Below are 144,179 nucleotides of genomic sequence, written 5' to 3' on the forward strand. Positions count from 1 at the left end.
GCTAATATTCCTGTGGGTCAGGGCAGCGCACAAACCAATCAGCACCAAACCTCCCACCATAAAAGCAAATACGAATGAATCCTCGACATCTTCCACAGAGAGTGGAGCCACATGTCACACTCCATTCTCTCAGGCGTCGAGAGCAAAGCCCGCTAGGTGGTTCCATCAGGGCACGCAGGGTCCCCCAACCCTGATCTCCTTGACAAAAACAAATGGTGTCAGTGGTGTTGAGAGACCAGCTGATCAATTCCATAGTTAATCCAAATCATAATTTGAAGAATTCACAGTCTGGTGAAGCTGGGACTTTGAAGGTCGGAGCAGAGATAGAGAGCAGAAAGGAGGGGAGGAATGCGACCGTCCTTGCCAGGGTCCCAAGATGAAAAGTCTCAATGAAGGACTTATTTCCAGAAGGGCCCACGTGGCACATGTCTCTCACTCCTCCCCAGCACTATAGTGCCAGTCAGGAGCGTGACTGCGATTGAGAAGCAAACCTGAGTCGTTAGTGTCCCGGTCCAACTTGAAAGCTGTTACGCCACCACCTCCCTGATTAACCACTGGACCATCACCTCCCCAATATGATCAATCAGTGTTGTTTAGTTTGCTCACTTTATCTCTTCTGCTGCATTTTTTGTTCTGATTGCTCTTCGTCTATCTGAAAACTGAGTGTCAATAAAAGATCAGATGAACATCAGAAGCAATTTCTCCTCACTGAGCTTTATGTATAAATAAATGCCAAATGCCAGTTCCCAGCATGCATGGCAATTACTGTTGGCTTGTGTTGGTGCACAACACTTTCAAAATCTGCAACAGTCTTTGCTGGTGTAAGTTTGGTGGATGGCTGCAGGCGCGCTCAGTGCAAACTGAAAACACCAGCTGCAGGAAAGATGAGTGAAAACCTGCAGCACTGTTTAGACACGCACACTTCTTCAATGTTGCAAGCAAATAGCGGCATGATGGGAGAATGTATGTGACCTTTTGACACCAAATCAGCATTCCATACACAAACAGTTTTTGTTACTGAATAGTAATAATCCCATGTTTGCACTCGGGGTCGCCACAGCAAATCCAAGGTTGATCTGCATGTTGAATTGGCACAGGTTTTAGACCGGATGCCCTTTCTGATGCAACTCCACATTACATGGAGAAATATGGCAGGGGTGGGATTTGAACCTTCTGCACTGAAACCAAGCGCATTAACCACTTGGCCACCTGGTTTTTCAGTTCTTTTATTTGCTCCGAGTCATGTTGTCTAGTCACTTTTATTTCTTTACATTCATTCATTGGTTCATAATTATTTTTTTATTTTCACAATTTACTTGCTTAACTAGTCAATATTTTTTATTTTCTCGGTTCATTTAGTTACCTCGTAGTGTACTTGTCACATGCTTGTGTTATCTTTGTGAATTTTACTAAATAAAATCAGTCAATCAATCAACTTTATTGAGCTTGAGGCCTCCACAGAGGTTTCGATCAGCAGCTTTCAGGTATAAATAACGATTCGGCGTAACAGACGTTTTATAGTTTTTGTCGGTGCAAAGTTCAACCTCAGATCGCCAGTTTTTCTTCATCCGGTAACGTGCTGACGTAGACTTTTTTTTCTTTTTTTTTTTTACTGTTTCCGGCGTCGGCGGTGGCTATAAAAGGTCCGGCCACAAGGGGGATGCTCTCTTTTTGCTAACCGGTCGTGGAGTAGTAGCTGCTTTGGCTCTCGTCGCCCGTTAACACCGGTAAGCGCCGCTTCTTCCTGCCTGTTACACTTTCGTGAGTTTGTTTTTTTTTAGTTTGTTTTCCCCGGGATGCTGTGTACATTTGTAGTGTTTAATGAACGTGAGCTTGTGTTTCAGTGACTTAAGGGGGGCTGATGTGAAGGAACAAAGCGGGGCGGGAGAGGTGGAGGACTGACCGGCACCGGTCGATGCTCGTCGGGAATTCCCGTTTCCGTCCTGAAATTAATACATACGTTTTACCTACACAGCTAGATAACTTTAAAAGGGGGTTGGCTGGCAGTATTTTTGTAAGTTTTTTTTTTTTAATGATGTGTCTGGTAGTAACACGTGTCCGGCCCGGAGCCTAGATGAGGCCTAGTGTTCACCGCCGCCCGCATCTGCCTCAATCCGCTGCTGTTAAAGACAATAACTCACAATGCGGCCAACACACTGCTTCAAACACTCTATAACGAGCTTTATATGGATTAACGAACGGCAGTGTGAAATATTAAGCTGGTGGCGTGTTCAGGGCCCAAGAATTCCACCACAGTGAACGAACAGGCGGCGCTCACGGCCAGAGGCTTTACGGTGTACCTTCTTCTTTTCAGAAACTAAAACAATGGGAAAGGAGAAGATCCACATCAACATCGTGGTCATCGGCCATGTGGACTCCGGTAAATCTACCTCCACCGGGCACCTGATCTACAAGTGCGGAGGAATCGACAAGCGAACCATCGAGAAGTTCGAGAAAGAAGCTGCTGAGGTGAGCCGCTGAGCTTCTTTCCTCCCTCTGAACCGGTTACCGTTATTCCAAGATGGCGGTTCATCAGCCGACCGACATGAGGGTGGAGTTATCTTGTGTATGCACGCGGGGCGGGGTTTTAATGACGCAGCAGTGATGACGCAGCACGCTGTTCCTCAGGAAGATGGTGTGAAGACGTAACACGCTGCCATGTCATCTTTTTAGCCATTTTTATGGCAGCATCTATTTAAAAAAAAAACTTAAGTTCTTTATTGTATTTTACATTGCTTTTTTATTATAGTTTTGATCTGTTATTTGAAGTGACTTTGGCTCAGTATAATTGAAACTGATTTTTAAACAGCAGTTCAAGTAACTCCTCTAAAATAAAGTTGTCACAATTTCAACTTTATCAATTTGTATAGGAGACAGAAATAACTTCTATATAGAATCTGTTGGCTGTTATTGGAATATTTTAATTGGTGGGTGTAGTAGTTGAGATAAATATATTTAGAATCCAACCTGAGTCTCTATTTCATGACTTCAGCTCTGTATTGAGTTTTCCAAGCTGGAAAATTGTCCTGAAGCTGTTGCCATTTTAATAGTATGGGATAAAACAAGAGCAGCTAATGCTACAATTTTTCTTTGGCAATCCTCAGTTTGAGCGTAATCTGTTAGCAGTGTAACTTAATCTTGATCTGTACAGATGGGCAAGGGTTCCTTCAAGTACGCCTGGGTGCTGGACAAACTGAAGGCTGAGCGTGAACGTGGTATCACAATCGACATTGCTCTGTGGAAGTTTGAGACCAGCAAGTACTATGTGACAATCATTGATGCTCCTGGACACAGGGACTTCATCAAGAATATGATCACTGGTACCTCTCAGGTAAACTTGGCCACTGTAGCAGATGTTTTTTTTTTTTTTTTTTTCCTTCAATCTAGATTCTCTAGCTTTAAAGTAGCCTTCACTTACATGAAGGTGGGAATTACCTAATGTAATTAGCTAATATCTAATGTTGCCATTTTTAGGCTGACTGTGCTGTGCTGATTGTGGCTGCTGGTGTTGGTGAGTTTGAGGCTGGTATATCCAAGAATGGACAAACTCGTGAGCACGCCCTGCTGGCTTTCACACTGGGTGTGAAGCAGCTCATCGTCGGTGTCAATAAGATGGACTCGACTGAGCCACCATACAGCCAGGCCCGTTTCGAGGAGATCACCAAGGAAGTGAGCAGCTACATCAAGAAGATTGGCTACAATCCAGCTTCTGTTGCCTTTGTGCCCATCTCTGGTTGGCATGGTGACAACATGCTGGAGTCAAGTACCAATGTGAGTATTTTTAGTGTTTGGTTTGTAACTTTAACGATTTGTGAACAAGAACTAATTACTCTAGCACTTCCTTTAGATGACCTGGTTCAAGGGATGGAAGGTTGAACGTAAAGAAGGCAATGCCTCTGGAACCACGCTGCTTGAGGCCTTGGATTCCATTTTGCCGCCCGCCCGCCCAACTGACAAGCCCCTCCGTCTACCCCTCCAGGATGTTTACAAAATTGGAGGTACCTATTAACTCAGTCTTCACTTGTTCAAATGAGTCTCATTCAGATGTTTGAAACTGGTATCGCTCTTTCAGGTATTGGAACTGTACCAGTGGGTCGTGTTGAGACTGGTGTCCTGAAGCCAGGTATGGTTGTCACGTTCGCACCCCCTAACTTGACCACAGAGGTGAAATCTGTGGAGATGCACCATGAGAGCTTGAGCGAGGCATGTCCTGGTGACAATGTCGGCTTCAATGTCAAGAACGTGTCTGTCAAGGAAATCCGTCGTGGTTATGTTGCTGGTGACAGTAAGAATGATCCACCAAAGGCAGCAGAAAGTTTCAATGCCCAGGTTGGTCATGTGCACACAATTGTCTACTTGTGAAGACACTCTTGGGGCTTTCTTGGTCAGTTAATAAAAATGCTGTGCACAGGTCATCATCCTGAATCACCCTGGCCAGATCAACGCAGGTTATGCCCCCGTACTGGACTGCCACACTGCCCACATCGCCTGCAAGTTCAGCGAGTTGAAAGAGAAAATTGACCGTCGTTCTGGCAAGAAGCTTGAGGACAACCCCAAGTCTGTTAAGAGTGGAGATGCTGCCATTGTCAAACTGATTCCACAGAAGCCTATGGTGGTCGAGCCCTTCTCAAGCTACCCTCCCCTCGGTAAGTTGTGTTCACTTCCTCACTGTCTGACCCTAGCATGGTATTAATGACTACTGTCTTCAGGTCGTTTTGCTGTCCGTGACATGAGGCAGACTGTGGCTGTTGGTGTCATCAAGGCTGTTGAGACGAAAGAAGTGGCTGGAAAGACTACAAAGGCTGGGGAGAAAGCCCAGAAGAAGAAATGAATTATGGTGCAGGACATCCAGGCGGGTGTATGCCAGCAGCAGTGGGACATGCCACTTCCCCGTCCCGGTTCATCTTCAAGGCAGAGTTCACTACTAAAGGACTGGCTTATGCTGATTAAAACCCATCGCAAAAGTTTCCGCAGGAAAAAGAACTATGGCGCTTTTCAGTTGAGTTTGTTAAATGGTTTAGAATCAAATCTTCACTGTTTAGCCAGATTTTGGAATTGAAGGTAAATAAATGTCTTGAAAAATGCCTGTATGGTTCTTATTCTCAGCAGTCTGCCTCTGAGGGAGTCTTTCCTGTACTGCCAGTTATTTCTATTTTTTTTAAGGTGTTTTGACCAATCAGATCTTAGATTATTAGTAGAAGCAACCAGGGAATGCCAAGCTCCGCCCTCAGTATTTCAGTATAAAAGCAGAGTGAAACTAACACTCTGTCCTTTTTTCATCCGGTTTGGACGGAGGTCATCTCTGCTGTGACGTTAGGTTGGTCAACTTCTCATTTTACTTTAGTTTTTGATGTGAACTAGGACGTGTTGGGATTGGAAATTACAATTTGTTGGAGTTACAAAGATGGGTAAAGTCTTGCTTATGAAGTAACAAACGTTTCAGAGTTACAATTTGACGCAGTTTTTTGTGCGCGCGCGGGCCTTGCCAAACAACGCGCCGACAGCAGCGGCCAACATGGCGGCTGCGCTCGCGCTGCGACATGGAGGCCTGTGTGGAGCACGAGGCGCGTGACTCATCGCGGCGGAAGCTTTTATTTTAATGTAAAACTCGGGTGTGTCCGCGGTGAGTGGCCTTTTAGAAGGTGGCCCAACTTTAAAATGAAAAGATATATCAAAGGCGTATTAAAGAGAAGCAAAATAACGTAGTTTGAATAATTCAGTCACTAGATGTTTCGAAGCTTGTAAAGTGCAGCTATAATAAAATTAAAGAATGCGGTACATTTTGGTGAAATTTAAACAGCCTGAAGCTGGTCAGCTCAAAGGTTATATATAACTACTTTGGTTCACCTTCAGTGAGACACCTGCTGGTGAACCGGTCGTACTACAGCTTGCGTTTCATGGATGTAAAACTTGGTCCCAAAAAAAAGCTTCGACTTACTGAAACGGGCACAAATATGAAAGGGAAGGATTTTAAACATTTAAAATCCGGGTGGGACAATCTGCTCTGTAAATACTTTGTGGTACTTCCAACACGTGGGATTGTGCAAAATGGCTGTAAATCAAAAATACAGCCATCGAAATGGCTGTATTTTTGTTAGTATTAAAGGCCATTGACACTTTGAGCAGCTCTAGTTTTACTTCGACACTGCACAGTGTAATTACAGACGTCATTATCGAGCTCGCTGACTTCGATTAAAGTTAAATTTTCTACACTTTTACACGCAGTGTGTTAACTTGTATAAAAGCAGTTGAAGGGTTGACGTTCACCTTGTGGGACTTGTTTTTAAATTCAATCTTAAGATCAAAGAAGGCATATTTCATCCAATAGCATTTTATGGCTTGTTATTTTATTCATTCAGTCTGAAGTCAGTTTTCCCATTTATTTAAGATCAGCTGTGTGAAGTGATTATAGGCAATGCTGTAAATTTGAAACTACACTAAATGACCGGTGCAGGTTTCTGAGTTAATAAATTGACGCCTGATCTGAAATGTTCAATAAACAGCTAAATGTTGACCTTTTTTGTTCATGTTCTTATTAAAATTCCTCCACTGGACCTTTAACTTTGGACTGTCAAAAATAGTAATTGTAATAATACGAATCCAGAGATATCAAAGATGATTGATCTCATCTCCAAACAGTAAATCAAAATGGGAAAAGAGAAGATTCACATCAACATTGTGGTCATCGGCCATGTGGACTCCGGCAAATCCACCACCACCGGACACCTGATCTACAAGTGTGGAGGAATCGACAAGCGAACCATCGAGAAGTTTGAGAAAGAAGCTGCTGAGGTTGGTTTGGGATACAAACAAATGATTAAAAATCAGGCAAAGGTCACCACTGTCACCTATTGGTCAAAGATGGATACTGTACCTCAGTGCTGGGCGGTTCTGGCTGGAGCACTTGTTCCCAATCTGGGGTCCAGGGCCACCCTTGGGGAGCATCAGAAATCACAGGTTTTTCCTGAGTTTTTGTTTGCTCTGGAGTTCAGTCAATCAAATATACTTTGTCAGACAGAATTTGTGCCAACACACATGCATACAAAAAAAGGTAAAAGCACAGATTAATTAAAACATACAAAAACCTTAAAATAGCTAAAAGATTTTTAAATCTATTAAAAAAAATCATAATGTTAATGCCCTTGACATTCAAAGACCCTATAAAAATTGACATTTAAAAAAAATACAAACGTGCACATTAAAGTCATAGTACCTCAATAACTTTGAAGAATAAAAGAGAAAAAGGAAGAAAAATAATTTTGCACTATTTTGATTGTGTATGTTCATGCACATTGGGGTGGGGGGACTACTGCCATAGGCAGTTTTACACATGCTGGAGCCTGGCAGTGAGGTGACTCAACCCCTATGCAAATATGAGAAAAAACAGGAAAAAGTGAACTTGTGGCGGTTGTCACTAGATGGCACAAAGACTCTTAAGATTTTCTTGTCCATAAGTACCCACAAATGCACCTTGGACATTGCCTTTTTGAGCGGGCGGGGTGTCCAGTTAGGTTTTCGGTGGGCAGCCAGGTAGGGCTCATTAGAGGAATTGCACAGGGGTCAGGATCTGGAAATGGTCCAATCATATTGAGGGGTATTCCATATTGTTTGTCTGATCATAGGGATTTCGGGGGGGTGTAGTTTGGACTATCTATGGTTGAGTTCTGTGGAGTTGTGGGGTAAAAAAAAAAATGCGGGGATGGTGAGCTAGGTTGGTTTCGGTTTGTGCAGGAGTCTGAAGTTGAAGTTGCTTTAATTTTAGTAAAGAGTGGTGCAGATTCTTGGTTGAGCTAATAGGATTAATAAATGGAATAGTTTTGATGGTGTTGAGTGCTTGGTCTGCAAAGTAACAGTTAAACAATGTCGACGTCTATTGGATCCTATGACGTGACATATGTGATCCAGTAACGTGATAACTAAGCATGACACATGATCCAAACTATTCCTTTTAAAAACTCTATTGACTCAACCAAAACTTTACATTGTTTTCCAAAATTGGAACAGTTTTGTCTTTTGACAACTGTGTGGGCTGAGGTTGACCTTTGTCACCATTTTTGCTGTCTTTGCCCCATGGCTCCATGGCATTCAGTTGTGGATGGTCCAAGCTGTGCCTTTTTGGAATGTCTGTGATCAGACAAATAGTGTAGTGTGGTTTTTGGTATAGTTGGAGCATTTCTTGGTTTTGGTTGGCCCCCGTCTGGCTGCCTATTGGAGATTCGGGTGGACACCCTGCCTTTTCCGGGGGTGGTGTCTGGGGTGTATTTGTGGCAGATTTGGTGCTTGCATCACCATTTGATAGATTTTGTTTCAGTTATCTGATGTACTAATGTGGGGAGGTGATGGTCTAGTGGTTAAGCATTGGGCTTCAGACCAGAGGACCCTCGGTTAAAACCCCAGCCTGACCGGAAAATCACTAAAGGCCCTTAATCCCCAAGTTGCTCCCGGTGTGTAGTAGGCACCCTGACATTGGTGTGTTTGTGTTAATGGGTGAATGTGAGGCATTCTTGCAAAGTGCTTTGAGCATCTGATGCAGATGGAAAAGTGCTGTATAACTGCAGTCCATTTAGTTTTACTCGTGAATATCTTTTTTGTATTTTAAAGGATGTTAAACCTTAAAAACACCTGCTAATGTGACCACCTGTGATAATGTTTAATGCCCTGCACAGATGCATGTCTATACCATAGACAAACGTTTGTTTGTTTATTTATTTCACACATAGTTTCTAAATAATTATCTTTTAGGAACAAGATGGATATTTTGTTATTTATATTACTTATTGGTCAGAGCTCAAATTGTTAAGTATTCATCAGCAAGACAATAGTCGATTCTATTTGTTTGTATAGTGCCAAATCACAACGTAGGTCATCTCAAGGCACCTCACAAGAGCGGTCCAAAAAGAGTGGACCCAATTCAATTAGGTGACATCCATTCTGGCAACCACAATAATATAAAACATAAACAGAAAGCAACACAAAATACAAAACATTTGCTACAACTAACAGCAATGAAAGTCAAATTTATGACATGAACAATACAATTCAATAAAATAAAGTCCCAAAGTTAAAACAAGGAGTTAAAGTGCAACTCAACAAAGACATTGTCAGTTATAAGAAACAGAAAACAGATGAGTCTTCAATTTAGATTAAGTCCACAGAATCAGATTCACATATTAAATTATAATATTAACAAGATCAGCCAAGGAATAAATGCAAATTTCTATGCACTTTCAGAAATGACTCAAGGCAGAAACATACACATTCTTAGCTGATAAAGGTTTTGTTAGTGTCTATTTATTCTTTCATTCATTCATTTAAAAGAAAAAAACAGAAAAGCAGAAATAAAACATTACAAACCACTGAATGAAAAGGAGCAGATTGGAAGAACAAGTCTTATATTTTCTGCCCCTTTTTTACAATACAATATTGCAATATCAAGCATCATTAACATTAACAATTACATCATATTATCTAAGATGAAAGTTTTATCTTTTGGAATGTCGGGAGCTTTCCCAGGGCATTCCCGGGCCTGGTGGGATTACTAACCACTCCAGCATATTCTGGTTCTCATCCTTTCAGTTAGACTTACCTTTAACAACAGGATCTGCAGAACAAACTGGATTCAAGCAGAACCCTGAAAAGTCGTGTGTCATTAATAGTTTTCCAGGACTAACAGCAGTTTTTCAACAAGGCAATAGCCACTGTGACACACCTATACCACATTATGTGTTATTCATTTGTCACATATTGAATTATTCTCACTTTTGGTTGGTCTTATAATTCTATTTTTCCTTTTATTTTTATATTTTTAAAACCATTTCATAATCCACCCACTATTACTGTAGTTTACATTTTTGTGGAATTGTAACATTAGTCTTACATTCCATTGTATTTGTCAGTACCTTGAGAACGTCATGGCCTAATGGTTAAGCAGTAATGGACTGCATTTATATAACGCTTTTCCATTTGCATCAGATGCTAAAAAGGCTTTACAGTTATGCCTCACATTCACCCATTCACACAAACACACTCACACACTGATGTGAGGGTGCTGCTATGCAAGGTGTTCACTACACACCGGGAGCAACTTGAGGTTTAAGAACTTTGCCCAAGGGCCCTTAGTGATTTTCCGGTCAGGCTGGGGTTTGAAGTGAGGATCCTCTGGTCTGAAGCCCAACGCTTAATCACTGGACCATCACCTCCCCACACAGTTGGCTTGAGACCAGAGGATCCTCGCTTCAAACCCTCCTTCTAGCCGGAAAATTACTTAGGGCCCTTGGGCAAGCCCCCTAATCCCCAAGTTGCTCCCGGTGTGCATCCTGACATCGGGGTGTGAGTGGGTGAATGTGAGGCATTACTGTAAAGCACGTGAGCTTCTGATATAGATGGAAAAGTGCGATATAAATGCAGTCCATTTACCTTTGAAATGGCGTCATTATTTTTTTATTTTTAGAACTCCCATCAGTTTTGGTTAAATGTTGATTGCTGATTTTTTGTGCTTTATAATTATGTCCTGTCTTGGATTATAGATGGGCAAAGGTTCCTTCAAGTACGCCTGGGTGCTGGACAAACTAAAGGCTGAGCGTGAGCGTGGAATCACCATTGACATCGCTCTGTGGAAGTTTGAGTCCAGCAAGTACTATATAACCATCATTGATGCTCCGGGACACAGAGACTTCATCAAAAACATGATTACTGGCACCTCCCAGGTAATGAGAGACCTTTAGAATGTAGTCTGCTCCCTCATTCCTGTCATTGTACTTTAGAATGGGAGTGTTAGTGTGTAACTCCCCATATATGTCATTTTATCATGAGTATGTCCTGTCTCACTGTATCCTGTATGCATGCATCATTTGTGTTCTTTGGGGACACTTAAGCATCCAAATAGGAACATATTGCTATCTAGACCTTTAACTTGTGAATATTATTTAAATTGTGACCAATCAGAATCAGAATAGCCTTTACTTGCCAAGTATCTACAAGAATACAAGGACTTTGACTCTGGTGTGAACTGCACTCTCTCTGTACAAGCATGTATAAATATACACTAAATAATTCACAATAAAAAAAATGTGCAATAAAAATGTGTAAAAAAGAAACAGCCAAACAAGGTTGAAGTGTGTACATGAGGCATATGAGTTAGTGAGTTTTTGGCAGGTTAAGTTGTTCATCAGTGTAATGGTCTGTGGAAAGAAACTGTTCCTGGTTCTGGTTGTTTTGACGTACAGAGCTCTGTAACGTGGACCAGAGGGGAGGAGTTTAAACAGTGTGTGTCCAGGGTATGAGGGGTCTGCAGAGATGTTACCAGTTCGCTTCCTGATCCTGGACCAGTATAAGTCCTGGATGGAGGGCAGGCTGGCTCCAATGATTTTTTTCTGCAAACCTGACCAAATGTTTTCACTGATCATAATAATAACAACAAGAGCAATCAGAGATTTCTAACATCCGCCAATCTGGATCTAGATCACCTCCAGAGTCTTTTATGTCCTAATATCTATCTGTGGTGCAAATTCGGTGAGAATCCCTGAAGTAGTTTTGAAGCAATCCTTCAAAGCCTATATAAAGAGAAATCTTTATCCGGATCCGGATTCAGATCAACAGCCAAACAAAAGGTCAGATGCAAAGCTACAGACTTTCTCAGGTCACCTGAATATCATTTTGTGTCCTTTCCAGCCTTGGAGGACTCATGTAAGCAAGATCTTTACCCCCCACCCCCAAATAAAATCAAAATCAAATTTCAATGTCCCAAATCAAGGTGAGATCTAAAACAGAGCTTTTGTCTGTATCTGTAGCCATTTGGGAGGAGTCTTGTTCATAAGATTATGTGATGGAATGACAGACAGATGAAACTTAACCCTGTAGCTCCTCAATGTGATGGGAGCTAACACACAATGACATCAAGTATTACACATCCACTGGAGTTCATTTAGATGAGTTATTTAAAAAAAAATGAAACCTGGACAGGGATGATAAATCTTCCCACAGTGCATGCTGTTGGCAGTGATGGTTTATGAAGAAGACAAGTGAGGGAAGACACCAAGACCACAATGACTGAAGCTTCTAGCTTAACTTATCATGTCAGTTTTGCTTCTGACATGCTTCAGTAAATGTTCATGTTTTCATCCCCTTACTTGTCTTAAGAGACATGGCTGTAAAAATGCGGACTTAATTCTTTGATTTAGAATAAATTGCCCCATCCCAACTCTTTCTGAGATGTGTAGCAGGCCTTGAACACAGGAATGGATGTACTGTATATTAGCAAATTAAATGAATGATACAAAACATGGAATAATTTCTCTTCCTGTTGTCTGCAATGAAATACAATTCAAAGTAAATGTAACAATCCTAAATTTTGTTTTCATTTGCATGTTCCATATATCCCAACTTTCTCTGATTTGGATTGTATAATAATGACTTCACCACTTTTGATCTTAACCTCTGTGGCCTTGGCTTTGACCTATGACCTTTATATGCAAAGTGGTGCAACATCTTATTCCAAGGTATATGCTTAAAAAGTTTGGTGTTGAAAAATTCAATCCCCCTCTCTCTCTCTCTCTCACACACACACACACACACACACACACACACACACACACACACACACACATATCCGGGTCTGACCTTGTTACCAGCTGTTCTTTATGACTGATAACAAATACTGGTATTGTTTTTAGGCTGACTGTGCTGTGCTGATTGTGGCTGCTGGTGTTGGTGAGTTTGAGGCTGGTATCTCCAAGAATGGACAGACTCGTGAGCACGCCCTGCTGGCTTTCACACTGGGTGTGAAGCAGCTCATCATCGGTGTCAATAAGATGGACTCGACTGAGCCACCATACAGCAAGGACCGTTTTGAAGAGATCATTAAGGAAGTGAGCAGCTATATCAAGAAGATTGGCTACAATCCAAATGCTGTTGCCTTTGTGCCCATCTCTGGTTGGCATGGTGACAACATGCTGGAGCCAAGTACCAATGTGAGTATTTTGAGTGTTAGATTTGTCACTTTAATGGTTTGTGAACAAGAACTAATTACTGTGGCGCTTCCTTTAGATGGCCTGGTTCAAGGGATGGAAGGTTGAACGTAAAGAAGGCAGTGCCTCTGGAACCACGCTGCTTGAGGCCTTGGATTCCATTTTGCCACCCACCCGCCCCACTGACAAGCCCCTCCGTCTACCCCTCCAGGATGTTTACAAAATTGGCGGTAAAGATTAACTCAGTCTTCACCTGTTCAAGTGAGTCTCATTCAGATGTTTGAAACTGGTATCGCTCTTTCAGGTATTGGAACTGTACCAGTGGGCCGTGTTGAGACTGGTGTCCTGAAGCCAGGTATGGTTGTCACGTTCGCACCCCCTAACTTGACCACAGAGGTGAAATCTGTGGAGATGCACCACGAGAGCTTGAGTGAGGCTTGTCCTGGTGACAATGTCGGCTTCAATATTAAGAACGTGTCTGTCAAGGAAATCCGTCGTGGTAATGTTGCTGGTGACAGTAAGAATGATCCACCAAAGGCAGCAGCAAGTTTCAACGCCCAGGTTGGTCATGTGCACACAATTGTCTACTTGGGAAGACACTCTTGGGGGTTTCTTGGTCAGTTAATAAAAATTCTGTGCACAGGTCATCATCCTGAATCACCCTGGCCAGATCGCTGCAGGTTACGCCCCCGTGCTGGACTGCCACACTGCCCACATCGCCTGCAAGTTCAGCGAGTTGAAAGAGAAAATTGACCGTCGTTCTGGCAAGAAACTTGAGGACAACCCCAAGTTTGTGAAGAGTGGAGATGCTGCCATTATCCTACTGATTCCGCATAAGCCTATGTGTGTCGAGGCCTTCTCAGAATATCCTCCTCTCGGTAGGTCACGCGCTCTTCCCTCCACACACCGACTGCCTGAGTCCGTATGTCTTGAGCTTATGTCTTTTGGCAGTGACTTTGGAAGGGATTCAAGATTGCCAGTGTCAGTGCAGTGCTGCATTCAGGGTACTATACAAATTGGACAAATGAGTTCCCACACTTAGCTGCATCGTAGTTATGGGCTGCTAGTAATGATTACTAAGTCCCTTCGGCTGCTGCCTTGTTTTGCACTCAGGGTCGCCACAACAAATCCAAGGTGGATCTGCATGTTGGATTCACACAGGTTTTACGCCGGATGCCCTTCCTGACGCCACTCCACATTACATGGAGAAATGTGGCAGGGGTGGGATTTGAACCCAGAGCCTTCTGAACTGAAACCAAGCGCATTAACCACTTGGCCACCAACAATTAATCCGTCAATCATTTTCTCAATCAATTAGTAATTTGGTCCAGAAAACAGAGGAAAATGCAGATCAGTGTTTTCCAAAGCCCAAGATGATGTCATTGAGCTATGTTTTCAGCATCAAATCAGTGAATACTCAAATACATATCCCATTACGCTACACCAGTGGTTCCCCAAGTGTGGGCTACAGCCCCATAGTAGGTCGTGGAGGCACTGCAGGTGTGCTGTGAGAAGTCATGAAAAATAAAAAAAACATGGTTTTCAATTTTGAAATGAAGTTTAAAATTGCTCAAATATGTGTGTGTGTGTGTGTGTGTGTATATATATATATATATATATATATATATATATATATATATGTATATATATATATATAAAATCCGGCGTAAAACTTGTGCCAAATCAACATGGTGATCCACCTTGTTGTGGCGACCCCAAGTGAAAACAAGGGAGCAGCCGAACAGACTTACTACATATTGTTTTTATTATAAAAATGTAAACAAAACTAGTAAAACAAAGTAAATTCTACAGTTGTATGCAAAGGTTTGGACACCCTGATGATTTCCATGATTTTCCTTTGTAAATCATTGGTTGTTTGGATCAGCAATTTCAGTTAAATATATCATATAGCAGACAAACACAGTGATATTTGAGAAGTGAAATGAAGTTTATAGGATTTACAGTAAGTGTGCAATAATTCTTGAAACAAATTTAGGCAGGTGCATAAATTTGGGCACCCCAACAGAAAAAATACCGTATTTTCTGGACTATAAGCCGCTACTTTTTTCCCACACTTTGAAACATGCGGCTTATATTGAGGTGCGGCTTTTCTGTGTTATTTTTTCTTCACCCGCCAGGGGGCGCTTTAGCAGAAAGTAAAAAAAAAAAACGAGAGGTGGGAAGTCAAAGTTGGAAATCAAAGAAGAAAGCGCTAATTTTCATTTAGCACATGCAAGCAGCAGGCACGACGAAGATTTTTTTTTTTTAAACCCACACTCCTGTTGTGAAAGTGTAGGAACACGGACCCACAACAGGGGGCGTAAAAGAACGGGCAATGGATAAGCCAAACAGTAACAATTTAATGTTGTAAATTGTGCACAACGGAATACAGACAACAATCAGTTTGGGACTACAGTCAATTACACCGCCAACGGAAGAACACCGGAGCCGCCAAGTCCTGGGTCCCCAGGTGGTCACCGTCTTCAGCTGTCAGACCTGGTACTGCTGGCAGAGAATAGAAACAGCACAGGTGAGTGTGAGTACGCACACTCAGTAATCCCACAGTCTGTGTTCAGTAAGGAGGGAGCACCTCCACCTCCAATCACACACTCGTGCAGCTCCTGTCTAACCACTTATCTGGTTGGGGTGTGAAGCGAAGCAGTCGCTGATCACACCAAACGCCAATCCCACAGATAAGGCAATCCCACAGGAAAACGGCTGCAAAGAAGTTCAGACTATTAGTCAGCGTTAAATACAGCAGAGAATATTACCTCCAAGGTAGCTGATTTCTCGGCGGGGAGGTGGAGTTGCAGTCCGGCCTTTATGGTGATGGTGTTGAGTAGTGGATGAGTGACAGCTGGTACGGATGATGAGTGACAGCTGTCACTCCCGGTCGCTCCGACGCCCTCTCGTGCTTGAAGCCCGCACTTCAGGCAGGGCGCCATCTTGTGGTGGTGGGCCAGCAGTACCTCCTCTTCAGCGGCCCACACAACAGGACCCCCCCCCTCAACCAGGCTTATCCGGGTGACAGGTGTAGAAGTCGGCCAGGAGGGCCGGGTCCAGGATGAAGCTCCTCTTCACCCAGGAGCGCTCTTCGGGTCCATAACCCTCCCAGTCCACCAAATACTGGAACCCCCGGCCCTTTCGACGGACGTCCAGGAGCCGGCGTACTGTCCATGCGGGCTCCCCGTCGATGATCCGGGCAGGAGGCGGCGCCAGTCCAGGGGCACACAGTGGTGAGGTATGGCAGGGCTTGAGTCTTGACACATGAAAAACGGGGTGTATCCGCAGTGAAGCTGGCAGCTTCAGCTTCACTGCGCCCGGACTGAGGACTTTGAGTATGGAAAAGGGTCCTATGTACCTGTCCTTCAGCTTCTGGGATTCCACCTGCAGGGGGATGTCCTTTGTGGATAGCCAAACCTCCTGCCCGGGCTGGTATGCAGGGGCCGGGGAACGCCGGCGGTCTGCATGGGCCTTAGCCCTCGTCCGGGCTCTGAGCAGGGCAGAGCGGGCGGTACGCCACACCCGACGGCACTTCCTCAGATGGGCCTGGACCGAGGGCACCCCGACCTCTCCCTCCACTAGCGGAAACAATGGGGGCTGGTACCCCAAACACACCTCAAACGGGGAGAGGCCGGTGGCAGATGAAACTTGGCTACTCGATCCAGGCCAGATGGTAAATCCAGGCCGTCGGGTGCGCAGAAGTCACGCAGCGGAGGGCCTGCTCCAACTCCTGGTTCGTCCGCTCTGCCTGCCCGTTCGTCTGGGGGTGGTACCCAGACGAGAGACTGACGGTGGCCCCCAGTTCCCTGCAGAAACTCCTCCAGACCTGGGAGGAGAACTGAGGACCACGATCCGAGACAATGTCCGATGGAATCCCATGCAGACGCACGACATGGTGGACCAGGAGGTCTGCAGTCTCCTGGGCCGTCGGGAGCTTCGGGAGGGCCACAAAGTGGGCCGTCTTGGAGAACCGGTCCACTATCGTGAGGATGGTAGTCATGCCCTGGGATGGCGGGAGGCCCGTGACAAAGTCCAGGCCGATGTGAGACCAGGGGCGATGAGGCACGGCAGGGGCTGGAGCAGGCCTTGGGCCTTGTGGTGGTCGGCTTTGCCCCTGGCACAGGTGGTGCAGGCCTGGACATACTCCCGGACGTCGGCTTCCATAGACGCCCACCAGAAGCGCTGCCGGACAACTGCCACGGTCCTTCGCACCCCTGGATGACAGGAGAGCTTGGAACCGTGACAGAAGTCTAAGACCGCAGCCCTGGCCTCTGGTGGGACGTACAATTTGTCCTTCGGACCTGTCCCTGGGTCCGGGCTCCATGTCAGGGCCTCCCGGACGGTCTTCTCCACGTTCCAGGTGAGGGTGGCCATGACAGTGGACTCGGGGATGATGGTTTCTGTCGGGTCTGACAGCTCGGTCTTGACTTCCTCTTCATGCACCCGGGACAGGGCGTCAGATCGTTGGTTTTTCGTCCCGAGGCGGTAGGTGATCCGAAAGTCAAAACGCCCGAAGAACAGCGACCAGCGGGCTTGCCTGGGGTTCAGACGCCTGGCGGTCCAAATGTACTCCAGGTTCCGATGGTCCATGAAAACCGTAAATGGTACAGATGCTCCCTCCAACAGGTGTCTCCACTCCTCAAGAGCCTCCTTCACTGCAAGAAGTTCCCTATTGCCGACGTCATAGTTCCTTTCAGCCGGGGTCAACCTGCGGGAAAAGTAGGCACATGGATGGAGAACCTTGTCGGACTCCGCGCTCTGGGATAGCACGGCTCCTATCCCGGAGTCAGAGGCGTCCACTTCAACTACAAACTGGCGATTGGGATCGGGCTGCACCAGAACCGGTGCAGTCGAGAACCGGCATTTCAACTCCCTAAACGCGGCTTCGCACTTCTCGCCCTTCACAAACAGCCGGTTCTCCAACAACCGCTGTAGGACCTGACGTACATGCTTGACATGGGTCTCAGGATCCGGAGAAAAGATGAGTATATCGTCTAGATATACGAAGACAAACCGATGCAGGAAGTCCCGCAAGACGTCATTAACCAACGCTTGGAACGTCGCGGGCGCATTGGTGAGGCCGAACGGCATGACCAGGTACTCAAAGTGACCTAACGGGGTGTTAAATGCCGTCTTCCACTCGTCTCCCTCCCGGATCCGAACCAGGTGATAAGCATTCCTAAGATCCAATTTTGTGAAAATTTGGGCTCCATGCAAGGGCGTGAACACTGAATCCAACAGAGGTAACGGGTATCGGTTGCGAACCGTGATCTCGTTCAGCCCTCTGTAATCAATGCATGGACGGAGTCCGCCTTCCTTCTTGCCCACAAAAAAAGAAACCGGCACCCATCGGGGAGGTGGAGTTCCGGATCAACCCGGCAGCTAACGAGTCCCGGATGTAGGTCTCCATTGATTCGCGTTCCGGATGTGAGAGGTTGTACAGCCTGCTGGACGGGTACTCAGCGCCCGGTATCAAATCAATGGCACAATCGTACGGACGGTGTGGGGGCAGCGTGAGTGCCAGATCCTTGCTGAAGACGTCAGCAAGGTCATGGTACTCAGCTGGCACCGCCGCCAGATTGGGGGGGGACTAAAACCTCCTCCTTAGCTGTCACACCGGGTGGAACCGAGGATCCTAAACACTCCCGGTGGCAGGTTTCGCTCCACTGAACCACAACCCCAGACGGCCAATCAATCCGGGGATTGTGTTTTAACACCCATGGAAAACCCAAAATCACTCGGGAGGTAGAAGGTGTTACATAAAACACAATCTCCTCCCTGTGATTCCCAGATACAACCAAAGTCACGGGCTGTGTCTGGTGTGTGATTAGTGGAAGAAGGGTGCCATCTAGTGCCCGCACCGACAATGGTGACGGTAAGGCCACTAGAGGGAGCCCAACCTCCTTTGCCCATCTGCTATCCAGCAGATTCCCCTCCGACCCCGTGTCCACCAGTGCTGGGGCGTGAAGGGTTAGATCCCCACTCAGGATCGTGACTGGGATACGTGCAGATTTTCAGGGTCTCCCCGCGTGGGTATTGTGACCCACCCTTAGCCCAGTCTCTAAGGACGAGTACTGCTGTTTTGACCGTTTGGAGCATTCTCTCTGTGTGTGCTCGATTGAGCTGCAGAGAAAACACTCTCCACGGTTCAGCCTCCTTTGTCTCTGATCTGATCGCTTTTTGGCCCTGCTCGTTTCCATAGCAACGTCAGCGGGGGGAGCTGTCGTCACGTGGAGAGCCCTGGCTGTGGAGCGTGGGGAAGTCGGCTCCCTTTCGGACCTGGGAGGAAGAGGGACGGCTTGTGCCTGACCACGCCCTTCGTCTCACTCCCGTCTGTGTTCTGTTAATCGGTTGTCTAACCGTATAACCAAGTCTAAATCCCGCGGCTCGTCCTTCGCCACCAGGTGCTCCTTAAGGACCAGAGACAGTCCGTTTACAAAGGCGGCGCGGAGCGCAACAGCATTCCAGCCGGCTCGCGCTGCCGCGATGCGGAAGTCGACTGCATACTTCGCCGCGCTCCGACATCCCTGTCTTATCGACAGCAGCACGCTTGAAGCGGTCTCGCCTCTATGAGGGTGGTCGAACACCTGTCGGAACTCCCTCACAAACTCAGTGTAAACCGTTAGGAGCCGTGAATTCTGCTCCCAGAGTGCCGTAGCCCAGGCGCGTGCCTCTCCTCGAAGCAAATTTATAACGTAAGCCACCCGGCTAGCGTCTGATGCGTACATGACGGGACGCTGTGAAAAGATGAGCGAGCACTGCATCAAGAAGTCCGCGCACGTCTCCACACAGCCTCCGTACGGCTCCGGAGGGCTTATGTATGCTTCAGGGGAAGGTGGGGGGGTTCGTTGAACGACCAGTGGAATGTCTGTCTCTGGCATTCGGTCAGCAGGAGGAGGTGCTGCAGCAGCGCCCTGAGCGTGCGCTTCCACCTGGGCGGTGAGAGCCTCCATCCTTTGATTGAGAACAATGCTCTGCTCGGTAACTAAGTCCAACTGAGCAGTAAAAGCGGTTAAAATGTGCTGCAGCTCACCTAACACGCCTCCTGCTGGCACCTGTGCACCTCGCTCTTCCATTGGCTGTTCAAGCGATGGTTGACGCCCCTCAGGATCCATGACGCTGGCCGAGAAATCCTGTTGTGAAAGTGTAGGAACACGGACCCACAACAGGGGGCGTAAAAGAACGGGCAATGGATAAGCCAAACAGTAACAATTTAATGTTGTAAATTGTGCACAATGGAATACAGACAACAATCAGTTTGGGACTACAGTGGGTACGTTGGGTGACGTGTGGGCAGGCTTGAGGATAGGAGATAGGAGGATAGGAGCACTTTTATGCTTCTTCCACATACACAATATCACCATTTCCCTCAAATATTGTTCACAAACCAGTCTAAATCTGTGATAGTGAGCACTTCTCCTTTGCTGAGATAATCCATCCCACCTCACAGGTGTGCCATATCAAGATACTGATTAGACACCATGATTAGTGCACAGGTGTGCCTTAGACTGCCCACAATAAAAGGCCACTCTGAAAGGTGCAGTTTTATCGCACAGCACAATGCCACAGATGTCGCAAGATTAGAGGGAGCGTGCAATTGGCATGCTGACAGCAGGAATGTCAACCAGAGCTGTTGCTCGTGTATTGAATGTTCATTTCTCTACCATAAGCCGTCTCCAAAGGCGTTTCAGAGAATTTGGCAGTACATCCAACCAGCCTCACAACAGCAGACCACGTGTAACCACACCAGCCCAGGACCTCCACATCCAGCATGTTCACCTCCAAGATCGTCTGAGACCAGCCACTCGGACTGCTGCTGAAACAATCGGTTTGCATAACCAAAGAATTTCTGCACAAACTGTCAGAAACCGTCCTCATCGGGGTCTCGACCTGACTCCAGTTCGTCATCGTAACCGACTTGAGTGGGAAAATGCTCACATTCGCTGGCGTTCTCTTCACGGATGAATCCCGGTTCACACTGTTCAGGGCAGATGGCAGAAAGCGTGTGTGGCGTCGTGTGGGTGAGTGGTTTTCTGATGTCAATGTTGTGGATCGAGTGGCCCATGGTGGCGGTGGGGTTATGGTATGGGCAGGCGTCTGTTATGGACGAAGAACACAGGTGCATTTTATTGATGGAATTTTGAATGCACAGAGATATCGTGACGAGATCCTGAGGCCCATTGTTGTGCCATACATCCAAGAACATCACCTCATGTTGCAGCAGGATAATGCACGGCCCCATGTTGCAAGGATCTGTACACAATTCTTGGAAGCTGAAAATGTCCCAGTTCTTGCATGGCCGACATACTCACCGAACATGTCACCCATTGAGCATGTTTGGGATGCTCTGGACCGGCGTATACGACAGCGTGTACCAGTTCCTGCCAATATCCAGCAACTTCGCACAGCCATTGAAGAGGAGTGGACCAGCATTCCACAGGCCACAATTGACAACCTGATCAACTCTATGTGAAGGAGATGTGTTGCACTGCATGAGGCAAATGGTGGTCACACCAGATACTGACTGGTATCCCCCCCAATAAAACAAAACTGCACCTTTCAGAGTGGCCTTTTATTGTGGGCAGTCTAAGGCACACCTGTGCACTAATCATGGTGTCTAATCAGCATCTTGATATGGCACACCTGTGAGGTGGGATGGATTATCTCAGCAAAGGAGAAGTGCTCACTATCACAGATTTAGACTGGTTTGTGAACAATATTTGAGGGAAATGGTGATATTGTGTATGTGGAAGAAGCATAAAAGGAAATAATGTGGAAAAAGTTTTAGATCTTTGAGTTCATCTCATACAAAATGGGAGCAAAACCAAAAGTGTTGCGTTTATATTTTTGTTGAGTGTATGTACATTTCCTTTTTTTTTTTTTAAACTTTAACAAGATTCCCAGTACCTGCACTAGCCACACAGCGTGATGGAACCACCTCCAAATTTTACTGTAGACAGCAAGTGTTTTCTTGGAATGCTGTGTTCTTTTTCAGCCATGCATACTGCCCCTTATGTCCAAATAACTCAATTTTAGTTTCATCAGTCCACAGCACCTTATTCCAAAATGAAGCTGGCTCGTCCAAATGTGCTTTAGCATATCTCAAGCGACTGTGTTTGTGCCATATATGCAGAAAAGTTTCCTCTACATTACAGCATCTCCTTGTGCAAAGTGCGCAGTATAGTTGAACGATGCACAGAGACACTATCTGCAGCAAGATCATGTTGTAGGTCTTTGGAGCAAGTCTGTGGGTTGACTATGACTGTTCTCACCATCCTTCACTTCAGCTTATCTGAGATTTTTCTTGGCCTGCCACTTTTGGTCTTAACTAGTACTGTGCCTGCGGTCTTCCATTTCCTCACTGTGTTCCTCACAGTGGAAACTGACAGCTGAAATCTCTGACATAGCTTTTTGTATCCTTCCCCTAAACCATGATGTTGAACAATCTTTGTTTTCAGGTCATTTGAGAGTTGTTTAGAGGCTCCTATGTTGCCACTCATTAGAAGAGATGCACAGAGGAGAAACATTTGCAAATGGCCACCTTAAGTACCCTTTCTCATGATTGGATTCACCTGTGTAAGGAGGTCAAGGGTCAGTGAGCTTACCAAACTAATTTTCTGTTCCAATAATTAGTGCTAAATGTATTCAAATCAATAAAATAACAAGGGTGCCCAAATTTATGCACCTGGCTAATTTTGTTTAAATAATTATTGCACACTTTCTGTAAATACTAGAAACTTCATTTGACTTCTCAAATATCACTGTGTTTGTCTGCTATATGATATATTTAACTGCAATTACTGATCCAGACAACCAAAGATTTATAAAGGAAAATCATGGAAATCATCAGGGGTGCCCAAACTTTTGAACACAACTGTATGTTGTTCTTCCTTTTGTGTGACAGATATTAGCCATCTGCTAATACCTCCTTTATGCTTTTCCTTCCCTCCTGCCTTATAAAGGTCGTTTTGCTGTGCGTGACATGAAGCAGACTGTCGCTGTGGGCGTCATCAAGAGCGTCGAGAAGAAAGAAGTTGCTGGAAAGGTCACAAAGGCAGCAACCAAGGCGCAGAAGAAGTAATATATGCTCATGCAGGATGTCTTGGCTAAAAACAGGCTTCAGTCGCAGTTGGTCACTCGATGTCCTCTTTGTCCCTGCCATCTCCCGCTGCCTTCTCTGAGGCAGGTCTCTTTGCTCAAAGACTGGCTTATTTTGATTAAAACCCATCCCAAAAGTTTCCGTAGGAAAGTGTATCCTATACTTTGGAGGGAAATATATACATTAACAAACTTGGAATCAAAATAATAAATTTTTTTCCAAATGTTTGAGTTTTGTGTGTCATTATGGTTCTGTCACTTAAGTTTAATTTGAATGTGGCCGCTGTGAGATTGGGTTTAGACTGCGTCACTGTGGCTTGATGGAGGTATTACATTCACCAGGTTATCAGAGATATATTTTGCTTTGTGAAGAATGTAATTACGCAACCTTATACACTTGAGTACCGCTTGAATAACTTTGTTCCAAACACATGGTGGCGTAGTACTTAAAGTAGAAGTGGGAGTAAGTCACCATCAAGTCATTCTCAAGTCATGAATCAGCAAGTCTCAATTCATAATGACCACCAAGTGTTTGACAGCTGACTTGAGACTTGACTTGGGACTTGGAGATTGATGACTTGACAATGACTTACTCCCATCTCTGAACTGTGAAAGAACTTCATCTATGACTGTGGCCAGGTGGCGCATTTCTCTGGACATGTTCTAGTAAGTAGGTCCCTCAGCACTGGAGACCCCAACAACTGGAAAAGGCCAATGGGATATACATGTCTCACCTCCTGGCATCAGATCTGGTCCGTTTCCATGGCCACCTCGACGCCACTCTACTCGTCGTCTTTTACTTAATGCCTGGTAGTATTTTTGGTATTTTGATGGGAAACCTCTTTGCGGCTGTGTGTTTCTCCAGGTAAAACTGGAGTTATGTCAGGAAGGGCATCTGGCGTAAAACTTGTGCCAAAAAGCTATGCGGATCTGACTATCCGCTGTGGCAATAGCAAACAATAACAGGAGGAGCTGAACTGACAACGATGTTTAAGTTGACAAAACATACAACTAAACATCAGAATTATTTCTCAGCACTGTACAAAAACAATTAGAAAAACAAAAACAATGCAATACAAAACCTCCCTCCCCAGACATAGCACTACACATTTGTTTTAAACAAACTGCAAATTCTCAATTTCACCATATGCAGAGAGAAAAAAAAGGTTTACAGATCATTTTATAATTCTTCATTAATAATTGCCAAGTTCACATTTTTCACAAAGTCTCTAAATTGGTACCCATACGTGTATCTCTTCAAACATTGCCAGCTTCCCTTTCCTAATACACATGCAGTCTTTGCAATCTTTCAAAACTATGAACATTGTTTCACCTAGTGTACCAAATTAGGCCTGTTTGTCATTTTCCAAAATATAGCATTTGATATTTTAGCTTGCAGGAGACATAAATTGATAATTATTTGTTCAATCTTGGTGAAGTTATGTAGGATAAATTCCACAGAGTGCATTTTTGTCAGAGAACTGTCACTTTTGCTCCAATATCATGCCAGAAGGAAAACTGTTCAGGTGGATGAGAGTCAACTTCCCAAGCAGATCCTCTACGCTCAGCTGAGTGAAGGCAGAAGAGGATGGCAGAAGAAACACTCCAAGAACCTGAAACACAACCCCGGGAACTGCTACATTGATTAGAAAACCTGAGAAGAACACACGAGGGAACAAGCCAGCTGGTGAGCAATGATCTGCACTGGAGTGGAAGTCTTTGAAAAAATATTTAGAGGAGAAAGAGGAAGGAGGGAAAGATCCTGAGCGGCAGAAGCTTCCCGCAGCAACTACGTGCAGCATCTACAACAAACAATATGTGTCAAGACTGAGCCTGTTCAGTCATCTCCACATCCACCATCCTGTCTGGGAATCGATCTTCCTTTCCATCAAGGGATAACCATGATGAATACATGATTTTCAGGGACTTCTTTGTAGACCTTGTTGTACATAGCTACATCTAGCAATGTCCTGACTTTATTTGAACGCATCATGGTTTTACAGGTTAGGATCAGTAAAGTGACATACTGTATAATAGGCTACGCTGCAATTACCTTTAGCATTGTTATGTTGGGTTTGTTGTTGCTCACGCTGTTCCATCTTGCATGATGATAGTGTGTGAGTGATGATTCTGACCAATCAGTCATCTGCAGTCACATAATCTTTTTGTCACCTCAGCTTGCTTTAAACTTGAATGGAGATGATATCAAAAACTGTTCCAGGACCAAGTTTGTCCAATGGAAAAAAAAAAGAAAAAAAGTTGAGTTGATTTTGTCAAACAAACTGTTACTTTGGAGAAGAGGTGGGCGATACTGGGAATTTTGGTATTGATCCGATACCAAGTAAATACAGGCCCAGTATTACCGATATCAATACTTTTTCATATTTAAGCTTCATAGATCCAAAGGATCCAAAAGACCTAGGATAGAATTTCACCAAACATTGTACGTGACAACAAAATACTTTATCACAATCAACATTTTTGTTTTAAAAAAAAAAAATCACTCAACACAACTTAAAATCACCTGAGCTGGAGGACTGACAAACCACAATACAAGGGTGTGCTGCTCTGTGTTGTGTGACACAGCGCAGTGCTGGTCTTACAGACAGAGAGTAGACTTTGATGAATCTGCTTGCGCAGCAGTCAGTGCGTGCAGGAGAGAAAAAAAGCTTGAGTATCGATCTTTTTACACAAGGATTGTTCAATATCAACACCTGCGTTGGTATCGATATTATCGATATTAGGATCGATCCGCCCACCTCTACTTTGGAGTATTCCAGTGGCTAAAGAGGGCCAAGAGGATGGATGTTTCACTTGGACAGCAGATAGCTACTTTCAAGAAATGGGATGGATCAGCTCTCTGCCAACGATGGTTCACTCGTGGTCAATGTGACTTGAAATTTGCAAACACAAATTTGCAGAACAGAAGAAAAGCAGGTATCATCCTCAGACATACATTTCTTTAGTAGTTTTCCTTTCCAATTCTGGTTTATATTTTGTCTTGTGCTGGTCCATGTACTGAGTATTAGGTTTCTGTCCACCACGGTTGCTAGTTTAATGTATCCGCTGACGTAAAGGCAGGTGCTGCAGGTGGAGTACGCCAATGACCATCTGACATGTCCATGCCCAGTGTTCAGCAGGTGGCAGACAAACTACATATAAATTCAGCTACACTTATTTTTGTAATTTATTTTCTATAATGTAGCCAGTATCCTCCAGCAGGTGGCAGACATGTCCGTATTACAGGTATCACAAAAGCTAATCTACCTTACTTTTTTGATTGATCATCAAAGCTAACCACCATTTAAACCACTTCATCCTATCTGTGTGCTATTTTAACTCAGGGAGTTACAAAATGATAGTGTCAATTATTTTTGAGTTATTGCTTACACACACTGACTGTGACAAACCCACTCACTCAGCGGTGCATTTTTTTAACCAACAGAACAAGCAGGACACTTTGAGAGTGCTATTCTCTAAGAAACAAGTCACAAACTGGCCTTATCGTGGAAAATAAAATACACGAAATTAATCGAAATAAATTAGGAACGCTCGCGTTACTTTATGGCGTTTCCTCCGAGCCAGTTTCCAGCGAACACAGGCGTATAAATACATCTTACCGGAAGCGCCTCGTCCTCTTCCAGTCATCAAAGATGGCGGTGAGTCGTGTTTGACAGAATGTCGTTATGAAGCCACCTCTGGAATCCGCCGTCATCGGAGCTGTGGTGTTACTGTGGCTGCTGTTTGGGCTACAGGGATTTGCATTTATTCTCGTTCTGTTTAACTAGAGTTGTAATTTTTCCAGTAAATGCGACAGGAAAATAATAATCGGAACCCGAGCTGTGCTAATAAACTAGCTAGCTAAAAACACCGCACCGGTAACAGTTACCGATTCTGTTTTAGAACAGGTGACAGAGACGTGTTGCGTGTGACAATACACACTTCATAAAGACAGCATGTCTGTCTGCATTGACTGTGCCACTTTTGCTGTTATAAGTTTGTAATCCACCGGGTCCGCTCGGTGATTTTTGTCATAAAGGTAGCGGCTGAAGCAGGGCGGTATGTCCGGACATGTCCCGGCACAAGGTCTCATGAAGTTTTACCACAACTGCATTTCAAACTCGTTTCAACAGACAGTCTTTTCACTGTGTTTTGGTGAAATGGTCATGCATTTTTAAACTGGTGTTAATAGCAGACAATTCAGTGAGTTTGTTCCGTTTGCATGTTTACTGGTGCAAAGTTAGGGGCTAACAGGCTTTTATTAGACAACACACACCAGCCAGAATTCTGTAGTCCTTCCACTTTCTGTGGCGTTGTATTTCGTGATTTGTTGACTAAATGGCTAATGGTTGGGTTCCAGGCATGAGAATTTTCAGGACGAGCTGGACGAGGTATTGCTAACCCCCACCCCACCCAGGGTCTATTTGGTTGCCACAATAAGGCATAACATGGGTCTAATTTTGCTTAAAACCCAGAAGCTCCTACAGCGGACTCCGGACCCCTGGCTGACTTCCAGGATTTTTCAGGGTGTCTCATTCTCATGCCTGGGGTTATGGTGAGGGATTTATGTCATATTCATTTGGACGTGGCATGTATGATGATTTGAAGCTATATAACCCATTGCCAAGTTTGAGACACCCTTGTCTATGTAATAGGGCATCAGACTTCTTAGCCAAAGGCCCCGGGTTTGAATCCCAGTCATGTTAAGCATCTTCTTTTTTTTCTATTTGGTCTGAAATGCATATATGTGTGCTGCAGTTGAAAAAATGTCTGTGACCACTTTGTACAGCCCATGTAGTTTTTGTTTGTGGATTGTGTAAATGCTTTTACGCTGCCGTTCAAAGTGGTGTCCGTGCATCACTGACCACCTCCAGGGTGTTTTTTCCAAACATATTGCAGTCTGCTTTCTGTGCATTTTGGGTGGTTTTACACCTGAATGTTTACATGTTAGCTGATCATCAAAACACTTTTAAATGGGTTATTATTGACATTTTAACAGTGGTTACCAGTCCTGGCCCTGAGGACCCAAGGTACTGCACATTTTTCATTTGTCTCTGAACGAATCAGAACTGATCAGCTCATTCTGACACGTTCAGCTCATCAGCACCTGACTGAGCTGATCTGATTCGTTTGGGGACAAATGGAAAATGTGCTGTGGTACTGCACATTTTTGCTTTTGCCCCTGAAGATGGTCATTCTTGCTAAGAGAGAGGATATTCCTGGAGTCTGGAACACTGCACAAGCTGCAGAACTAGGACTTGTGCAAAATGATCAAAAATGATCTTGGCAGCTTATTGGCATGTGTTCACTCTAGTTTCAAATGCTGTCATGTCACAGCTGTTTTTTATGTTTAAAATGACTAACTGTGACTTTGTGGCTTTCAGGACCAGGGTGAGAAGAAAGAGAATCCCATGAGAGAGCTCCGGATCCGTAAACTCTGCCTGAATATTTGTGTTGGGGAAAGTGGAGACAGACTGACACGGGCCGCTAAGGTGCTGGAGCAGCTCACAGGGCAGACACCGGTGTTCTCAAAGGGTGGGTTTTTGTAGCTAACCCAGCTTTCACATTGGTCAACACATACCTGAAAAAGGTGGCTACAAATGTTATGCAGCAGGCTGGGATTGTTCAAATAGGGTTTAAAGTCATTGTTCCAACACCAGAAAAAATGTATAAAATCAATTTATACACACGTACAACTCACAATCCTCAACATGACAGTCTTACTACAAATGAGGGGAGTGAAGAAAATGTGGCCTAAAGGGATGAGTACCTTCATGGCTCTTACTGTCTCAGGAGAGTCAGCACCATTCTAAAGGACTCATCTCATCCAGGCCACTCTCTCTTTGAGCTTCTGCCATCAGGCAGATGGTACAGGGCCATTAAAGCAAGTACAAATAGATTAAAAACAAGTTTTATCCAACTGTTGTTAGACCTTTGAATGCCACTGGAACCAAATAGCCAGGTCACGTGCCACACTTGAATGAGTGCAGTATTTGTTAATGTTCAGTATTCACTGCCACTGAATTAGCCACAGTTATGTACAAACGTTTATCTTTTTTTATATACAGCCTCTTTTGTTACTACATACCGTATTTTCCGGACTATAAGTCGCACTTTTTTACATGTTTTGGCCTGGGGTGCGACCTATACTCCGGTGCGACTTATAAATGAAAAATATACCGGTAGGATCTCAGTTAATTTACTGTAACAAAACAATTTTACGTGACAGAGTCGATCTATGTTTTAAAATGGCCACCAGAAAAGGAAATGCAATGCATCATGGACACTGTAGTATGGCGGCCGTCCTATAAGTCACGCTGGTCACGATAACCAATCAGAGAACAGAACGTTGGACGCGTATTCCTCACCTCACCCACGGCGTGTGAAGCTGACGAATACGGTGCTTGCTGTTATTCCGGCATGGCGAACAAAACAGCTTCAACCCTTGGATATCAGTGTGAACAGAGTGTTTAAGTTGACGCTGAGAGCTGCGTGGGAGCACCGGGTGAGCGACGGTGGAGGATTAGTGTGTGCACTTGGAAGGAGCTGGCGTCGAAGATTGTGAATAGCGTTTGAAGCAGACGAACATGGTGTTTATTCCGGGACAGCTAACAAAATAGCTTCAACCCTTGGATATCAGTGTGAGCAGAGTTGACGCTGAGAGCTGCATGGGAGCACTGAGCGACGGCGGAGGATTAGCGTCTGCACTTGGAAGGAGCTGGATCGACAACGCTGGGTGGTCATGAGCTGCGCAGGTAGGTGCTGCATGGTTCGGCTCGCAATGTGGTCCGCAAAATACAAACATATCCGTAGGTAAAATGCAGCTCACGAGAGGGCACTCGAGGCTTGTGTGACTGTTCCTGCGACTTCTGACTACCATAGAAAAACAAAATTTCAACGTTACTGATAACTTAACAAGACAACGGAGAAGGCCCGAAAAAATGCCACCAAAAAGAAAATCATACTCTGCAGATTGTAAGTTACGACTGGTGAAATATGCATCTGAAAACGGTAGCCGTCACAGTATTATCATCTGAACTTTTCATGTTAAGTTAACATACCTGTATGTCCATGGGACTTATAGTCCAGTGCAACTTATTTATGGTTTATTTTTCTTTATAATGATAAAGTGGCTGGTGCGACTTATACTCCGGTGCGACTTATTTATGGTTTATTTTTCTTTATAATGGATAAAGTGGCTGGTGCGACTTATACTCCGGTGCGACTTATAGTCCGGAAAATACGTTTTTTTTTTCTTTATTTTATTTCCACTTTGAACACCCCTTTTTCATTTTGTTAAATTTTATGTTTCTTTTCTTCCCCAAATGTTTTAAGTCTGCGTGTGGTTTACTCAGGTTTATATTTGCACTGAAAGGCTGCACCGTTCCCTTCGCTGTACTTGTTACAGTGACAATGAAGAATCTGAATCCTGTCATTTGGACTGTTTATCTTACTGCATTATGAGCCACCATGATGAGATCTTATTATTAGACTGTGTATACAGTCTGTTGTTTTTACATCAAGGCTTTCTCCCTTACACCTACAGCCCGCTACACTGTGCGATCCTTCGGTATCCGCAGAAATGAAAAGATCGCTGTCCACTGCACAGTCCGTGGTGCCAAAGCAGAGGAGATCCTGGAGAAGGGACTAAAGGTCAGAAAGTTTACATCAGTGTATGTGTTATCCTACTTAGGGTGAAGTTTTGAGTGGTCATGCTTTTAAAGAGAAACGGCAAAAAAAAAGACAACTTCATAAAGTTTAGTTTTGAAATTGGTATTAAATTGTAGTGCTGGGTTGAAAAGATTGGTTCGCCGATTTTAAATAGATTCTTATTTTATTTCCTACAGATCGATTCATACATCCAAAGATTGATTGATTGAGAGAGATATATATATATACATATATACACACACACATACTTCTTGCCAGCGTTGGGCCTTTAAGTTGTTTCTGAGGGTGTGAAAATGATCATTTCTCTACATTGATTGTGGACCAGCTGGTTCTGATTTGGAAGCAGGTCCACAATTTATTCATCAACCTCTGTCAAAGCCATTTATATATGTCAATCATGACGACTGGGACTCTTTTCTGTTGCGGGCAAGAAAAGAATCAGCCGCCGTTTAATTCAGTTTTTCTCTTTCGTTCCTTAAAATGTGCCTTTTCGGTGGGAAAGTGCACGAAGGTTAACTGGTGTTGACTGACATTTTAGTCAGTCTTTTCGCACAGCGCTCACTATGCGGCTGTGGGAGAAGTTCTCTTTGAGTATTTGTAGGGGAGACTGGGACCATTTGCCCTCTGGAAAATTTTTTAATTTATAACTCTGAAACACTGTTGCCTGCATTTTGAGGGCCAAGTTTTGTGAAGTAAAGCCATTGTTTTATTTTGTTTTTTAGTCTTTGTTACAGTCTTACTTGTTTTTTTTATTTTTTTTTTATCTTTGTTACAGCCTTATGGGCCTTTCACACTGAATCCGTCAGATGCGCCAAAAATCGGTCTAAAAAGCATTATTTTCAATGAGACGTGTTGCGTTTTAGATGCGTCAGATGCGTCGCGTCAAAAGCCGAGCTAAACCGATGCATCTGACGGGAGCGCGCATTGCCGCTTGTCAGCAGGCTGACGGAGTCAAAGTTCAATCCAATCCAACTTCCGACTTGCTGAGCTGTGACGTAACTTTGCGTTGTCCAATAGGAACGACGCGTCGGGCCAAAACACGGAAGACGGGTGGCAGAAACCACTGATCTCTACAAAATGGATGGTGCAGAAACCACTGATCTGTGCAAAACATACGTGTCACAGGACTCCTCATTTATGGAGCAGTTTTCTGAAGAAAAATCCTTCGAAATGTTTTTTGCTGTTGTTACCTCATTATTTCTGATTACTGTTAAAAAAAGTTTCTAACACTTGTAATTAAAATAGCTAAATAAATCAATAAATGGTTCTTTAGAAACCTTTCATCTGTAAATTAAAACCACCTGTTATTTCAGATTATTTAATTTCTTGTTTAACATAAGGAACCTCGGACATTTATTTTTAGACAAAATAACATGGAAATTTGTACATTTTTTTTTAAGTCTGGTAGATTGTCATTTTAACCAGAAAAACAGACACTGTAAATAAATACTAATGTTTATTATAAATGCAACAGGAAATAATTTAACAATGACTGCAGTGTGATTGTAAAGTAGGATTTCTGTGACATAAACCTCATGATTTTATTTATGGTCATTTCAACTTGTAATTTCGCCAAAATATGTAATTGCCTTTAATGTTGCTATCAGGACAGTCATTTCTAAAATATGAATTTGAGCACAATAAGTGGAGAGCTTCTACCTGTGCAAATGTCTTTTGACTTTGATTTCGTGGACATTTGTAATGATCTGTTCATTTATTGTTAAAATATAAAATGAAACAGCTTTTTAAAAAATAATAAAATAGTTGCTGTTCGAAGAGCCTTTTATTTAGAAGCAGGTGATGTTCTGCTGGAATCTCGGGACCAGATGGTCGTCTCTTCTGTAGCTTTGAACTCTGGTGGTGTTGCTGAAAAGCAGAGATGTTTTCTTTCGACTGGACTTCGTGGTGTTCAGCTCATCATTGGAAGTTTGGTTGTCTGCACAGCAAATGTTCCTGATTGGGACAAATAAAAATATTTATTTAAATATAAAGAAACACTAAACAGTTTATATATTAAAAAAAAAGGGGGGGAAAAAAACAATGGAAAAAAATGCCTGAAAAAATTTAGAAATTAAAGTGTTCACTCAGATCAACTGTGCTAAAAGGCTACGCTAACGTTAGCCGATCATTAAACCTTCAAAGCAGTTCAGTAAACGTCACGTTTTATTTTTACATTATTCTCACCTCGATAAAGCTGCAGAACTAAACTCTGTTGGACAAACTGGGACTTCGCATATATCCAAAAAGTGGGAGATTTCGGACTGAGTGGGTTTGCTCCATCACCCCGGCTGCCTGCCTCGGTCTGCCCAGTGATGATGCCTGAAGGCCGGCTTCTCCGTGCGGGTCGGCCCGCTGTCGCGGTTCGATCGATATCCCACCAAGTCGTCGGTCCTCCCTCGGTCGGCGGTCACTTCGAGGGAGTGAAAAAAAAAAAAGCTTCTCCCAGCAGGGTGATGGGAGAATCGTTCTACTACTGTTTTTTAAAGGTTTTTTTTTGTGGTTTAGGCGACGCAAATTCAAGCTGGCGTGTGTGGCGAGTGTGACGTGGCAATCTCCGCCCCCCACCTCTTTTTAAATTTATTTATTTTTTTGCTGCTTCCAAAGCGACACATCTGACGTCATGCGTCGGATGCGTTTTCCGACGGACCCGATGGATTCCCATGCGTTGACGGATTGGCCCATTACTTGAAAGCCAAAAGAAACAAGGCATCAGGCCAAACCATGCACGAGTGTCGAAATGTACCTGTGTCAGGGGCAATGAACTAGGTACCTCTGGTGCCCTCTTTTGGCTGCCCTGGATCTGTTCAGTAATTTTGCCCTTCAGCGTGTTTCTAAAATAAAAATACTCTTATCGTTCTGGGAGGGGGGTTGGTCCATGCCATCAGTCTTATAGCCATCATTATTAACTACCAGTACTTCATTAATTTGCTGTCAAATGGCAATATAATACTAGTATTAATATGTTGCATAACTGGACAATCGGGTAACGGTTCAAAAACTGTTTTAGAAACACTAGCCCAAATCAATATCGGATCGAATTTAATTTAATCGATTCTGAATCTTAAGAATCATAATCAAATTGATTGTTGAAATTTGAATCGATACCCAGTTCTGTTAAATTGCAGCATGTCTTCATGTACTGAATAAAAGTGATTTTCTGTGCTGTTGACTTGTTTGGAGAGATGAGCAGCAATGAATAGTCAGCTGTGGAAAAATTTTCTTGCAATGTTTTTTTTGTTGATTTCCTGTGTTTTAACATCACATGATTATTTGCTTGCTGTAAAACTGCCCACTTTGCTGCTGCTTGCAGGTGCGAGAGTATGAGTTGCGGAAAAACAACTTCTCTGATACCGGTAACTTTGGCTTTGGCATCCAGGAACACATTGATCTGGGCATCAAGTACGACCCTAGCATCGGCATTTACGGACTGGACTTCTATGTGGTTAGTGTTCATAATTACACTAAAAATTGAATATTGACGTTACCGTGAGAAATAGTGAGTTGATCCGTGGAGGCTAGCTACTGATGTCATTTTGTAGCTCACCTGATTACTCGTAACTTGAGTACTTAAACTCAATATCTGCCTTAAATCTTTTAAAGTGTAATCCACAATACACTGAAATTTCCACACACTGGACTGTTGTCACTGAAGCAGTCACATTTGTAAAAGTTACTGTATAATTCCTTGGTCTGTCATCTACCTGCAGGGTTTTTATAGTTTTGTTCCCTCCCAAAATGCTTCAAAGGATAAGAAAACCCACTGATAATTTATGATTGGGTTGGTATATTATGATATTGAGAGCCCATATGAAAAGTTGTAGGCATGCGTGATCACTTATGTTAAAGTTAAGTGTTTTTGTATGGCTGGTCTTAATAGTTTTTCAACAGAGGACCAGCTGCTAAGTCCGTTTCTAGCTCTTTTGGAGGTCAGTTACAGCAAAAAATGAAATAATAATAAAATGAAAACACTGGTCTAAACCCAAACATACAACGTTGCATTTTCCTAATTTTCTGAGCAGTTGTTTCCCTTAAAACTGCGGCATTACTTTTATGTTTTAAATTGATAAAACAACAACAACAAAAACTGCCAAGTGAGATCTGTCCTCAATGAACAGAAGTGAATCAAGAAGGCATCTTACCTTCACAATTCACATACTGTACCTGAGTTTTGGAAGAAAAAAAAAAGTACATATGATGCAAATACTAATTTTAAAAATACAACGGCCATATCAGTCTACTTTCTCACTCTTCAGCACACTTGAATATTTGTCTCTAGGGCTGAAACGATTAGTCGAGTAACTCGAGTAATTCCATCCATCCATCCATTTTCTTTCACTTTATCCGGAGTCGGGTCGCGGGGGCAGCAGCTCAAGCAAAGGTGCCCAGACCTCCCGATCCACACATACCTCCCCCAGCTCCTCCGGGGGAACCCCAAGGCGTTCCCAAGCCAGCCGAGAGATGTAGTCCCTCCAGCGTGTCCTGGGTCTTCCCCGGGGCCTCCTCCCAATGGGACTTGCCCGGAACACCTCTCCAGCAAGGCGTCCAGGGGGCATCCTGAAAAGATGCCCGAGCCACCTCAACTGACTCCTTTTGATGTGGAGGAGCAGCGGCTCGACTCCGAGCTCCTCTCGAGTGACCGAGCTCCTCACCCTATCTCTAAGGGAGCGCCCAGCCACCCTGCAGAGGAAACTCATCTCGGCCGCTGTAACTGCTGTATTGTAATCGAATAATTCGATTACAAAAAATGTTCAAGGCAAATTCTGCGCCTTGAAGCTTCGTTTAATGTTGTAGTACATATGCCAAGCCTGTGTGTGGTGCTGCAACGTCCGCAGAAAAAAAACAAACAGAAGAAGACTGGAGCATAACAGCTAATAAAATTAGCAATGATAGCTACCACTTTCCAACGTGACACATTGAGTAAAATAAAGGCTTTTAAGAGAAAGAGTCCACGCTGATCATCTGAAATAGACTTACTGTGCATTTAAAGCGAAGGAGTGTGTTTGTCTATTTTTAAGAAACACGGTCTACTCTACGTGGGGAGGGACTATTGACCCGGTGGCCGGCTGCTGTCTCTCTCTGCCCGGTGTGAGGGGCTGTCAGACCAGGCGAGTCACAGCTCTGCATTGACAAACAGCAGAAGTCCACTCTTTCTTCTGTGTTTCCCTCAGACTCACACTGTTTGACTTTTTAATTTTTGCTTTTTTGGGCAACGCACAACACTTCACAAACACAATAACTTAAATAAAATAATAATAATAAAAAAAACCTAACTGCGAGTCTTGCATGTTCAACCTCCAGCTGAAATGCATCTGCTGAATTACAGAGAAAGAGGGATAAAAAAAAATCACGCATGGACCCAGTCCATCAGCTTTTATAAAAAAAAAAAAAAAAAAAAAAAAACCTTAAAAATGGTTAAATTTTACAAGCTGAAGAAAACAAAACAGAAAGCCACATCCCATCGCCATTTCAGCAAAATGCCAACACTTTGGCGCAGTGACATTGTGCCATTGCTTAGGGAGAGCCCTGGACTATTGATGTTGTTTAAAAATGCAAAAGTACTTTTTATCCGAATACTCTATTAATTACCAGAATAATCGATAGAATACTGAATTACTAAAATAATCAATAGCTGCAGCCCTATTTGTCTCTTTGCAAGAATACACTGCCTAGAAACTGATTAGGACTACTAACTCAGCATCATCACATTCAACTAACATCTAACACGTTCTTACCTTAAATGTTGCTATGTAGGGAAAAAGTGCATCTACATTTTCTGGATTGAAGGTGGCACGTCTCTCCTTACATTTAGCAAGCAGCATACAGTGTGTTAACACTGTCACACTCGACTCTCCTGAAGTTCAGTAATATTTGCGACTTCCTGCCAATTCTGTGAGCAGGGGTGAAAAATCTGTGCTTTGGCAGATTTCCGCTTTTTTGCCAGTTGCCTGGGTCATTTTTTGAGATCAGTGATCAGGAGCGTTCATCCCTGAACTTAGTGTTTTTTACATCAGGCAGCTTGGGCAGTTATTTCTGTAAGGGGTCCTCAGAGTTTTTGAGCCACGAGTGCGCTCATGATTGTCATTTTTTCCATGCTAAACCTTGAATGAATGAATGAATGAATGGATTTATTCAGCGCACACACACACAAATCCGAAAAAACAGAAACATACAAATAACATGAATGTTATATAAACAAAGCCTGTGAGTCCGAAAGGGTGTGAGCAGAAGCAAAGCTTATCAACGCCCACCCCTGCTAGTACAAGTCCAACAATTATAACAGTCATAATAACATAAACACAAATTCACAACACACTACATATCAACACACAGACATACACTTCAGTATTCAATTACACTTCAATTCATGTATAAGTATATTATGTATATATATATAAAGTGCCAAATCACAACAAACCTTAAAGAGTATGTGAGTAAGGCTTACCTTTTTATGTTAAACTGACCTGTTATGGGCTTCTGAAACAGTTGATAGATGTATTTTATAGCTTTAAAATAGGAGCAATGCTAGCGCGTTAGCATGTCTATGACGTTTTCAATGTTAAAGGTAGCATTAAAGTCAAATGCATTACAAATTGTAATATTCATTTATTTCTATTTATGCATCGTAATCATAACGATAAAGTAAAACAGACAATATAAAGTTCATTCAAAAGGAGTGGGAAGAAGTCTAAACTTAATATTTCAATATTTCAATTTTTTTTCTTAACTATTATTTTAACTTGGATGTGTGTTTTATGTAGTAATGGTGCAATTCGTATTACGGTTTTAATTATAATGGATTTTAAGGTTGGTGTGTGCTTTTATGTACTCTTTATACAATTTTTTTTTTTTTTTTTATCACAGTAAATGTTATGTTATGAATACCACCCCTTTCCTGCTTCCTAAAAAGTACTACTGTTAACAATCATGATAATAATAGCAGCAACAGCACTAATATAATATAATACAATTTTAGAAAAAGACAAAGATAAATATAGAAATAAATAACAGTTTCTTGTGAACACCTAGTGACTCTCACAGCCCACTTCATCCCTGTATCCTGTGACAGCACATTCTTTATATTTTGTTTTAAACAGTTGAATGTTTGGACGTTGCTTTATCTTCTCACCCACACTGTTTCATAGTCTCACCCCCCCAAAATGAAATGCAGAATCTTTTCTTGTTTGTATGGATTTTATTAATTTTAAAGTTCTTCTTCCCTCTTAATTGATATCCCTCCTTTTGATCTCTGAACAGTTCCTGTATGTTTTTTTGGTAAAAGGGTATTTTTTGCTTTGTACATCATCTGTGCTGTTTGGAATTTTACTATGTCTGTTAATTTTAATATTTTTGACTTTAAGAAGAGTGAGTGAATCTGGTCTTGAGCGACATTATGAAGGACACGTAATGCCCTTTTTTGAAGAATAGTTAGTGATTTTATTAAACTCATGTAGTTATTGCCACAGATATCTACACGGTAATTGAAATCCAGTAAGACAGTGGAACAGTGTAGGATGTGGAGTGATTCCCACACACACACATTTTATTGGTTTTTCGATTGTATATAAATAGAACAGAACACGAACACAGTGGGGTTTAGTACAAATCAGACAAAGTCAGGCCTAATTACTATTACAAAGGATAACCATTTTTTCCAGAATTCTTCAAAAACGTCCGTCTGGAGTTTCACCTTAAATGTCAGAAGTTCTATAGTGAAAATCTGATGTATAATGTTAATCCACTCATTAATAGTTGGTATTTCTTACGGAAGCCAGTGCCTGGTTATGCATTTTTTTTCCCTGCTACCAATAACACTTTCATCAAATAGACTTCTGCTTTCGTAAGTTTTAATTCTAACAAATCTCCAAAATATAGTATTTCAAATTTTCTGTGAATTTTCTTTTTAAAAACTGTTTCCAAAATAATATGCATTTCATCCCAGAATGGAGTAACAGAAGAACAATTCCAGAATATATGAAAATGGTCTGCTAACGATTGACCACATTGCCTCCAGCAGTCGATCTGGTCTGAATATTTCAACTGTTGGGCTGGTGTACGGAAATAACGAATTGCATTTTTCCAAGAAAATTCTCTCCATGAAGGGGCACTGGTGACGGACCATTGTTGCTGACATATTCTGTCCCAACTGTCCAACGTTAAAGAAAGATTGCCCTCTTTTTCCCCACCTATCTTTTAAATGTGTGGAGTCATGGGAGTCAAGGGAGCAGCCGAAGGGACTTACTTACTTTTAAATGTGTGGAGTCATTACCTTCTAAGTTTTGAATCACCATATATAATTTGGAGATAATTTTTTGGATTGGGGCATGGTTATATGCACTCGACAGGATATCAAAAATGTTCCCTTTCTCAAAAATTGGTTTATGAATACATTTTTTTATTAATAAAGTCCCTAATTTGTAAATACCTGAAGTGGTCCTGATTTATTAGTCCGAACGTTTCTTTTAGATCCTGGAAGCTCATTATCACACCTTTCTTGAACAAAGTATAATATGTAGTAAGGCCCTTACTGCACCAGGTTTTAATTCCTGAATCTACTTTCCCTGGTATGAAATCTGAATCATAAGCAAACCATTTAAAAAATTCAGATTTCTCATAAATGTCGTATTTTTTGATAATGTCCCTCCATACTTTCAGTGAACTGTTAAAGATTGGGTTATTTATATCTAATACTACAGGATGTGGAGTGATTTGTGATCCAGAACGTGTTGGGAACACTGAAATGTTTCTTGATAATTTGGTTTGTATATATTTCTTGTGTGGTTTCTAGTCTAGTCTTTGTAGTATTTTCTAGTGCTAGTAAGGGCAAAATACTACTGGAGGAATGATTTTGAATAAGGCAAGTTGTTTTTTTTTTTGTTTTTTTTTCCCCTCTCACCAAAATGGGTGCTTCACTTATTGCAGGTTTATTATCTTGAATAGCCCCAGATTTTATTTCAGAGCTTCTAGAATTCAGAATTTTGGGTTTCAGTTTTTTTTTTGTTTTGTTTTTCACCACTTTCATCCCTGTGTGAGCATAATAGATAAGTCATTATTTCTGACTTTGCATTGTTTGCTCCATCCATTGCTCTTTGAATTCCGGTGAAAAGCAGCGGCCAGAAACACTGTTGGTTTCTGGGCCATGTAGTTCTTTTGTCTTGCATTGTAGGCTTACTGAAAGAAAACTACAGAATGGCGGCACCTGTCCTTTTCTTTACTTTTTTTCTTCTTCTTTTCTTTTGTCCTATTAGTTGGTTCCTGCTCCCATTTACTATTTATCACATGATTGGGATGGTACAGGATAAAAAGTTGACTCCCTCCCCGTGGGAGTTCCACAGGAATCCCATGACCTGTAGGATTCCAGAAAAAAATGTCAGCCTCTGTTTCACACATAAGTGAACTCCCTCTGGGTTGTATTACAGCCTTTGGATTGGAAAAAATGTGCTATTATATAATTTCAGGATTTTTTTTTTCAGGAATTGAAGTTTGTTGTCTGTATTACAGTGTTTGGAAAAGTGTCTTTTGATTTAAAACAGTGGTTTGCTTTGAAGTTATTGATTCTGGGACTGTGATTCAAGTCAACTTCTGGTCCCTCTGGTGGTAATTCTGCCAGATCCTCCAGTGAGTGACAGCTCTGATGGACAAGACAAAGGGAAACAAGGGAAAATGAGGCCAGCCCCTTCCCCATCAAATCAAACACTTCAAGTGGTTTAAAGGCTCAGATAAATGAAAAACTGGAACCCGTGAATAGATATTGAATATGATGTCAGAGTGAACTGAAGTTAGATAATCTTATAAATTTCATGTAGTATCCATTTAGCTAATTTATTTTTTATTTAAATTCACAAAGAAACAGAATCATCTGCAGTAATGCAAACTGAAGTTGGTAACTATTTAATCAGAGAAAGTATGCATCACTGGCAGAAAAGGGAGAATAGGTTCAAATCATAGTTAACTTTTATTTGATCTCATATTTCGATGTATAGAATGAGCACTGATCGAAAGCTTTTATTGTTGCATATACAATTATTTAACCTGATTTAATTTGGATGTCTTATAGTATATTGTGTTATGGTGGTACCATAAAAAATTGGTAAGTATCAGTGTATACAACTTTTCTTGCAGTCAAAAATGCACTTTTTAATAAAAAACAAAAAAAAAAAATCACTTTCTAAAGTAGGAATTGTGTGTCAAGAATGCACCTAAATGCACAATTCAATGTGTCAGACAAAAACTCATCACCCGAAGTTGTAACAGACAGTTTTTCTTTGAAAACCATATTTCAAGGTTTTGCCTTTCCATTTTCTGTTCCATTGGTTTGGCAGCTCTAGACTGGTTTTATTTCCACGTTGTTGCATGTCGGTGTTGTCCGGTGTTCGGAGACTTTTGGATAGCTGTTCACCTTTAAGTCCCAGCTACACAGCCAGTGCTGGACTTTGATTGTGATACTTCTTGAATTAAGAGTTTCTGATTCAGTGCCTTGTTTTTTACTTAATTAGGTCTTAGGCAGACCAGGTTTCAGCATCGCTGACAAAAAGCGAAAAAGAGGCCGCATCGGTTTCAAGCACCGCATTCGTAAAGAGGAGGCCATGCGTTGGTTCCAGCAGAAGGCAAGTATGACTACACGGGATTTACACAAATCATGAGCCCTGGGCATCATGTACAAAGCGTGCGTATGCATAAAAGCGGGGTGTACGTCCATCTCCACACCAACATTCAGATGTATCAAAAGTGAAATGACCGTGGAAGTGTGCAGTGTCACGCAAAATCCTGGCCGGCGTACGCACATTTCCACAGCTATTATTCCTCTGCTCACATGTAAAGGTGATGCTCCGAGTCATTAATAGTGTGAAAAGAAGTCACCATTGATGTACACATCAGAGACACACAGATGAGCAATTAACACACGTGTTTGCAGTTAAATGGGTGGATATAAAAGTACGCACAAAGCAATATGTAAAATAGCATTAACAGTGGCTGCGTTAACACTGTTAGATCACTCTGCAAATGGTGCAATCCAAGGTGAGCGTGTATTCAGTGAACGCAAGGATTTACTTGCAAATGATAATTGACTCATAGGCCGTTTTTGATTACCAAGGCCGCTGTTACTGGAGTTGCACGCAGAACTGCAGCATGCCCAGAGCGCAATACAGCGAGGAGCCAGGGGAAACATGAAGCCTTTCAACTGTAAGTGTATCATCAGCGATGCACATGCGCAGGATTTTAAGACTTTTGATTTTGAGACTTTTTTTTCCCCTTTTAGCGGACAGAATCTCTGTTCGGCTCTTCCTCGGCTGTGTGCTGAGCTGGCTTTTCATAGCGTGTTACAGCCTCGGGACAGTGAAGCGGCTCACTTTTTAGAACACATTTTCAGCAACAATTCAGTTAATTTTTCTGGAAAATCCATACTTGAAGAACAGACAATTTGAACACGAGAGCTGGGCAGAAATTTTCCACTAACCGCAGCTAGAACACTGCAGAAGAGAACTCTCTCAAACAGCTCGGCTTCAGAAGACCTCCCGCTCCGCAGCAAACAGCAGGGAGAAACAGCAGTTGAGAGGATTCACAGTGGCTCTCCTCCGGTATCGGAAAATGTCACGGGTTGGATTGGTATTTTCCGATACGTGAATTACGTTAGTATTGGAACCCGATACCAATCCGGGATCGGATTAGTCCCATCCCTATATGTAAATGCACAAACGCGCATCAGACTAGAGGCTGGCTGCTTGCTGTGTAAATAGTTTATTCATGTAATTGATCCGAACATAAACCAGTGCAGCCACATTTGGGCATGTGCACATTCAAATATGTTTTTTATTATTATCTTTTTTATTTTTTCTTAATGGTGAGAGCTTCTTAACAGGCCCCTGGTTGGCTTCCTGTGTTCGATATTTGTCAGTAAACACCTGTGTAATGTGAATGTCACACTGTCAGGAGTGTTTTTGACTTCATTGTGTGCATGCTGTTCTGAGCTCAGTGTGTCGGCCTCACACACAGACTGTCGCTCCCACAAGCATTTTTCCAGTTTTATAATTAATCCATTTAACAGCGTACCATATTTAAATAGGGCGTGGCCGGGGAGGAGTTTGGTGCACATGCACTCAATTCCACATTCAGTGGGATGTACAAATGGAACGTGCGTGGATCCATGCATTTGCACACTTTAATATATCCGAATAACGTTGTGCCTACGCCAGTTTCTAGGTTTTGATGTACGCCACGTTTTAGTAGGAAATCCACGCAAGTCTTTGTATATAAGGCCCCAGGTGATAAACACTCTTTGAGAAAAAAGGAAAGATAAGTACCAGATCTCTGATGTGACAAACTGACAGCTTACCTGCAGGTTTTTGTGTCTGCACTGGTCTCATGTTTCTATTGTGTGATTGGAATTTATTTGCTCATTAATGTTGCTGCTGTTTGGCCCCTGCTGTAGTTGAAATGCCATCAAATACAACATAGACGTCAAACTGATTCCAGAAAGGGCCAAGAGGGTGCAGGTTTTCTTTGTAACCACCAACTCCACCACGTGATTTCACTTTGAGCAGATAGGATGAGTTCATTGATGAAATCAAAACCTGCCCTTTCTGGAATCAGTTTAACACCTATGAAATACAACATTAATATTCATCCCTTTGTGTTTTTCAGTATGATGGCATCATCCTCCCCAGCAAGTAAAGGACCTACTTTTGACATAATTTGTAACAAACCAATAAATTGTAAAATACAATTTTGCTGTACTGTTTTTACTACAGTCTTTATTAATAATGTATAAATGCCAAGCTCTGTATTATTGCACATTTTCCAAATGACACATTGGATCTCCCACGAGGGAAAGACCATAGAGATGAAAGAGTAGAGGACTAGAGTGGACATCATTGGCCGAAACGGTGAGTCGGGAGCAGCTCAGGCTGTCATCTTGTTGAAGGTATTTAATGACTTTAAGCAAACTCTGTACACCACAGAGGTTTGAGGAGGGGGGATTGCTGGGTATTCAGTCTACAAACTGAAGACTCAGTGCTTCAGAATAATAATTCCAAGTGGTGATGGGACAGAGTGGTGGACACTTGATACCAGACCAGTTCAAGACCACCCATGCCCACTCTCCATGTAATATGTAGTTGCATCTGGTGTAAACCCTGTACCATGTGAACATAAAGATTCATATCTGATGTGCTGTAGTGACCCTGAGTGAAAAAAGAAGCCAAAAGGGCACAGTTGCATTGTCTCTGTGATAACAGGCAACTGAAGGTCTGAAGCATTAGCAGAGAGAAATATTTTCACCCAAAAACACCAAAGCAATTTCTTAGCCAAGATGGCTGATGACAATATTGCAAACTGGCTGGTCCCTGCCTCTTCTGAGCATCTAAAGGCCCAGTCACACGGCACTTAACAAAGGGTGACAAAGCCCTGATGAAACAAGAAACTTGGACTTTTGTCGGCATCGTTTAACCTTCGTGCAGCTTCGTTCCTGCAGCTGGAACTTCGTCAGGATTTATAAATTTGAAAAATTTGGACGAAGGGCACCGAAAACTTCAATTCGTGTGTTTAGTTTTGCTGTCCTTGACGTTTTTTAATTGTTTGTGTATCTATTTAAAAATCATAATGCTAACGCTCGACATTCAAAGGCCCTATAAAAATTGACATTTAAAAAAATTACAAACTTGCACGTTAAAGTCATAGTACCTCAATAACTTGACAGTCAATAAAAATGTTACTTAAAGAATAAAAGAAAAAGGAAGAAAAATATTTTTGCACTATTTTGATTGTGCACATTGGTGGGGTGGGGGGGGCTATTGCCATAGGCAGTTTTACATATGCTGGAACCTGCGGTGAGGTGACTCAACCCCTATGCAAATATGAGGAAACAGGAAAAAGTGAACTTGTGGCAGTTGTTACTAGATGGCACAAAGTCTCTTAAGATTTTACTAATTTCTTGTCCATAAGTACCCACAAATGCATGTAGTTTGGACTATACGGTTGAGTTCTGTTGGGTAAAAAAAAAATGCGAGGATGGTGAGTTAGTAGTGTTCAGAATAATAGTGCTATGTGACTAAAAAGATTAATCCAGGTTTTGAGTATATTTCTTAATGTTACATGGGGAACAAGGTACCAGTAGATTCTCACAAATCCAACAAGACCAAGCATTCATGATATGTAGGCTATGAAATTGGGCTATTAGTAAAAAAAAAAAGTAGAAAAGGGGGTGTTCACAATAATAGTAGCATCTGCTGTTGACGCTACAAACTCAAAACTATTATGTTCAAACTGCTTTTTTAGCAATCCTGTGAATCACTAAACTCATATTTAGTTGTATAACCACAGTTTTTCATGGTTTCTTCACATCTGCGAGGCATTAATTTTGTTGGTTTGGAACCAAGATTTTGCTGGTTTACTAGTGTGCTTGGGGTCATTGTCTTGTTGAAACACCCATTTCAAGGGCATGTCCTCTTCAGCATAAGGCAGCATGACCACTTCAAGTATTCTGACATATCCATACTGATCCATGATACCTGGTATGCGATATATACCAGGCCCAACACCATAGTAGGAGAAACATGCCCATATCATGATGCTTGCACCACCATGCTTCACTGTCTTCACTGTGAACTGTGGCTTGAATTCAGAGTTTGGGGGTCATCTCACAAACTGTCTGCGGCCCTTGGACCCAAAAAGAACAATTTTACTCATCAGTCCACAAAATATTCCTCCATTTCAATTTAGGCCAGTTGATGTGTTCTTTGACAAATTGTAACCTTTTCTGCGCGTCTTTTATTTAACAGAGGGACTTTGTGGGGAATTCTTGCAAATAAATTAGCTTCACACAGACGTCTTCTAACTGTCACAGCACTTACAGGTAACTCCAGACTGTCTTTGATCATCCTGGAGCTCATCAATGGGTGAGCCTTTGCCATTCTGGTTATTCTTCTATCCATTTTGATGGTTGTTTTCTATTTTCTTCCACAAGTCTCTAAAGCATTGGAGAGCAGCCTATAATTTTTTGCACCTGCGTATAATGTTTTCCCCTCTCCAATCAACTTTTTAATCAAACTACGTCTGAACAACATGTCAAATTTCGTCTGAACAACGTCTTGAACGTCCCATTTTCCTCAGGCTTTCAAAGAGAAAAGCATGTTCAACAGGTGCTGGCTTCATCCTTAAATAGGGGACACCTGATTCACACCTGTTTGTTCCACAAATTTGACAAACTCACTGACTGAATGCCACACTGCTATTATTGTGAACACCCCCTTTTCTACTTTTTTTTTTTTTTTTTTTTTACTAATAGCCCAATTTCATAGCCTTAAGAGTGTGCATATCATGAATGCTTGGTCTTGTTGGATTTGTGAGAATCTTCTGAATCTACTGGTACCTTGTTTCCCATGTAACAATAAGAAATATACTCAAAACCTGGATTAATCTTTTTAGTCACATAGCACTATTATTCTGAACACTACTGTATGTCACATGTCAAAGAATCCAATGGACGTCAACATTGAGCTTTACTGTGGAGACCAAGCATTCAACACAATCAAAACTATTCCATTTAATAATCCTATTAGCTCAACCAATAATTTGCACCACTTTTTTACCAGAACTGGGGTAACTTTAACTTTTGACCCCTGCACAAACTGAAACTGACCTTTGTCACCATTCTTGCTGTTTTTACCTCATAACACCAGAACATTCATTCGTAGATAGCCCAAACTATACCTTTTTGGAATCGTTATGATCAGACAAATAATGTGGTATAGGTTTCAATATGAAAGCATTTTCAATTTTTGACCTCAGTGTAAATCCTCAATTGATCCCTACCTGGCTGCCTTTTGAAAATTCAAGTGGCAAGTGGGTTTTTTCAAAAGACTAATGTTTAAGGAGTATTTGTGCCGAATGTGGTGCTTGTTTTACCATTTGAACGATTCCATTGTAAATATTCTGTTATCTGCTGCACTAACTAGGTTATGGTGAATTATGTCAAAACGTGATGAATGAGCACTACAAAGCAAAGATGATGAAAACATATCAGCAGGTTCTCAGATCAACTTTATTTGAACCTCCAAAGTTCACCCAGTGGAACAAGAGAAACTACCTTTAGTCAGTCGTAAAACACATTAGGCTAATGACCATATATATATATATATATATATATATATATAAGGGAAGGCACATGCTTGAACAAATGAATGAGATGTGTGTGTGCGTGCAGTGCCATGATCCTGGTCATTTAAATCGTCCGTTTTCTTTCATAGTAAAATCTTATTTTGAGTAAGTTGATCGTTTCTTGCCTCACGCGTGTGCGCGTCATCCAGCCTGCACACAGTTTCGCACTTGGCCAGCAAACTCTCGGCCATCTTGGCAGTTGTTCCATCACTCCTGTTTTCCTCCATTGTCCTACCACTTCCATCTTCACCCTTTCATTTCTTCTTCGCAGATTTTCATCTTAAGGCCATCTGGACCATCAGTGTTCTCTTTCTCCTCCAAAGCTTGATGACAATTGTACCAGACTGGCTTAAATTTTTAAATTGAATTGCTAATAAATTTCTTTACTAATAAATTGCAAAGTAACAATTATTAAAACCATCATCAGGAGATGACATATTCCCCCTCGGTCCCCACAAATCAGTAATACAAAGTGTAGTACAAAGGGATCACCCAAGTTCACCATTGTGAATGAAATTGGTTAACTGATTCTTGAGATACTGCGCTAACCAGCGAAAATGTACAGACGGACATGCTGATCACTATATCCCCCTGTATTTCATACCAGAAAGGAGGTGGGAGATAAAAAAATTAACATCCCATCTCAAATATTCAACTCTTTACATCTGTAGCTGACTTCTTTGCACATTTGATTATTTGGTTGACTTCATTTTAGTAATTTTCTTGCAGCATAGTAATGTTCTGCAAATAATTTTTCTAGACATTATCAAATACCTGCAGGAAAAAAAGGTCAGACATGGTCCAGATGTGTTCCAGAGGCTACCGCCCCCTGCACTTAGTCTCGCCCTTGTTGCATTGGGGCTCTATGCCGTGATGGCCTGTGATGTTGTGCTCCTCTCTCTGCTCCTGTTCTTACCAGCCTGGTGCATGTCTTCGTGGGTCGGCGTGTTGCGGTGCTGCTGCCTGCGTGGTGCATGGCGCGGTGGCAGGGTCAGCGTGCAACAGGACACTCCCACTGTGGGCTCAGGAAGCTCTTCAGCCATGCACCAGCTGTCTGTGGCCGGGTCGTACTTCTGGACCGCTGCCTTGTAGCGCTTCTCCGCCTCGTTCCAGCCCCCCAGTAGGTACAACTTATCAGCTAGCGGCGACAGCCCCGCAGTGCTCACCCCGAGAGGGAGTGGCGCGGCCCGCCTCCAGGACCCACTCTCTGGTGAGAAAACCTCCATGAAGAGGACATCCACTCGCTCGCTGCTGGGCCCCAGCTGGCTGCCTCCAACCACGTACACCTTCCCTCCAAGTGTGGCAGAGCAGTGCCAACCGCGGGCTGTCTCCAAAGAGGCCTTCTCCATCCAGGAATCTGTCTCCACGTTGTAGCATGCCACTGAACGTGAGTAGGCACAGTTGATATATCCACCAGTCACCAGGATGTCTCCTGATGGGAGGGTTGCACTGGAATGGCAACAGCGCGGTACTTCCATAGGTGCACGCATCTGCCAGGTGTTTGAGGAAGGCAGATAGCTTTCAGTTGTGGCCAACAGACCCTCCACATTCCGCCCACCGATGGCAAAGAGGCGACCGCCGCTGGCTGCCAGAGAGAAATGGGTGCGGCGTTGACGCATGCTGGCCAGGTGCAGCCAGGTGTTGAAGCGAGGATCATATCTGATGGAACAAGCACACAGACCCTTTAGTATACATCTACAGGTATATTCACAGTACTGCAACTGTTACTTCACATAAGAGTCAGCATTTTGTGGCACAATCAGCAACATGTAAGTGGATGCCTACAGGTTAAAGGTGACTTGAGCCTGATCACACACAGCGGTGGGCACAGCTAACCGATAACTGCTAATCCACTAACTGAGAAGTTAACTTTTATAACTCTAAACCAGTGGTCTCCAAACTATTTCAGAAAGGGCCAAGAGGGTGCAGGTTTTCTTTGCAGCCACTGACTCCAGCAGGTGATTTCACTGATTAACATCCCTTGGAGCAGTTGGGATGAGTTCATCAAAGAAAACCTGCACCCTCTTGGCCCTTTCTGAAATAGTTTGGAGACCACTGCTCTAAACCAATAAACTACTAAAAGAAAATTAGCAGAAGTTACAGCTAACTGCTAACTCAGTAAACTGTTGACTACCAATAAGCCAGTTTTGAGTTTTGAGCACGGCAGAGGCTTCTGAATAAATTCAAAGGCATCACAAACCCAAAACAAACAAGCCAGCACTTTTGTCTTTCTGCCAGCTGCTGCAAGTGTCGTTTACTTTTCACACACAAAAACACAGACGGTGGCAGAAGACATCAAACCCAAGGTGCTTTTCACTCATGGTCACAACAAAACTCTTCACCAAACTACACTACTTGAACTACAAAAACACAACAAATCTATAACACTATCAACACTGCTAAACCAACATGTACTACAATAACAATAATAAAAAACCCAAACTCCCATAATGCATTGCAGCAGCAATTGACAGTGTGTCTGCTTTAAAGACAGCATGTACATGCAAATCTTTACTTTTTTTTTTTTTTTTTTTTAAGTGAAAAGACACTTGAAAAAACACTTTTAAAAATTTATTGTTCTGTTCTGGAAACATGCACATTAATTGTTTGGCCACACTGCTCAAGACACCAAAGTTATTTTATTGGCTCCAATTTGAAATTTTTCTTACAAATAATTGGAAATGGCCATTTTGACCTTTGACCCCACATAACCTGCTGATGCTAAAAGGATGATTTTTGTGCTATAATTAGTCACTCTGGTTTATTTGATCCAACTTGTGCTGAAAATGAACAGAAATATGCATTTTGACCTTTGATCTCAACAAAATATCTCCCGTCTCAACTTCAGTCAGAAGGTATCACAACTGTTTGCTTTAAAATGGACAAACTTCAGGTGTGAAATCTTTATCCGCTGATGTTTTTCTACATTTATCTGTGTTTATTAATCTTTCTGATCATCAAAAAGTGATGCGATGACATGAGACAACATGCACAATGCAGATGGTTTTTAATGTTGATGTCGGAGTCTCACAGAGGGATATTAGAGGCGGTGAACACTTGTGGATCTGCTACCTGCTGAGGGTGCCAACAGCATGTTTGGCCTGGTTCCGGGCATCGTTCTGGTCCTCTCCACCGGCTACGTACAGGAAGCCGTCCATCACAGCCACACACTGGTTGAAGCTCTTTGCAGGGAGCTGGCTGAGGTGGCGCCAGTTTGCACCGCCTTCTCGAGGGTCCCTCCACAGCACCTGTGCACCAGGGTCAAAGGTCAGTAAGGTACTGTCTATTTTCACCTGGGCTAGTGAAGCAGATGCCATGACTACATGAAGCGGAAAACCACCTCGCGGCTGAGGGCTCGCTCAGTGAGGGATGGTCGGCCACCAATAGTGAGCAGGGTCTGCTGACCCCCGCGGATGTGTGTACGGCGGGACTGCAGGGTGTTCTGCTGGTATGGCAGCAGGTGGTAATTCATGGCTTCCACCAGCAGGCGGTGACACTGAGGGTCCAGCATCATGCGTGGTACAGGCTGGATTTGGCTGACGAGCTCACTGGCCGGTATGGTTTCAAAGCGGACGTGGGAGAGCAGCTCTGCGGCGTGAACCTGGCGAGAGGCTTCGAAATCCAGCCACTGCATGGCCAGCTGGAAGAGTGTCAGAGGGAAGCACGTTAAAGCAGTATCACCTTCTCCAGTGAGACCCAACCTGAAGATAAGGACCTCCAGGGGGTCATCAGATTTACGTGTCAGAAAATGATGGCTGGAGGAAATGAGAGAAGTGAAAGTCTGCAACATTTAAGTTGAAGAAAGTCAAAAATAGAGGTGAAGATTCATCACATTTTTGCGGAGTTCATCAAAACTCATCATGAAACCTAATGCAGTAAACCTTTAAATGCTGGCATCACTTGAAATTCTGGTCTGGATTCCAGATTTACATTCATCTATATATTGAATTAAACTGCAAAATCCTACTTTTCGGATTCACTGCATCCGGAAAGTATTCACAGCAATCCACTTTTTCCACATTTTATGTTAAAGCCTTATTCCAAAATGGAGTAAATTCATTTTTTTTACCTCAAAATTCTACTCACACCACCTCATAATGACAATATGAATTTTTTTTTTTTTTTTTCGGGGGGTGCAAATTTATTAAAAATAAAAAACCAAGAAATCACATGTACTTAAGTATTCACATGCTCAGTGGTGTCTAAAGTATTCCAGAAAGGGCCAAGCAGATGCGCGTTTTCTTTGACTCCAGCAAGTGATTTCACTGATTAACATCACTTTGAGTAGATGGGATGAGTTCATCAGTGAATCACCTGCTGAAGTCAGTGTCTGTAAAGAAAACCTGCACCCTCTTGGCCCTTTCTGGAATACTTTGGACACCACTGGCTCAATACTTTGTTGATGCAATTTTGGCAGCAATTACAGTCTCAAGTCTTCTTGAATTTGATGCCACAAGCTTGGTGCACCTTTCTTTGGGCAGTTTTGTCCATTCCTCTTTGCAGCACCTCTCAAGCTCCATCAGGTTGGATGGGGAGCGTCAGTAAACAGTCATTTTCAGTTCTCTCCAGAGATGTTCAATCAGATTCAGGTGTGGGCTCTGGCTGGACCACTCAAGGACATTCATAGAGTTGTCCTGAAGCCACTCCTTTGATATATTGGCTGTGGGTTTAGGGGTCATTGTCCTGCTGAAAGATGAACCGTCACCCCAGTCTGAGGTCAAGAGTGCTCTGGAGCAGGTTTTCATCCAGGATGTCTCTGTACATTGCTGCATTCATACTTTTTGTGGAGGGTCTTGTGCTAATATTACTTGAATTATTGAATTGGACTCTTAAATACACTAAAATACATCCATCATGGAGAGAAGCAGTGATATTAGTGACACCAAAAGAAGGCAAAGACAAAGAGTTCAAAGACTTCAATTTTTGTCTCATCAGACCAAAGAATTTTGTTTCTCATAGTCTAAGAGTCCTTCAGGTGCTTTTTGGCAAACACCTGGGCCCATATCCACGAAGCAGCCTAAGGCTAAAAATAGCTCCTAATGATTATTGTAAGAAAAATCTTAGAATTCCTAGAATTCTTAGACATTCTTACAATGTTCCCTTGGTAAGATGAGCATTGTCCGCAAAGCACCGTAGGCTTAAGAGAGCTACTTAAGGTGCCAAACTGGCAAGAGTAGGGAGGAGGACTTTTAAGAAGCCTAAGAGTGTCTTAAGCAGAGAAGATGGCAGAAAAGACAGAGAGAAAGCAGAGATATTCTCCGTATGTAAGATAACAGTGAGTCAGGAACACACTACCGGCTTGATCTACATAATTATTTTATGTTAATTTAGTGTCTTAATGTATTTATAAATTGTTTAGGTTCTTGTTATCATAGGCACACTGTTAATATGATCATTGTTTTTATTATTATTATTATTATCTGTATTATTAATGTTATTTTCTTTTATTATTACATCTATTTTGTCATTTGATTTTAAATGGACCACAATGGAAATAACTTTTTTCACTTTCTTGTGTCATGCATGTATTTTTTATGTATTTACAATTATATTATGTACTCACAATATAAATAAACGCACACACGCTTTTAATATTCAGCATGTGAATGAGGTGGGTTCCAACATTTTCAAGCTGTGTAACAAGTCATTTAATTTTGCTGGGTTTCATCATTATAACAAAGTTATCCTCATGATTACACGTCCTAATGCAATTCAGGTTATATGATCAGTTGATTTCACTGTCCATTCATAACTAGGAGGGCGAAGTGCATTTGTTTTTTATTTCTCCTCCCCTTTCGGTGACAACCAATCACAGTTCTAAGAGGACTGCGTCATACCTAGCAATAGGGTCAACCCCGCCTCCTCACAAAGATACTTGCTCTCAGACACCTGCTGGATCACTCTTAGGCTAAGATTCCATGCCAGGAAATTTTAGGCTAAGTTAGGAGCTCTTTGAGAGGGCTTTGAGTTGCTTCACAGATACGGGGCCTGCTGGGCTACCATGTGCCTTTTACTAAGGAGTGGCTTCTGTCTGGCTACTCTACCATACAGGCCTAATTGGTGGATTGCTGCAGCTTCATGGCAAAGGCTGTGAATACTTATGTACATGTGATTTGTTAGTTTGTTTTTCATCTTTAATAAATTTGCAAAAATCTCAAAAATACTTTTTTCACATTGTCATTATGGGGTATTGTGTGCAGGGAAAAAAGTAATTTTCATCCATTTTGGAATAAGACTAACATAAAAAGTGGAAAAAGAGAACCGCTCTGAATACTTTCTGAATGCACTGTACGCGTGTGTTTATATCCTGTTTGTGGATTCATGTTGTGGGCTCTTAGTTCTACAAAGCTTTTCTTATTTGGACAATCTGCTCACAGAGGTTCTATATGTTCCTCTGCATGGATTTAACTTCCAGCTCTTTCATTGTTTGGTCAATGATCTTTAATTGTGAAAAAAAACTTGGCAGAGGAGTATTGTACAAGTTTTTTCTTTTGCAGCCTTTAGCCAGATTACCATAAAAATCACAAATATTTTGCTGATCAGTATGAACTTGAGTTTGTCTCGCTGGCCCTACTGGTTGTGGAGCTGTACCATAGTGGAAAATATGTTTTTCAAATCATGTTTTTGTCACCAGAAGACTTATTTTTGTGGCAGGGACGGCGGTGGGATTCGAACACCGGATTGCTCGCACTCGAGACAAAGACTCTACCAGCTCAGCCAAAGGGGAATTCCCCACTAGCCAAGCTTTTCAATCCAGACTTCACCTTGCTACATTTATGTTGACTTTGATTTTGACCTCTGTCTGATCATCTCCAAAAGTCTATTGTCTCAAAATATCCACCCGCGTACGAGACATAGCACTGCCACCAAATCTGATAAAACTGTGTAGAGCAGATTTTTTTTTTAAATCTTGTTCACACACGAACACACACAAGAGAAGAATTATTACAATACCCTCCTTCACTGGCACACAAGGTAAATATGTACGTATTATATCTAGCCACCATACAACCCTAATTCCAATGAAGTTGGGACATTGTGTAAAATGTAAATAAAAACAGAATGCAATGATTTGCAAATCCTCTTCAACCTATATTCAACTGACTACACCACAAAGACAAGATATTTAATGTTTGAACTTATAAACTTGATTGTTTTTGTGCAAACATTTGCTCATTTTGAAATGTACGCCTGCAACACGTTTCAAAAAAGCTGGGACACTCAAGTGTTTGGCAACTGAGGACACTAATTGTTGAAGATTTGTAGGTGGAATTCTTTCCCATTCTTGTTTGATGTACGACTTCAGTTGTTCAACAGTCCAGGGTCTCCATTGTCGTATTTTGTGCTGCATAATGCGCCACACATTTTCAATGGGTGACAGGTCTGGACTGCAGGCAGGTCAGTCTAGTACCTGCACTGTTTTACTATGAAGCCACACTGTTGTAACACCTGCAGAATGTGGCTTGGCATTGTCTTGACGAAATAAGCAGGGACGTCCCTGAAAAAAACGTTCCTTGGATGGCAGCATGTGTTGCTCTAAAACCTGGATGTACCTTTCAGAATTGATGGTGCCATCACAGATGCTGGCTTTTGAACTTTGCGCTGGTAACAATCTGGATGGTCTTTTTCCTCTTTTGTCCGGAGGACACGGCGTCCATGATTTCCAAAAACAATTTGAAATGTGGACTCATCAGACCACAGCACACTTTTCCACTTTGCGTCTGTTGGGCCCAGAGAAGGCGGCGGCATTTCTGGATGTTGTTGATGTATGGCTTTCACTTTGCATGGTAGAGTTTTAAGTTGCACTTGTAGATGTAGTGACGAACTGTGTTAAGTGACAATGGTTTTCTGAAGGGTTCCTGAGCCCACGCGGTAAGATCCTTTACACAATGATGTTGGTTTTTAATGCAGTGTCACCTGAGGGATCAAAGGTCACTGGCATTCGATGTTGGTTTTTGGCCATGACGCTTACGTGTGGAATGTTCTCCAGATTCTCTGAATCTTCTGATTATATTATGGACTGTAGACGATGGAATCCCTAAATTCCTTGCAATTGAACGTTGAGAAACATTGTTCATAAACTGTTGGACTATTTTTTTCATGCAGTTGTTCACAAAGTGGTGATCCTCACCACATCTTTGCTTGTGAATGGCTGAACCTTTTGGGGATGCTCCTTTTATACCCAATCATGACACTCACAATTAGTGTCCTCTTTTCCCAAACGCTTATTGAGTGTTGTCAGAAGGAAAGGTGATGTAACACAGTGGTAAACATACCGCTGTCCCAGCATTTTTGAAATGTGTTGCAGGCATCCATTTCAAAATGAGCAAATATTTGCACAAAAACAATCAAGCTTATAAGTTCAAACATTAAATATCTTGTCTTTGTGGTGTATTCAATTGAATATAGGTTGAAGAGGATTTGCAAATCATTGTATTCTGTTTTTATTTACATTTTACACAATGTCCCATCTTCATTGGAATTGAGGTTGTAATGACAGTGGACAGTTGGTTGCAATTAGCATCCTCACTGCTAGATTTCACTAAATCCTACACAATGCTGTACACTGTAGCTTTAATAAAACAGAAACGTTTTGTAGTAACATGAACATTTTTGAATATGAGACAGCAGATGAGAGTTGGAGAGTCGGCACTCAGACGCATGCAGACTGACGCGCCGTTTCGAGGAGCAGCTCAGCTGTCTGGCTATTTGAGTCAGAAATGCGCCAGTTTATTAATAAAGAAGGCCGTTTGCATATAGTCCAAGTTATAGTTGGAAATGTGTGTTCAGTGGAAATGTAAAGGCCTTGATTTGGATTCACAGGTCCAACAGCTGGTCTAGTGTCTGTTTTTAGGTCTGGTTGAAAATAGCAGCTCATACTGAATTCTCACTGGTTCTGGATCTTCATGTGTCATTCCACAGTGTGCAGCTGTGGACAAACAAAAGTGTCCATGTTCCTTTTAACCTAATGTGCAGTTACGCTTTGAAACCTTTCAATTTATAGATGACCTCTGACCTTAAAGGCAGTGACTTCAGAGGGCAAGACCAGCAAGTCGTCTTGCAGGAAGGCACAGATCTGCTCCAGGGTCAGCTGGGTGAATAGTGGCGTCTCTGCAAACTGCACAAAGTTCTCCAGCACAAAGCGCCGCGCGGACTCGCAGACGGGGCCCAGGCCGTAGGCGGCGGCGATGTTCCAGACGTAGACGCATGTCTGGACGTTAAGCTCGGCCAGCAGGAAGTCCATGCACATCTTGAGCAGCTGGGGGATTTGGAGGGTGGCTGCAGCTGAGACTGTGCAGCCGATGGTGTAGAGGGACATGTGGACACGACCCAGATAAGCAAAGGTGATGACGTTGGCAAGCCCTAAAGACAGCGATGAGAAAAAGCCACTTTTTAAATTTGCTACCGACCCTTCAACATCAAATGACGCATTTATTAGAAAAACAAAAAGCCCACCGTTACCAGGTGACACGAATTTACTGAAAGATACTTTCACCTAAAACAGGTTTCAAGCTAGAAAATGTTTTTAATCCATAAAATGTTCTCAGAGTTTCATGAATGCATCACAGTCTCAAATGCATACATTTCATGCACAGGCTTTAGACGAGTCTGTGCACATACCCTATGAAACAGTTAGTGAATGGATAAATGAATGAATCCATCACCTCCATTCTGTTCACACAGTCACAATAAATGCTGTCATCCTGTGACTCACCAAAATAAAACCCTTTTACATCTGGTGAGGTTTGATGCACTCGATCAATCAAAATAAATACAAACTCAACCGTTTACTTCAATTAAGAGTCACAAGGGGGCTGGAGCCTCTCCCAGCAGTAATAGGGCGTGAGGTGAGGTACACCCAGGACAGGACACCAGTATGTTGCAGGGTCATGTATCAACACACAAACATATTCACACACAATTTAAAGCTTCCGGTTCATCTAACCTGCATGTCTTTGGATGTGGGAGGAAGCCGAAGCACCGGGAGGAAACCCACACAAACTCCTGACCTTCTTGCTGTGAGGCAACAGTGTTAACCACTAAGCCACTAAATAAAAGCTTTACTTGGTTAATGCAATATCCCACAGAATTTTCTGCCACCGAATGAACGTTACAACCTGCTGCTGAGAAATGTTGTTGCCCATCCACTTATTTTGACATTCTAAATCCTCTTAAAAAAAAAAAAATACTGGTTTAATATTTAGGGATGTGTTGGCACTTTACCCAGGGGGGAGAGGGAGGGGAGCTCCAGACGCTTCATGTCAGGATCCTTGGCCAGGATCTCTCTGAAGTACTGGCTGACGGACGAGATGACCAGCTTGTGGACATCAAAGGCTTTGGTCTTACAGGCCAGCTCCAGGTCGGTCAGAAACCTGAGGAGGACATCAGCTGCAACCAGAACCACAGACCACAAACACCTCTGACAGAACGCTGTGTGAATCAACATCATGTACCTACTTCTCCTGCCGCATCTTGCTGAGCTCCTCCAGCAGGGAGTTGCCGTGCAGGGGTCGGGTCAGCTCGCTGCCGAGGCCCAGGCCACGCTCTCCGGGCTTGATGACGGGTGGCGGCAGCGGCAGGTTGAGGCTGTTCAGCTGAGCAATGTCCAAAGCCGCCATCTGCTCAATCTTCTTCACCCCGCTCTCCACAACCACGACACCATCACCACGACTCTCCACCGTCAGCGGGACAGGGGTGGTCTCCATGACGACCTCAGAGATGGCATCCACAGCAGCTTTCTTTTGGCGGGAGGCCTTCTTCTTGGGGGGCATAGTTTGAGTGACAGGTTTTTGTTTTTGGTGAACTTTGGTCTCCTGCTGTTTGCGATGCGAGGTTCTTGAACGTTGCAGTAGTCTGTCACTGTGAGCGTCTCAGACCGACACGCTGATGTTCTTTTTGACTTCACAAAGATCAGTCAGTTGCAGCTGCCACAGCGACGGTGGGTTTAGTCGAACACAGCACACAGCACCTGGAAACAAAGACAGAAACACCTTTGATTATTTTCTTTGTTCATGAAGAATGTGAAGACAGAAGCTGATCTATTTCTGATTTATATTTGATTTAAAACTCAAACATCAAAGGCCCAGTTTGGAAACATCATGATTCCATTACTGAGAATAATATGACATAAGAACAAATTTAGGGTGGCACGGTGGATTAGTGGTTAGCAGTGTTTCCTCACAGCAAGAAGGTTGTGGGTTGGTTCCCACCTGGGGTCTTTCTGTGTCAAGTTGCATGTTCTTCCTGTGTTTGCGTGGGTTCCCTCTGGGTGCTCCGGCTTCCTCCCACATCAAAAACACGCAGGTTAGGTGGATTGGAAACTTTAAATCGTCTGTAGGTGTGAATGTGTTGTTCATATATGTAGCCCTGCGACAGGCTGGCTTCCTGTCCTGGGTGAACCCTGGCTCACACCCTATGACGCTGGGTAGGCTCCAGCCCCCCCCACCCGACTCTTAATTGGAGTAAACAGTTGAAAGTGAGTGAGAACATTTTTATTAATGATCACAATATGACTTATGACATTTTGGCCATGTGGCATGTTTCTCTGTGCATGATCCAGTACACAGGTGCCTAAGTGTCGACGACCAAGTACACGCCCACATTTCACCTGAATGTGGCAGATAGATGGTTAGTTTAGAGATGTGGGAAAGGACCGGTTGTCTGCCTGGGTGGTTGCTATCCAGGACCTATGGTGTTGTTGATGCGGCAAAGCGCAGCACCAGTGCATGCTCTCAGACTTACAACCCTGATAGAGATGAAACATATTTGATTATTGATTTGGCAATTTGAAATTCCAGGTGGTGAGGAGATGTGATTGATTCCAGCTGTTGAAAAAGACGTGATTGATTCAAGCTGGTTGAGAAGGAGATGTGACTGATTCCAACTGGTGAAGAGGAGATGTGATTGATTCCAGCTGGTGAAGACGAGATGTGATTGATTCCAGCTTGTGGGGAGGATATGTTATTGATTCCAGCTGATGGGGGGAGATGTGATTGATTCCAGCTGGTGGGGAGTTGTGATTGATTCCAGCTGTTGGGGAGGAGATGTTATTGATTCCAGCTGTTGGGAGGAGATGTTATGATTCCAGCTGATGGGGAGTTGTGATGATTACAGTGGTGAGGAGGAGATGTGATTGATTACAGCTGGTGAAGAGGAGATGTGATTGATTACAGCTGGTGAAGAGGAGATGTGATTGATTCAAGCTGGTGAGGAGGTATGTTTTTGATTACAGGAGCGCGAGCTGTTGGCTTTGCATTAATAGCCTTTGAAGTCGTATTTGGGTGATTCTTTAACTACGGGCACTATTGGCCTTGTAAATGTAATTTCCACCACACCACTGCCTTACAATATAAAGCGCCTTGGGGCAACTGTTTGTTGTGATTTGGCGCTATATACATGTGCTCTGATGCCACTGTTTATCTCCATAGAAACTACCCAAACAATCTTTCATACAACCTTGTTTAGGGACATTACAGTGTTGTGGTGAAATTACGGCACTAGTGTGGGACAACTACATTTTGTTTAAAAAATCACAACAGTTGTATGACATTGAATACCCCAATATGTTTTGATTATTTTACTGATATTTATTCAGAGCTATTTTAAAACATTAGAAAAACGTTTCTTTACCATTCATTTTTATTCATTGAAGATCAAAGTCTGGGTGTGGGACAAGCACAAAATGGCAATATTTGCATATAATGATGCTGAAAAGGTGAAAAAGTCATCATAGACTACTAGAACAAATTTCTTAACACACTTTCATTGTAAGTAACTATAAAAGTGTGAATTTCCCCTTTTTTCTGTTTTTCATACAATATGATCACAAGGACATAATAAGTGCCCATAGTCTAAGAATCACCCATTTGTTCCATGCTCCAACCTTAATTCAAACCAAGGTTGTCTAACTTTAAGATATTTTCTAATATTAATATTTCAACTTTAATTTCAGAATATTTCTCCAAATTTCAATGCAGAAATGTAATTTTTCAGTATTTTCTGATGTGTATTCAGAGACTTTGTGTACCCTATGTCACACGTCTTTCCTCAGATGATTGACAGTGGCGCTGTGGTATTCGTCGGTAGCGGTGTTGGTGGAGTGGTGGGGGGTCATGCTTCCCGGGATAGCTGATGACAGAACAGCTGTACCTCACACTCACCTCGCGCCCAGATATTTCTAACAGCTGATCCAAGCAAAGTCCGGATTATTTTTATACTGCAGTTTAACTGATGTGGGTTTTTTTTTTTTTTTTGCCATATTGTTAACGCTTCTCGTCTGAGAGCGTCACGTGCTTGTGCACGACAGAGAATTCTGCAGAGATGCAGAGTAGCATCTTTTCTGGTCCAGGAGGTATTGCTGCAGGTTAATATAAGTCCTACGTCAGTCTTTGTGGTAGCTTTGGTGTCTGGAGCTTCATTTGCTTTTCAGTTATGGACCATATTAACCCATCTTGACCTTTTGACCTTTGGAAACCAAACAAACTGTGGACTCTGGATGTTTTCGAACTTTTTGTTTGTGTGTGTGTGTGTGTCCTCAACTGTTTGGATTGTCCTACTGAGGATACACATGGATGCTATAAAACACCCTCTGTGAGCCCCAACAGTCCTTCCGGTCCAAACGTGGGACAGTAGATTTGCTCTGTGATATGACACAGACCTCTGGATATGACACCACCCACATCATACGTCCTGCATCCTGTAACCTTTGGCTGCAACAGACTGGCATCCTGCCTAAGGTGAAACCCCCACCTCCTCCCCATGACCCTTGATTGGAGTGAGCGGGTATAGAAAATGAAAGAATGAATGTGACCTTTGCCCTGTATCCTATGTCTTGCGACCCGGGTCCTGTATCCTATGTCCTGTGTTTTGTGTCTTATGCTATGTCCCTCATCACCTGTGTCCTGTTTTCTCTGTCCTGTATCCTATTTTCTCTGTCTTTTGTCCTGTCTCAGTGACATGTTTCCTGTATGTATTGTCACATGTCTTATATGTCTCCTGTGACCTGTCGTTTTGTTCTATATACTTTAAGTCTATATCCTATGTCCAGTGCCTTGTGTAATGTGCATCGTACGGGGTTAGGGTGTGGCCTGTGTCCTGTACTCTCTGCCCTATGTCCTGTGACCTATGACCTGCATACTGTGCATCAAGAAAGTATTCACAATGCTTCACTTTTTCCACATTTTGTTATATTACAGCCTTCATCCAAAATGAACACAGTTTTTTCTCAACATTTTACACAAAATACCCGTAATTACAATGGGGGAAAAGGTTTTTTTTTTGGTGTGTATGGGTTTATTTATTTATTTTTAGATTTTTGCAAATTTATTAAAAACAAGAGCAATGACAGATTTCTGATGTGTGCTACCCTGGTGTCACAGACCAAACCAGATCACCTCCAAAATTCAGTGGAAACTTCCATGCCCTAATTTATATCTGTGGCGCAAATTTGGTGAGAATCCATGAAGTAGTTTTGATATAATCCTTCAAAGCCTATATAAAGTGAAATCTTGATCCAGAATCTACATCTGGATCACCTCCAAAATTTAATGGCATCTTCCTTGGCCTAATGCCTTCTTGCTCTCGGTCGAGACGGTCGCATTTTTCTTCCCTCCTCCTCCTTATCTTTCCTGCTTCTGTAGCGTGTTGTCTGTGAGGCTGCCAGCTCTGCTCTTCTGGAAAACGGCAAAAATGGATCTGATCAAGTGGTCCCTGAGTGCAATTGACGCTATTTTTTTCTATAAGACACTCGGAGCGGAGGACCTGACCTGTCCTGCCGGGACACATGTGCTGGGGTACGTGATGGATAGTTGGAAGAGGCAAGTCATGTGCCTGTACACGTTGTCTGTGGAGGACGTTGAAGATGTCTATTTATTTGGAGCTCTGGTGACCGGGTTTCTGCTGTGTGGAGCGGCCATAGCACTGGTTTACCGGAAAATTAAGAAGGTGGATGTGGCATTAATCGGCCCATCCAGGCTGCCCCACATGATTGATTCGATTGGAAGGGCAGTGTCAGATCAGTCGGCGGGTGTTAACCGCACGTTGGAATCCATCTCGGGGAGATTGGCTGCACTGGAAAACCACTTTGATCGTCAGTAATGACCACATCTCCTCTTCTCTATTCAGATGTATTGGAAGCCACTCTGTTTCAGACTGTGGAATCTTTCAGGTGTCTGCTAATCTGGATATTTATTTGGTTCCCAAACACCAGCTGCTCTTCAAGGCCGCTGGGATAAAATCCTCCTCCGAAGAACACTTCTGTTGCCTCACTTCCCTGTCTTCCCTGCCTCTCAGTCTCCTCCCAGTCCTGAGATGGTGACTGTGTAGACTGATTCAGGACTGGGACACCCCCTTCCCCCCCAGGATGGACAGATAAGGCTGTTGATGGCGCCAAGGGCGGCCTTCCAGGCTGTCTGTCTGAACACTGGACACATTCAGGTCTTGGCTGTCGTCTGTTTTTGTGTGATTGTCACTGTTTATCTGTGCGATGGGTTTTTTTTTTTCTTCAGGACTGCTGCGTGGTCCAACGCAGCAGCACTGGAGGGTTTTCTTCCCAGTTTTTACCTTGTGTGTGCTTTTATGTGTTCATGTACTGGGCCGGCTTATGTGTTGTGTGTGTTATGTGTGTGTTGTCTGTTTGTCATGAGGCCGGTCAAGGTTTGCTCAGGCCTGCTCATGACCTAAGGCAGGGATGTACATCTGGAGCTGGTCCCCGGGCGCCATAAAGGGGACCTCTGCTCCTAACTGGCAGTTAGGATGGGTAAATGCAGTAAACACATTTCATTTTGCAGGGAACATGTTCCTATGTGCATAAGACAATAAAATTATTTTGAATCCTTGAATCCTAATAGCTACCTGTGGTGAAAATTTTGTCAAAATCCATACAGTAGTTATGAAGTAATCTTGCTAACAGATAAATAAATAAACACTGATCATTTTATTATGTCCATGGCGGACGTAATTAAAAATAACTATCACATGTACATACTGTAAGTATTCACAGCCTTTTCCATGAAGCTCAAAATTGAGCTCAGGGGCATCCTGTTTCTACTGATCATCTTTGAGATGTTCCTACAGCTTAACTGGAGTCCACCTGAAGCAAATTCAGTTGATTGGACATGATTTCGAAAGACACACACCTGTTTACGTATAAGGTCAGAACACAAACCAAGCATGAAGTCAAAGGAATTGTCTGTCGAACTCTGAGACAGGATTGTCTCGAGGCACAAATCTGGGGAAGGGTACAGAAACATTTCTGTTGCTTTGAAGGTCCCAGTGAGCGCAGTGGCCTCCATCATCTTTAAATGGAAGAGGTTTGGATCTACCAGGACTCTTCCGAGAGCTGGCCGTCTAAACTGAGTAATCGGGGAGAAGGGCCTTAGTCAGGGATGTGACAAAGAACCTAATGGTCACTTTGCCAGAGCTCCAGCATTCCTCTGTGAGAGAGAGGAGAACCTTCCAGAAGGATACCAATCAGGCCTGTATGGTAGAGTGGCGAACTGGCCAGAGAAGCCACTCCTTAAGAAAAGGCAGATGGTAGCCCACCTGGACTTTGCCAAAAGGCACTTGAAGGACTCTCAAACCATGAGAAACAACAATCTGTGGTCTGATGAGACAAAGATTGAACCCTTTGATGTGAATGCCAGATGGAAGAAGGAAACCGGGCACCATCCCTACAGTGAAGCATGGTGGTGGCAACATCATGCTGTGGGGATGTTGTTCAGCGGCAGAAACTGGGAGACTAGTCAGGATTGAGGGAAAGATGAATGCCGCAATGTACAGAGACATCCTGGATGAAAACCTGCTCCAGAGCGCTCTTAACCTCAGACTGGGATGACGGCTCATCTTTCATCAGACTATGACCCTAAACACACAGCCAAGATATGAAAATGGCTTTAGAACAACTGTGAATGTCTTTGATTGGCCCAGCCAGAGCCCAGACCTGAAGCTGATTGAACATCTCTGGAGAGATCTGAAAGTGGCTGTGCACCGACGCTCCCCATCCAAACTGATGGCGCTTGAGAGGTGCTGCAAAGAGGAATGGACAAAACTGACCAAAGATACATCCACCAAGCTTGTGGCGTCATATTTAAGAAGACTTCAGGCTGTAATTGCTGCCAAAGGTGCATCAACAAAGTATTGAGCAAAGGGTGTGAATACTTACGTACATGTGATTTATTAGTTTTTTTTAAACATATATATAATACATACATATATTTTCAACTACTTCACCGGGATTGGGTCGCAGGGCAACAGCTCCAGCAGGGGACCCCAAACTTCCCTTTCCTGGGCCACATTGACCACCTCTGATGGATACTGAGGTGTTCCCAGGCCAGTGTGGAGATATAATCTCTCCACCTAGCCCTGGGTCTTCCTCTGGGTTTCCTCCCAGCTGGAAGTGCCTGGAACACCTCTCTATGGAGGCGCCCAGGGGGCATCCTTACCAGATGCCCGAACCACCTCAACTGGCTCCTTTCAACATGAAGGAGCAGCGGCTCTACTCCAAGCTCCTCACGGATGACCGAACTTCTCACCTTATCTCTAAAGGAGACACCCAGCTGGAGGAAACCCATTTCAGTTGCTTGTACCTGGAGTAAGCAATCTCTGTTTCCGGCTGAGAACCATGGGCTCAGATTGGGAGCTGCTGATTCTCATCATTAGTTTTTTTTTTTTTTTTTTTTTTTTTTGCAAATGTATTAAAACTTTTTTCATATGGGGTGTTGCGAGTAGAACTTTGAGAAAATAAAAAGAATTTCATCCATTTTGGAATAAGGCTGTAACATAAAATGTTGAAAACACTTCTGAATACTTTCTGGATGCACTGTATAAATAATCAGCAAATAGGTTAATAATGTCTTATTTTTGTTAGAATAATTATTTAATTCAAAGTCGTATGGAATTTGGTTCAATAGTTTACAGATTCATCATAACAAAAGCACTTGTTGCTTTCAGCTGTTGTCTGTCAGAATGATGTTTGTTGGTTTGTTTGTTTTTTATGAATTCTTTGATATTTTCTGATTTCCGACTCCAAACAATAAAAATAATTTCTATCAAAACTGTTAAATGGCATTAAAAGTTATTAGAGCGCATTCTTCCACACAAAGCACCCAAGTGTGAGCAAAAACACCCAAAGTAGAAGAGCACTCATCATCAGAGTGCACTCCTCCGCCAAGGTCCAACACGCCTGATCTCAGTATTAACCATATTTATTCACCCCAGACTGTAATGCTTTTTAATCACACCGTGTCCAAGGGGTTGGTGGAAAAGCAGTTTAGTGTGCTTGTTTAAGTGTAGACGTTTCCGGGCTCAAAACTAATCTCTGCCCATACAATATGTAGTTGTGTCAGGAAGAACATCTGGTGCCAAATCAATCTGCAGAGCCAGCTTGGATCTGCAGTGGTGACACCCCCAAAAACCATGGAGCAGCTGAAGGAACCAAAGCTTTCTACTCCCAGATGTCTGTCAGGTTCACTGAAGACAAGAACCTCTGAACATTCTGATGAGCAGAGTAGGGCTGCAACAAACGATTATTTGGATCATCGATGAATCTGATGGGGTTTCGACACGATTAATCGATTAATCGGATTAGCGGGGAATTTTTTTAAAATTTGCCAGGTAAACAATTTTTCTCTCCTTCCATCACTTTATTTAACAACAGAACAATATTTGAAAACTTAAAATACTTGAAAATCAACAAATTGTCAAATGTCCCTTGGCTGTTGAAATATAAAATAATAAAGAATAAAACAGTTTACAAAATTAATTATTGCAAATGGCATTGCTTTATCAAAGTGCTGAGTTGCCATAAAACAACAATGAAACATATAAATGTTATAAAATATATGGTGAAAAAAAGAGGTATTTTTGTTGCTGCAAATGAGCAATTAGCATAACCAGTTAACCATAAAACCTAAATCAAAAACTGTAGCCTGACTCATTATATGTGCAACATTCTTTGTATAACTTGTAAACTATGTGGTCATTTCACAATGATACATGTGACTCATGACTCTTTCTCTAAAATTGTATTGTAGCATTATTAGTTATTATTACTATTATTATTGTTGCTATTATTATTAATATATAAATAAAATAAATTAAAAAATATTATAATTTGTAAAACATTTGACTCTTTTACGACAACAAACACTGAGCCATTAATTATTATACAGAAAACAAATGCACAAACGTGCTGAAATGGCAGCAGCTTAATGCTAACTTTAACACTGAAAATGCCATAGACATGCTAATGTGTTAGCATCGGCGTTAGAATAAAATACATCAACTGTTTCAGAAGACCATAACAGGTCAGTTTAACATAAAAAAGGTAAATATTCCTCACAGACATATGCTCTTTAGGCTTTTAGTGGGGAAAAATTAAGATAATGCAAAATAAAACAAATAAAACCAACAAAGCAGCAGCTCGAAGCACTTCATTGGTTCAAGATTCAAAGCAAAGCTCGGTTGATTATATGGAAGAAATGAAACATTTGCAGTAAAACAAAGTTATTTAGCAACTAATCGACGACTAAATTAGTTGACAACTATTTTAATAATCGATTTTAATCGATTAACTTGATTAGTTGTTTCAGCTCTAGAGCAGAGTAACCACGGATCTTTCTGTCTTTTTAAGCCCCAGTCACACTAATGACTGACAGAGCAAAAGGATGTTACATATTTAAATAGTTTGTCTGTTGGCAAATTCGTCGGTCTCCTGTGGAGTTGAGGTGCTAATGGGCAGATAACGCTGCATTTCCATGGAGTTCTGCACTGAGCAAAAAGATCTTCCCGGTTTACAGACAAATACGCTGCATTTGAGCAGAGTTTGGCGCGCTGACAGGATGACGTCAATGTTTCCTCACTTGAACAGATCCGCTGCTTCACCTCACTGTGACAGAGAGAAAGAGAGCGCTCTGTCTATTTCTTCCAGACATATGGAGCTGCACTGACTGTGTCAGTTGTTTCTCCACCTGCTGGACTTTTGACCAATCAGAACACTAGAATGAGCAGTTGAACAACAGCAGGAAAAATAAAAGACATGCAGAGGACAAAACAGCAAAAAAGCAGCGGCAAAGTTCTCCGTCTGATATCAGGTTAAAGTTTTGAACACACCAAAACTGTCAGATGGACTTGTATGATATCATCTGACAAGCAGCACATTTTGTGGACAGGAAAATTACTTTTGTCAGACAAAACCGAACACGAACGCGTATAATCCGTTCCTCATACGTTTCCTTCACGTGACTGGAGCTTGAAGCGGATTTTGTGATTTTTGTTTGTTTTTACGTTGTTTGAACCTATGTTCTTCTGCGGCCGTCACACGATTCTTCATGCTGGCTCAAAGTGTATTTTTAGGTTCTGAACCACACAGTCTGTATGTTTACAACTCAGACAGGAACAAGACAGAGCGACGCCCCCTGCAGGCAGATTCCAATCACAGCAGCTGTACCATTCATTTCCGTTCCCCTTTAAAACAGCTTCAACAAGAAAAGCTTCTTTATATGACGATGTTACTGAAACATGTAACAAATAAGTTCAACAAAAATTCTTTAAGCAACTATACTGGGACTTCCAGAGTGTGTTCCTTCGCCAGATCCTACTCAATACACACACACACACACACACACACACACACACACACACACACACACACACACACACACACACACACACACACACACACACACACACACACACCCATCATTCCACCAGTTGTCATGGAGATTGGTTGAAAACTTTTAACTAGTCCTGCTAACATATAAACTGTGCTAAAAACTGAAATCAGGTCATATGTGAGGTAAAAAAAAATGCAGCATACATAAAATATTAATAATAACATAATCACAATGCACACTCCATATTGCACAAATTATGCTGATTTAAATTGATTGTAATTGATATCAAAACATTTTTTTATTTTTTTCCACATCAATATAGTTCCCAGTATGGGAATTTTAAAAATCTACTAGAAAAACAGCTTTTAAAAAGATATCTTTGACGAAAGTAACAAGAATAAAATGTCAGCAATTTTTCATATCAGTAAAAATAAGCTGGTTATCGTTGTTTTGATATAAAAAATAACTAATATAAATTACAATAATTAAAGTACTTGTGTTTCAAAGGGGATCCAGCATAAAACTTGTGCCAAATACTAATACGGATCTGGCTGTACCGCTGTGGCGACCCCGCACAAAAAAACGGGAGCAGCCGAATGAACAACAACAACAAAGTATTTGCATTTCACAGGAACAGCTCAGATAAATAGAACAGAATAGAATAGATGTTTATTGTCATTTCATTTCTGCAATAAAATTCTGATAAATCAGATTAAACAAACAATTCAAATACATTTAAGTGGAAACACAAGTAGATGTCCAGAACTTTCAGCTTTACCTCTCTGCTCTTTGTTACGTTTCCTTTTCTTTCTCAGCTTCTTTCTTAGTTTCTTTCTTTGTGTTGTTGTTGTCAGGGGTCACTTTCCATTCCTCCGAGCGTTGTCCCTCTGTCACTCACTGTGCTGTGTGTGTGTGTGTGTGTGTGGGGTGAGATCGGAGAATCCAGGGGTCCGAGCCGAGGCCACAGCACTTGGTTCAACCCCAAACTGCCAACCTCCACCTCTGATTCCAAATACAGGCAGGCAGCCCTCTGTGGCCTGCTCTCCAAAAATATCCCATAAGGAGGTGCTGCCTCACCCCTCCTCACCCCCCACAGGGCCTCTCACTCACTTTGGGGGGGCGGGGGGTGGGTGAGATTTGATTCCACTCCTGCATTCCTGCAGATCGGGTTTCTGTGTTTTAATGTTTGTCTTACTCGTCCACCTGCAGCTTGAAGCACAGGTGGGATTAAAAGATGTCAAAGGTCAATACATGTCACTAAACAACAGGTATCATCCACTTTACTACAAGCCCAAATCAGAAACTGTCAGGATGCTATAGGAAAAATGACAAACAAAATAAATAAATAAATAAAAACCGTGATTCTTACTTCTTTTTTTTTTTACTTTCTTTACAGACAGCATGAACCTGAGATATTTCTTTTTTTCTGGTCAAACTCATTTAATTTGTTAATGTTCATGCATTCCAGGACTGTAACACATTACAAAAAAAAAAAAAAACAACAAAAAACAAAACAAGAAAAAAACCAAAATGTAATTTTATTATTCCTTCTCACAACACATTTTGGTTTTGAAGACACCAAGCAATGACTTCTGGCTTCTGCAGCCATGCCTTAATGTGTGCAGAATGTGGTTTTGCATTGTCTTGTTGAAAAATGCATGGACATCCTGGAATATCATCTTGAAGGCGGCATATATTTCTCTAAAATTTCATCACAGAGTTACCTTTGACAAGGGCACTGACACAACCCCATACCAACAGACTCTGGCTTTTGGACTTGTTGCTGTAATAGTCTGGATGCTCCTTTTTGTCTTGATCCAAGCACAAGGTGCCCATTTCTTCTAAAAATGATCTGAAATACTTGGTCTGACCAAAACAATGTTTCCACGATGTGATGGTCCAAACCAGACCGCCTCAGAGCCCTGAGACTTTGATACTGCTTCAGTACAAGACTGACATGAGGCTTCTGTTTTAGCACAGTAAAGTGACTCGCGCCTGACAAGGTTTCCCAGAGTGCCACGTCGTTATAGCAGCTGCTGTAGCAGCCGCCGTATCAGCAGGTGGCAGTAATGTGTCATTATGTTTTTTTGTACGCCACAAATGTACACGAAGCGGAAGGAGAAGCTTCATCGAAGTACTCGCCTGTACTCGACACATTGATTCGATACATGTGTCGCGCGATTCGAGGCACTGAAATCATACGTGACGTCACTGAGTGCAGTAAACATGGCGGAGGAGCTTCTGGAGGCAGTGGACAGACTTCAGGCCCGGCTCCTGGAAAATCCGGAGCCCCGGAAGGTAACGATCCAGCAGATACACGTGGACAGATTAAGTGCTAAGGAACCAAGCCTTTCGCTGAATACGACGTTTTGTGTTTGGATCTTGAAAAGCGGACGTTTGAAACTGCAGTTCCGTGAAAGTCGCGATGGGTTTTTAAATGCGACGTTCACGTACTGCGAGTGGGCTCCGTATTCAGACACTCGGACATGAAGGAGCTGCATTTTAGTCCATGATTAAAAAGAAGAATTTTATATGACGAATCTTACTTATTTTATTATTATTTCTTTTATTCTGCTAATTATTTTCACTCGTTAAACTGTTAATGATTTAGTTTTAAAAGTATATAAACGTATAAAAACCCCTGCCCCTGTTTTCCAGTGTCCAAGCTGTTAAATGCAAAATCCAAAGTGACTTCATTTGCTTTGCTTTGGATTTACTGGGTAAAAATTCAGACATCTAATATACAGATATAAGTAATTACTGAGGATAACATAAAACACACAGACCACTTCCAATGTGGTCTTCATAAAGATTCAAATATCAGTCAGCAGTAATTAAAATAAATAACTCATGTATTAAATATATTGCTTTTCTGTTACACTGTCATAGCTTTACTCAGATATATGTACCACACATTTTCTGGAATCTTAACTATTCCTGGGCCATATTGTAATTGTGCTCCTGCACAGACGACTGAAAGTGCACCAAACTGTGGTCAGGAAGTTGAAGTATTGTTCAAATGTCCAAATGTTTTATGCATTTAAAAAAAAAAAACAATCCCAGGACCTTATTCTAATCATAACCCCAAACCATTTAAAATGAAATAATTTGCAAGGCTGCGAAGCAGCTGATATGTGTGTAAATATGAGAATACTGTACCTTGTAAATTAATTTTAAAATAAAGCTGCATTGCTTGTTAGTCCTTCAGTGGATCATCAGAAAATGGAAACCCTGCTAATCCAACTATATATATATATATATATATATATATATATATATATATATGATGGATTTAAACACACTAATCTATTACCTAGTTAGAAACTTCATTTAAAAAATGCATTTATTTGTCAGAGTGCTGCTCAGTAATGAACATATGGACAGTTGCCGAATGTTTTTGTCAAACAAAAACCTCATTAAATGAAACCAATTTTCTTAGAATTTGCAGGAGATACATGGTCTTATCACCTAAAGGAAATCTATATATTAAAAGAGAAGTGGCCTTTGTGTATGTGTGCGCGCACATGCACATGCCTGTGTGTGTGTATATATCTTCAATCATGGAGAACCCGGGGAGACCTGACATTTGCCATTTGGTATGCTTATGTATTTTGGGTCAAGGATGAACATCATGAAAACGGAAAGTTGACAGGACAAATATTTTTGAAGACATTTTTAAAAAGAGTGAACAATGGATCTTCATATCACCATTAATCAGTCCTTGGTAACCAGACAAGCTCTGAACAAATGACATATGTCAACATTGCCAGGTGGAAAACACATCATCATCAAATTGTGCCAAATAATAAATACAATTATTCACAAAATTTTCTCATTCAAACTTCCTGCACTTTCAGTTAAAATCATGATAGAAACTTTGCATAATTTTTTTTACCACCTTTGAAAAATGTCAGCTTCTTATTTTATAAACACTACCCAGTCTAGAGCCCATGGATCCCCACAGAAAACACGCTAGTATATTTTAAAGCTGCACATTTGCCATATTTATATTTTGTAGTAAGTCCCTTCAGCTGCTCCCTTGTTTTGCACTCGGGGTTGCCACAGCAAATCCGAGGTGGGTCTGCATGTTGATTTGGCACAAGTTTTACACCGGATGCGCTTCCTGAAGCAATTCCACATTGCATGGAGAAATGTGGCAGGGGTGGGGTTCGAGCTGGGAACACTGAAACCAACTGCACTAACCACTTGGCCGCCACCCCTGACCTCATGTGTTCATTTATATTTCCTAATGTTAGATATTTAACAGTTTTGTTTGTTGCAGTAATGTATATACAGTTTGATTGATTGAATTTATGTAGTAAAATAATGTACAGAATACAAAAATATACAGTGCACATTAAAATACTTGGATAACAAAAGTTTAAATGCTTATTTCCACCGTGGGTCATAAAATCATATAAGGGTAAACAATCTGGAAATAAAATGCTTTAAAAAGATGAAAAATGATTAGAACAAACTAATAGTAGCAATTAGAATGTGGTGTTAATAAATGTAGATAGGTGTAAATTACATACATATATAGTTATAAAAGACAGAAAATTAAAAAATGTGTAAATCACAGTGTGTGAGCTCTAAATTTGCACATTTCCGACAGTCATTGAAAGCAGCATGTCGAACGTCGCGAAGGCTTCGGAGTTTTAACTTGTTTCTCGCCTTTTTTCAGCTGTTTTTCTCAAGTAATACAAATATTTGTCGGTGTGCTTTAATGTCACCACACAGACGGTCTGTTGATAATTGAAAAGACAGAAACACATCTGCCTTTATTCTCGTACGGGCCACAAACAACCGTTAGCTTCCAGCTAACATAACGTTACAATGCTGACATTAAGCGCTTTGCAGTTTAAAACCTGATTAAAAGGTCATCGTATGAGATTCAGTCTTTAAAATCAAAATGACTCATGACGTGCGAACTGGCCTTTGTGCGATTTTTGCGTCCTGATGGATCTTTGTTGTGCTGATACAAAGCTTGTGTAAATAATCGTCATTCTTTTTTTCTAAAATGAAAAATAATCACTCCGAAGGAGTGAAAATAAGGGGTGAGTGTCTTTTTGGTAACTTTAATCCACGACGTCAGGTCTCAGGATGTATGGCCAGTCAGTGAAGTGATCTCACGCACGCACGCACGCACGCACACACACACACACACACACATATATATATATATATATATATATATATATATATGTGTGTGTGATCACTTCAATTTCTCATCATTAGTCAGGATGATGTTTCAAAAGCTGACAGTGGCTATGTTTACATGCCGTTAATATTCGGGGTAAGGTCAATATTCCGGTTTCTGAGTCATTAGGAATAACCTGTTTACATGCTTAAGCAGACAGGGTTACTCCTGTATACATGGTCATTGGTATCATTTGGAATATCCCCATCTAAACAGTGATGCACGTCTTCCACCGGTGCTTGATTTGGTCTGGCTTTCGTGCTAATCCTGCTTCGCGTAACATTTCGGCTACCTTCTTGTAAATGTCACTATCTTGGTACTTTCTACCGTCATTAAAAGACATTATATTCATGTCTCTCACGATACTAATGAAGTACTCGGTTTCCTCCTCGCTCCAAAAGTGTGGTGCTGTGCTGCCGCGTCTGGATTTCCCCATGCTTGTTTACCTCTGCTTCTGTGGTGTCCAGTGGGTTGCGATGCCGCATACAAGTAGTTTCCATATTCAAAAGACCAAGATTCCTTGCAGATAGGACATGCGCAGAACACAAAATAATGTTCCTTTCTATGGGGATATTCCAATGCGCGTTTATATGACCTGATATTCGGGTTAGAAAAGGAGAAACCCAGGGGTCATATTTGGGTTTTTAAAAACCGGAATATGAGCATATTCGGGTTTTGCGGGTGTTTACATGGTCGTGCGCAACCGGGTTATTGCTAATATTTCGGTTATGAAAGGGTTATTGGCTGCATGGAAACGTAGTCATTGTCTCACAAGTACGAGAAATAAATCATAGTCAAGGGAGGGTTCGACAATTTACCCAAACTGACTCCAACGACGGACCCAAACTACCCAGACTGACCCAAACTGACTCCAACGACGGACTCAAACTGACCCAAACTGACCCAAATATGACTAAATGAAGTACTTTTATTTATTTTCGGAAATGCGCCCCGTTCGCAAAACAGTACATTAAAAGCAAACGGCACTCGCCTTTGCAGACGTACAGCGGGACGCACTGCTGCCAGGGCTCGTAACATCAGAGATCAAAGTCCGTTCAGAGTCCGTTGTATGTCCCCCCCCACCCAAAAAAATTGCCAGTACTCACAAACGCACTTTAACATCCTTTGTTTATTGTTTCTGCATTCTGAAGAGGCAGCGAGACAGAGGGAGGGAGAGAGAGCACTGTCTGTTAATGTACCGTTTTGAGAACGGAGCGCGTTTCCAAAAATAAATAAAAGTACTTCATTTAGTCAGATTTGGGTCAGTTTGGGTCCGTAGTTGGAATCAGTTTGGGTAAATTGTCGCACCCGGCAGGGAGGAGACTAAAAACCTGATGGTCACTCTGTCAGAGCTCCAGCATTTTTGTAGCAACTATAGATGAGTGTAGCAGCAGTTACACCATTGCCTGTTTGTTTGTTGGTTTGTTTAACCATGCACATGAAAGTCAGTGTTTCAACAAAAGTTTATGGTGAGCTTGTGCTTGAGTCATGGCAGAGTTGTTTCATATTTAAGGTAACACCCCTGTCACACCTTGACAATTTAGCCAGAGTATGCCGACCGTATTAAAAACTCTGGTATACGTCTAATAAGTTATGGGTAAGGTTTGTGTAAGTTAAGAGCACGTTGAAGCACACTGATATAGGTCATAATACAGTGAGTATGTCAAAAAATTTTGGGCATGCACAATATTTTTGATGCATGCCAGCTTATAGCTGATAGGTCCCGCATACACGAGCCATAAGTTATAGGTAAATTATGCAATTGTTGACACTTTTCTTGTAATTTACTTGTAAGTCAAAATGCATCCGTTAAAGCTGTCCATTGATTGGCTCAACAACTGAGCTACAGTCCTCATCTGAATATTTCAGACTGTTACAAATATTAAAAAACCATTCACACACAGAGTAAATATAGTCTTAAGCTTACCTGTTTGTTTCAGTCGGATCCATCATCACAGCCTGACAAAAATGTATCCACATAAAGCGTCTTGATTTTGAAAAACATCTGAAAATATTTCCCTGTCATTGCAGAAGAAAAGACGTCCCTTTGTGTTTTCAGCCTAAACCAGATAACACCGGCGTTTTGTTCCACAGCAAGAAAATTAACTTAAGTTGAAAGAGTCACAGGTCCTCATTCATTCATGTCAGTATTTATCACAGGCATCAGTCGATTCTTCCTGCGATGAAAATAAATCCTATGATCCACCAAGACAAAAATAATAATAATAAAAAAAAAAGTTAAATTACTCTGTTTGGCATTCGTGTGGATGGGCTGAGGTTGTGCAACAGTGTACGTGTACTCAGTGAGGTGCTTGTCAATATTTACATGCACCACCTGCCAAACAAAAGGGTTCTGCTGGCAGTGGAAACTCAAACTGAGCCAGACTTAACTGTTCTGCCGTGCAGTACCAACCCGGACTGCTCTTTGGAAACCGGGATGTCAGCATACGTTAGCTAAATCGTCAAGGTATGACAAGGCCCCAGCTCTGGATGTGATTCGAAATCTCTTCCAGTTTGTAAAGAAACACACAAAGATTGAGACACGTCCCTTCAAATGACATCGGTTGCAGACATATACTTTCTAATTCTGAGTTAGTAATTCACAGGTATGAGGTACTATGTCACGAAAACCTTTTGTGTTCATTTCAAAACACTGAGTCAAAACTGAGACATACTGTCATCATTACATATTATATAATTAATTCACATCAATGTATAATATTACATCAAATCACAACAGAAGTAATCTGAAAGCACTGAACACACTTTTGAGATAATGTCATAATTTTGAGATTCTTACTGATACATATAAGATGCCATCTTATTATCATGAGATGCAGTGCTTCATTTTTTCCACATTTTGTTATGTTACAGCCTTATTCCAAAATGGATTAATTTAATTTTTTACCTCAGACATCTGCACACAGTATCCCATAATGACAATGTGAAAAGCTTTTTTGAGATTTTTGCACATTTATTAAAAAAATAAAAATTAAGAAATCACATGCACGTAAGTATTCACAAGCTTTGCCATGAAGCTCATAATTGAGCTCAAGTGCATCATTTCCACTGATCATCCTTGATTCATCCATAAATTCTGTTGATTGGACATGATTTGGAAAGACACACATCTGACTACATGTAAGGTCCCACTGTTGACATACATGTCAGAGCACAAACCAAGCATGAAGTCAAAGGAATTGTCTGTAGACCTCTGAGACAGGGTTGTCTCGAGGGACAAATCTGGGGAAGGGTACAGAAACATTTCTGCTCCTTTGAAGGTCCCAATGAGCACAGCGGCCTCCATCATCCATAAATGGAAGAAGTTATAATCCACCAGGACTCTTCTAAGAGCTGGCCGCACGTCTAAACTGAGTGATTGGGGGAGAAGGGCCATAGTCAGGGAGATGACAAAGAACCCGGTGTTCACTCTGTCAGAGTTCCAGTATTCCTCTGTGGAAAGAGGAGAACCTTCCAGAAGGTTCAGGACAACTCTATGAATGTCCTTGAGTGGCCCATCCAGAGCCCAGACCTGAATCTGATTGAACATCTCTGGAGAGATCTGAAAGTGGCTGTGCACCAATGCTCCCCATCCAACCTGATGGAGCTTGAGAGGTGCTGCAAAGAGGAATGGACAAAACTGCCCAAAGAGAGATGCACCAGGCTCGTGGCATCATATTCAAGAAGGCGCAAGGCTGCAATTATTGCCAAAGGAGCATGAAGAAAGTATTGAGCAAACGTATGTACATGTGATTTCTTAGGGTTTTTTTAAAAATAAATTTGCAAAAAAAAAAAAAAAAAAAATCATGTTGTCATTATGGGGTTCTCTGAGTAGAATTTTGAGGGGGAAAATGAATTTACTCAATTTTGGAATAAGACTGTAAAATAACAAAATGTGGAAAAAGTGAATACTTTCTGGATGCACTGTAAGTCATTGTTAGGAGACGTGAAAATAAAGCTGAACTATTAAGTCATATGAGAAACTAAGTTATAATTACTGTACAAGAAACTTTGAAGCCAAAATGTATCAACCGAGCAGGTTTCATTTACTGTGATGTTTGCAAATTTTATTGTAAACTCTGAGGTCACAATGTAACCATTTCTGCAACTATGGATTATTTTCAGAATAAACAAATATTGTTTTGATTAACTGATTAGTTATTTGGTCCACAATGTCAGAAAATGATGAAAAATGTCAGTGTCTCCTGAAAGCCAGGAAGAGATCCTTAAATGTCTTTTGTCCATAACCCAAAGACAACCGGAGTATTGTCTGAGAGGAGTAAAGAAATTATTTATGAAACTGGAAAATATTCACATTTAAGAAGCTGAAGTCAGAGAATTTGGATTTAAAAGAATTATTCAAAATAATTAATCCATTATGAAAAACTTGATGGTTAATTTAATAGACAAGTAATCATTGATTAATTGGATATTTGTTATAGCTCTAAGTCAGAATAGGGAGCAGGTTGGGACAAGCCTGGAGAGGTGGAGGTATGCTCTGGAGAGAAGGTGAATGAAGTAGGAGGAAAACTGTGTAGTCTCAAAATATCGGTATCACCAATTGAAAAACCTATATTGATTGATCACTAGTGTCTTGTCCAAGGACGCAGACAGGTAGCCTGAAGCACACATCTGGAATTGAACCAGAGCCATTTGGTTTGTAACCTGTTTCCTGTGGTGCCAGGACCACCTGCTCCACAGATCTACCCAGAGGTAGAAGCCAACATACATGTCTTAGTCATAGCAGATAAAAGGCAACATTTCTGCTGCCATTGAGGTAGAGACCTGTGGCGGCCATGTAGTTAGTGCGCTTGTTTCCAATGTGGAAGGTTTCTGGTTCGAGACCATCACTGCTGTTCTCCATGTTCTAATGTAGAGTTGCCTCAGGAAGGGCATCTGGTGTAAAACTTGTGCTCGTTCATCACTTGTCCTGAAACACAAGGAACTGCTGGCGAATCATACTTTTTCAAACTTTTATACGTACTTTGTGTATTTTACTACTATTATCATTTACTGCTAAAATGGGAATTTACCACAGCTGCTAACATGGGATTTTTTTTCTCTTAATTGTCAAGTCGTTGTTGAGATTTAAAAAAAAAAAATTCTTGTTAAACTTCTGATTGATGATAAAAACTTGTATTTCTGTTTTGTTTTGGGTTTTTTACATCCCCCAAGTGCGTAATAAAATCATCTGCATTTATTTATTTGTCTGTCTGTTTGACTTTTAGCAGGATTATGTCAAAACTACTGCACAGAGTTTGATGAAAGTTTCATTACAGATGCATATTTGGCCATGGAAGACTCCATTAAATTTTGTAGGTGATCCAGATCTGGATTCTGGATCAAGTTTCACTTTATATAGGCTTTGAAGGATTACTTCAAAACTACTTCATGGATTCTCACCAAATTTTCACCATGGATACATATTAGGCCATGGAAGACTCCATGAATTTTTGGAAGTGATCTGGATCCGAATCTGGATTCTGGAGGATTATGTCAAAACTACTTCACTGATTCTCGCTAAATTTCCACCACACATAGATATCAGGGCCTGGAAGACTCCACTGAATTTTGACGGTGATCTGGATCCGGATTGGCATATGTCAGAAATCTTTGCTCTTGCTTGTTTGTTTTAATCTTTTGTATGCTTTGTTGTCTTCAGTTGCATCTGGTTTATTAAAGCAGATTGTGTGATAAGTGCATGATTTGATAAATGCCACTTTTTTGCACTCACAGTCTAAATTTTGTTCATACAAATACATTTAGAAGCTTTATCAGGTGAAGATGGTAAACAATGTCCAGGGTTATTAGCTTTTCAGTAATACTGGTAGTTAACAAAAGTAAAGCTAAAAACATCAGCATAGAGAAAAAAGTTAATAACCGAAATTAATAATTATTAAAAACCAAACTAATCAGATGATGTGATGGACCGAATCGATGCAGGAATTTTATGAAGGTTTCGTTGTTCATCAAAACTTTTTTTTTTTTTTTTTGCTTGTTTCAGTTGCTGAAGGCTCTCAGAAGACTCGGAGAGCTTCCGATGACCGTGGACATCCTGGTGGTAAAGATTTACCGACGCATCATTCACATGTTCTACATGGTGTTCCAAACGAGCAGAGTCACTCCTGAGATATGACTTTTGACCACCTGCTGTAACATGTTCTTGAACAAGGCACCATTACTGTACAGAGGAGCTACTGTGGCGTCAGATCGGTGCCATAACCACTCTTGTGTAAAAAATGCATATGGGTGTATTATATTATTTCACACGCATAGATATTAACTGCGCACGCGTAAATTATTTCTGCGTGTGCACTCAGAGGAAACTGCTCCTCGAGGGAGGAAAAGGTGCTGCGAGTGAAAACCAGCATGACCCCGCCCTCTTGAAGTTGATTTCTGCTCATGCTGCAGTGGATTTCTGTTGTCTCACTGCAAACGTGGGGGAAGGAACAAGGTACTAGCTCTGCTGTGATTGGTCGTTTCTGTAGAGCGAGGCTTGAATGACAGCCCTCTGACATGGAAGTCAGTTTGCTAAAACGAAGAAGACAGCAGCGTTGGCCGATTATCGCCTCATTTCCATTTAAAACTGCACTCCAGTCGAAAAGAAGTTCCACTGCTAGACAGACATACATTTGTTGTGCTAAACACTGCATTTGTGACATGTGCCCGCCTTATTCTAAAATTTTGGAAAGACTCTCGTAGCCCAACGCTTACAATGTGGAAAGAAAAAATGGTTGAAAATGTTGCCTGTGAAAAGATGTTGGGAAGATTGGCTAAATGTAAAAATGAAGCCAGACTGGAACAATGGGATAATTTTTGCACCTACATATCCACAACTTAAATTGTACCGCTTTGTTAAATGCAAATATCTGCACGAAACCTCACTTTTTACTTTATTTATTTTTACTATTTTATTTTGTTTTTTATTTTTTTTGTGTGTGTGTGTGTGTGTGTGTGTGTGGTTTGTCTGTTCATTGTTTCATTAAAGTTGTTATAAGTTGTTATAAAATGTAAAACTTCAATAAATATTTGAATTACAAAAAAAAAAACTGTACTCCAGTCATCATCTGTCTCCACGACAGATCTCTGAAGCTTCTGTACAACAATCATTTCCATATAAGTTCAGCATTATTTAATAATAAATTACAGAAAGTCCTAAAAAAAAATCTCCTGAGATTAATGAAACCATGTCAGACCATGTCAAGTGTCAGACCCAATGAATGCTGCGTTTTGCACTGTGGTGGAGTCTTGTAGTTGTTGTTCATGGTTTAAGGCGATCATCTGCATTTCTGTCCAGTTGGTTTACGTCTGAAGTTGAAGGTTACATAAAAATCAACAGTAGCGTTGAGACCGTGCATCACCCAGAAGCAACAAAATCACAAATTAAATGCAGTTTTTTGTGTTTCTGCTGCTGATGTAATCTTCAGCACCTTAAACTTTACTCATGTTAGTGAAGACTTGGTTCACAAATCTCAAGATATACAGGTTAGGAGTAGATTTTTAACAAGTATTGGATTGAGACTTGATATCGGTCAGTATGCGGGTTCAAGTTTCAGGAGTAAAAAATTCAGTTTGGTGCATTCTGAATACCTGACGTGTTAAAATCACACAGGATTTCTTGTGCTGGTGAAGTCTGTGTATTCATTTCATTTTCTTGTCGTGCAGGAAACTGGAGTCGGGAAGACTGTGAACTCTTTTAGGAAACATGAAGTTGCCGGAGAGGTGGCAAAAAGCCTTGTAGCCAAGTGGAAGAAACTGGTTCCTCAGTCTGTGGACAGGTACGTTCAGACACGCCAAATAGTACCGAAGAACCGTGCAGTCTGTGCGGGTTCACTGTCAGAAATGTAAACATCACACACGGCAGCAACATTTCACTTCAGGAATATAACGTGCTTAAATGGGCAGATGAAACTCATCAATTGTGCTTCAGATTAATCAATTAGACAAACAACACAATTATTTAGTAGCCGTAAACCATTAACCAGTGAACTCATCTGACCACATGACCTTCTCCCATGCCTCCTCTGGATCATCCAGATGGTCACTGGTGAACATCAAACGGGCCTGGACATGTGCTGGCTTGAGCAGGGGGACCTTGCTGCCCTGCAGGATTTTAAACCATGACAGCATCATGTGTTACTAATGTAATCTTTGTGACTGTGGTCCCAGCTCTCTTTAGGTCATTGACCAGGTCCTCCTGTGTAGCTCTGAGCTTTCTCAGAATCATCCTTACCCCACAAAGTGAGATCTTGCATGGAATCCCAGACCGAAGGAGATTGACAGTCATCTTGTGTTTCTTCCACTTTCTAATAAATAATCATAACAGTTGTTGTCTTCTACCAAGCTGCTTGCCTGTTGTCCTGTAGTCCATCTCAGCCTTGTGCAGGTCTACAGTTTTGTCCCTGGTGTCCTTAGACAGCTCTTTGGTCTTGGTTATGGTGGACAGGTTGGAGTGTGATTGATTGAGTATGTGAACAGGTGTCTTTTATACAGGTAACAAGTTCAAACAGGTGCAGTTAATACAGGTAAAGAGTGCAGAATAAGAGGGCTTCTTAAAGAAAAATTAACAGGTCTGTGTGAGCCAGAATTCTTGCTGGTTGGTAGGTGTTCAAATACTTATTTGCAGCAGTAACATACAAATAAATTATTTAAAAAAAAAAATCATACGTTGTGATTTCCAGATTTTTTTTTTTTTTTTTTTTGATTATGTCTCTCACAGTGGACATGCACCTAAGATGAAAATTTCAGACCCCTCCATGATTTCTAAGTGGGAGAACTTGCAAAATCGCAGGGTGTTCAAATACTTATTTTCCTCATTGTAAAGCAACACCTTACCAGCAAAGAACGTCAAACGATACGTTTGGGAAGGTTTTGTTCCTTCATTCAGTATCACCTGAGTATTCAACAGAGAGTGTCATGGTTTATCTTTCATCGCTCCTACAGAAGTACCATGGAGGTTACGTTGTCATCCAATTGGCTCTTGCAGGCCACAAACAAGCTAACTGGCCCTTTTATCATATTGTGACAGCATACAACAAAAGGGTAAGAGAAGGAAAATATTTAGAACTGGGTACCTTTGACCCACTCCCTAACATCTACAACAACAAACTTGTCAGCTTCAACTACGACCGAATCAAATACTGGATTGGCAGCGGTGAGCACCCCACTAAGCCAGTGGCCAAACTTCTAGGATTTGTTGTGTGGGCCGCCAGAAGAGGAGGTACTGCTGGCCCACCACCAGAGGGCGCCCTGCCTGAAGTGTGGGCTTCAGGCACGAGAGGGCGCTGCCGCCTACAGGAACAGCCGAGGTGACAGCTGTCACTCATCAACTATGACAGCTGTCACCGATCATCTGCATCTCACCCGGGATAAAAGCAGGATGACACCTCCACCACATCGCCGAGATATCGACTTCTGTGAGAGGTAACTTTCTCTGCCAGCATTCAGTGATTTCAAGAGCTATTGTGTTGCAGCTGTCAACCAGAGGACCGGCGTGGGTCGCGACTGTTTCGTCCTTCGTCTCGTCAGATAAGTGGTTAAACAGACGCTGCACGAGTGTGTGTTAAAGGTGGAGGTGGAATTCCCACCATTATTGTTACGGGGTGTACAGACACCCACACTTGACTGTCTTTGTTCTCCTCCAGCAGTACCGGATCCGACACGCTGAGACGGTGGCCACCTGGGGACTTCGGGACTTGGCGGCTCCAGTATCCTTCGGGTTCGGTGGCAGTGGAAATCGTGTGGTTCCGGTTCATCTCCAGACGGGCGTCTCCTATCGTCGAGCCTGCCCACACGACACCTTCATTCATTGACTTGTATTTATTCTGTAATCTGCTGTGTGTGGTTGTGACATTCACAACAGTAAAGTGTTCTAATTTAACTCCCTCTATTGTCCGTTCATTTACGCCCCCTGTTGTGGGTCCGTGTCACTACACTTTCCCAACAGGATTGGCAGGATTCTTCCCTTTGCACCCCATGACAATAATAAATGCAGAGCGACGTAGAGCCACCGCAGTGCAGGAGGAAACTGTAAAAACAGTGGGAGAGACACACGACCAGCCTGAAGTCTGAGCTGTGGACTTTGCTGTGGACTGTCAACAACACAAAAGGAAGTCAGACTTGCTTACAAAGATCACAAATTATTTTCCTTCTGTTTTTTTTTTTTTTGTTTTTTTTTAACTTTTTTTTTCCTGGAGGACTGCTTATGACAATTTCACATGTTCCATACCACACTTCTGGTTACTTCAGTTGTGTTTTAGCAAGAAAAACTGAAGTAGCTCAAATGTTAGATGACCACAGACGACTGAAGCAAGTTTAACATGTGAGCATTGCAAGTTCAGGCTACCAGCGCCAGTCATTTTCAGACACACCCAAAACTCAGTCAGTTTCCTTATTTGTCATTTTCATGTTTCCTTCTTCACCTCCCCTCAAGGAGGGGATGCCCGCTCTCACTCAAGTCCAACTCTGATGACGTAAGTGCATCGACTGACAAACTAAGAGACCATAAGTATAATAAAGGAGAAAACACAGTCCATAGTCCACAGTCTGTCCATAAGAAATAAAGCATGACTAGCGTGTTGTCTGTGGGGAACCATGGGTTCTACAAGTAGATTGGGTAGTGTTTATAAAATAGATAGCTGAAAGGGCAAATAAGTCAGGAGCCTTTTGTTCACCTGGGTTCTGGTGGAATGACTTTGTGTCACACATGCGGTTACTTAGTGAGACTCAGATGAGGAGGATCACTGACACTGTGAGGGAACATCAGCTATCACATTTTGTCCATGTACTGTGTTTCTCTGGACCAAGCTACCACACTCAAGGATGTATTTTGACCCCAACACAGAAATGTAATTCCTTGACTGGCCTCTTGAGGCTGGGTCCAAAACGGAGTACATTCCCATTGATATCCATGTTAAAATGTCCAGCTGTAGAACAGAAATAACTATGTTTACAGCCTGGTTCAGAAATCAGTTTTGGTCTCTATAGATAGTTTTCTCCTCAATGACGACTGTATGAGGGGTTAATTTTTTTCTTAGTTTAAGACATTTAATCCAATCCAACCCATGAGTTTTATTTATAGAGGATCACATAATTTTCCGACTTTACTTGAAAGCAGCAGGGATGGCGGTAGCGCGAGAGCCCGCTCGGCTTCCTGCACTGTGTGCTTGCCAGTAGGGGCGTGTGTACATTTTATTTTGGAGCAGTCTGGGGGATAATAATGTCATTGCGCACAAATAAAACTCGTAATATCTCAGAAACCACAGCAGCACAAATGAAAAGTTTAACGCCACAAACAAAGCACTAAAAAAAACAGACCAGTCTGGTTGATTTTTGGCGCAAGCTGGGGGGATGATGACCTCCGAATGATCTAAAAAATAATCTTTAATATCTCAGAAACTATAGCAGCACAAATTAAAATTTTAACGGCACGAATCAGCACAAACGAAGCACGATCCACTCAGCCTGTTAGCTTGGATTTTTTTTTATGTGGGTGGGGGGTTAGGCTTCACTGAGATGATGTCCAGACGTTCCACTCCAGAGTTATATCCTGCAGGTCCTGTTTAGGGATCTCAAGTTGTTTTGGTGCCTTATGAGATGAAGGTCTTCTCTTCCTTGAGTGTGCCTAGAAACCCTCCAAAGGGACTGTCACTCTGTGTCCTTAGAAGCACAAGATGTCTTAACGAACTCATTTTCACTCCAAAGCAGCAGTTGTTCACTGAAGCAGCAAATCACTCTCCGCACAGAGGGACCGCTCCATATTTTGCACAGCTTGTGGCTTCAGGTTCACAAGGGTTGACTCTGATCTCAGCTGCATCACGTTTGGCAGCAAATCTTACCAATGTGCACTGGAGATGACATTCTAAAGAAGTCCTGCTTTCCTGCACATATTGCTCGCTCACGGCGGTATAGGGGTGTGGTGCATGTTCCTGTGAGGCACAGCTGGTGATCTTACTGGTGACCTCAGCACTACACATGAAGCTGTGCCTCTCCCGGCCTGAAACCTGCCAGAATGGTCCAATACAATACCAACTGAGCAGAACGTCGGTGTCACAGACCGAACGGTCCCCCTAAAAATCGGTCCGCTATACCTCCACTGCGCATGCGTCATTAGCCGCGGTTCTTTATCATGTCCTTTCTGCTTCAAACTGCACTCCAGGCATCATCTATCTCTGTGACAGGTATCTGAAGCTTTTGTACAACAATCATTTCCACATAAATTCAGCATTATTTCATCATAAAAGACGGAGGAAGTGATCAGAACACAGCGGCTACATGAGCTGCTAGCTGTTGCGTTCACTGCGTGTCGGTCATTTCAAACCGTCACAGAGTATCGCCTCGTTTCTTTAAGAGGTTTTACCTTTATCATCTGATGGTTAATAATCCCATTAATCCATTTGATCGCTTTGGGTGAAGAGACTGGGCAGAGCTCCAAGATGACGCATACGCAGTGGAGGCAGGGCGGATCGATTTTTACCGTTTGGTCTGCTACACTGGGTCACAGGTTCCAGCATCTTTGGTCCTGGCTGTGCAACAACCTTAAGGGTACCATTGAGGGTATAAAGTCACAGCTGTTGCAAAAACATGTCAGTGCGTGACGTTTGTGCAGAAACCTGCAGCAAACATTCTTATACTCGCATTTGAAACAGTTGTGTTTACCGCTGTAGGTTTTACTCACCACTGTCTCTCTTCTTGACTCAGACCCAGCAACAGCAATGTCAAGGAGGTGCCGCAGTCACACGCCCACTCTCGCATTTCTAAGGAACATGTGGGAAGGGGGCAAAAACACCTCCGGGAGCCCTCCCCTGAGGACGAAACCCCCTACATGAAGGAAGATGAGGAGCAGGAGGAGGAAGAGAGTCACTACCACACCAACTACTTGCCCTCACCCCCACAGCACGAGGACTACAGCCTGCCGCAGCAAGGGGGCTACGAGTCAGAAGGGTACGAGAGCCCTGCACCTGAGATCACCCCCCCTCCTCCTCCTCGCAAAGTGACCCCCCACACCAAACCGGACAGACAGCCTGATAGAAACCGCCATCACGGCTCCTCCCACAGCAGCCGGAACAGAGACAGAGAATGTCATGCACAGACAGGCGGTCATCGAGGAGGAGGTGAAGGAAAGAAGCCCGACAGGGAGAGAGAAGCACGGCAGAGTCCAGCATGCAAACCTGCAAAGCACATCCGGAAATCCACCGCGCACGAGCGCAAGGAGGAGGAGAAGAAGAGAGGAGGAGACGACAGTGAGTGTTTTCCTGTGTGCAGTTAGCTGTGTGTCAGGGATACACACACTTTTAAAAAAAAAACCGAAAAGAAAAAGACAATAATTCAACCACAATCTGCAGCCAAATGCGACTGAATAATCATCAGTGAAATAAATTTAACTGACTCTTAAAGACACCAAATCCTGATGATTCACGTAGATTAATGATCATTACACTCATGTCCTCATGCAGAAACATACTAAACATTTATTCCTGTTTCAGGTGTAGTTCACTTCTACTTTTCACAGAATTAGCCAAATTTAATTAGTGTTGAAATCTACTGGGACAGCACGGTGGCTCAGTGGTTAGCACTGTTGCTTCATAGCAAGAAGGTCATTGGATCAATTCCCATCTATGGCCTTTCTGTGTGGAGTTTGTATGTTCTCCCCGTGTCTGTGTGGGTTCCCGCCGGGTGCTCCGGCTTCCTCCCACATCCAAAGACACACAGGTTAGATGGATTGGAAACTTTAACTTGTCCGTAGGTGTGTTTGCGGGTGTGAATGTCTTTGTGTATATGTGGCCCTGCGACAGACTGGCGTCCTGTCCAGGGTGTCACGCAGTCATACGCCCTATGACTGCTGGGATAGGCTCCATGACCGCTTAATTGGAGTAAGCGGTTGAAGATGACGAGTGAGTGAAATCTACTTATTTTAAAGTATCTTTATTTCTGTAGTATATCACAAAATTACAGGTTATATTATTGCTGATGAAGTATTTAATTTGGGGCGTTTGCATGGCAAATATAGTGTGTTCTTGCAGAACATAGAGGAGGTTAAAAGTTTTTGACTGTGTTTAAAACTTTCAAGTATAGGGCCACACAAATTTCACTAAACTGGCAAAAATTTAGTTTCTACTGAAATCCAAGTGTTATGATGCCGGTTTATTTTAGAAATGTTTTGTAAAATTACACCTTATTTTAAAGAAGAGATCGTATTTATGGGGGGAGTTCCATAACAAATATCTTCTTTTCATTTTAATGCCGTCTGCAGGAGGGCGTGCGTGTGCGCATGCATGAGCTTTTGAAAAGACTGGAAATTACAGTTTGACCGCGGGTGATGGGCGCGCACGTAGCATGCATGCTGATGTCCATGAGATGCCTTGTAAATTACTTCAAAGGTGTTACCTGGTTACAAAAACAGGGTTTTTAGTATTAGAAGTGTTTATTTCTCGCTAGCTTGTACATTATGTCTGAGAAACATCTCTGTCTCATCGACTGTATTGGTCTCAACCGTTGCTGCTGTAAGTACTTCAACTCCCTCTTTTCTTTTGAAAATTTACTTTGAGGGGACCTTTTTATAAAAAAAATTCTAGACAACGCAAATTTTGATTGTATTGGTAATGTCATATTATGAATCCTCTATTTAAGGGCTAATTAATAAAATTCTAGTTGCTCCAAAGAAAAGTCTTTATATGCCTTAAATCTTAAAAAGCTTAGTGGCCCCAGACCTTTAAGTGTATCCACTGACTCATTTTGACAAAACTGATAAATCAGATTATAAAATTTTTATATAAACAACTGACACAGTAGACCCATCTGAGGGGTTTCTGACCCGTCTGAGCTGTGGGAGGTGCGTCTGACCTGTCCAGCAGATACCTAGCAAAATGTTCCTGTGAAATATGTCCAGATTCTTAGGTTCTCCTGAACTAGTGGGGCTGTTAAGCTCTGATTATCATAAGAATTGTGCACAAAATGAAAGAAGCATGAACCTTTCAGGGTTTGCTCTTGATGACATAAGCTTTGATTTAAGATGTGGAAGCATTTGCAGTTTGACCCCTGGGGTCAGCTAGAGGTCATTGACCTGTAGGATATGAAATTTCTATGTATTAAATTAGACATTGATGTGTCTTAGGATCTAAATGTGATTGAAATGTAAACTAAATGTATATTTCCATGTTTCTGAGCATGAAAAACTAATTTTTAATATGTCCAATACCCCCAGAGGTCAATAACAGTCACTCTCTGGGGTCAAAGGTCAAGGTTTCTTGAAAAGACCCCACATTTTGGTCAACCTAAATATAAAATGTACAGCTTCTTTGTGTTTTAACAAACAATTACATGTAAATATGAACCAGGCAAAAGAACAGACCTATGAACATGGATACAACAAAAATGTACAAAGATATAGGCCTAACCTCAACACGTCAGAAACAACAGACTTGAACTCATAAGAAGGGTTTACGACTTGGTGTGTCCACAACATGTCATCATGAATGTTGTTTTCTAAACATAGTTCAGGAGGAGCCCGTAGGATGATTGACAGCCATCAACTCACCCGTCTCCCATCATCCAGGAGATATAAACCCGCCAGCTCATCCTCACATCATGTGCCCTGGCGCCGCAAATGATCCTTCCCCCTCCTCCTCCATTTCACTTGTGGTTCTACTCTTATATCCATAGGTGGTGGAAGTGGACACCGTTCTCTATGATCTCTGCTTCAGTCATTCCAGGACCAAGGCCAGCTACCAAGTCAAACGCGTGCGCTTACATCACATCAAACAGTCATAAGGGTGAACTAGTAGAACTAGTGAACAATGTTTTAGTCACTGCAGTCACCAGAACATGTGCACAGCGCTGTGCATTTTAATGCTGCCTTTTTACATTTACAGTGCCCAACACAGCCCTTTTTGCAATCACAGTGCACAACTTCATAGCAAGCCTGTGATGCCTCAGGGAGGGTTGTCCAAAGTGGCTGCCAACCAACATCGGTGTCAATCCATCCCCAGTCTGAGGGACTGGGCAAATGTGGTTGAGGAACCAAGGCAAGGTGCCATATGTTAGCTTGGTTCATTGCTCTTTTGATGTGTTATCTCAAAGCATCTTGTGTAGGGGGGGTATTTTCCAGTGGTCTTGACCTCTTTCTTGCCTCATTGACTTCTGAGCATGCACTCGTTCTGTCAACAAAACGTTCAAGCTGAGACAAGGAAGATCACTCAACTCTTGAGGCATCTGCAACATTTCATGGAAAGCCTCTGTAACCTCTGTATATACATGCCATGTATCCCAGGCAGTCTTTTTACCATGGCCACAGAATGAAAAAGTTGTATCACAGCCAGTAAAAGAATGAAATGCTAGCAGTGCAGAACTAGTGGAAGGACCCAGTGCAGCAACCACCTTGTGAATGTCTATATAACAGAAACTGCTACCAACTCCAAAGGCAATCCACATTTCCCCCAGACTGACTTTCTTGAAGACATCCACTGCCAAATGACCACGTCAGAATCAACAGTTCGCACCATCACTTTCTTGATTCCCTTGTTAGCTGCATCTGCCACATGAAGAAATAGACGAGTATCAGCTTCCTCATGAGTGCGTGGACACAGGAGACTCACGTCACAACCCCCATGAGAACAGAGGACAGTATTATTGTTTGTGGCATACACTTCTTTGTCAAGATGTAATGGTGTGTTAACCACTTGAATAGAGAGAAATTGAAATAGCTCAGCTTGGTTTCCTCCACAGACAAGAAATCTTTCCAGTTCTTTGGCATCAGAGTGCCTGGTTCCACTCTTCTCTGAGTTCCCTTTCCTCTCTTCTGTCTTGTCGTGGCTTTTAGGATATTTGATTGGTACACATCCCAAACAATGTTGATGCGTCTTGTGCCTGTCAACTGTGATACCATGTATGGTATAACAACACTGTCAGCATAGTCCTGAAAGGTTTTAGCAGTGCCTGGCTTGAGCATATGCACAGCTGCAGCACCATCAATTAATACAGTTTCAACATAACCAACAGTGGCTTCTGACAAGCTAATGTGTGTGGAAAATTTTGTAGAGCATGTTCACCTGCATGGTATGATGCATGGTATGGAAAATAAGTCTGTACCTCCAAACTATGGCTATTATTTAGATCAGATAGCATAGATATTGTAAGGACAATGCACTAAATGAAAGAAAATGAACAAGAAACTATATTTTAAGTTTGGGTGATGCATAACATGGCATTGTTTGCTAAAATACAAAGAAGCTGTACATTATATATTTAGATTGACCACAATGTGGGATCTTTTCAAGCAACCTTGACCTTTGACCCCTAAGAGTGACAGTTTTTGACCTCATTGGCAATTGGACTCATCAGAAATGAGTTTCCCATGCTCAGAAACATGGAAATACACATTTTGTTCATATTTCCATCACATTTCGATCCTAAGACACATCAATTTCTAATTTCATACATAGAAATTTCATATCCTGGAGGTCAATGACCACTAGCTGACCCCAGGGGTCAAACTGCGAACGCCTCCACATCTTAAATCAAAGCTTATGTCATTATCATAAGGTGGTTTGAATCATATTTGTCTAATAGATTACAATTTGTTCATGTAAATGGGGAATCTTCTTCACAGACTAAAGTTAATTATGGAGTTCCACAAGGTTTTGTGCTAGGACCAATTTTATTCACTTTATACATGCTTCCCTTAGGCAGTATTATTAGACGGTATTGCTTAAATTTTCATTGTTACGCAGATGATACCCAGCTTTATCTATCCATGAAGCCAGAGGACACACACCAATTAGCTAAACTGCAGGATTGTCTTACAGACATAAAGACATGGATGACCTCTAATTTCCTGCTTTTAAACTCAGATAAAACTGAAGTTATTGTACTTGGCCCCACAAATCTTAGAAACATGGTGTCTAACCAGATCCTTACTCTGGATGGCATTACCCTGAGCTCTAGTAATACTGTGAGAAATCTTGGAGTCATTTTTGATCAGGATATGTCATTCAAAGCGCATATTAAACAAATATGTAGGACTGCTTTTTTGCATTTACGCAATATCTCTAAAATCAGAAAGGTCTTGTCTCAGAGTGATGCTGAAAAACTAATTCATGCATTTATTTCCTCTAGGCTGGACTATTGTAATTCATTATTATCAGGTTGTCCTAAAAGTTCCCTAAAAAGCCTTCAGTTAATTCAAAATGTTGCAGCTAGAGTACTGACGGGGACTAGAAGGAGAGAGCATATCACACCCATATTGGCCTCTCTTCATTGGCTTCCTGTTAATTCTAGAATAGAATTTAAAATTCTTCTTCTTACTTATAAGGTTTTGAATAATCAGGTCCCATCTTATCTTAGGGACCTCGTAGTACCATATCACCCAAATAGAGCGCTTCGCTCTCAGACTGCAGGCTTACTTGTAGTTCCTAGGGTTTGTAAGAGTAGAATGGGAGGCAGAGCCTTCAGCTTTCGGGCTCCTCTCCTGTGGAACCAGCTCCCAATTCAGATCAGGGAGACAGACACCCTCTCTACTTTTAAGATTAGGCTTAAAACTTTCCTTTTTGCTAAAGCTTATAGTTAGGGCTGGATCAGGTGACCCTGAACCATCCCTTAGTTATGCTGCTATAGACGTAGACTGCTGGGGGGTTCCCGTGATGCACTGTTTCTTTCTCTTTTTGCTCTGTATGCACCACTCTGCATTTAATCATTAGTGATCGATCTCTGCTGCCCTCCACAGCATGTCTTTTTCCTGGTCTCCCTCAGCCCCAACCAGTGTCCCAGCAGAAGACTGCCCCTCCCTGAGCCTGGTTCTGCTGGAGGTTTCTTCCTGTTAAAAGGGAGTTTTTCCTTCCCACTGTAGCCAAGTGCTTGCTCACAGGGGGTCATTTTGACCGTTGGGGTTTTACATAATTATTGTATGGCCTTGCCTTACAATATAAAGCGCCTTGGGGCAACTGTTTGTTGTGATTTGGCGCTATATAAAAAAATTGATTGATTGATTGATTAAGAGCAAATCCTGAAAGTTTCATGCTTCTTTCATTTTGTGCACAATTCTTATGCTTAACAGCCCCACTGAACAGGATTTTATGATATGTATCTGTTGTTGTTGGGTTGTTTTTTTTGTTTTGTTTTGTTGTTTTTTTTGTCAGTTTTGGTCACAATAATTCAATTGTGTATTGTGACGGAATGCTAACACTGACAGTTTGCCGTTTGGGAAAGCTCCCCTCCCTACACACACACACACACACACACACACACACACACACACACTTTCTAATGTCAAAACGTGGTGTTCTGTCGCTGTATTTTAAGCTGCGTGAGTCAAAATCCTAACTTGTTTCAAGATGAGGTGAATTTTGATCATATCAATGATACAGTAGTGTTCAGAATAATAGTAGTGCTATGTGACTAAAAAGATTAATCCAGGTTTTGAGTATATTTCTTATTGTTACATGGGAAACAAGGTACCAGTAGATTCTCACAAATCCAACAAGACCAAGCATTCATGATATGCACACTCTTAAGGCTATGAAATTCATATCATGAATGCTTGGTCTTGTTGGATTTGTGAGAATCTACTGAATCTACTGGTATCTTGTTTCCCATGTAACAATAAGAAATATACTCAAAACCTGGATTAATCTTTTTCATCACATAGCACTACTATTATTCTGAACACTACTGTATAAAGGTGCATTTACACATAGGCAAGACACGTTACAATTAAACCCCGCTGCACCGCATTCAGTTTCATTGCTGCAGTATGTTGAAGAAGGACAGTGACGCCACGTCAGCTAAAAGTCTCGTTCCAGTACTCCTCAGTGCGCTCCTGCAGGTGTTCCACCTGCTGCATGTGCCTGACGTGTGGGAAAACAAGTGAGATGAGAGCTGCGTGAAGCCACACATGTGGCTCTCTCCGTGTCCTCTTCCTCTCTGCGCCACTCCATGGCACAGAGCCCAACGAAGCCTGCAGTCACAAAGTTCTTCTGCTGTGGCTATTGAGACACAACTGGAGCAATCTGAATTGTTCAGCTGCTGACAGTTGGCTGAATGTGTGTGTGTGTGTGTGTGTGTGTGTGTGTGTGTGTGTGTGTGTGTGTGTGTGTGTGTGTGTGTGTGTGTGTGTGTGTGTGTGTGTGTATAGAGATAATTCGCCTCATTCACAACGTGATAGATCTTAACGATACGCTGTTACGTGTGATAGCGCGCAACAACGTGGAACATTATTCTTGACTGTGGTAACAGGTTGCAGCAGTTCCTGAGGACACCTGACGCCTCTGCCCCAAATGATCACATTCGTGATCAGCGGCCAAGAATGTATACTTCGTGGCATTCGTGACGTGCTGTCATTATGTGTAAATGCATCATAAGATTGTGAATTCTTTATTTGAATAAGAACAAAATTGTCAACATGCTGACGAAAATCCATTTTATCCCTAAACTAGCTTTAAAAAATTGAAAGGGACGAGTCCTTTAACTCACTGATGAATGTGTCCAGCATCTGAGGGGTGTTTCTGATGTTACTTGTGCAACAGCAGAGTGATTTTTTTTTTTTTGTCTTTTTTTCTGTGTGAATGATAAAACCACAAATAACATCCTGTCATGGTGTTTTTTTTGTTTTTTTTTTCCAGAAACGGTAAATTCAGCTTATTTCCATGAATGAACCTCTGCTGACATGAAAAGACAAAAAAAACACCTACACGTGCACGCGCGCACACACACATACACACACACACACACACTGTATGTGCTGAAACTTCTAAATATTGTATGTTAGTGTAAAACGGCAAAAACTGCATGTGTGTTTGAACATTTTGTTTTCGAGCAGCTGAATCAACTTTCAGGCTAAAATCGTGATGTTTGTAAATGACTCCACTGTGAATAGTTGTAATGTCTCACTTTTCCTTCATGTTACCAGGACGAACACGGGCACCGAAGGAGTCACCTGCCAAGGATGAGGACGACTCCTTCGAGGCGCCAACGATGTCGTTTGAGTCTTTTCTCACATATGACGCACCGACAACTGTCAAAAAGAAGAAGAAGCCGCCGTCGTCGTCATCACACAGTCGGTCGTCTCGGCCGTCCCATCATCCACGGACGCCTCCTCCTGCAGTCGCTGCCTCCTCCTCCTCCTCCACCTCTGCTTCCTTCAAATCAAGCAAAGCTAATGGTACTCAAAGTACCAAGAGACCACATTCAGGGTCCAGTCCTGCAGCTGCTGCCCCGACGCCCAAAAAACGCAAGCGGGTAAAGATGTGCTGCAGAGTCTGTGTCGTCCAAACTCAGTGGAATAATGTTGTTACCGTTCATGGTTGAGTTCTCCTTTTGACTTATTGCATGTCAACTGATTTACTCCAAAAAAAAAAGATATTTCTGAATATGAGTGGAAATATTGGTTATGATAAACCAAACAACTCATACTGATACATACAGATTTATTATTGTTCATTTCTGTGAAGAACTCAAAAGTTGACACACGCTTGTTAAAAATTGGTGTGTTTTTATTTATCTATTTGTATATCGTACCTTTTCACTCTTTACGTTCGGGGCATGTGCAATTTCATTGTATCCAGTATAAAATGACAATAACGGCCTAATTAAATTGCATTAGTTAATTTCACCAACATGTAAAATGTTGATTCAGAATTTCAAGTTTAAAAAAAAGAGAATTCAATTAAAACCATGTTTAAAGTCCTTCTTTAGATATGAATTCTGCAAAAGTTTTTTTTAAAGACGTAACATCTTAAGTGATTCGTTAGATCAATTTGACATTACTGTGTATTAAATCCAAAACAATGCTCTGCTAAGACATTTTAACTCATTTGAATTCTCTAACGTTTTCACAAACTGGTTTTTCTAAAAATACGTGTCCGTCTTGTGGTGATGTCTGTAGGTTGTGGAGGCTCTTCCAACGCTTCCTGAACTCACCCTGCCAGCCATTCAACCCAACTACAGACCTTTGCCCTCCATCGACTTCACACCGCTCTCGCCACACAGACGGAAAGGTGATGCAGCCGTTGAACACAAAATTACCCTGAAAGTCATACAAGAGTCACAAGACTACCAAATGGACAGCAAAAAAATCACATCTTCTAAAGCCATTTAGGATATTATCGTAGCTGCAGAGCAGCAGAACGAATGAGTAGAGGAGCTGATTAGTCTAATTAAGCTGCATCCTAATGAGGAGAACATGATGATTTGAGGATCACCGTCTCTCACCTGTAATGAGTGACGAGAGGCTGATGTTCATGCCGTGGTTACCACCCATGGAATCCAGGGGCCTCATGTACAAAGCGTGCGTACGCACAAAAAACAAAAGTGAAATAACCATGGAAATGTGCGGTGCAGCACGCCAAATTCAGGGCTGGTGTACGCACGTTTCTACAGCTATTGTTCCACTGCTGACACGTAGAGGTGATGCTGGGAAACTTAGTAATGTGAAAACGTGAAGTCATCAGAGTGATGTGCACATTAGAGACACTTATGAACAAGTAACACAACCATGTGTTTGGAATTATATTGGTGGATATAAAAGCATGCACAAAGTGATGCATAGAATGGCATTAACAATGGCTGCATTAGCGTTAGAAGACCTTGCAAATGGTGCAATCCAAGGTGAGCGAGAATTCATGGAATGTGAGGATAATTGGCTCATAAGCTGATTTTGTTTACCAAGGCCGCTGTTTCGGGAGTTGCGCACAGAACTGTGGCTGTCCCAGAGGCGGAAGAAAAAAATATATATACAGCGAGGAGCCAGGGGTTGTCTGTGCCCACACGAGTGCTGACCATGCTGGGTTTCCTGGCAACATGGCCATTCCAGCAGAAGCTGGCCGATTGATCAGGAGTGTGCCTTTCAACCTTGAGGCGAGCCATGCCAGCTGTGTGGAACGCAATCTTCCAAATGTCATCCAGGTACATCACATTCCAATATGAAAGCGCAATTTGCAGTGAGGACCAGTTTCCCTAAGGTAATCTGAGCTATTGACTGCACTCATATTGCTACAAAGGTGTCATCACATGATGAATTTGTTTTAACAGGATTTTCAATATGTGATGTGTAAATGCATTGGGTTGGGAGCAGGCTAGGGGCTGGCACAGTGTGCGATGGGTGGCTGCTTAGTGAGTAAGTGGTTTGTTCATGTAATTGTTCCGAATGAAAAACCAGCATGGGCACATTTACACGTGTGCATTCAAATATGTTTTTTGTTGTTGTTGTTAAATTTTTTTCTTGATGGTGAAACTAGAGCTACAGAGCTTCTTAATAGGCCCCCAATTCTCTCCCTGTGTTGAGTATTTTGTCAATAAACACTGTATGTAAAGTTGTGAATGTCATACACGATCGGCTGTGGCGCGCCGCATTTTTATTTTTATTTTTTCAATGTGCGCTGCTCTGAGCCCCACAGTATTTACGGCCTCACACTAACTTTTTCCATTTCATGTTTTTTCCATTGAACAGGGCACCAAATAAACTATCCCTGCGTGTCTCCACATCATTTCCATCATCTGTAGCTCACACTCGTTATAATTTCTTTTCTTTGTTCATGTTGACTGATCTGATTGAGAGGGGAATCCTAGCATCTACTTACATGAATTTGCATATTTAAATAGGGGTGTGGAAAGGGAAGAGTTTGGTACGTCTGCATGTGCACTCAGTCCCACGTTGATTGGAATGTACAAACGAAACATGCTTGGATCCTTGCGTATGCACACTTTGATACATCTGGATATTTTTGTGCATACGACAGTTTCTGGGTTTTACCGTGTGCCATGTTTCAGTAGGAAATCCACGCAAGTCTTTGTACTAGAGGCCCCAGGAGAGTTGCTGCAATATTTGCATAACTGTGCACACTAATGAGGGTCATCTTTGCATAAATGTGCATACTTAATGAGGAGAGTCTTTGCATAAATGTGCATGCGTAATGAGGAGAACCTTTGCTGGACATTATGCATGATGTGTGCCTCAGGGACTCATGCAACAAACCACCCGGAGTGGGACACTTAAACCCATGTTCCAGGACATGTTGTGTGTTCTAAACCCGTCTGTCAACAGGATTCCCCATCAACGAAGTTTCTCATTTATAAAATTTGCATATGAAATCCAAAACTGTCAGATTTTAGGGGTGTTTGAATATAACATTGGTAATCAGTCGTGTTATTAATTACACGCAACAAGAAACCAGTGTGTTTTTGTAAAGTTAGAATAACTCTCATATTGACATGGGAGTGCAGCCCCTCTTGGAGACTGCCACGTTGCACCGCCGTGTTTGTGCAGTAACCCAAAAGGCACATACTTACGTACTCAGTATTTCACATTTTGCTGCACAGATTGACAGCGCATCATAATGACATCTGCAGGTACACCACTCCATGACACTAAAGCCCTCACACTGCAGCTTTAATCATTCACCTCACATGTGAGCTTGAGAAGGTTGTGAGTTTCTGCTGATCAGACGTTGAGTAGATCAGTAGCTCTGGGCTGAATTTTCATTTCAAGATTTTCAGTTCCTTTTTCTTCTCTGCTTTCAGGTCCAGTCTGCAATGATGAAGAGGACGCTGGTTTCACAGGGAAGAGATTCAACTCGAAGATGGTGGTCTACTCGGGATCAAAGCCCTCCTATCTGCCCAGGATGATGACACTGTATGAGCAGTGCATCCGCGTGCTGCAGAACAACATCGACTGTGAGTGCAGCCGTTGCACGTAGTAACTGTGCGTTCAGATCAGGAGCGTGTTGTGGCGCCTGTTGATGTTCTCCATTTCCTCCTTTACAACAGATTAGGAAAGTTTTGCAAATTGTTTATAAATTTTCACCCACCTGGTTTTTAGGGATTGAAAATTGGTTTTCTAGTAGTCCTATTTGTCAAAGGTAACTGCACATAGATGTTACATTTTTCCCCACGGCACAGCTACTGGGCACCACTGTGTGCAGTGAGTCATGCAAGCAGTCATTTTGGTCAAAGGTCAAAATTACTTAACTGAAGTTTGTAAAAGCCTTCAGGAGACAGGAGTTGCTGCTTGTCAGTGGTAAGTATGTCACTGTTTGTCCAGGGCACCGAGGTCAGTGTTTGTTCAGATCTGCATAAACTTTTTCAGGCAGGAAATTTGAGGCCTCTTGATGTTGTGAGCTGCTTGGGTTGTTTTGGTCTTCAACATGGCATCTGAACTAATGGGATTAATAAATTTGCAGGATTCCTCTGTAAATATTCCATTATCTGCTCCACTGTAAGTAACAGTTTGTGCATACCTATAAATGTCACTTTGATTCATTTTCTACACTCGCTTACTCAGTGGTGGGCACAGTTCAGCTAATCCGATAGCAGATAATTATCAAAGCTAATGTTTTTGCTATCGGATGAGCTTTTCAGATAAGTTTTAAAACCATCTTCGGACCAATTATCTTCCGATAAATTTAGTTCTGATAACTTTCAGTCCAATAACATTTTCTTTGCTGGTAAAGTTTAACTGTAAAAATGTTTGTAAACCTTAAAATCAAACATTTTAGTCAGTTTGTTGTGTGTTTGTAGCCACTGAGCAGACTGGCTGCCTATCCCTTGCTGATGACGTCATCATTAAGCGCAAAACGTGATTAGCCGGTCGACGCAGGGAGCATTGTGGGTAGTGTAGTTCAGGTTCACTTTGGACGTTACAGTGACTTATCCACTTGACACAAAAACAAAACAGACTAATTTTAACATTATTTTATTTATTTCCTTTTGGCTGTAATTTAATTGCCAAGACTCGGTGGGGAAGAGGAGCTCTAATGGCGCAGCCGTGTGTACCAAGGGAGGGACTTTTCTTCACGTTTAGACACTTTTGGATTTTAAAAAGTATGTTTTATGTGGATTATTTATTCAGATGAATCCCACTGAAACTAACAGGTAAGAATTTATATTTATTACTTGTCTTTTACTCTGCCAATCAATGTATTAATGGATGTATTTCAGTTGTTTAAGCTGCAGGGTTCAAAGCGCGTGAAAAAAGCGGCAGCTTTTAGCTCGTAAGTGACGGTGTATCTAATACTGAGATAAACTGTGACTTCTAATACTGTGTTTTACTGCTTTTGGAAGATGATGACAGTGTTTGGGGTTTTATTTTTTGTTTAATTTATTTTTCGTGTGTTCTTTGTGTTTGTGATCCTTGAATTTACCCAGCAGCCCCTGCAGCGCTTAAAGTGAAACTGGTTTATCAGAAGCCGACATTGTAATCTGATGTGGCCGCGTCCAAATCAATACTAAAAGTTATCAGTTATCTGTAATAATGATACATTTTTTTAGCAGCTTATCGGTTCATCGTCCTAAAAGATATCTTTTCAGTTATCTGATTAATGGTTATCGAAGCAAACATTTTGGTTAGCTGTGCCCACCACTGCTCTTACTCCAGTCAAGGGTCAGTGGGGGCTGGAGCCTAACCCAGCAGTCACAGGGTGTGAGGGAGGGTGTGTGTTAGGGGTGTAAAGTCCCAAATGGCAAGTGTGTGAGAGGAACAGACCAGACCAGCCTCAGTTTGCAAGTCAAACATGTTTGAATTTTTTTGAGCTGACTCTGGATGCAATCCCATTGCGTGTGCTGATTACAGACCCAACTGCAAACATGTTGCCAAGAGCCAATAAATAACTGTAGATGGGACACAGGAAATGGTGCCAGAAGACATCAGGAAGTAGCCATTGGGAATATCAAAACGACTTGACCCATACCATGCCAGTTAATGCATTCAGGTACCTTCAGATGTGATCACATCTGTGACATTTTCCATGAACAAAGGCAATAAATCAGCTGACATGCGGTGTTAAAAGGTGCTGCGCTCTTTTAACCGCATCTCAGCTGTTTTATTGCGGCTTTGAGGCAACATAATAAATATATATGTATATATGTGTATATCATATATATATATGTGTATATGTGTATATATGTGTATATATGTGTATATATATGTATATATGTGTATGTGTGTGTGTATGTATATATGTATATATGTATATATATGTATATGTGTATATGTATATATATATGTATATATATGTGTGTATATATATGTGTATATGTATGTATATATGTGTGTATATATATGTATATATGTTTATGTGTGTATATATGTATATATATGTGTGTATATATGTATATATGTGTGTGTATATATATATATTATATATATATATATATCTATGTATACACACACACACACACACACACACACACAGTGTGGAAGATAAGTATTTGACCCCTGTCAGTTTTGCAGGTTTCCCACCTACAAAGAATGGAGAGGTCTGTAATTTTTATCGTAGGTACACTTCAACTGTGAGAGACAGAATCTAAAAAAAAAAAAAAATCCAGTAAATCACATTGTATGATTTTTAAATAATTAATTTGCATTTTATTGCATAAGATAAGTATTTGACCCCCTAGAAAAACAGAGCTTAACAATTGGTACAGAAACATTTGTCTGCCATTTCAGAGGTCAGATGTTTCCTGTAGTTCTTGACCAAGTTTTCACACACTGTAACAGGGATTTTGGTCCACTCCTCCATACAGATCTTTTTCAAATCTTTCAGGTTTGGAGTTTCAGCTCCCTCCAAAGATTTTCTACTGAGTTCAGGTCTGGAGACTGGCCAGGCCACTCCAGGACCTTGAAATGCTTCTTACGGAGCCCCTCCTTAGTTCCCCTGGCTGTGTGTTTGGGGTCATTGTCATGCTGGAAGACCCAGCCATGACCCATCTTCAATGCTCTTACTGAGGAAGGAGGTTGTTTGCCAAATCTCGTAATACATGACCCATCCATCCTCCCTTCAATATGGTGCAGTCGTCCTGTCCCCTTTGCAGAAGAGCACCCCCAGAGTATGATGTTTCCGCCCCCATGCTTCACGGTTGGGATGGTTTTCTTGGGGTTGTTCTCATCCTCTAACATGGTAAGTGGAGTTGATTCCAAAAAGCTCTATTCTGATCTCATCTGACCACATGACCTTCTCCCATGCCTCCTCTGGATCATCCAGATGGTCCACTGGTGAACTTCAAACGGGCCTGGACATGTGCTGGCTTGAGCAGGGGGACCTTGCTGCCCTGCAGGATTTTAAACCATGACAGCATCATGTGTTACTAATGTAATCTTGTGACTGTGGTCCCAGCTCTCTTCAGGTCATTGAACCAGGTCCTCCTGTGTACTTCTGTGCTTTCTCAGAATCATCCTTACCCCACAAAGTGAGATCTTGCATGGAATCCCAGACCAAGGGAGATTGACAGTCATCTTGTGTTTCTTCCACTTTCCAGTAAATAATCATAACAGTTGTTGTCTTCTACCAAGCTGCTTGCCTGTTGTCCTGTAGTCCATCCCAGCCTTGTGCAGGTCTACAGTTTTGTCCCTGGTGTCCTTAGACAGCTCTTTGGTCTTGGCTATGGTGGACAGGTTGGAGTGTGATTGATTCAGTGTGTGAACAGGTGTCCTTTATACAGGTAACCTGTTTCAAACAGGTGCAATTAATACAAGTAAAGAGTGCAGAATAAGAGGGCTTCTTAAAGAAAAATTAACAGGTCTGTGAGCCAGAATTCTTGCTGGTTGGTAGGTGTTCAAATACTTATTTTATGCAGTAAAATGCAAATTCATTATTTAAAAATCATACAATGTGATTTTCTGCAAAACTGACAGGGGGTCAAATACTTATTTTCTCCACTCTCTCTCTCTCTGTGTGTGTTGTGTGTGTGTGTGTGTGTGTGTGTGTGTGTGTGTGTGTGTGTGTGTGTGTGTGTGTGTGTGTGTGTGTGTGTGTGTGTGTGTGGTGTGTGTGTGGTGTGTGTGTGTGTGTAAGATTTTTTTTTCACAGTTATATACAACCATAAGCATTTGTTTTTATTTTAACAGCCTGCATTTACGACTCATGGCCGCAGCTGCACTAAACCTTTTCAGGGCTGCTGCTTTTTACCGTGACTGCATCAAAATGAACAGTTATCACTTAAAAACGAGTCATTATAACACATCATACTTATGTAAACTTTGGAATGAATCTCTGCCTCAGTTCTTAACGTTAGCAGCTACATTCCATTCAAGCATGCGCTGGGATGCTTCTGATAGTCATGTCACCGCTGTCGGAAACACTTGAGTACTCACAAGTACTTTGTCTTCGGAAGTCTCCGTAGCTGTTTGTTGCAAATGCCATATACTTTGAAACCAGTCAAGGAAGTGCACAAAGTAATCCCGGTGGATCATCGGATGGTCACCAGCAGCCTAAATCTTAATTGTTATGATTTCGATGTGACATGTCCTTTAAGTGCATTAATTATCCAAAATGTACCAAATCAAAAAGCTGCACCCAGCTGGTGCTGTTGTGGTTCAAACAGATGTACATTGGAGTCTGATCCGGATATGTTCTGTTTCAGCTATCGCTGAGGTGGGAGGTGTACCGTTTGAGATCCTTGAGCCAGTTTTGGAGCGATGTACACCAGAGCAGCTGTATCGCATTGAGCAGAGCAACCAGGTAACCCACAACATGGTGCTTCCAAAAACCAGTGGATATGTGCTAAAACGCCAACTGTACCATTGTCAAACCTGTAGGAGAAAAAAAAGTTGTTTTTAGTTTTTCACAGCTTATGAAGGTTTTCTGCATGAATGCTGGTTTATTTCTAAATACTGTGAATTGCCAAAAAACAAAAATCGGTCAACATTTGGACATCTGTTGATATTGTTGGTGCACTCAAAGCAAATCTTTCTTCACTTAAGCTCCATTCTCACTTTCACAGATCTGCACCCTGGAAGATCACAGTTTGAAACCTTGTCTGTACCTTGGAAACCTTTCAGGGTTCCAGAGGTTGTCTGTGGTGACCTTGGATATTCTGTCATTAACCACGGCAAGATTGTCAAGATCTGCAGAAATATCTTTTTCTTTTTCTTTTTTTCCCGTCACCTCGGCCATCCGTTACATTTCTGTGGAGCCTGTAGTGTTGGTGGAGATGCAGTGATATCACTGAAGCTGTAACAGTTGTTTTTGTGCATATCAAACATCCAGACCGCGTGCCCTATATCACATTTGTGGGCAAACCGTGATCTTCCTGTGCCAGTTTATTGCATTTATTGACTGTGACCTTCAGGGATGCACATCTGGGAAAATGAGAGAGCAGCTTCATCATTTCTCCTGAGTTTTTTTTTTTTTTTTTTTTTTTTTTTTAAGTTTATAACATATGATTACAAAAATGTTGAATCAACAAATGTCAGTCAATAAAATGTGTCTCACTGACCCGGTTATTTTTTTAAATCTGGGTCCAGTGCTTTACGGAGGATTCTGATGACCTGTGGAGGCGTCACTGCCAGCGTGACTTTAAGCGCGAGTCTCCTCAGGAGTTCGAGTCTTGGCGGGAGATGTACTTGAGGCTGCATGACGAGCGTGAGGAGCGCCTGCGGCTGCTCACCCAGAACATCACGTCTGCACATGCCAACAAGCCTAAAGGTAGAACAGCCTTCCACGGATGAAATCTTTTCTTGTAAGGTTTCAGTGAAGAACGTGATGATTAGGATTCTTGATTAGGATGAAGAAGAAAAAAAAAACAGACAAATGCAAAAATATACCAATTTCCAACTTCAAAATAGATCCATATGGTCAAATTTGAGATTGATATCTTTAACAGCTGTTTTGAGAAGGTGGATTAGCAGTTAGGGTTCATACTGCCATGTTAGCTGTAAGTCAATGCTATAACAGTGATAGTAATAGGTCAGTACAGTGTCTCAGACTGACGTGAGTGTGAGGATTGTGTTTTTCTTTACAGGGCGGCAGGTTAAGATGGCGTACGTGAACTCTGTTGCTAAGCCACCACGCGATGTTCGCCGACGTCAGGAAAGGTTTGGAACCTTTAGCGGTTCGCCCGCTGCAACGCCAGTCAAGTCAGTATTCTGCTGCTTCTTTTGTGTGACCTTCACAATGACCTCCAGATGTTAATCACTCTGGCCTGTGTTGAGCTTCTGATCTGTAATTCATCTAAAAGTTACAGTTTGGAGATAATGTCTATTTAAAACACACACACATTATCCTGCTGTGATCCAGCTGATATTTGGCTCTTAAGCCTCTTTCACATTGTGATTGATCAAGGAAACATATGAGGAACTGACTCTATATGTTTGTTTTTTCCAACATAAGTCCTTTTTCCCATCCATAAAATGAATTCCTAGTCGACTTCCGGTGGAGCGAATGGAGTAGATAGACGTGTCGGGAACCTCTCTCCCGCTTTAAGCTTGAACATCCCAAAATCGAACTTTTTTTTAATCCTTTAACTGGGAAAGATTGTTACTAGGGATTATATTCATTAGAAAACAAAGCCAAAATGCCTAAATCTCAACCAGAAAAGAACACTTTGTCTGCTAAAGCTAGCTCCCTCTCAGACCAAGCTAAAGCTAGCAGCAACGCCACGCCAGACATGGACTCTGAGATACTGAGAGCAATAAAAGAGCTGAGAGAGGAACTTCAAGGCGGCACTGCGCTTAACCTGGACAAACTAAGTCAAGAAATACATGAAAAGCTGGACAGATTTGGGAACGACTTGAATGGAAAGCTGGACAGTGCCGTGAGCAAAGTCAAAAGCCTGGCGCGCAGAATGGATGAAGCAGAATCACGAACAACGCAAGTGGAGAGCTGGGCAGAAGAAGCCACCAAACTGCTGTGCACATGTCTGGAGCAGCAGAGAAAACTTCAGCTTAAAGCTACTGATATTGAATCAAGGTCACGCAGGATTAATGTCCGTATTTTTAACTTGCCAGAGGGCATCGAGGAAAATAAGCCCATCCTGCAGTTTATCGAGAGCTTTCTTAAAGAACACCTGCAAATACCTTGTGACCTGAGGATCCAGCGCGCCCACCGCTCCCTGGTGAGCAAACCACCGCCCGGTGCCCCTCCAAGAGCTGTCATTGTAAATTTCCTGGAATATTCAATGAAGGAACTGGTCTTGAGAGAAGCGTGGAAAAAGAAAAAAGTTCAGGTGGGCTCCAATTCTATTTACTTCGATCACGACTACCCTCCAGAGATCGTGGCCAAGCGCAAGGAAGACAGCGTGATCAAGAAAATACTCAAAGAAAAAGGAATGCGCTTTCAAACCCCGTTCACCAATATGAGGATACACTGGGAGTCAGGCGCGCGCACTTACAGCAGTGCGCAGCATGTCTACGAGGAGCTGCGGCGCCGTGGCTTGGATGTGGAGGTGCCTGTCCCGGAGGACAACGTGACCAGCGCGGTGACCCGGCTCCGGGAGCTTCTGGGGTGGCAGCAAGTGGACAGCGGCGGATTTGCTGTGACATGAAGAGCTAAGACCAAACTGCAGAGCTTCCAGAGAGAAAAAGATGAGTAGGATGACGCGGAGCATCCTCTTGATTAAAGGGCAGCAAATCATCGGCTTTGTTTTCTTTTTTCAGCTAAACCACAAACGTGGGAGAGAAGGCAACCCTTACTACTTATACTCAACAAAAATATAAACGCAACACTTTTGGTTTTGCTCCCATTTTGTATGAGATGAACTCAAAGATCTAAAACTTTTTCCACATATACAGTATCACCATTTCCCTCAAATATTGTTCACAAACCAGTTGAAATCTGTGATAGTGAGCACTTCGCCTTTGCTGAGATAATCCATCCCACCTCACAGGTGTGCCATACCAAGATGCTGATTAGACACCATGATTAGTGCACAGGTGTGCCTTAGACTGTCCACAATAAAAGGCCACTCTGAAAGGTGCAGTTTTGTTTTATTGGGGGGGGATACCAGTCAGTATCTGGTGTGACCACCATTTGCCTCATGCAGTGCAACACATCTCCTTTGCATCATCCGTGAAGAGAACACCTCTCCAACGTGCCCAAACGCCAGCGAATGTGAGCATTTGCCCACTCAAGTCGGTTACGACGACGAACTGGAGTCAGGTCGAGACCCCGATGAGGACGACGAGCATGCAGATGAGCTTCCCTGAGACGGTTTCTGACAGTTTGTGCAGAAATTCTTTGGTTATGCAAACCGATTGTTTCAGCAGCTGTCCGAGTGGCTGGTCACAGACGATCTTGGAGGTGAGCATGCTGGATGTGGAGGTCCTGGGCTGGTGTGGTTACACGTGGTCTGCGGTTGTGAGGCTGGTTGGATGTACTGCCAAATTCTCTGAAACGACTTTGGAGACGGCTTATGGTAGAGACATGAACATTCAATACACGAGCAACAGCTCTGGTTGACATTCCTGCTGTCAGCATGCCAACTGCACGCTCCCTCAAATCTTGCGACATCTGTGGCATTGTGCTGTGTGATAAAACTGCACCTTTCAGAGTGGCCTTTTATTGTGGGCAGTCTAAGGCACACCTGTGCACTAATCATGGTGTCTAATCAGCATCTTGGTATGGCACACCTGTGAGGTGGGATGGATTATCTCAGCAAAGGAGAAGTGCTCACTATCACAGATTTAGACTGGTTTGTGAACAATATTTGAGGGAAATGGTGATATTGTGTATGTGGAAAAAGTTTTAGATCTTTGAGTTCATCTCATACAAAATGGGAGCAAAACCAAAAGTGTTGCATTTATATTTTTGTTGAGTGACACATAGGATAGAAGTGTTTACTCAGATAGACACATCAGCTATCCTTTTTGGGCCCTCTCTATCTGAGAGGTTTTCCCCTGGACCCCCCAACAGGGTCAGAACAGAGGAGGTGACTCTTCTTTTTGGAAGTCAAGTTTCTGTTATGTTTTTTCTAGTTCCATATTGTGTTTTTGTTCTTTTGTTTCTTGGGGTCACTGTTTTAAATGTGCATTACAAAATTTTACAGTTTCTGAATGTTAAATGACATAAAAATAGCATCTTTGAATGTAAACGGTCTAAGTGGTCTAGTAAAACGGAAAAGGATTCTCACAAAAATTAAAAAAGACAGAATACAGGTTGCTTTCTTACAGGAAACGCACATGTCGATGACTGAGCATGAAAAATTTAAAGGTTTTGAGTATACCAATGCATTTTGTAGTTCTTGTAAAAATACCAGACAAAGGGGGGTGATAACTCTTATCTCTAATCCTGTAAATTTTGAAGCTGACACTAAAGTTGCAGACAAGGAGGGCAGGTATATAATAGTAAAGGGGAGGGTGGATAATGTGGTGGTCACATTTGCTAACGTCTATGTCCCACCTGAAAGTGATAGAAAATTTCTCAAATCGCTCTTTGATATAATTATCACCAACAGTGATGGAATACTGATCTGTGGTGGAGATTGGAATACAATTCAAAATTTTTCTCTAGACACAAGTTATAAAAGACAGAAAACATATAGATCCAAAGATCTGAGGCCCTTAATTAAACAATCCGGGCTATGCGACATCTGGAGAGACCTGAATCCTAAAGAAAAGGTTTTTACTCATTACTCCCACACACATAAAGTGCACTCAAGACTTGATTTCTTTTTGTTAAATAATGTTGATATCCACAGAGTGAAGGAGTGCTCAATTGGCACATCTGATATATCAGACCACCACATTGTCTACCTGTCATTGCAACTGTCTAACATACCAAAGGTTACTCTGTGGAGATTAAATATTGGGATACTCAATAAAGAAGCCATAGTAAAAGAAATAAAAAAGGAAATAGCAGAATGTATAGAGGTTAATGACAATGGTCAAGTGAGCCCAACTATGGTGTGGGATACAGTTAAAGCAGTGTTGAGGGGGAAACTCATTTCGAGGACATGCTATTTACAGAAGGTGAGAAGAGAAACATACGACAATTGGGAAAAAAAATTAAGAAATCTCGAACTCGAATTAATACACAATACTGACAAAAAAGATAAAATAAAACACACTAAACACCAAATAAATGATTTAGTCCAGGAAGAAGTAGAAAAACGGTTAAGATTCTGTAAACAAACCTATTATGAATCAGGCCCCAAAGCAACAAAAATATTAGCGAGACGTCTTCGGACACAAGAACAAAAACATGCAGTCCTCGGAATCAGGGACCCCTCCTCAGGTAAATTGACTCATGACATAAAGCAAATCCATACTATCTTTGAAAAATATTATGAAAAAACTCAGGCCCCCCTCCAGTGACGGATAGTGATATCACTAATTACTTATCTCAACTAGATTTGCCTTCACTAGGAATAACGCAAAATGAAGTCCTAACTGCCCCCATTACTAGAAAAGAATTAGATATTGCAATTGGTCATCTTAAAAACTCTAAAATGCCTGGCAGTGATGGATACCCTAATGAGTGGTATAAATTATTTAAACAAGACCTTGCACCTTTATTGCTAAAATCATTTAATTGGACATTAGACAGAGCTGAAATACCCCCATCCTGGAGAGAGGCAATCATATCTGTCATACCCAAAGAAGGCAAAAACAAAGAATATTGCGAATACTACCGCCCCATCTCAATTTTGAATGTAGACTACAAATTGTTTACCCATATTATGTCCAAAAGACTAGAGAACTATTTACTGGAGGTGATACACGAAGACCAGACAGGATTCATAAAAGGCCGACAAACACATGATAGCATAAGACGAACACTGCATATTATTGAGGAAGCAAAGAAACAGAAACTGAACATGGCCTTAGTAAGCCTAGACGCGGAGAAGGCCTTCGATCGGTTCAGCTGGCCATTTTTATACAAAGTACTGGAACGACTTGGATTTAACAGTAAATTTATCACTTGTATCCAGATGCTTTATAACAATCCAGTAGCTAGAATCAAAATTAATGGCCATCTGACATCTAGTTTTCAGTTGTATAGGGGAAATCGTCAGGGTTGTGGGCTCAGCCCCTCACTCTTTGCTTTATTTATTGAGCCTCTGGCTCAGGAAATACGACAAAATGATGAAATTCAAGGTATCACAATAGCCAACACTAAACATGTAATAGCCCTGTTTGCTGATGATATTATCACTTACCTACAGAATCCTAATGAATCAATTCCAAAACTTATGTCAATTTTAAAAGAGTTTGGACGTTTGTCAGGTTATCACTTAAATATTACTAAGACCCGAGTCTTGACCATCAATTATCAACCAAGTAATTTAATAATACAACAATACATGCTAAAATGGGACACAAAACAGTTAAAATATTTAGGTGTGTTCATCACACAGGAATTTGATAATCTCTTTTACTTAAATTTTAATAAAATAATTGACTCGATACAGAAGGAGAAGGACATTAGTCGATGGTCATCACTTACATTGGATTTTGGTTCAAGAATTGAGATAGTGAAGTTTAATATTTTACCAAGATTTTTATATTTCTTTATGGCACTGCCCATTATAATCCCAGACTCACATTTTAATACTTGGAACAAATTAATTTCACGATTTATATGGGCAGGTGCCAGACCAAGGGTTAAATTTAAAACACTCCAAATATGTAAAGAAAGTGGTGGCTTGGCTGTTCCTAATCTGAAAGAATATTATTTTGCAGCCCAATTAAGAAATATAGCATGTTGGTGTTCTCCTGAATTTAAATCAGGATGGAAACAAATTGAGATAGATTTAGAGCCTATACCACCAATGGCATTATTGGGAGACAGTATGAACAAGCCAAATAGCAAAAACTGTATTGTACAGAACACTTTATTTATATGGCATAGAATAATCAGAAAATATAATTTGTCAAAGATAGTCAGCATTTTGGTCTGGCCCTCCTTCTTTTCATGGTTTCAACCAGGCAAGTTGGACTCCACATTCTCAACTTGGAAAGAAAAAGGTTTATCAGTTCTGTGTACATTTATTGAGGAAAATATTTTTAAACCTGTCGGAAAATTGAAAGTAGAATTTAATTTGGATAATTCAGACTTATTCAGATATCTGCAGGTTCGTCATTTTTAGAATGTTGAAATTAAATCTGATGATCCCAGCACAAATAATGTCTTTTTGAAAGTATTCGCAGACGCTTATAAACTTTTACCCAGTAAAACAGTATCCAAACTTTATAAAGGGCTGCAAAAACAAAAAGGTAATAACACATTTTATATAAAATCTAAATGGGAAGAAGAACTCAGCATTGTCCTGTTAGAGGGTGATTGGCTGAAAATGTGCAATACGCACCAAACCACAACAAGCTCCAAAAGGTGGAGAGAATTTGGGTGGAAGTGCCTCATGCGATTCTTCATTACTCCTCAAATTACAGCTAAAATACAAGGGTTTGTTCAGCCGTGTTGGAGACAGTGTGGTCACTCGAATGCCAATCACTCTCACATTTTTGGACGTGTACAAAATTAAAACCTTTCTGGGACAATGTATTTGAAATAACACAAACTATTTTGTCATATGCAATTCCCACAGATCCCCAAATCTATCTCCTCGGCCTTCTAATAGAAGAGGCTTTTCAGAAAGAGGACATGTACTTTTTTAAAGTTATGTCAGTTGCATCGAAAAAAGCTATCACAAGGAACTGGACTAAACCCGACCCTCCAAGTCTTAATCACTGGCTGGACATCATCGAAGAAATCTACATTATGGAGAAACTGATCTTTTCCCTTAGACTTCAAGGACATGTCTTTTTAAAACGCTGGAAAAAATGGTTAGAATACACACAAAATGTAAACTAAATGTAAACAGTGACCCACATGTTTGTTTTGTTACTGCAAAAACCCCAATAAAAAATAAGTATTAAAAAAAAAATGAATTCCTAGTCAGCTGATGTCCACCAAGCTCATCAAAATGTTTTGTGCATGTTTAAAACTTTGAGCTGAGATTAGGTGAAGAGCTTTCCCACTATCTGTATGTTTGTTTGCCATTTTTGTCCTCTGTCTTATTATTCCTGCGGCTATCTGCCAGTTCATTCTGGCCTTCTGATTGGCCAAAGGTCCAGCACTAGTGGGGAAAGGGCAACACAGTAATCTCAGCTCCACATCTTGAAGAAACAGTTCTCTCTCTCAGCAAGGAGATGCTGCAAAGTTGTATGAGTGACGAAACATGACATCATGCTTTCAGAGCTCCAAACTCTGCTTAAATGTAGGATATTTGTCTGTAAACTGGGAAAATACTTCTGCTCAGCACAGATCTCAGTGAAAATGTGACATCATCTTCTGTCCGTTAGTGCCCCAGCTCCACGGGAGACTGACAAATATGCCAACAGACAAAATATTTAAGTGTATAACTAATCCTTTTGCTCTGTCAGTCAGAGTGTGACACAGCCTTTATTGAGTTATTTTTCAGCTGTTCTTTAGCAGTTATTCAGCTGTTATTTTCCTGTTACAGATTTGGTCCACAGCACTTTAAGAGTCTTCTGTTAATGGTTAGATTGCTGTTGAAACACTGTAGATCGATAGAACACAACTTTAGACAGATTTCATGCTTGTATCTTTAAATTTTTGGTTTTCAACCAAGTTATTGACTTGTTTGGAGGAGGCGGTGTAATAATGTGCACTCCAGATGACCATTAGGGAGTGATAGTGTCTTTTTGGCCCAGCATTTCAGGAGTTTTGGCCAGAATAAAAGTTAGACCTGTCATAAAATGTGTCTTGTATAAGAAAAAAGCGTATATGAGTCTCATCTTTTTTCTGTTATCAGCTCTTTTATTTGGGTTTTTGTCTATTGTTGTATTCTTTTTTATTGTTGGCATCTATTCTTTTATTATTGGAGTTTATTTTGTTTACTGCTTTGATTCCTAGGAAGGTCTGATATACGAGTACTTATTATATTATAGTTAGTATTATTTAAAAACAAACTTGGAAATTTTCATTTTATAAGTCACACTGCATTTGCAGGGCCTCTCAAACTAGTAACAAAAACAAACACGGGACTTGTACTTGTCGTGGCTGAAGGATGGTTCATAAACTAATGCAGAGATCACACAACCGGACACAGGATGGCAGTCCTAAACTGGTGGCAGTATCCGTGAGTACAGTGGTCGGTGAGGCAGAGAAAGGTCCAAAAACGAGAAACAGTCACAGGCAAAGTGTCCAAAACAGCAGGCAAAATGAAAAATGCTCACTGGAAAAACAAGGTTCGGCAATGAGAAGTCGCACAAACACTAGAAACAATGACACAACATTCAGAGAACACACGAGGGGAACACAGTGGCATAAATACGCACTGGGGTAATCACACAAATGCAAGACAGATGAAGGTAACACAGGTAGAAAGTTAAAACACAAGGAAACCATGACCACCAAAATAAACCACCAAATAAAAATAACTACAACCGCTGCACTGAGCTCATAGCGAACAAACCTCTGCCAACACTAGTTTCCAATTCCCCAAATTTTTACCTTAGAAAAAAAATTTCAAGGTGAAACTCCTGTTAGAAGTGGCTTTTCATAAGATAAAATATAATGCAAAACATAGTAAAAAAAAAGGGGTTTCCATGTTAAAATCAAATATCTGCTAAAGCTGCAAAATCTGCAATACAAATCAGGTGTGGATCAAACTTAGTCTGTTCATTGAGAGTGCCAGTTTGCACCTCATTGTCCCAAATGAGAGTGATTGAGGCACTTTTGATTGAGATATAATGCAAAATGTACACTAAATGGGGTTTTCAATATTAAATTCAAATGTCCAGAAAATCCACAATCTGGATCAGATCCAGATCAAACTTTGTCAGGTGATAGTGAGTGCCAGTCTGTACCTCACTTTCAAATATGAGCATGATTGGGGCACATTTGATTAAGATATAATGTAAAATATACATTAAATTGGGTTTTCCATGTTAAATTTAAATGGCCACAAAATCTGTAATCTGGATCAGATCCAGATCAAACCTTGTCCGCCAATAAAGGATATCCTACATAACACTGTCAAAATTTGATCTTTTTTGACATAGTTATGAATTTTGAAAATTTGTTCTATTTTAATGATAGGTATTTTTTCCAGTTTTCCAAGATTTTTTTCTGACTTTTCCCTTTCACCTATGACCTTGAAATTTGTTTGCCTATCAGGATATGAATATTCAGTAAAAATTTCATAACGATATATAAAAAATTGTGTTGTTCACAGACAAACAAACAAACAGGGACAAAAACATAACTTCCTCCAAGTTTGTTGGTGAGCAGAAGTAATAAATACAGAAACAAAACCACAATAAAATAAACACAGGAATGAAACAGAATCAAACCAGACTAAAATAATTTCACAACTGTACTGCAGAACATTTAAATAAAGACCAAAGTGATACAAGTATACAGACAGCACACAGACATGAAACCCACAGGAACACCAAACAATATCAACACTAGGAACAGCCACAAGGGGGAGCCAGAGGACAAGGGCAGACACAGACATATAGTATGCACTTTAATGAATTAGTTACTCTCGCGATGCATTTAAAATGGTGCATGTGAATATTAAGATTTTTTTTTTATGTTGTGTTGTTTTATAAGTGTCATCATTTCCTTTTTTCATTTTAAATTCCATTTTTGTGTTGGTCTGATTTTCAGAATCAGACCTGCTGTCACAGACTATTCTGGCGAGTCGAGCCGCTCTTCCTCCTCCCAGCAGAACCCTGTTGCCAGCTCATCCCACTCCTCAGCACCGAGTGCAGGAGGAGGAGGAGGAACAGGAGGAGCAGGAGCAGCAGCAGCAGCAGCAGGAGTGCACATTCCCCGGGACAAACCACAGGTCAAAAGTGAGTGTCTGGAGCGGATTATCTTGGTATTTATTTGCTGTTTTAGCGTCTTGTTTTTCTCTGGGAAGTCATAGTTTCATAAAGAAGGAAAAATTTTTTTGCAGTTCAAGTTTTTGTGTGACTCTGAAATGTTTTTCTTTTTTTTTCCTCTTTCAGAAATAGCCCCGATGATGGCCAAAACTATCAAATTTTTCAAGAACAGGTTCTCCCGACGATAGTGTGAAGAGAAACCAGACTCAACTTTACAAATTTGAAATTTCAACAACTGGAAATTCACCCATGTTTTTAAATTCAGTTAAGCAGATTTTACCACAGACACCCCCCCCCCCCCCCCATTAACTTTATCTTTTAAACATCTCAGATTTGCTTCCCTGAAATGTTGCTGCATTTTTTTTGCACAGATTGATATTCAGCACACATCCTTCTTTTCATACTCAAACCTGACTAAAATCAAATTGTAGCACTGTTTTTTTGGTTTGTTTGTTTTTTTTTGTTTTGTTTTTTTGGCTTGTTGTTTTTTTTGTTTGTTTTTTTTAGAATTGGAGGATTTATTTATCTTTACTAATGTCCCTGTTGGGATCAAACACATATGACAGAGCATGATATCAAGCCACAAATACACAGAAAATACAGCCAAATACAAAAATAAGTTTGAGAACACAGAAGCAACAAAAAGAGGGGAGCAAGGGAACCGCGTAAAATGACAGAAGTGAGGCAAACGTTCACACAACTGGACCTCATAGCAGAAATCAGGCGCTCCCATGTGTGGCAAAGCAGGCAACAGCAGACTCCTCTGAAATGGGCACCACAGATTGAAATGGGAGCATGCCACTAGTCAAACCTGCTGAGTATTACCACAGGAACAGAGTTTCTCTTTCAGCGAGTGAACGGCACCGCTGCAGGGTCAGCAACAACAACAAAAAAAACCCCACTTTGGGCCTGGTGCAAATGTTCATTGACACAAAGTTTTTCTTATGACTGGTGGACTGTACCGCCACAGGAACAGGGTCAGGAACATGTTAGGTGTGAACCACCAACATAGGAACCGGACTGGTGGTCCTTCCTGCTGCTAGAACTTAATCGGCATGCTGTAACACTGCAGCAACAAGACCTTGGATGTCACAGTTTCAGAAACAGACGGCCTCTGATTCCCACACTGGAAGGGTTTGAATTGTACTTAAAGTACTCTGACAGTCTCTGGGCAGAGTAGTTCGAGGCATGGCTTCCGGTTGATGATGACTTCAGGGCCAACAAACACTGCCTGAGACATCTTGAGGTGCCTGAGATGTTTGGACCTGGTCAACAAACTCTGTTGGATTCAAGCAGTAATAGTTAGATTAAAGTTAGAATCTAATTTTGTATCAAATGGAGATGAATGGACTGAAAATACGGATCATTTCCACTAAACGGGTGAATTCCTTCTGCAGGCATTCTGAAATTTAGGAGTTGCCTTCACTTCCAACCAACACGTAAGTGGGTAAAAAGCAGTGCAGGCAAGACCAGGATAATTTGGGTGGGACGAATGAAGCCAGAACCCCCCCCAAATCTTGTAGTTACCAAACAAGTTATGTCTATCAGGCTAATCTTGGTTCAGATGTTTGATTAAATCATATTTCGGCAGACTGAGTGGTGGTTTGGGGCGGATCTTCAAAACTACGATCAGGATATTGACTCAGTAACAGTTGCACCAGTGGACCTCATGTCACCAAGGTAACCGCTAATTAGTGCTAACATACAAATTAAATAATACTAATATTTGCAATAGAGTGCTCAGAAAGGACAAATAGCAGTCAAGCCCACAGCACCTTGCACCTGGTGCTGTGGGCACGGGAGTCTGGTGTCACTCAAATTGACCACGCACATCTAGAACTTTATGCTTAAAATATCTTAAGCCAATTAATTAAAAAAATTCACCCCCATAAAGTTGCTATGAATGGAAAAGCTAGCTCTAGAAACCAAGACCTTGTTTTTTCATTTTTGTTTTTTGTACTAGGCTGTAAACATGTTTATTTCTGCTGTATAGAGATTTTAAGATGGAGGTTGAAGGAGATTGACTCACTTTTAGAGCCTGCCTCAAGTGGCCACTCAAAGAACAGCAAGATTGGTGACTTACACATGGGCTTACTTTTTGAGTACCAGAGGTTGGGGTTTTGCAAATACAAGTGGAACTGCTTCACGACTTATGATATTAGACCGAAATACTCCTAAGACCTGCTGAAATCTGTTTTTAAATCTTTGTGAAAGAAGATACATTTGGTGCATGTTTACAAAATAAAAGGGTAATTAATATCAATTTAATTTCAATTTATTTTCATTTATATAGCACCAAATCACAACAAAGTTGCCTCAAGGTGCTTCACACAAGTAAGGTCACCATATCACTCTTTAATTGAGGGATGATGTGTGTGCCAGACAGGTAATGGTTCATATAAAAATGTAAAAAAAATTTTTTAACTGTATTTTTTTTTTTATTCCATAAGCTGGTTACATCTGATCCTGTTGAATTAACACTATCATATGTGTTGTTATCAATATGACTGTATTTCAGAGGAAAAGTCCGAGAATCATCGCACATGGAATATTTTTTTATTTTTATTTTTGCCCCCCCCCCCCAGGTCCGGAAAAAGAGGGTGTTGTTGTTGAAAAAGAGACTGTTGTGGACTTTTGTTTTTTGACAGGATACAGAATAAATCCTGATGTCATTCAAATTGTTTGACTTTACAAAACGGCCACCTATTAAGTTACTGTTAAAATAATTGGTTGTTTGTTCCTGTTGGTGTCATTACAGGAGAAAATTGACAAAATCATGTTTTGCAATTTTAATTGCATGTGATGCACATCAGCCGGGACATAGAACTTCACTAAAGATGACAATTTGACAGTCAGTGATTCAACCTTTTAATTTACTTTCTTTTCCTCACGCAAATGAGAGAAGAAACAGGATTTGTCTGGTGCATTTTTCAAATGTATGTGAACAAACAGAAAAAGAAGCCAGCATTTGTGTGTTCCTGCTGTCGACTGTGTGCATCACCCTTTATATTTGCTTCACTGTGATGAGTCGCTTAAGTTTGTGCTGGAGACAGGAAGGAGAATGAGCAAAATAAGGACTTCTGCAGCTTTGCTCTTCAACCTCTATTTATTTTCTGGAAATGTAGGAAGTAGGTTAAAATGTAATTTTATTAGATTTTAATAAATGATATATGGTCATTTTTATTAAACTTGACTTCTTGCCCTTAAGGATGGTCTGTGAAGATTTTTTTTTATTTGGCGTGAAAGAGGGGAAAAGTGAAAAAATTTTTTTTTTTTTTTTAAATCTGTCTATATTACAGCAAAACCGGGGAGAGTTGACAGTTGACAGGTTTGGTATGCTTATGTATTTTGGGTCAAGGATGAACACTGTTAAAATGGAAAGTTAATAGGACTTTTTTTTTTTTTAAGAAATTAGCGATTTAACCAGCAAACAATGAACATTGTGCTGCAATGAATCCATGGGAGTTTGGGGTTTGGGGGTTTTAAATGTTGTTATTGTGGTCCATGTTAGTTTAACTGTTGGTATTGTTGTTAATTTGTTGTATTTTTGTAGTTCAATTGGTCAGTTTAATTGTTATGTTGCTGTTACCAAGCGTGAATTAAGTGTCATGCTCCTGTACCATAAGTGAATTGTGAAGTGTAATGCTTTTAATGTCTTCCGCCACCATCTCTGTTTGTCAGATTAAAAGCACTTGCGTACAGCAGAATGCAGAAAAGACAAACAGCAGTGCGTGCGTGTATGCAATTTTGATCACTCACAAACTGGGGAGAGCTGACATTTGCTGATTTGGTATGTTTATGTATTTTGGGTCAAGGATGAATGGTGCCAAAACTGAACATTGATAGGACTAATATTTTTAGAGAAGCTACAACCCCAATTCCAATGAAGTTGGGACGTTGCGTGAAATGTAAATAAAAACAGAATACAATGATTTGCAAATCCTCTTCAACCTATATTCAATTGAATACACCACAAAGACAAGATATTTAATATTCAAACTGATAAACTTTGTTTTTGTGCAAATATTTGCTCGTTTTGAAATGGATGCCTGCAACATGTTTCAAAAAAGCTGGGATAGTGGTATGTTTACCATCCACTGTGTTACATCACCTTTCCTTCTATCAACACACAATAAGCATTTGGGAACTGAGGACACTAATTGTGGGTGTCATGATTGGGTATAAAAGGATCATTCCCAAAAAGCTCAGCCATTCATAAGCAAAGATGGGGCGAGGATCACCACTTTGTGAACCACTGCGTGAAAAAATAGTCCAACAGTTTAAGATCAATGTTTCTCAACATTCAATTGCAAGGAATTTAGGGATTCCATCATCTACAGTCCATAATATAATCAGAAGATTCAGAGAATCTGGAGAACTTTCTACACGTAAGCGGCAAGGCCGAAAACCAACATTGCATGCCCGTGACCTTCAATCCCTCAGGCGGCACTGCATTAAAAACCGACATCATGTAAAGGATCTTACTGCATGGGCTAAGGAACTATTAAGAAAACCATTGTTAGTTAACACAGTTCATCTCTACATCTACAAGTGCAAGTTTTTTTTTTTTTTTTTGCCAAATATATTTTATTCACATTTTATCCATGTATAAGTTTGACAAAATTATTTTACAAAGTGTGTCTTACATGGTGTTTCATTATAGAAAAAAAAAAACAGCTTCTCTTAATTTATGACATTGTAATCGTTACATTTAGTGCTTTCTGCAGGGGGCTTAAAAATCAATGCGGTCATCAGATGAATCCAAATCTTTTATAAAGTTTATAAATGGTCTCCAAATCCTTTCAAATAAATGTTGCTTTCCTTTATGTATGTATGATATTCTTTCCAGTAGTAGGCAAGAGAGCATTTGTTTTAGCCACTGGGAGGCGCTTGGTCCATTGACATTTTTCCAGGTCAGAGCAATACATCTTTTAGCTATTAATGAGCTTATATCAATAAAAATGCAATATGTTTTACTGAAATTGTGTTTCTTCAGGTATAGAGCCAATAAAAACATCAAGGGCTCTAAAGTAATCTTTTTTGAAATTATTTTCTCTATTTGGTCTTTTACTTTTAGCCAAAAATGTCTTATCTGGCTGCATTCCCACATGCAATGTATTAATGTTCCTTTTAAGCCACATTTTATACATGTGTCTGGAATGTTCTTATTATATTTATTTAATTTAACAGGTGTAGTGTATGCTCGCATTAACCATTTAAATTGTAATATTCTTAGACGGCTATTAATAGATATTTGTTGAGATTTTTTGCAAACTTTTTCCCAATCGTGCTCACTGATTTTAATGTTTAAATCATCGTTCCAGGATAATAATTTTCTTGTTGAATTTTCATTTGAATTTGATTGCAGTAGAATGTAAAATTCTGAGATTATGCCTTTTCTTAATTTATTTTTTAATAGCAAATTTTCTAACTGTGTAAGTGGAATCTTTTGTAGATTGATTTGATACATATTTACAAAACTTCCCTTACCAAAAAGTAGTATATGCAAGTATGTTTCAAGTATACTTCTAGTTTACTTTTTATATACTTATAAGTACTATTTTTTGGTAAGGGTTCTCAGTTGCAAATATTTAAAGTAATGTTTGTTGTCAAGATCATACTTTACTTTGAGTTCTCCAAAAGACATGAAGTTAAACGACTGTGGTGGGTAGAGATTCCCAATTGTTTTAAGTCCCTTAGTTGCCCATGTTTTAAAAGTGGCGTCTGCTCTTCCGGGAGTGAACAGCTGATTACCCCATATAGGACTTAACTGTGATAATGTCTGGGTCTCTCTTAAATATTTTCTGACATCATACCAGACCTGCACCATTTGTTTGAGAAGGGGATTTGTTATTTGTTTCAATAGTTGTTTTGTTGTGTCAGAGTAAAAGAATGAATGCAGGGGTAGTTTTAAACTTTGGCCTTCCATTTCTACCCAGTGTGGGTTATTATTGTCATTAAAATAAAAAGTCATGGAGCGCAATTGTGTAGCCCAGTAGTACCATAGGAAATTGGGGCATTTCAACCCTCCACTGTCAAATGGCATGTATAGAAGAGAGAGACGGAGTTTAGACATTCCATTGTTCCATATCAAACTCAAGTAGTTTTTTTAATCAAAGTAAACAAGTCAGAAAGGGGGGGGGGGATGTTTTGAAATAAGTACAACAATTTTGGCAATATAATCATTTTTTAAATATTTATTCTTCCCATAATAGATAGAGGCAATGACTTCCATCCATCTACAGATGTTTTAATTTCTTCTTTTAGCCTGTCATTATTTGCCCTAACTAATTTTTCTGTGTTTGGTAAGATTAGGATTCCAAAATATTCAAATTGTTCTATTATTTTACATTTGTAAGTTAAAATATGGGTGTTGGGGTGCTTTCTTTCCATTGCATTTAATAATAACATTGAAGACTTTGTTTCATTCACTTTATATCCTGAAATATTCTCAAATAATTGTATTACTTCCAAAAGTGCCGGGATTGAGGACGCAAGTTTTGATAGACATAAAATGACGTCGTCGGCAAATAATGCGACCTATACTTATTCCAGATATTTGTGAGTGCGAGCGTATAGCTGTTGCGAAAGGTTCTATCGCTAAGGAGAATAGCAGGGGAGAGAGGGGGCAGCCTTGACGGCAACCTCTTTTGATTTTAAATGGTTTTGAAAGATGTCTATTTGTTAAAATTTCTGCTGTTGGATTTTTGTAAAGTATTTTTATTCATTTTGTAAAATTGCTTCCAAGGCCAAATCTATCCAAAATATGAAAGAGATAGGGCCATTCGACCCTATCGAAGGCTTTTTCTGCGTCGATTGAAAGGAGTGCGCAGTCTTTTTCATCTTTTTTATAGTGAAGAACATTCAGAACTCTTCTCACATTGTGAAAACCTTCCACTTATGAACCCATTCTGATCACTATTTATTACACTAGGAAGGGTTTTCTGAAGTCGCCTTGCCAATATTTTACAAATTATTTTGAGGTCAGAATTGAGGAGACTAATTGGTCTCAAATTTTCACATTTAGTTGGAGGTTTCCTGGGTTTTGTCAGTAGAACTATTAATGCATCATTCAGGGACATGGGAGGCAGTCTTTTTCAAGTTTCTTTTATCATATCTAGCAGTGGTGTTAGCAGTTTATCTTTAAAATTTCTGTATATATCAATAGAAATACCATCTGGGCCAGCCCGCTTACCTAATTTCATTGCGTCAATGGCATTTGAGATTTCTTCTTTTGTTATTTCTAGATCTAGTTCTCTTCTGTGTCCGTCTGAAATAGTTGGAATATTTATCCTATCCAAGACTGCATTCATGGTCTGAATACTGCAATTTGTTTCTGTATACAATTTTTTATAATAATCCTTAAATGCATCATTAATATCTTTTGGGTTCACTATTGTTCGACCTTTATTTTCTAAAGTAGTAATTGTCGTTTTTGTTTCAAGCTGCTTAATTTGCCATGCTAGTAGCTTTCCAGCTCTGTCCCCTTGTTCGTAAAATGTTTGCTTTAACCGTAAAAGACTGGATGCAGCTTTAAAGCTTGTTTGTTTTTCATATTCTGCTCTCAAAAGTAGAAGTTCTTTTGCCGCCACAGGATCATTTTTCTCAAATGCTTTCTCTTGGGTTTTGTTGATATTGTTTTCCAGGTGTTTTAGTTCTTGTTTTGCTTTTTTACATTTATGGCCAGTGTAACTAATAATGTGTCCTCTGAGGAATGCTTTAAAAGCATCCCATCTGATTCCTGCTGATGTTTGATTTTTATTAATAGAAAAATATTCATCTATTTGACTTCCAATAAATTTGATGAATTCTTCATCTTGTAACCATTTATGGGTGATTCTTTAACTATGGGCACTATTGGCCTTGTAAATGTAATTTCCACCACACCATTGCCTTACAATATAAAGTGCCTTGGGGCAACTGTTTGTTGTGATTTGGCGCTATATACATGTGCTCTGATGTCACTGTTTATCTCCATAGAAACTACCCATACAATCTTTCATACAAACTGTTTAAAGGGACATTACAGTGTTGTGGTGGAAATTACGGCAATAGTGTGGAACAACTACATTTTGTTTAAAAAAAAAAATCACAACAGTTGTATGACATTGAATACCCCAATTATGTTTTGATTATTTTACTGATATTTTATTCAGAGATATTTTAAAACATTAGAAAAAAACGTGTTTTTTTTTACCATTCATTTTTATCATTGAAGATCAAAAGTCTGGGTGTGGGACAAGCACAAAATGGCAATATTTGCATATAATGATGCTGAAAAAAGGTGAAAAAGTCATCATAGACTACTAGAACAAATTTCTTAAAACACTTTCATTGTAAAGATAACTATAAAAGTGTGAAATTTCCCCTTTTTTCTGTTTTTCATACAATATGGTCAAAGGACATAAGTGCCCGTAGTCTAAGAATCACCCTTATGTTGAAACCTCCATCTGGGTGGTTCACAGGTGATATCTTCATCTCGATAAACTAATTTACATGGTGCATGATCTGAGATAGCAATATTATCATATGAACAATTTTGAATTTCTGATATCAAATCTGTTGAAATTAAAAAGTAATCTATATGTGAGTATGTTTGGAATGTTGCAGAATAACATGAATATGAATTATTTTGTTGATTTAGTGTTCTCCAAATATGTTATATCTGATAATATCTGATCGCTCATAAATTGTTTTATAGTTGATCTGCAATTATTATGAGACTGATCTACTCCCGTTGATTGGTCCTGACCTGGTTCAAGGGTACAGTTGAAGTCTCCTGCTATTATATGATGTCCCGACAGAGTTGAAAGCAAAAGAAACAAATCTTCATAAAAAGAAGAGTCATCAATATTAGGACCATACACATTGACTCAATTTATGTTTTCTAATAATAATGATCCTTGAATGATTAGATATCTGCCCCTCTTATCTTTAATAACATTATTTACTTGGAATGGAACAGTTTCATGAATAAGTATCATTACTCCCCTTGCACGGGAGGAAAATGCAGATGTGTATACACTACCCCGCCACCTTCTCCTAACCCTTTTTTTTCGTCTTCCTCCATCAGATGAGTCTCTTGCAAAAGTATGATTTTGGAGTCCATATTTTTTAGTTTGCTATGACCTGCTTAACCCTTTTGTAACGCTGTAGTCCCCTGCAGTTCCAAGTTACAAAATTAAGATTTACACCCTGTGCCATTTTAACACTTTAAAGTTAGTAATAAAGCAGAAACATAAAAGTAACATTGTCCTATATTCAGTTGTTTCAGGATTACCAGTAGACATAAATAATAATTTGAGAGAAGCATAACACTTAACATAACAAACCTGCATGTAACACCTTAAGTCAGAACAACACCCCAACCATCCCCTCTGTGGGCCCCCCTCCCCCCTTGATTCATTTTCCGTTATTGCATGTGACCAACGTGAGGAGCAGTCGAACCTTTCTCTTTTATTCAAAACAAATATAAACTGCTGCTATATGTGCTATTGTTCACATTAATATACCTTAGCTGCTCTCCTTTAGTTGTATTAAATGTAGAGTAGTGAATAAGCAGTCATTCAACATAGGATAGATAAAAAGTAATGTGACACTACTCTCAAACATAATGAATGGTACAAATTACAACGTTACGTCTTCTCCATTCTTCTGGATCTTAGGTAAGAATTCCTGAGCTTCCGCTGGCGTCTTGAAAGCATAAGTTTTTCCATCTTGAGTCACCAGTAGTTTCGCCGGGTGGACTAGTCCATGTCTCAGTCCCAGTTTGTGAAGCTCTTCTCGGACGGGATCAAATTGTTTGCGTTGCTGGTGCACACCCGCGGCAAGATCAGGATAGAACCGTACCTGATGTTCCTCGTAATGAATATTCCCTTTTGCTCTTGCCGCGGTAACAGTAGCCATCTTATCCCTGTAGTTGAGGAATTTCATGATCAAAACACGGGGCGCCTCGCTGTTGTCTCGCTTTGGGCCAATCCTATGGGCTCTCTCGATGATCAGGGGAGTAGCGTAGATTTCAAGGCCAAATATCTCCGGTAGCCACTTTTCCAAAAACTTACAAGGGTCTCGTCCTTCAGATCCCTCTGGCAGAAACGCGAGTCTCAAGTTGTTGCGCCTGGACCTCGACTCCAAGTCTAACATTTTTTCCTCCAGCATTTTCTGTTTTGTTTCCAAAGCACTAGTTTTAGCCCGCAGGATCTCTACTTCATCTTGTGCATTAGAAATGTGAGTTTCCACTTCATTGACCCTTTTAACACAGTCCTTTATTTCTCCACGAATGTTGTCCAAGTCTGATTTTATAGTGGTGACAATAGCTAATATTTCATCCACCTTACTGTTCTGAGATTTCTCCTCCGCATCTGTAGCCCCAGTTAGCTGTGGAGCGGGGACGCTCTCGTTAGCATTAGCTTTCTGCAGATCACGGAGAGTGTAGTCTGTTAGCTTAGGTTGTTTTGCCTTTTCGTTGACTTCTTGTGGAATTTTTGATGTTTTTGGAGGCATTGTGTTGAGTTAGGAATGCTGATAAACGTACTTTACAGCTAAGAAAGATTTTTAACGCCAAAAAGTAGCACGATAGCGGAGCGTTGAAAAACTTGGCTTTTCACATGGTCGCCATAACCGGAAGTCCCTACAGGTGCAAGTTAAAACTGTACCATGTAAAGCGAAAGCCATACATCAACAACATCCAGAAACGCTGCCGCCTTCTCTGGGCCCGACCTCATTTGAAATGGACAGATGCAAAGTGGAAAAGTGTGCTGTGGTCTGATGAGTCCACATTTCACATTGTTTTTGGAAATCATGGACATCGTGTCCTCTGGACAAAAGAGGAAAAAGACCATCCAGATTGTTACCAGAGCAAAGTTCAAAAGCCAGCATCTGTGATGGTATGGGGGTGTGTTAGTGCCCATGGCATGGACAACTTACACATCTGTGATGGCACCATCAATGCTGAAAGGTACATCCAGGTTTTGGAGCAACACATGCTGCCATCCAAGCAACGTCTTTTTCAGGGACGTCCCTGTTTATTTCAGCAAGACAATGCCAAGCCACATTCTGCACGTGTTACAACAGCGTGGCTTCATAGTAAAAGACTGCGGGTACTAGACTGGCCTGCCTGCAGTCCAGACCTGTCGCCCATTGAAAATGTGTGGCGCATTATGAAGCGCAAAATACGACAACGGAGACCCCGGACTGTTGAACAACTGAAGTCGTACATCAAGCAAGAATGGGAAAGAATTCCACCTACAAAGCCTCAACAATTAGTGTCCTCAGTTCCCAAATGCTTATTGAGTGTTGTTAGAAGGAAAGGTGATGTAACACAGTGGTAAACATACCACTGTCCCAGCTTCTTTGAAACATGTTGCAGGCATCCATTTCAAAATGAGAAAATATTTGCACAAAAACAATAAAGTTTATAAGTTTGAACCTTAAATATCGTCTTTGTGGTGTAGTCAGTTGAATGTAGGTTGAAGAGGATTTGCAAATCATTGTATTCTGTTTTTATTTACATTTTACACAACGTCCCAACTTCATTGGAATTGAGGTTGTACATATAGCTAACAACACTGAACAATGGACATAGATATTTAGATTTTGCACTCACATGCCAATCCAGCAGGTGGGCGGTAAGTCATCTATAGATTAAAGTGTTAGTATGTGTTTGATTTTATTAACTTCAATGTAAGAACATAATAAATATGTAAAAATACATGGATGACACAAGAAAGTGAAAACGCTTATTTCCATTGTGGTCCATTTTAAATAAAATAATTATACTAGTAATAATAGCAGTGTGGATATGAAAACAAGAACCTAAACAATTTATAGATTAGATTGGATAGAATTTTATTGATCTCTTGGGAAGACTCCCTCAGGGAAATTGACATTCTAGCAGCATTGTATAACAGCCCACAGGGTAAGAAGAAAAACAGTTTGCAAATATAAATACAAATAATAATAATAATAAATACCAGTCATACTGATCAATACTGGCTTACTGTCTACTACTGTTCCTCTCATTCCCGTCCTCTGTCTTCCTGTTACTCCTCCTCCCCCTGACTGAGGAGTTGTACAGTCTGATGGCCTGAGGGACAAAGGAGTTTTTCAGTCTGTTGGTTCTGCACTTGGGAAGGAGCAGTCTGCGGCTGAAGAAGCTCCTCTGGTTGCTGATGACGGTGTGCTGAGGGTGACTGGCACTGTCCGTAATGTCCAGCAGTTTGTCCAGTGTTCTCGGCCACCATCACCAGATAGTCCAGCTTCATGCCAACCACAGAGCCAGCCCACCTGATCAGTTTGTCCAGCCTGGATGTGTCCTTCTTGGATGTGCTTCCCCCCAATCACACCACAGTGTCAAAGAGGACGCTGGCTACTACAGACTGGTAGAACATCCAGAGGAGTTTCCTGCAAATGTTAAACGACTTCAACCTTCTCCTGCTCTGTCCCTTCCTATATAGGTGGTTGGTTTGGATTGTCCAGTCCAGTTTGCTGTCCAGCCACAGCCCGAGGTACTTATAGGAATCCACAGCTTCCACCTCAGCTCCCTGGATCAGGACTTCCCAAAGTCAATGATCAGCATCTTTGTCTTCAAGGTGTTGCGCTGTAGATGGTTTGTGTGGCACCAGGCAGTAAAGTCCTTCGCTAGGCTCCTGTACTCCTCCCCTCTGTCATCCCTGATGCATCCGACAATGGTTGTGTCATCTGTGAACTTGTGGATGTGACACTGCTCAGAGTTGTAGCAGAAGTCAGAGGTGTACAGGGTGAAGAGAAGAGGGGCCAGCACCATGCCTTGGGGTGCGCCGGTGCTGCTGATCACAGTGTCAGATGTGGTGTCCCTCAGCCTGACATACTGTGGCCTGTCGGTGAGGTAGTTGGAGATCCAAGTGACCAGGCAGGGGTCCACTCGCATTATGTTCAGTTTGTCCTGGAGCACAAGGGATGGTGTTGAAAGCATTCCAAAAGTCCAGGAAGAGAATCCCCACTGTGCCGTTTCCCTTATCCAGATGTGAGTGGACTCGGTGTAGCAGGTAGAGGATGGCATCCGTCACACCAACACCTGCTCTATATGTAAACTGCAGACAGTCCTGGACGTGTTGCATCTGGGGTTTGAGGAAGATGAGGAAAAGCCACTCCAGCGTCTTCATCAGGGGTGAAGACTTTGGATTCAGAACCCCAAGAGTCACTGACATAGGTGTCACTAGGTAACATATGACAAGAAGAAATTGTAAGATTGTGATCAATCAATCAATCAATCAATCAATTTTTTTATATAGCGCCAAATCACAACAAACAGTTGCCCCAAGGTGCTTTATATTGTAAGGCAAGGCCATACAATAATTATGTAAAACCCCAACGGTCAAAACGACCCCCTGTGAGCAAGCACTTGGCTACAGTGGGAAGGAAAAACTCCCTTTTAACAGGAAGAAACCTCCAGCAGAACCAGGCTCAGGGAGGGGCAGTCTTCTGCTGGGACTGGTTGGGGCTGAGGGAGAGAACCAGGAAAAAGACATGCTGTGGAGGGGAGCAGAGATCGATCACTAATGATTAAATGCAGAGTGGTGCATACAGAGCAAAAAGAGAAAGAAACAATGCATCATGGGAACCCCCCAGCAGTCTACGTCTATAGCAGCATAACTAAGGGATGGTTCAGGGTCACCTGATCCAGCCCTAACTATAAGCTTTAGCAAAAAGGAAAGTTTTAAGCCTAATCTTAAAAGTAGAGAGGGTGTCTGTCTCCCTGATGTGAATTGGGAGCTGGTTCCACAGGAGAGGAGCCTGAAAGCTGAAGGCTCTGCCTCCCATTCTACTCTTACAAACCCTAGGAACTACAAGTAAGCCTGCAGTCTGAGAGCGAAGCGCTCTATTGGGGTGATATGGTACTACGAGGTCCCTAAGATAAGATGGGACCTGATTATTCAAAACCTTATAAGTAAGAAGAAGAATTTTAAATTCTATTCTAGAATTAACAGGAAGCCAATGAAGAGAGGCCAATATGGGTGAGATATGCTCTCTCCTTCTAGTCCCCGTCAGTACTCTAGCTGCAGCATTTTGAATTAACTGAAGGCTTTTTAGGGAACTTTTAGGACAACCTGATAATAATGAATTACAATAGTCCAGCCTAGAGGAAATAAATGCATGAATTAGTTTTTCAGCATCACTCTGAGACAAGACCATTCTGATTTTAGAGATATTGCGTAAATGCAAAAAAGCAGTCCTACATATTTGTTTAATATGCGCTTTGAATGACATATCCTGATCAAAAATGACTCCAAGATTTCTCACAGTATTACTAGAGGTCAGGGTAATGCCATCCAGAGTAAGGATCTGGTTAGACACCATGTTTCTAAGATTTGTGGGGCCAAGTACAATAACTTCAGTTTTATCTGAGTTTAAAAGCAGGAAATTAGAGGTCATCCATGTCTTTATGTCTGTAAGACAATCCTGCAGTTTAGCTAATTGGTGTGTGTCCTCTGGCTTCATGGATAGATAAAGCTGGGTATCATCTGCGTAACAATGAAAATTTAAGCAATACCGTCTAATAATACTACCTAAGGGAAGCATGTATAAAGTGAATAAAATTGGTCCTAGCACAGAACCTTGTGGAACTCCATAATTAACTTTAGTCTGTGAAGAAGATTCCCCATTTACATGAACAAATTGTCATCTATTAGACAAATATGATTCAAACCACCGCAGCGCAGTGCCTTTAATACCTATGGCATGTTCTAATCTCTGTAATAAAATTTTATGGTCAACAGTATCAAAAGCAGCACTGAGGTCTAACAGAACAAGCACAGAGATGAGTCCACTGTCCGAGGCCATAAGAAGATCATTTGTAACCTTCACTAATGCTGTTTCTGTACTATGATGAATTCTAAAACCTGACTGAAAGTCTTCAATTAGACCATTCCTCTGCAGATGATCAGTTAGCTGTTTTACAACTACCCTTTCAAGAATTTTTGAGAGAAAAGGAAGGTTGGAGATTGGCCTGTAATTAGCTAAGATAGCTGGGTCAAGTGATGGCTTTTTAAGTAATGGTTTAATTACTGCCACCTTAAAAGCCTGTGGTACATAGCCAACTAACAAAGATAGATTGATCATATTTAAGATCGAAGCATTAAATAATGGTAGGGCTTCCTTGAGCAGCCTGGTAGGAATGGGGTCTAATAAACATGTTGATGGTTTGGATGAAGTAACTAATGAAAATAACTCAGACAGAACAATCGGAGAGAAAGAGTCTAACCAAATACCGGCATCACTGAAAGCAGCCAAAGATAACGATACGTCTTTGGGATGGTTATGAGTAATTTTTTCTCTAATAGTTAAAATTTTGTTAGCAAAGAAAGTCATGAAGTCATTACTAGTTAAAGTTAATGGAATACTCAGCTCAATAGAGCTCTGACTCTTTGTCAGCCTGGCTACAGTGCTGAAAAGAAACCTGGGGTTGTTCTTATTTTCTTCAATTAGTGATGAGTAGAAAGATGTCCTAGCTTTACGGAGGGCTTTTTTTATAGAGCAACAGACTCTTTTTCCAGGCTAAGTGAAGATCTTCTAAATTAGTGAGACGCCATTTCCTCTCCAACTTACGGGTTATCTGCTTTAAGCTACGAGTTTGTGAGTTATACCACGGAGTCAGGCACTTCTGATTTAAAGCTCTCTTTTTCAGAGGAGCTACAGCATCCAAAGTTGTCTTCAATGAGGATGTAAAACTATTGATGAGATACTCTATCTCACTTACAGAGTTTAGGTAGCTACTCTGCACTGTGTTGGTATATGGCATTAGAGAACATAAAGAAGGAATCATATCCTTAAACCTAGTTACAGCGCTTTCTGAAAGACTTCTAGTGTAATGAAACTTATTCCCCACTGCTGGGTAGTCCATCAGAGTAAATGTAAATGTTATTAAGAAATGATCAGACAGAAGGGAGTTTTCAGGGAATACTGTTAAGTCTTCTATTTCCATACCATAAGTCAGAACAAGATCTAAGATATGATTAAAGTGGTGGGTGGACTCATTTACTTTTTGAGCAAAGCCAATAGAGTCTAATAATAGATTAAATGCAGTGTTGAGGCTGTCATTCTCTGCATCTGTGTGGATGTTAAAATCGCCCACTATAATTAACTTATCTGAGCTAAGCACCAAGTCAGACAAAAGGTCTGAAAATTCACAGAGAAACTCACAGTAACGACCAGGTGGACGATAGATAATAACAAATAAAACTGGTTTTTGGGACTTCCAATTTGGATGGACAAGACTAAGAGTCAAGCTTTCAAATGAATTAAAGCTCTGTCTGGGTTTTTGATTAATTAATAAGCTGGAATGGAAGATTGCTGCTAATCCTCCGCCCCGGCCTGTGCTACGAGCATTCTGACAGTTAGTGTGACTTGGGGGTGTTGACTCATTTAAACTAACATATTCATCCTGCTGTAACCAGGTTTCTGTAAGGCAGAATAAATCAATATGTTGATCAATTATTATATCATTTACCAACAGGGACTTAGAAGAGAGAGACCTAATGTTTAATAGACCACATTTAACTGTTTTAGTCTGTGGTGCAGTTGAAGGTGCTATATTATTTTTTCTTTTTGAATTTTTATGCTTAAATAGATTTTTGCTGGTTATTGGTAGTCTGGGAGCAGGCACCGTCTCTACGGGGATGGGGTAATGAGGGGATGGCAGGGGGAGAGAAGCTGCAGAGAGGTGTGTAAGACTACAACTCTGCTTCCTTGTCCCAACCCTGGATAGTCACGGTTTGGAGGATTTAAGAAAATTGGCCAGATTTCTAGAAATGAGAGCTGCTCCATCCAAAGTGGGATGGATGCCGTCTCTCCTAACAAGACCAGGTTTTCCCCAGAAGCTTTGCCAATTATCTATGAAGCCCACCTCATTTTTTGGACACCACTCAGACAGCCAGCAATTCAAGGAGAACATGCGGCTAAACATGTCACTCCCGGTCTGATTGGGGAGGGGCCCAGAGAAAACTACAGAGTCCGACATTGTTTTTGCAAAGTTACACACCGATTTAATGTTAATTTTAGTGACCTCCGATTGGCGTAACCGGGTGTCATTACTGCCGACGTGAATTACAATCTTACCAAATTTACGCTTAGCCTTAGCCAGCAGTTCAGTTTCAAATTTCCTTCAATGTCGCCTGCTCTGGCCCCCGGAAGACAATTGACTATGGTTGCTGGTGTCGCTAACTTCACATTTCTCAAAACAGAGTCGCCAATAACCAGAGTTTGATCCTCGGCGGGTGTGTCGTCGAGTGGGGAAAAACAGTTAGAGATGTGAACGGGTTGGCGGTGTACACGGGGCTTCTGTTTAGGGCTACGCTTCCTCCTCACAGTCACCCAGTAAGCCTGCTTTCCCGGCTGCTCGGGATCTGCCAGGGGGTAACTAACGGCGGCTAAGCTACCTTGGTCCGCACCGACTACAGGGGCCTGGCTAGCTGTAGAATTTTCCACGGTGCGGAGCCGAGTCTCCAATTCGCCCAGCCTGGCCTCCAAAGCTACGAATAAGCTACACTTATTACAAGTACCGTTACTGCTAAAGGAGGCCGAGGAATAACTAAACATTTCACACCCAGAGCAGAAAAGTGCGGGAGAGACAGGAGAAGCCGCCATGCTAAATCGGCTAAGAGCTAGTAGCTACGCTAAGCTAGCGGATTCCTAAAAACACGCAAAGTGAATAATGTGTAAATAATTTAGAGGTGATTCAGCAGAAGGAGTGCTTTAGTTAAGGCACGTAAAGATTACACTGGGAAACAAATCGTAATCTAGATAACTAGATCAATCTAACTGCGCAGATTAAACAGCTAACAGATACAGAAAAACACTGCTGTGCTCCGGAACAGGAAGTGATACAATACCGCAGTGAGAGCCAACCACTTAGCTTAACTTCTGTGATCATCACAGAAGTTAAGCATATGCTTGGCAAATAAGGAATTGTCTGGATCCTTCAGGTTTGCATTCCAGTCACCTATCAATACCACAGCAGTACAATCAAATTCCTCAATTTATGCCCTCAGAACACTCAAATCCTCCAAGTACTTATTTTCATTTTCCTTGCGCTGATGAAGTAGATATCAATTAATAATAATGATTTTTCTTTAGCACCAATTTCAACTTGTATAGTAACACACCAGTTTAAGTGGAGATCCAAAGGCTTAATGTATCTGTCCAGTTGCTGACGCCAAAGAATGGCAAATCTCGGCGGGTGACCATATAGTTATTTTTGTGCTGATTATTTTTTTTTTTTAATGTTCTTGTGTCTGTGGGTTTTCTCCCAAAATGAAAAACATGCACACTGTGCTTAACAGCTATTGTGTAATTTAGGAACATTTATATATGTTGTTTGCATTTTAATGCACACTAGTTGAAGCAGATAACAGAATATTTACAGAGGAATTTTTCAAATGGTGAAACAAGCACCAAATCTGGCATAAATACTCCTTAGACATTGCTCTTTTGTATAACCACGCGAGCCACCTTAATTTTCAATAGGCAGCCAGATAGGGGTCAATTGAAGAATTACACAGGGGTCAAAATTTAAAAATGCTCCAATCATATTTAAAACTATACCACATTATATGCCTGTTCACAAAAATTCCAAAAAGGTATAGTTTGGACTATCTGTGACTGAATATTATGGAGTTAAGGGGTAAAAACAGCAAAAATGGTGACAAAGGTCAATGTCAGTTTGTACAGGGGTCAAACGTTAAAATTGTTCCAATTTTGGTTAAAAAAAAAGTGGTGCAAATTATTGGTTGTGCTCATGAGATTAATAAATGGAATAGTTTTGACTGTGTTGAATATTTGGTCTCCAAAGTAAAGGTCAAACAAGATCAACGTCCATTGGATCCTGTTGTGTGAGCTGCCAGAAGAGGAGGTACTGCTGGCCCACCACCACCAGATGGCGCCCTGCCTGGAGTGCGGGCTTCAGGCTCGAGAGGGCGCTGCCGCCACGGACACAGCCGGGGGTGACAGCTGTTACTCATCATCTCATGACAGCTGTCACCCATCTACACTTCATCATTCTCCTCCATAAAAACCGGACTTCATCTCCACCTCGTTGCCGAGATATCATCTACCAGTAGAGGTAATATTCTCAGCCGTGTAACTAACTGTGTTTAGTCTGAACTCATTTTTGCAGCTGTTTTTCCTGTGGAGTGCATTGTCTGGAGATTGGCGTGACCGACAGCTTCGCTTCACACCCCGCCAGATAAGTGCTTTGTGACAGGAGCTGCACGTGTGGATGAGAGGTGGAGGTGGAATTCCCACCATTTGTTATTACTGGGTGTGCACACACCCACCTTTGATTGTTTCTGCTCCTCGCCAGCAGTACCAGATCCGACGCACGGAGATGGTGGCCACCTGGGGACTCGGGACTTGGCGGCTCCAGTATTCTCCAGGTTCAGTGGCAGAGGAAATCGTGTGGTTCCGGTTCTTCTCAGGACAGACGTCTTCTACTCGAGCCTGCCCACACGTCACCTTTGTGATTGACTATTGTCTTACATTCTGTAATCTGTTGTATTGTGGTTGTGCTCATTCACAACAGTAAAAGTGTTCATTTTTTACTCTATCATTGTCCGTTCATTTACGCCCCCTGTTGTGGGTCCGTGTCACGACACTTTCCCAACAGATTCTATGACATGTGACATATGTTAACCTATAACTTGATAACTAAGCATGACCCATGGTGCAAACTATTCCTTTTTAGAACCCTATTAACTCAACCAATAATTTGCATCAGTTTTTACCATAATTATAGCAACTTTAACTTTTGACCCATCATTCTTGCTGTTTTGTAACCCCATAACTCGATAACATTCAGTCATAGATAGTTCAAACTATACCTTTTGGGGGCCTTTGTGATCAGACCTGTAATATGGCATAGTTATCAATATAATTAGAGCATTTTAAAATTTTGACCCCTGTGTAATTCTTTAATTGACCCTTCCCTGGCTGCCTAATGAAAATTTAGGTGGCTAACGTGCTTTTACAAAAGAGTAATATCTAAGGAGTATGTCTGCCAATTTTGGTGCTTGTTTCCACAAATGAGCAATTGTTATAGGTTACCCTGGAGGAGCTGGGGGAGGTGTGTGTGGATCGGGAGGTCTGGGCAGCTTTGCTTGAGCTGTTGCCCCTGCGACCCGACCTCAGATGAAGCGGAAGAAAATGGATGGATGGATGGATGGATGGATGTAAATGTTTGGGCACCCTTGAAGATTTCCATCCATCCATCCATTTTCTACGTCTTTATCCGGAGTCGGGTTCGCGGGGTCAGCAGCTCAAGCAAAGCCGCCCAGACCTCCTGATCCACACACACCTCCCCCAGCTCCTCCAGGGGAACCCCAAGGTGTTCCCAAGCCAGCCGAGAGACGTAGTCCCTCCAGCGTGTCCTGGGTCTTCCCCGGGGCCTCCTTCCAAGGGGACGTGCCCGGAACACCTCTCCAGTGAGGCGTCCAGGGGGCATCTAGAAAAGATGCCCGAGCCACCTCAACTGGCTCCTTTCGACGTGGAGGAGCAGCGGCTCGACTCCGAGCTCCTCCCGAGTGACTGAGCTCCTCACCCTATCTCTAAGAGAGCGCCCAGCCACCCTGCGGAGGACACTCATCTCGGCTGCTTGTACTTGCGATCTCGTTCTTTCGGTCATGAGCCAAATCTCATGACCATAGGTGAGGATCGGAACGTAGATAAATCGGTAAATCGAGAGCTTTGCCCCCCTACTCAGCTCTCTCTTCACCACGACGGTCTGATACAGCAACCGCATCACTGCAGACGCTGCACCGATCCGTCTATCGATCTCACGCTCCATCCGTCCCTCACTCGTGAACAAGACCCCGAGATACTTAAACTCCTCCACTTGAGGCAAGGACATTCCACCGACCTGTAGAGGGCAAAGCACCTTTTTCTGGTCGAGAACCATGGCCTCGGATTTGGAGGTGCTGACTTTCATCTTGGACGCTTCACACTCGGCTGCAAACCACCCTAGTGCACGCTGAAGGTCCTGATTTGACGAAGCCAACAGAACCACATCGTCCGCAAACAGCAGAGACAAGATTCTGTGGTTCCTAAACCAGACCCCCTCTACACCCTGGCTGCGCCTAGAAATTCTGTCCATAAAGATAATGAACAGAACCGGTGACAAAGGGCAGCCCTGGCGGAGGCCAACGTGCACCGGAAACAGGTTTGACTTACTACCGGCAATGCGAACCAAGCTCCTGCTGCGGTCGTACAGGGACCGGATAGCCCTTAGCAAAGGACCCCGGACTCCCAGAGCACCCCCCATAGGGTGCCCCGAGGGACACGGTCGAACGCCTTCTCCAGATCCACAAAGCACATGTGGATTGGTTGGGCGAACTCCAGTGAACCCTCGAGCACCCGATGGAGCGTGTAGAGCTGGTCCATTGTGCCGTGACCAGGACGAAAACCACACTGCTCCTCCTGAATCTGAGGTTCGACTATCGGTCGAATTCTCCTCTCCAGTACTCTGGAATAGACCTTACCGGGGAGGCTGAGGAGTGTGATCCTCCTGTAGTTGGAACACACCCTCCGGTCCCCCTTCTTAAACAGAGGGACCACCACCCCGGTGTGCCAATCCAGAGGCACTGTGCCCGACCGCCATGCGATGATGCAGAGGCGTGTCAGCCAAGACAGTCCCACAACATCCAGAGACTTAAGGTACTCAGAACGGATTTCATCCACACCAGGAGCCTTGCCACCGAGGAGCTTTCTAACCACCTCGGTGACTTTGGCCTGGGTAATGGATGAGTCTGCCTCTGAGTCCCCAGTCTCTGCTTCCTCTTCGGAAGACGTGACGATGGGATTGAGGAGATCCTCGAAGTATTCCTTCACCGCCCGACAACATCCCCAGTCAGGGTCAACAGCTCCCCACCCGCACCATAGACAGTGCCGGTGGAGAGCTGCTTCTGCCTCCTGAGGCCTCGGAGGGTTTGTCAGAATTTCTTCGAGGCCGACCGATAGTCCTCCTCCATGGTCTCCCCGAACTCCTCCCAATACCCAAGTTTTTGCCTCTGTGACCGCACGGGCTGCAACACACTTGGCCTGCCGGTACCTGTCAGCTGCCTCCGGGGTCCCACCTACCAACAAGGACAAGTAGGACTCCTTCTTCAGCTTGACGGCATCCCTTACTTCCGGCGTCCACCACTGGGTTCGGGGATTGCCGCCGCGACAGGCACCAGAGACCTTGTGACCACAACTACGAGCGGCCGCATCGACAATGGAGGTGGAGAACATGGTCCACTCAGACTCCATGTCTCCAACCTCCCCCGGGATCTGGGAGAAGCTCTCCTGGAGGTGGGAGTTGAAGACCTCACTGACAGAGGGTTCTGCCAGTCGTTCCCAGCAGACCCTCACGATACGTTTGGGCCTGCCAGGTCTGACCGGCTTCCTCCCTTCCCAGCGGATCCAACTCACCACCAGGTGGTGATCGGTCGACAGCTCAGCCCCTCTCTTCACTCGAGTGTCCAAGACACATGGCCGAAGGTCAGATGATACAACTACAAAGTCGATCATCGACCTCCGGCTCAGGGTGTCCTGGTGCCACGTGCACTTATGGACACCCTTGTGCTCGAACATGGTGTTCGTGATGGACAAACTGTGACTAGCACAGAAGTCCAACAACTGAACACCACTCGGGTTCAGATTGGGGAGGCCATGCTTCCCGATCACCCCCCTCCAGGTCTCACTGTCGTTGCCCACGTGGGCATTGAAATCCCCCAGGAGAACAATGGAGTCCCCAGTTGGAGCGCTATCTAGTACCCCTCCCAGGGACTCCAAGAAGGTTGGGTACTCTGCACTGCCGCTCGGCCCGTAGGCCGAGACAACAGTGAGAGACCTGTCCCTGACCTGAAGGCGTAGGGACATGACCCTCTCGTTCACCAGAGTGAACTCCAACACATGGCGACTGAGCTGTGGAGCAATAGGCAATGCGACCCCAGCTCTCCGCCTCTCCCCGTGGGCAATGCCAGAAAAGTGGAGCGTCCACCCCTTCTCCAGGAGTTGGGTACCAGAGCCCAAGCTGTGCGTGGAGGTGAGCCCGACTATCTCTAGTCGGTATCTCTCAACCTCCCGCACAAGCTCAGGCTCCTTCCCTCCCAGCGAGGTGACATTCCACGTCCCAACAGCCAGGGGCTGTGTGAGCACGGACCGGGCCGCCGGGCCACCCGCCCTCGACCGCCACCCAATCCTGCACTCAGAACACTCAAATCCTCCAAGTACTTATTTTCAATTTCCTTGCACTAATGAAGTAGATATAAATTAATAATAATGATTTTTCTTTAGCACTCAATCTCAAATCCTCGACCGCCACCCAATCCAAGATTTCCATGATTTTCCTTTATAAATTGCTGGTTGTTTGGATCAGTAATTTCTAGTTAAATATATCATACAGCAGACAAACACAGTGATCTTTGAGAAGTGAAATGAAGTTTATAATATTTACAGAAAGTGTGCAATAATTCTTTAAACAAAATTAGGCAGGTGCATAAATTTGGAAACCCCAACAGAAAAAATACATCAATATTTATCTTTTGCAGAAATAACACTTCCTATAGTTTCCAATGAGAGTCTGGATTCTGGTTGAAGGTATTTTGGACAATTCTTCTTTACAAAACATCTCAGGGTTGTTGGTTTCTGAGCATGGGCAGCCCACTTAAAATTACACCACAGATTTTCAATAATATTCATATGGGGACTGAGATGGCCATTCCAGAACATTGTACTTGTTCCTCTGCATGAATGCCTTAGTAGATTTTGAGCAGTGTTTAGGGCCGCTGTCTTGTTGAAAGATCCAGCCCCGGTGCAACTTCAACTTTGTCACTGATTCATGAACATTGTTCTCAAGAATCTGCTGATACTGACTGGAATCCATGTGAGCCTCAACTTTAACAAGATTCCCAGTACCTGCACTGGCCACACAGCCATACAGCATGATGGAACCACCTCCAAATTTTACTGTAGGTAGCAAGTGTTTTTCTTGGAGTGCTGTGTTCTTTTTCAGTCATGTATACCGCCCCTTGTTATGTGCAAATAACTAAATTTTAGGTTCATCAGTCCACAGCACCTTATTCCAAAATGAAGCTGGCTTGTCCAAGTGTGCTTTAGCATACCTCAAGCAACTCTGTTTGTGGCGTGTACACAGAAAATATAGCATCTCTTTGTGCAAAGTGCACTGTACAGTTGAACGATACACAGAGACCCTATCTGCAGCAAGATCATGTTGTAGGACTTTGGAGCAGGTCAGTTGACTATGACTGTTCTCACCATCCTTCGCGTCAGCTTATCTGAAATTTTTCTTGGACTGCCACTTCGGGCCTTAACTAGTACTGTGCCTGCGGTCTTCCATTTCCTCACTATGTTCCTCACAGTGGAAACTGACAGCTGACATCTCTGACATAGCTTTTTGTATCCTTCCCCTAAACCATGATGTTGAACATTCTTTGTTTTCAGGTCATTTGAGAGTTGTTTAGAGGCTCCTATGTTGCCACTCATTAGAAGAGATGCACAGAGGAGAAACATTAAATACCCTTTCTCATGGCTGGATTCACCCGTGTAAGGAGGTCAAGGGTCAATGATCTTACCAAATCAGTTTTGTGCTCTAATAATTAGTGCTAAATGTATTCAAATTAATAAAATAAGGGTGCCCAAATTTATGCACCTGCCTAATTTTCTTTAAATAATTATTGCACACTTTCTGTAAATACAAGAAACTTCATTTCACTTCTCAAGTACCAGTCTGTTCGTCTGCTATATATTTAACTGAAATTTCTGATCAAGAAAACCAATGATTTATAAAAGGAAAATCATGAAAACTATCAGGGGTGCCCAAATTTTTGCATACACTGTATCTGCTCCACTACGCTGTGCCTGCTGAAAAATAATCAGAACGTTTTATTAATGCAAACTCGTTTTGCACCCAACTCTACATCGAGTTGTTTTACTTTGAAAGGAACAAAAACAGGATCTTGTGATTTCTGCTGACTCGACAGAACTCGCGTCGCGCTTCACGCTGTGAAACGAAACTTGGTGTCGTCATCTCATTTTAAAAGCGAACACGCGAGAAGGTTCGTTTTCACGCCTTCGGTGTAGTTAGCCACAGTCGGCTTGTTGCTTTGTGCACGCGGCGGAGAAAGCGACGATTACCTGCTTGGAGTGCCACGATGTCCGGGCACAGTCACGGACACGGTCACGGCGGCTGCGGGTGCGAGGGCGAGCACGAGCCTGCGGAGAGAGGCCTGGAGTTCGGACTGTACCGGAAAATCGACCTGGATAAGGTGCAGTGCCTGAACGAGAGCAGAGAGGGTGACGGCAAGCTGGTGTTCAAACCGTGGGAGCAGCGGACCGACCGGGACAAGGTTCGTTACGTTAACGGGGCAGTGCGCGCTTACACTCAACTTTACGGTAATAAAGCAAGTGTTTTTTTGTTTTTTTTTAATCCAGCCACCCTCATCATTGCAGTACGCACTTACACTCATCTTTACTTTAATAAAGAATCCTTTTTTAAGACATGTCGCACAGAAATCGTAACAATAAACCAGTTTCGAATTTCTCAGTGCGCATGTGCGGAGAGCTCCTAACACTTCCGGTTCACAGGTCAATGCATATAAACAAACTGCCGACACCGTTCACGCCGGTAAGAAGACTGTTTTTGAAGCAACATAACAGCTTAAAGAGGCGAAAGAAGTCACGGTGTGGACAGAAAATGGTATGTAAACGTTTCTAAAGTCAGTAGATGGACCACGTCGGCTCCGTTCTATGATGAGCCACTTCCAGTGTTTGGAAACGAAGCAGTAAAATTATCAGGCTGTGAACACTTTACCGTGCAAGACCTGTTTTTGTTGTGAAAGGCTGTAGTTCTCACACTCTCCTTAGAACAACTAAACTGTTTAAACTTTTGCATATATTTATGTTTAACATTGTTAATTACGAGGTCTATTAGAAAAGTATCCGACCTTATTATTTTTTTCAAAAACCATATGCATTTGAATCACGTGTGATTACGTCAGACAAGCTTGAACTCTCGTGCGCATTCGTGAGTTTTTAACATTGCGCGAAGCCTCCGCTCCTCTTTCCATGACAAAAACTCCTGTACCAGTGGAATGTGCCGTTCATTTCCAAACTGGACGCTGTGTTTTATCCGGGATGTCGTCTGACTAGCACAGGAATTGTGAAAAGATGTGGACATCAGCACTTTTTCGGCACATTGAGACAGACGTGCGGAGGAGCCGCATGGTGCAAAGCAACGCAGTGATGAAGCCTCACAGGACATGTTCTGGCATGTCCAGGCACATCCACCATTTCTCGGATAATCACTCGATGGAAAAACCACCGACAGCTGTCTGAACGCCATCTCAAAGCCGTCCTGTGAGACCAAAACGGAGGTGGTTTTGTCTCGCTCCAGTAGCCAATCCATCGTGACGCGCGAAGCCTCCGCTCAGCTTTCCATGACAAAATCTCTTGTTAAAAGTGAAATCTGCTGGAAAATGGTTGATGTCCTGCTCTTGTGATAACCAGAGAAATGGCACACGATGGTCACGGATCCAGACAGCCATCCGTTTAGAAATGAAATGGTTGTTCAGCCTGTCGATGGCGGCTTCGGAGCGCGGCGCACCCCACAGCCGCTGGGGGCCGTCCTTAAAGCGACAGTAACACTCCTTATTCTCTACCAAACCTGTAACATTTTCACCGAAAGCCAGATAAATTTTTCTAATGGTTTCCAGCTGCCAGTCTCTAACAGTTTCTGAAAAAATTCTGATGGGAAAAAAAGCCCAAATCATTCCGCCATTTCCTGGCAATGAAACAACGACGAGGGGGCTGGACCACTCCTCACTCAAAGCCTGCTCACAGGCGAATGACGCAACCGACAGGCGTGGAAAAACTCACGCATGCGCACGAGGGTTCAAGCATGTCTGACGCAATCACACGTGATTCAAATCCATATAGTTTTTGAAAAAAATAATAAGGTCGGATACTTTTCTAATAGACCTCGTATGTCATGGTTATTTTTATCTTTTGTATGTATCAGCTTTTCACTTATGCAAACACCATACTAGGTTATCATAAAGGTAGCTTTTTTCTCATTTTAATATATCTAAAAAAAGCAGACAAAAGAAATTAAAGTGTTTTATTGTTAGGACAAGCTTCAAGCATTGAGTTACATTTTACTGACATGGGTGTGAAATAATCTCAGGAAACCAGTTTTTTTAGATATCCGTTTAATTTTTGTGGCATTATTAGCAGAAAATAGTTGGCTTTCGATCTATAACCTTTCTGTAGTCATGAAAATATGTTGTTTAAAAAAAGTACTGATATATGGTGAAAATCGCATGAAATTGCTGTTTGTTTGTTTTAGTTGAAAATTTCAGACAGTGCCACCTATTTTGCCCTGTTATACATTGCCTATTTATATAGGCACCCAAAAAGTTTGCTTGGAAGTCACAAATCATATTTGAAATTTCAAAACTCCAGTTTTTAGGTATTCCATTACAATTTGTCTAAGAAAATTATTGCCAAATGACAAACAAAGTTGAAAATCACAACAAAATTTAGACATTGGAGCCAAAAGCGGAACTTCTAATACAGGGGTGGCCTGACACCCTGCTCCAACACACCTGAATCCAATGAAAGGCTCATTAAAAGTCTGCTAATGAGTCTTTCATTGGATTCAGGTGTGTTGGAGCAGGGAGACAAGAGTTTCAGGTAGGTGGCTCTTGAGGATCGAACTTGGCCACCCCTGTTCTAATACAACCCCTGGCAAAAATTATGGAATCACCGGCCTCGGAGGATGTTTATTCAGTTGTTTAATTTTGTAGAAAAAAAAAGCAGATCACAGACATGACACAAAACTAAAGTCATTTCAAATGGCAACTTTCTGGCTTTAAGAAACACTACAAGAAATCAGGAAAAAAAATTGTGGCAGTCTAACGGTTACTTTTTTAGACCAAGCAGAGGGGAAAAAATATGGAATCACTCAATTCTGAGGAAAAAATTATGGAATCATGAAAAACAAAAGAACGCTGCAGCACATCACTAGTATTTTGTTGCACCACCTCTGGCTTTTATAACACCTTGCAGTCTCTGAGGCATGGACTTAATGAGTGACAAACAGTACTCTTCATCAATCTGGCTCCAACTTTCTCTGATTGCTGTTGCCAGATCAGCTTTGCAGGTTGGAGCCTTGTCATGGACCATTTTCTTCAACTTCCACCAAAGATTTTCAATTGGATTAAGATCCGGACTATTTGCAGGCCATGACATTGACCCTATGTGTCTTTTTGCAAGGAATGTTTTCGCAGTTTTCGCTCTATGGCAAGATGCATTATCATCTTAAAAAAAGATTTCATCATCCCCAAACATCCTTTCAATTGATGGGATAAGAAAAGTGTCCAAAATATCAACGTAAACGTGTGCATTTATTGATGATGTAATGACCACCATCTCCCCAGTGCCTTTACCTGACATGCAGCCCCATATCATCAATGACTGTGAAAATTTACATGTTCTCTTCAGGCAGTCATCTTTATAAATCTCATTGGAACGGCACCAATCAAAAGTTCCAGCATCATCACCTTGCCCAATGCAGATTCAAGATTCATCGCTGAATATGACTTTCATCCAGTCATCCACAGTCCACGATTGCTTTTCCTTAGCCCATTGTAACCTTGTTTTTTTTTTCTGTTTAGGTGTTAATGATGGCTTTCGTTTAGCTTTTCTGTATGTAAATCCCATTTCCTTTAGGCGGTTTCTTGCAGTTCGGTCACAGACGTTGACTCCAGTTTCCTCCCATTCGTTCCTCATTTGTTTTATTGTGCATTTTCGATTTTTGAGACATATTGCTTTAAGTTTTCTGTCTTGGTGCTTTGATGTCTTCCTTGGTCTACCAGTATGTTTGCCTTTAACAACCTTCCCATGTTGTTTGTATTTGGTCCAGAGTTTAGACACAGCTGACTGTGAACAACCAACATCTTTTGCAACATTGCGTGATGATTTACCCTCTTTTAAGAGTTTGATAATCCTCTCCTTTGTTTCAATTGACATCTCTCGTGTTGGAGCCATGATTCATGTCAGTCCACTTGGTGCAACAGCTCTCCAAGGTGTGATCACTCCTTTTTAGATGCAGACTAACGAGCAGATCTGATTTGATGCAGGTGTTAGTTTTGGGGATGAAAATTTACAGGGTCATTCCATAATTTATTCCTCAGAATTGAGTGATTCCATATTTTTTTCCCTCTGCTTGGTCTAAAAAAGTAACCGTTACTGACTGCCACAATTATTTTTCCTGATTTCTTATAGTGTTTCTTAAAGCCAGAAAGTTGCCATTTGAAATGACTTTAGTTTTGTGTCATTTCTGAACATCCTCTGAGGCCGGTGATTCCATAATTATTGCCAGGGGTTGTACTTGTCTACTCCAAATTATTCATGGTAAAATTTTGATATTTCACACAAACATTGTGAACGTAATATGTTAATACACAAAATAATCAATTTTTATCTATTGGTAAATACAGCGTGCTTATGTACAAAGTAGACCATATCAGAAGTTGAATGCATGAAAAAAATGCTGCCCTGTGTAAAAAAAAAAAAAAAATAATAATAATAATAATTCATCCTAGCTCAATGAAAAACATATCTTTCTATTGCCAACTATGTCAATTAATGAGATTGTATTTAGATTTCTGCATCTCCTGTATTTTTTTTTTTTTTACAAAGACCTTCACCGTGGTGCTGTAGAGGTATTTTTGAAAACATGGTGTATGTCATGAGAGTTTAGATCTGTTTCTGAAACACATATAGCTATCACCAGGAATGATGTTCCTGCTCACTACAGAGAAAAGCCCACTGCTCAGGTCAACCAATGATACTGTCATTGTACAGTGGTATAGAAATGGAAGCTTCAGCAGAATTAGGTCTTCAAATGTTGATCTCCTAGCTGAGAATAGAGTTTATGCAAGCAGGGCTTCTCGCAATGAAAATACATTGCACCTCTACCATATGGCAATGTCTGAGCTAAGACAGGACTAAAATGTTAAGAATATTGTAGAATTTCAAGAAAATAAGTTCATATGTTTTGATGAATTTAGTTTAAGCAACCTATGATGAGACCGCTGTCTCATAGGTCTGTAAAACGTAGTTACTGCCAAGGTTAGATATAGCTTTGGTTAAGTTCATATAACTTTTTTTGGATAAAGATTTTGTATTCTTTCGATTACACTATGTAACACAATTTTTGTTCCTGGCTTCTAAGTGTTATATTTCAACTGCTTATGTTTAAAGTCTATGGAAAAATGACTACATTCAGCACAAACTTTGATTTTTTTTTTTTTTTTTTATCGTTCTAGAAAGTTCTAAAAGTTTCTTGAAATTTCTAGATAATTCTGGAAACTTCTAGAAAATACTGGACAGTTCTAGCAGTTAAAGAATATTCTAGAAGACTACTCAGTAGTAGTGAAGGCGAATCAAGAATATTCTTGAAAACAGACAAATTTCAAAATACCATTGTCCTGATCACAGAAGCAAAGTTTCTGTGGAATAACAGCTATTTTCTATTTATTTAAGGCATAACAGCTTAGGAAAACACACTGTGTACCCAGGAACAAAACAAAAATAAAAATTTGTTACATAGTGTTATATATTGATAAGCATTTTGTTCAGCTAGAAACAGTATTTTTATTCTTATAAGTTTATTTTTTGGCTTCTATGTCAGTAAAATGTAACTCGGTACTTAAACCATGTCTTAATACATTGAGAGTCACATTTGTAACATTGTTATTGAAATAAGCTTCTTTCACCTTCAGACTAGAGGTAAAAAAATTTTACAGTCCTGGTGTTTACTGTAGTTACGTTGCAAAAAGGTGGATTTTTTTGGGAGGATTGACCACAAATGTAGGGTTGATGTAAGAGGG

The 144,179-nt window shown here is 41.7% G+C and overlaps 6 protein-coding genes across 7 annotated transcripts in view; 5 read left to right on the forward strand and 1 right to left on the reverse strand.

Moving 5' to 3' along the window:
- Positions 1 to 1,587: 1,587 nt before the first annotated feature.
- LOC117501449 (elongation factor 1-alpha) lies at positions 1,588 to 5,083 on the forward strand. The gene is made up of 8 exons (XM_034160352.1): positions 1,588 to 1,727; positions 2,315 to 2,469; positions 3,152 to 3,331; positions 3,475 to 3,771; positions 3,848 to 3,998; positions 4,073 to 4,329; positions 4,412 to 4,646; positions 4,710 to 5,083. Exons 2-8 carry the CDS (start codon positions 2,326 to 2,328, stop codon positions 4,829 to 4,831), a joined length of 1,386 nt encoding a protein of 461 aa, XP_034016243.1. The 5' UTR covers positions 1,588 to 1,727; positions 2,315 to 2,325; the 3' UTR covers positions 4,832 to 5,083.
- Positions 5,084 to 5,205: 122 nt separating this feature from the next.
- LOC117501450 (elongation factor 1-alpha-like) lies at positions 5,206 to 23,197 on the forward strand. Its single transcript, XM_034160353.1, has 8 exons — positions 5,206 to 5,317; positions 6,640 to 6,792; positions 10,527 to 10,706; positions 12,672 to 12,968; positions 13,045 to 13,195; positions 13,270 to 13,526; positions 13,609 to 13,843; positions 22,931 to 23,197. Exons 2-8 carry the CDS (start codon positions 6,649 to 6,651, stop codon positions 23,047 to 23,049), a joined length of 1,383 nt encoding a protein of 460 aa, XP_034016244.1. The 5' UTR covers positions 5,206 to 5,317; positions 6,640 to 6,648; the 3' UTR covers positions 23,050 to 23,197.
- A 3,418-nt stretch (positions 23,198 to 26,615) lies between these two features.
- On the forward strand, positions 26,616 to 43,453 carry rpl11 (ribosomal protein L11). The gene is made up of 6 exons (XM_034160531.1): positions 26,616 to 26,725; positions 28,451 to 28,601; positions 30,613 to 30,719; positions 34,048 to 34,179; positions 41,231 to 41,341; positions 43,377 to 43,453. The coding sequence occupies exons 1-6, from the start codon at positions 26,720 to 26,722 to the stop codon at positions 43,404 to 43,406; spliced, it is 537 nt and encodes a 178-aa protein (XP_034016422.1). The 5' UTR covers positions 26,616 to 26,719; the 3' UTR covers positions 43,407 to 43,453.
- A 3,708-nt stretch (positions 43,454 to 47,161) lies between these two features.
- On the reverse strand, positions 47,162 to 68,466 carry klhl43 (kelch-like family member 43). The gene is made up of 7 exons (XM_034160530.1): positions 68,280 to 68,466; positions 57,348 to 57,858; positions 57,114 to 57,262; positions 55,906 to 56,252; positions 50,230 to 50,529; positions 49,962 to 50,137; positions 47,162 to 48,548 (listed from the first exon to the last, which is right to left on the reverse strand). Exons 2-7 carry the CDS (start codon positions 57,659 to 57,661, stop codon positions 47,753 to 47,755), a joined length of 2,082 nt encoding a protein of 693 aa, XP_034016421.1. The 5' UTR covers positions 57,662 to 57,858; positions 68,280 to 68,466; the 3' UTR covers positions 47,162 to 47,752.
- Positions 68,467 to 69,668: 1,202 nt separating this feature from the next.
- eloa (elongin A) lies at positions 69,669 to 116,463 on the forward strand. 2 transcript variants are annotated; one of them, XM_034160517.1, is made up of 12 exons: positions 69,669 to 69,799; positions 78,706 to 78,762; positions 80,367 to 80,479; positions 85,401 to 85,942; positions 93,601 to 93,929; positions 94,576 to 94,687; positions 97,209 to 97,361; positions 102,045 to 102,142; positions 102,928 to 103,108; positions 103,425 to 103,539; positions 113,039 to 113,230; positions 113,383 to 116,463. In XM_034160517.1, exons 1-12 carry the CDS (start codon positions 69,728 to 69,730, stop codon positions 113,447 to 113,449), a joined length of 2,031 nt encoding a protein of 676 aa, XP_034016408.1. In that variant the 5' UTR covers positions 69,669 to 69,727; the 3' UTR covers positions 113,450 to 116,463. The 2 variants fall into 2 exon arrangements, with proteins under 2 accessions (XP_034016408.1, XP_034016409.1); XM_034160518.1 differs by having other exon boundaries at positions 69,670 to 69,799; positions 113,039 to 113,226.
- A 21,807-nt stretch (positions 116,464 to 138,270) lies between these two features.
- Positions 138,271 to 144,179, forward strand: part of pithd1 (PITH (C-terminal proteasome-interacting domain of thioredoxin-like) domain containing 1) — a 22,154-nt gene continuing 16,245 nt past the window's right edge. Inside the window, exon 1 of the mRNA XM_034161245.1 lies at positions 138,271 to 138,632. Within this exon, the coding sequence (XP_034017136.1) occupies positions 138,438 to 138,632 (195 nt within the window). The 5' untranslated portion in view covers positions 138,271 to 138,437. The remainder of the gene's footprint in view (positions 138,633 to 144,179) is intronic.

Source organism: Thalassophryne amazonica, chromosome 20 (assembly GCF_902500255.1).
Source record: "Thalassophryne amazonica chromosome 20, fThaAma1.1, whole genome shotgun sequence".
Classification (NCBI taxonomy): domain Eukaryota; kingdom Metazoa; phylum Chordata; class Actinopteri; order Batrachoidiformes; family Batrachoididae; genus Thalassophryne; species Thalassophryne amazonica.

Coding starts and splice junctions, on each gene's coding strand:
- LOC117501449 (XM_034160352.1), top strand. CDS start 2,326: ATGGGAAAGGAGAAGATCCACATCAACATCGTGGTCATCGGCCATGTG. Junction 3,772..3,847: donor TGCTGGAGTCAAGTACCAAT/GTGAGTATTTTT, acceptor CACTTCCTTTAG/ATGACCTGGTTCAAGGGATG. Junction 3,999..4,072: donor GGATGTTTACAAAATTGGAG/GTACCTATTAAC, acceptor TCGCTCTTTCAG/GTATTGGAACTGTACCAGTG.
- LOC117501450 (XM_034160353.1), top strand. CDS start 6,649: ATGGGAAAAGAGAAGATTCACATCAACATTGTGGTCATCGGCCATGTG. Junction 12,969..13,044: donor TGCTGGAGCCAAGTACCAAT/GTGAGTATTTTG, acceptor CGCTTCCTTTAG/ATGGCCTGGTTCAAGGGATG. Junction 13,527..13,608: donor CAGCAAGTTTCAACGCCCAG/GTTGGTCATGTG, acceptor TTCTGTGCACAG/GTCATCATCCTGAATCACCC.
- rpl11 (XM_034160531.1), top strand. Junction 28,602..30,612: donor GACACCGGTGTTCTCAAAGG/GTGGGTTTTTGT, acceptor TTACACCTACAG/CCCGCTACACTGTGCGATCC. Junction 41,342..43,376: donor TGCGTTGGTTCCAGCAGAAG/GCAAGTATGACT, acceptor TGTGTTTTTCAG/TATGATGGCATCATCCTCCC.
- klhl43 (XM_034160530.1), bottom strand. CDS start 57,661: ATGCCCCCCAAGAAGAAGGCCTCCCGCCAAAAGAAAGCTGCTGTGGAT. Junction 57,263..57,347: donor AGCAAGATGCGGCAGGAGAA/GTAGGTACATGA, acceptor TGTCCTCCTCAG/GTTTCTGACCGACCTGGAGC. Junction 56,253..57,113: donor CCCCTCCCTCTCCCCCCTGG/GTAAAGTGCCAA, acceptor CGCTGTCTTTAG/GGCTTGCCAACGTCATCACC.
- eloa (XM_034160517.1), top strand. CDS start 69,728: ATGGCGGAGGAGCTTCTGGAGGCAGTGGACAGACTTCAGGCCCGGCTC. Junction 85,943..93,600: donor GAAGAGAGGAGGAGACGACA/GTGAGTGTTTTC, acceptor TCATGTTACCAG/GACGAACACGGGCACCGAAG. Junction 103,540..113,038: donor CCCGCTGCAACGCCAGTCAA/GTCAGTATTCTG, acceptor TCTGATTTTCAG/AATCAGACCTGCTGTCACAG.